Below are 133,524 nucleotides of genomic sequence, written 5' to 3' on the forward strand. Positions count from 1 at the left end.
CTAGGAAAAATAGGGATATTAACAATCTTTCTGTTCTTCACATTATTTTTGTAATAATATTTCTCGTCTTTCCACAATAATCTTTATTTTCCATGTATGCGTTTTATGCACAATTCAATGGTTTTTCATCACGTCGGGGTACAATATCCATTATCCCTAATGTGGGCTATGATGATGATTTTTGCTTGTTTTTTGGGATTCAATTTGCATTGCTAGAAACTTAGGTTATAGTTGAAATTATAGAAAAATACTAGCCATTTTTGGGGGGATTTTGGGTTTCATTCGACATTGTTACAACATAGACAAATGTTGAAATTCGAATTAATGTAAAATTATTCATCTTTAGGGACTAGGGCCTCATCCTACATAAACTTAATCATGTAAAAAGTACTCATTTTATAGGACATTGGGATTTGAGTCTCATTCATGCTTAATCTAATTATTGCAACATGATAAGTAAAATATAACATATGGGGAGATTTGGAAGTGAGGGATTAGGGATTAGGGTTTAATTATTTGTTTGCTTAAACTTAATATTGTGTGTTTGAGTATTAAATTCAAAAAATGTTTGATTACTTGAATGGTGGTAGATGGCTTCCAAGTCCAAGTACAAAGATTGGTGAGATTTCGATAACAGTGACATATATCCAACTCAAGAGAGGTATGTCACGAACAATCTCCCCTCATACTGGTTTAGGGTTTGATGCATGTATGTTGACTCGTGATTTGTTAAAGGGTCTTCGTTAGAAGACATTGGCAAAATTCGTCAACCAACATGCGTACGAGTGTGGAGAGAATGGATCAGACACATGCGCCTCAGATCGAGCCCATACATGCTATGGCAACATTCGACCAAGATGCTCCTCCAAATGGTATGTGGATTTGGTGTCGTTGCAATATGTCAATCTTTATGCCAATCTTTATGTCAATCTTTATGCCAATCTTTATGTCAATCTTAAATATGTAACACATACAGAAGGAACAGATGTTCCTCGCCCAGATTCGAGGGAACAAGGCTCGTGCGCGTATCTATACTGAGTATTGCTGCCTCTCGTTAAGGTGGTATCGCAAAAAAAGTGACATGGAATCACATTTACGCAAGGAACATGGAATAGACATAGTCCTACCACGCGTGATGCGTATAGAGGAGGAGGGTATTCCGGGGGCATGCTTTAATAGCTATGAGCGTTAGAGATCACTAAGAAGATTCATGGACCTCGAAATCAAGTACAACAGAAATTGGCAAACATATATCCGGAAGTTGAAGGTTAGGGTTGTTTCGAGGTACAACTCTATTCCTGCTGAACTCCATCTTAACATAGAGGCAGAGTTCGTGGCACGATTTATGGACAACGAGATGGCCATATATGACCCCAAAAAGGATGAGCGTTTGGAGATGTTGACGAAGAAGATAGCATCCGGTTTGGATTCTTATGTAAGTATGAGCGAGGATTTCATTTCAGATATGTGTTGGAGGGTGGGTTTATTGGTAGAATTCAGATAATAACATATGTCTTATTGTGGTGAAACAATGTAAAAAGGCGGGGATATCCACCCAACCGCAGGGTGTGTCCACGGATGCGGATGAGGCTCTAAACCCATCTGAGGGTGGTGTGTCCACTGCACCGAGACGGAGACGACAGAAGATGCCAGTCCGACAGAAGGAGGTCAAGTCAAACACTGATGTTTATTCCCTAACATCAGATTTAGATGACGTTGCATCGGATGTGGCCATAGTTCAAATTCAGCATGGCAAGGGCATAAGGTTACGGATCCAAACACCAAATAAACACTTTTCCAGGTAGGGTTTATGTGAAATATAAACTAGTATCCTACTAACTGACATGGGGTGTGATGTACCTACTCAAACTACATATTTCTATGCATTCAGGTACCAGTTGACCTGCCAACGCCTCGATTTGGCCCTTGACGTTGGCAGTTCAGTTGGTACCTGAATGCATAGAAATATGTAGTTTGAGTAGGTACATCACACCCCATGTCAATTAGTAGGATACTAGTTTATATTTCACATAAACCCTACTTGGAAAAGTGTTTATTTGGTGTTTGGATCCATAACCTTATGCCCTTGCCACGCTGAATTTGAACTATGGCCCTCCTTAGGAAGGTGGTTGAATGTGATTTTATGTTCATTCCGATCGTGCTTGACGGGCATTGGGTGTTGTGGACAAAGATGCGATAGAAAGTTTCTAAGCTAACTAGCAAAGTAGTCTTTTGCGATCCATTGAACAACGCAATGACTGACAACATGCGGAGAATGGTAGAGTTGGCGATTCGGAAAATTTCATCTGAACCGTCAGACCACACCATTGTGCCCAAGGGTCGACAACACGTATTGCACATCCCAACTCAGCCAAATTGTTGGGATTGTGGCTTTTACGTGATGAAGACTATCCAAATGTTGGTGGGGGAGTTCTTACAAGGATGGATATCTCCAACTTTTGTAAGTGTAATTGCAATGCTTTATTCATGTGGATTGTGTATAGATGTGTTCTTATACATATTTGGTTACAGGGCACAGAGATGTGGTTCACCAAACGCGAAGTGGATTCACTTCGGATTCATGTGGACGAGTGGGCACGAAGGGTACTAGGATTTGCACCTGCGACCGGTGGCTCCATATTGTAAATTTTGTGAATGTTGTTTTCAACACAGATTTTGCTATAGAGCTGATGTTGTAACTATATTTTGGAATACACACAAATTTTGTGTAGTGAGAATTGACTCATTGTATATTGCGATTACTTATTAATGGAAATGTTGTTTACAACAAGTGTTTATGTCAAGTTGATTTGTTGTTTTAAACCAATCACAAGTTGTGATCTAAAGTTGATTTGCTATTTTAAACCAATCTAAGTTGTGATCTAAAGTTGATTTGCTGTTTTAAAAGTTTCTCAAGTTGTGATCTCCAATAGATTTGATGTTTTAACCAATCTCAAGTTGTTTACCAAAGGAGGTCAATAACATGGCCAACAAGTTAAAATTTGGGAGTGCCATGTCAAGGGTTGATTGGTCTTTGATGATGCAAGATGCCTATGCCCTCCAAGATCTTGGGAAGGTGGCTCATGTCCAACCCTACTTGCTTGGTGAATATGGATCTCTTGCAAGGGAACCATTCATCTTGGTGCTCCAAGATGAATGGATGTTAGAGATGTGTGAGCGATTGTCAATAACCAACTCTTGGGCAATCGACTTCATGTTTAAAACAAACCAATTTGGCTTGCCATTATATGCAATTGTGGCCCCAAATGCCATGGGAGTTGGTATCCCATTATGGTACATGATATGTAGTTCTAATAAGGGGTCTAACCATGAGCAAGTAGCTTTAGAAACTTGCTTGAGAGTCATATTCGCACGGATGCCCAATGTGAGGCCAAATGCCATAGTCATCGATAAAAGTTGGACATCATATAATGCCATAAGTAATGTGGTTGCAATAGACCGATTATCTTGGATAGTTACAAATGGGCAAAGGTCGCAAACACGTTGTCGACTTTTGTTGTGTCACTTCCACGCAAAAAAAACATGGTTGGACAACTTGTTGCCAAAGGTAAGTGCAACTGAGAGAAACCATCTTTATAATCGGATGTGCCAACTCATGCAATGCATTATGGAATCCACATTCAATGCCCAATGTGAGGAGTTAAAGGTAGAATATGCAAACAAGCTAGGTGTTTGGCAATATATAGAAGGATGATGGTGTGGCTTGACATGTGTGTGGAGGAAACTCTGGCCCAAATTTGGTAGAATGTTCAATTACGGACATGTTGACACTACCAATCTTGTGGAGAGACATTGGTAGTTTATCAAATATACTGCCTTAAGAGGGAGGATAAACCGATTAATTACCGATCTTGTGCATGTTTTAATCGGGGGCAGTCAAATTGGCACTTGCATCGAGGGTACTGTTATTGAATGGTACAAGCAATGACAAGAAATATGTGAGAGTGGTAGATTTGCACCACGTGCAAATTGTAGGGATCAAACAACAAGACTTAAAGAGGCCGAAAGGCTACTAGAGGTATGAAACGAATGATGCAACAATGCATATTGTGGACGAGCCCCAATATTGGTTTAAAATATTGAGCTTGACAAAACTGAATGTATGGTATAATGTACATCGCTCCAATGTTCATATTGTGATTGCCAAGACCCTATAAGTAAATGTAAGCATATACGCGGCATCAGGATGATTATTGAGAGGCACATGCCACATCTATGTGGGTCGTTGCCTTTTATAGATCATGCAACCCATATGCGCAATGACCATTTCACAAAAACGGAAGTGGAGACAGAGGTAGAACCAGTCGAGGAGACAAACCTTATAACATCACAAATGGAGGAATGGGAGTCGAAAATACAAACGGTTGAGGGGGCTATTCAATGTCTTAGGCAAGGGTTACAATCTCGCGACCGTGCAACAATTTTGGCATGTATGGAGTCCATTGAAGAAATAGGTCAGACATTGGTGTATCACCTAGGTGCACCAAAACCAACCAATGAAGAAGACCGTGAATCCATAAGGCGTAAGCAAGCAATTGGTGCAAAAAGGGGAGCATCAATCAACCTTTCACAAGATCTTATTGGCAGCTCCCCAAACACTTCCAAGGCACACACAGGAAAAATGCAAAGAGGCGCAAGTCGAGCTAGGAGGCGATTGCCAATATGTGCTACAAAGAAGATGTGATGCTTGCCTTGCGATGCCTTGACCTTTAGATCAAGGGACTCAAATGTTGATTGTTGCAAGAATTGTGGTCGCATCTTGCCATCATCTCCGGATGAGCCATAAACATAGCTTGAGTGGTTTTGCGGACCGGTGCATTTGGATTTGCACCATCCGATGTGGGGAAAAAAAACGCGCGAAGAAATCGTCACTTTTTGGGGAGCCCGACTAGGATCCCTACTGTCTGACAACCTTTGTAACTAGGAGCCCGACTTTATCAAAAGGAGCCCCGCTCATTATTAATGAGCACTAATTATAAAAACCCTGAATCACTCATTTTGAACCTATTTTGAAAAGAGAGTTTTAGGGTATTTGGAGGGAAGAATCAGAGAGGAGCACCACTTTCCATCAAAATCAGAGAGGTACAACACTTTCCGCCAGAATCCGGGAGGAGCACCACTTTCTGCCAACGAGCACTTCCCAACCACCTACATTCGATCTGCAAAATGAAGGCAATAATAGGTATGTATTTTCATGGTTAATTTTTATGTTTTACATCGTTTAGGGTTTCTTTTCATTTACATTTGATCACATGGTTCCATATTCTAACATGTATCATATAAATGCATTGTTATAATTTCAGCATCAATATGATGAAATGTTGAGGAGGAGCCCAATAGTCTATTGTGACCCGTTGAATAATCCACCGACAGTCAGCTTGAAGACATTGGGTGATTTGGTGATACATCATATCTCTACTGTTGCACCTGACCATTGCATCATTAGCGACGAGCGGCATCATGTATTGCATATCTTGACCCAATCCAATGGGACAGATTGTGGGTTTTACGTGATGGTTACAATTTGGATGATGGTTGAGGAGTTCATTCAAGGATCCGATTCAACAAATTTTGTAAGTATGGCCCAAGTATTGAATAATGGCATTTGTTATTGTAAAAGCTGCAGCAAATGTGTGCATTGGTGTAGGGTAAGGAGCAATGGTTCAGATTCGAAGATGTGGAGCTCCTTCGAAAATGTTGGCAAAATGGGCATTAACCGGAGGAAATGTTATACTTTGTAACATAAAATATATGATATCGGTGTATTATCAAGATTTTTTGTATCAATTTTTTGTAACAATGCTGTAAATCTTTTTAGTACGTTGGAACCAAGGCTACCAACCTTTTTTGCATATTGTAACCAAGGCAACTTGAATGATCGTGGCCTATTGTAAATGGTTGATTTTGTAATATGGCATCTATACGTCTTGTGTATCTTCTTCTTGCCTCTTATTTGTAACATGGATGTAAAGCTTGTTTATATGAAATTGTTTGTATACATGCTGATGAGTTCTGATTCTATTCAGAGGATGAAGTTTTGATTTTTCGGTTTTTGTATGCAATGGATTTTGTTTAGAGGATATGATTAATTGACAACATGAGTAATGCAATGGATTTACTTATGATACACTCTTATGCCAATGGATTTACTTGTGATCTACTCTGAGGGTGATGATCTACTTTTTTGTAACCAAAACTGATGATGATGTATATGGATTTTGTAATATCAAAATCAATATTTGAATCTCATTTTGGTTGTATCTGACTCAATGTGGAGTCAGATCTATTTTATAGTTCTGTTTGGTGTTCTTTGATAGGAAAGTCCAATAACTTGTGCCTTCATATATTTGCCTTCATTAAATTGAGTAAGATCTTGAGGAGTTTGAGACATTGGATTAAGACTTCTATTTGATTATCACTTTATTATACTTAGTCCATGATACATATTGTTAATATAGTCTCACGGGTTATCAATCTCTATGCATAAAAAATGTCACTAGATCTCCAATGACATTAAGTTTCAAGTTTCAAATAAGGGTTAATGTTGAAAATTCTGTTTGAAATCCTAAAAAACCATTTTGTTCTATGTATATATTTTTTACACAAGTTTGTATCTATGAACTAAAACTACATATTGGGGCATCTTTATGTGACACATTTTTGCTCATTTTTTCTCACGTTGTTATATTTCTTTGTGAAGCAAACATAAATCACAACTTTGTTATGTTATACATGTAGTTGCACTGAAAAGGCCATCATGGTAATATCTCAATGTTCTTATATGAATAGCCATTGATTTATTGTATGGATCTTGGGTGTGTTAAACCAAGGATTTTCTGTTCAATGCTCAAAAAGGGTCACAATTCAATCTTATAGACAATCCTACAAGAATACTAATATATGAGTTCAATACATGCTAAACTTGTCCTATTATCATGAGATATTGTAGTTGCGTAATGTTAAGAGAGAATGGAGTAGAATAGAATCTATTCTTATTTTCCATTCAGCAAATTTCGATCTATGGGAGCAATTAAACATGTCATCATATATGTGATCCCTTGTGAAGGGGGTTTGCTATTTTGTAGTTAAAAATTGTGTGAAGGTAATTAATGTGCTTATATGCTCATCCTTCTTGGTGGGATTTGAGTATCATGCTTCTCTTGTACGACATCATACTTATTGCATCCGATGAGCATGTGAGAATGATATTCACCATCCACAAGGTTTTCTATGCATACCTTGTATATATTCAAAATTGGGTAGTATTATATTGATACAGGTACTCTAGAGGGATGTATGTATGGAAATTTATTTTTACACCCTAATAAGGAATCTTTCTTGTGGAATTGAAATGTTATAGGTGCCACTGTTTTTTGTACTCTTTAGTAGTTGTTTGCTATGTCTATTTAACCTTGGAAATTCCAAGTGGTGTCCAATGCTTCCTACAAGTTTGAAAATGTGAATGTGTTATTGTGTCATTTCTTCTTGTGTTGATTGATGATCCATAGGTAGTAGTATTCCATGGTAGAAAGTCAAAGAACCAAGAAAATGCCCAAATTATGAAAGCTAACTTTACATGGAACATGAGTGAGTTGCATACTATTGTGAATAGAGTGAATGAGTGAGTTTGAAAATGTGAGTGTGTCATTGTGTCATTTCTTCTTGTTTTGCCTCATGATCCATAGGTAGAGTATTCCATGGTATAAAGTCAAAGAATCAAGAAAAAACCCAAATTACGAGAGTTAACTTAAATTGGAACATGAGTGAGTTGCATATTAAAGTGACAATCACCATAGCCCAAATGGTAAGAGCTAATTTTACTTAAACAAAAGTGTTAAGGGCAGGATGCGGATTAGAAGGATCATAGGGTAAAAGATCTACAATTGCAAAAGACAAGAATTCATCACGTTGTAACTTGTAAAGACGAGAATTCAATACCACTATTACGACCCTTAAATGTAAATGAAGTGTAAAGTGACTAACCAAATGTTGAAACCCTAATAAAGAAAGTAATCGAAGAAGAAAAAAAAACCAAAGAGAAAGAATTAAAAAGAAGAAGGATTTGAACCATAAACCTAGCAAAACTTAAGGATAACTCTAACCAATACCCTATTCATTTTTATTTTATTATATTGCTATATTATTCTTTACTACTTTTACTTTTTTGAACAATTGCGCTCCTTTTGACAAAGTCGGGCCCTGGTGACAGAGGTTGTCAAACAACGAGGCTCCTGGTGACAGACGTTGTTAGCTTTTTATCAAGATTGGACGGTGGAGATCACACACACCATCAATTGAGTGGCCTGCACCGTCCGCGCTCGCGATTCCCTCACTTGCCCTCTTTAATTTTTGGTAGTAGTTAGACACGAGCATCTATCCATCTATATACACACATAAATGCATGCATGCATACATACATATAGAACAATCAGCAACCGAACCGAACCATGGCTTAACGGTTTTAAATGGTTCGGTTCGGTTGAAGTTCACGTTTTCTTAATGGTTCGGTTCGGTTCAGTTTTAACGGTTTGAAACTACGGTTTAAACAGTTTGATGGCTTTTAATTTTCTTTAACAATCTTTTCATTTTTAAGCCTAATTCTCACATTTTAGGAAAAATATTTAAAATTTTGAAAAATTAAAATTTGAAATAATGAAAATTTTTAAAATTTTAAAATTTGACCTAAGTTGAAAACCAAAACCGAACCACGAAACCACGGTTTTAGCAGTTTAATGGTTTAACAGTTTGGATTTGTACCAAACTGTTCGGTTAAAATGGTTTTGGTTTTAATAGTTTCGGTTTAATGGTTTCATGGTTCGGTTTAGGTTTCAAAATTTTTAAATAGTTAGGTTTGGACACTCTCGAACCAAACTGAATCGTTGTCATTTGTTATGTATGGAGGAGAGAGACACACAAAGACATGTTAAAATTCGGCTGATGACGTAAAATCATTGACGCACGAACTCTATTGAACTCATGCCCATCAATTATGCGAAACAAAAAAATTGAAATTACATTGAATCGAGTGTGAAATGTTCTTAGAGATGGTTTACGATCACGATTTGCATTGTAAATATATGTGTGGCAAATATGTATGGCTTGGACAGTGTCCATACAAAAGGGGACATTCTATGTCCAAGGTTCATTGGTCCCTTGGAGCGAGCCTATGATGAAGTGAATCTTGATTTCGTCATGCGAATCGGGCATGATAAGCCATGCCCTCCATGAACTTGTGTATGTTTAAATGGCCCTTATGTGTCTTGTATCCCAATACTTGCATGCATTCCTAATTTGGTTGTTGCCAACATTCCTCTATGTATTCCATGGTGATTGCTTTCCATGTTGTCAATGAAGGTGTGCGCCTATGGGGGAGGTTAGTGATGGCATGTGATTGTCGTTGCATCCAATACACTCACTAAAAGGGGTATGCTTTTGAAGATCTAGCAAGACATAACCAAGGTTTAATGGATATGTGTGCTTGTGGTGGAAGTTAGTGATGCATGTCATTGTTGTTGCATCGAATGTACTAAAATATAAGGGTCGTTTTCCTATGCTTTTGAAGCCCGAGCAAGGAATGGACAAAGTGTCTTGGGTCTGCCTTCTCCATCAATTTGTTGACTGGTGATGAAGCTCTCATAGAGGACAAGATACTTCTCTTTTATGTGTTTGTAAGTTGAGCACGTGCACAAAATGTTCTTCGCTCTCCTTCACATAATTTATGAAATCTATGGACCGTAGGTATGCCGAGTGTTCAACCTACTTAGATCTCTAGTTGATGGGAGAGAACTTTGAGTTGGCCTATATTTTTGTGAGAATTATAGGGCATGTAGACATCCATGTGCCTATGATGTCCTCATCAATCCATTATGTAACAAGTTCATGAAAAAATAACCTTTGTAGTAGGTCATCTTTGAAGGAAAAGGCTCCCTTGGTGTGATTAAAGACATTTGAATATAGACTTGTCATAGGTCTAGCCACAATACCTTGTTTTTTCCTTCATTTTTAAGAGGTATATAGTATTGGAAGGATCCCTCTCTATGTTCTATCATTGTCATTTTCTTCAATTCTTTGAACACCTTAAATATAAATCCTTGAGGTTGAATGGTTTTCATACTATCACTATTTATAATAATTCTTCGTTTCTTAGGTGGAGGATTTGTAGTTCAGACCAAGTGTACATATGCAACAAAACAAATTGTGTGAGATTATTTGTGTGTGTTTGTGTATTACAAAGAGAGCGAGTGAGTCAAAGACCAAACAAGAGGTTACATCTTACTACGTTTTCTCATATTTGTAAACAACAAACCAATATATATATATATATTGTTAAAGTTGTGGTACTAAAGAATCCAAGTAAACATAAAATTAATGTAAATCTAAATATGATGGAAGAGTGAGAGGGATATCTAAGATATCCAATGTAGTTAATGCATCGACATTTTACATTCACTAAGTCAATAGTGGCGTTTAACACATATGCACACCAAGGAGTGCCTATTCACACACACAATGTATGTAGTTGAGATTGTTATCTCGATACTCCCCTTCAAGGTCAATTGTGTTATACCGTCATGGTGGACAATGAACTTAATTATTTTTTACTTGATCTCAAGTTTGGCATGTCAAGTGGATCTAGGATAGGTACTATCGAGAATAGTCTAAATTAGTCTATGCCAAGTGTATTCATTTTGTGATAATATTTGTCATCTAGTGATTGGTGCAAATATGGATGGGTCATAAGTTGTTGTGGGAATACGCTTGCGCCTGTGAAATGTTGCGAGGGACAAATTAATTTCGAATGATGTTGTCGATGAAGGGTTGCAAGATTTTGTTTATATAAGATGGCACATTGTATTGCTTCTATCGATATCTCCCACCTTGATTTGTGTGGGTGCTCTTATAAACAAGGTCTTTGCGCATAGGATAATGGATTTATATTTGGAGATTGTGTGTGTCGGTGTATCCATGCCTCTAATGAACCTTTATATTCAAATTGCACAAGGATTTTATAATAGTGTGTTTAATTAGTTATGTGTGTGAGTGTTCAAAAAGCCGCATACAAGGAAGAATCAATTAGCTAACCACCCATTCAGGCTTTACATTGAGACTTGTTCCATGCATTAACTAGTACGTGAGTTTTGTCTTTTCTTTTGGTATTGGGGAGCTCAAGATCTACTTCTTCAGGCAACAAGCAAATCTCGAGCACACCGGTACCAAAAAGGAAAAACAAAATTTGAGTGCTAATTAATGCACGGGCCGAGAAAAAAAAGAAGTTCAAGGAATCAATATCGAATAATAAAAAAAGGGACCACTCACAAGGAAGTATCAACTTTGCATAGATGCCCACCAACCACAAGCGCTATTATTCAGAACACACAGGGCGTCACTGCGAGTATCAATGGGCCCGGTTCGGTTTCGGTCCAGTTCGGTTTCTTTGCCTTGAAACCAAACTGAATGGAACCAAACCATTTATATAAAACAAAAACCAAACCAAACCGTTTATGACCTTTCAAGCCATTAAACCAAACCATTCAAGAAAAGGCAAACCAAGCTATTTAAACCAAAACCGTCACGACGAGCACTAATTGACGTGTCGAGGGTAATATGTTGGGACACTCAAGATCCACCAATTGCCAGAGCAGAGAGCAACATGCAACTCCAAGGGGGGGGGAGGGGGAGGCGGGGTTACAAGTATTAAGTGTATGTGTGTGCGTTTCTTCGCTGAATCCGGGATGGATTGAGATTCGAGAGTATTATGTGTTGATATGAGCCTCTTTGACTCTCTTCTCTCCTCTTTGTGTGTGTCTTGTTTCTTTTGTCTCTCTATACACACACACAATGAGGAGAGAGCCTGGGGGGGCATTTTATGTAATTATAGAAACAGAAGAGGGGGCATTTTTATGCAATTGTAGAAACCGAAGGGGCATTCTATGCAATTATAGAAACGGAAGAGGGGGCATTTTTATGCAATTATAGAAACCGAAGGGGCATTCTATGCAATTGTAGAAATCGAAGAGGGGGCATTTTTATGCAATTATAGAAACCGAAGGGGCATTCTATGCAATTGTAGAAATCGAAGAGGGGGCATTTTTATGCAATTATAGAAACCGAAGGGGCATTCTATGCAATTATAGAAAAGGAAGAGGGGGCATTTTATGCAATTATAGAAACTGAAGGGCATTTTCTATGCAATTATAGAAACAGAAGAGGGGGCATTTTTATGCAATTATAGAAACCGAAGGGGCATTCAATGCAATTATAGAAACCGAAGATATTTTTCTTTTTCTGCAGAAAAGAACAAAAAAACTGCACTACCATTCTTCCCCTTCTGTGGCGCTCAACCGCCTCCTCTCTTTCTCTCTCTTCTCTCTCTCTCTACTTTCTCTCTCTAATCTCTCTCTCTAATTTCTCTCTTCTCTCTCTCTCTTCTCTCTCTCTCTCTCTCTCTCTCTCTGTGTCTCTCTCTCTCTTCTTTCTCTCTCTACTCTGTCTCTCTGTACTCTCTCTCTCTCTCTCTCTCTCTCTCTCTCTCTCTCTCTCTCTTCTTTCTCTCTCTACTCTGTCTCTCTGTACTCTCTCTCTCTCTCTCTTCTTTCTCTCTGTACTCTGTCTCTCTGTACTCTCTCTCTCTCTCTCTCTCTCTGTGTCTCTCTCTTTCTCTCTGCGCTTCTGAGTGCAGCTTCCTTAGCATAGCGAGCTCTGCTAGCCATGGCCTTCCCTTCTTCCACTCTCCCTGGATCTCTCCATGGCAGCTCCCCTGAAACAGTGAGAAATATGCTGCACACCACAACCACCGCTTCATCATCATCTTCTTCTTCCTCCAATACCTCCACTACCTCCACTACCAATATCTCCTCCTCAGATCAGAAACACCATCGCAAGTCCACCTCTTCTCCGCACAGCTTAGTACACAACTCTTCTTCTTCTTATTCCTCACAATCTCCTCCCCCGCCCTCATTCCTCTCTAGTATCACTAACAGTTACAACAGCATCCAGTCCTCTGCTGTGCTGTGGGGACCTATACATCTAGGTGAAGAAAAGCTCTTCGATTTCCATGAAAGCCCTGTGTTCGGCAAAAACGGCATCCACGAATCTCTAGTGAAAGAGAAACAATATGTATATCTGGATACTCCCACTAGTAGGGGCTCACATGGCGGTGTGCCTGTGTATGTGATGATGCCATTAGACACTGTGAACCCTAACTCTAACACTCTGAGTAGGGCTCGAGCAATGAAAGCAAGTCTACGAGCCCTGAAGAGCGCGGGTGTAGAAGGTATTATGGTTGATGTTTGGTGGGGGATTGTCGAGAAAAACCAGCCACGAGTATATAACTGGTGTGGATACAAAGATCTCATTGATATGGCCAAAGAATGTGGGCTCAAAATGCAAGTGGTTATGTCTTTTCATCAGTGTGGTGGCAATGTTGGCGATAGCTGTTGGTTAGTGATGAGGATCTCTCTTTCCCCCCTCTGCTTTCTTTTTCTTTAGTTAATGTTCTCTTCTTTTATACAATTTGTCTTGGTTTTGCATAAATTACTCTCTGTAGTATACTTTGTCTTTGATTTGCACAAGTTGATCTTTCTTTTTAGCCTTGTTTTTTGTACTTATGTTTGCTGGTGGATCCGTTCAATTCAATCTTTAATCAGTTTTTATGCAAAGTTTTAGGTTTTCTCTTTTGTCTTCATTTTGCACATTGATGTGGATTTGGATCTTCCATTATGATTTTGTGATAATTGCCCATGAGTCATTCTTAAATTCAGTCTCCTAGTCCAATCCTTGCATACAAAGTTTTGAGCAGTTTTCCGCACTTAAATTCACATGTTAAGGTGGATTTGAACCTTACACTACTGCACAAGGAGCCCCTAATAATGTTGACTATGGTAGCTACGGTAAGCATGAGGAACATTGTCTTAATTCTCACATGGGAACCTTATTGCAGATGTGTACGAAATACAAAGGCAATGATTTTCCTCATGAAAAAAATAATCCTTGTGTTATATATATGACGTGCTTTTCCTTGCACTTCCCTACCTATTACACATGAAATTTTCCCCAAATAGAAAATACCCCTACTTTGCCATTGCTCCCCTACACATTATATACACAAAAAATTTCTAAATGGGAAAGGTTTCTCTACGCATTACACACAAAGTTTTCGCATGAAGGAAAGTGGCATTTCATGTGTAATGTGTAGAGAAAGTGAGTCCTTTTGCACATGGGAATATAATGAGTAGGGCAATCTAGGGGAAAGTCAGAGTTTTCCACATGAAAAAATTTCGTGTGTAATGTGTAGGGAATTTGGAAGCATGGGGGAAACTGGGTTCTTTCAGGCAGGTGAACAATTTCATGTATAATTTGTTGGGAAAACATGAGGGAAAATGGACTGTGTCTCACATGCAAAATTTTAGGTGTTATGGGCAGCGAAATCTGCGATAAAGTTGGCTGTTTTCCATATGGGAATTATTGTGTGTACTGTGTAAGTGGGCTGATTCTGAATGCGAAAATGCCAAGAAATAGCTTCTGTATATAATGTGTTAAGGAAACATGAGCAGAACTGGGCTCTTTCACAGTTTGGAAATTTTTATATGTGTAGGGTATGGAACTGTGAGGGGAGGTCCAATCTTTCCCACACAGTAGAATTTCTTTGTTTAATGTATAGTAAACCATAGGGAAAGATTGCTCTTTTGTGCCTGGCAACATTTATTATATGTATTATTGTATAGTATTAATTCCTAGGAGGACATCCATGTGGCTCATTATCAAATTCAAGGGCACAATATCAATAAAATGTACATGCTGTTATTGAGTGTAAATTTTTGGTATTAGATTTTGAAGAAGATGTGGCTGGTGTAGGATCCCACTGCCACCATGGGTGAAAGAGGAGATTGATCAGAACCCAGATCTTGTCTACACTGATAAAGATGGCCGAAGGAACTATGAATACCTATCTCTGGGATGTGATTCGCTTCCTGTCCTGAAAGGTCGTTCACCTATTCAAGTGTACTCAGATTTCATGAGAAACTTTCGCGATGAGTTCAGCGAATATCTTGGAGAAGTGATTGTGGTAAGAGTCTTGGTTAAGCATTTCTACCCACAGTAAAAAAAGAAGAAGCAAATTCATGGATATACTAAATATAAATGTTTGGGCAAACTGATAGGCTACAAAACCATAAAAGTAAAGAAAATAGGGCAATTTTCTCAAAGCTTTCACAAAACTAGCTTAGTTTTGGCAGATATTACTTGTTTTATTGTAAAATGGGTTAATCTTTCAAGAACCTTGATTGTAATAGTAGGTGTAAGTTTTGAAGTCCATGAAAATTGATGAAAATAGCCATATTTCAGTTATAAAATGCCCCATTTTGTTTCCCTAGAGGCTAGTGTTGACATATGTTAATGTTGGTATAATGAAGATCCTCGGGGGGGTTAATCCCTGCTTTTTCTATTGAATTTGGACAGGAAATACAAGTTGGAATGGGGCCAGCAGGTGAGCTGAGATATCCAGCATATCCTGAGAGTAACAATACATGGCAATTTCCAGGAATTGGCGAGTTTCAGTGCTATGATAAGGTATTCACTATTCTTTTATTTGATTTTAGAATGGTGGCTAAAGTTGTTTTATTTTAAAGCTGTTTTGCACTATTTACCTAAGATGTGGAAAAATTAAATCAATACCATAAGCTGTAAGTTTTTTGTCTAAGAAGTTGATTGTTTTGTCTAATATCCTCTTGCATAAATAAATAATGTTGTATTCATGAATGAAATGAGTTCATCATTTGAGTGTGGTGCTGATATGATATCGAATTATGTTTTAAGAAGATACTTTTTTCGCATATGTCAGTTTGGATAAATAACATTGGTAAAAACGAAGGATTTTCATAGACGTGCTTAATATAAATGTTTAGACAAATGTATAGGCTATGAAATCCCAAAAGTATAAAACAATTGGGCAAATCCTTCATATTTTCATAATCTTGAGCTTAGTTTTTGACAGTATCAATGATTATCAATGGGCAAAAAACCCTTTATAAAAAATAGCCAAAAATTTCCAATAGCTTCCATTTAACAAAACCAGCCTCTATTATTTTTGCCATCACACTGCAAATGCACATGCAAATTTATAGGTTATGATATGATTTTCAATATGTTGTTGCACAGTACATGCTGGCAAACCTACAAGCATCTGCAGAGAGTATAGGTCAACCTGGATGGGGAGCAGGAGGGCCACATGATGCTGGACATTACAAGCAATACCCTGAGGAAACGGGGTTCTTCCAACGTGAAGGAGCATGGGATACACCATATGGAAAGTTTTTCCTGGAATGGTATTCAGGAATGCTCATCGAACATGGTGAAAAGATAGTTTCATCGGCTGAGGCTATATTTCGGGGCACTGGTGCGAAACTGTCTGGTAAAGTTGCGGGAATTCACTGGCACTATGGCACCCGTTCACACTCGGCAGAGCTCACAGCCGGCTATTATAACACAAGGACTAGGGATGGATATGTCCCCATCGCGAGGATGTTTGGTAGGCATGGAGTGACTTTGAACTTTACTTGCTTTGAAATGAAAGACGAAGAGCAATATCCGTCATCCGCCTTGTGTAGCCCTGAAGGTCTTCTGAAACAAGTTACTCTGGCAGCAAGGAAAGCTAGTGTGCCATTGGCTGGAGAAAATGCACTCGTGAGGTTTGATGAAGGGGCACATCATCAAATCATCACGAAATCGAGGTTAAGTGTTGACGGTCATGATACCGCAGATGAAACTATATATGAACCGATGTGTTCCTTCACATTTTTGAGAATGAGCGAACAACTTTTTCGTGCCGAAAACTGGCGTCGCTTCGTCCAATTTGTACACCAAATGGATGAGGGGAGAACTTTCCAACCTTGGGAAGATAGACATTCCACTGCAGACTCACATGTTTATGCTACTACTCCGTTGATTCAGGAAGCAGAGGCTGCAATGTTGTGCAAGTAAAAAGCTCCATACATGTGTAAGTTGATCCTTTGTAATGTATGTATGTACATATGCATGTACTTATGTATGAACTTGTATACTTAGATATATGCCCCCTATAGGCGTATAGAGAGGTGTTCGGTATTCTGTTTTAGTAGTGTTTGTAAACAAACTAATAATAATAATAGGGTCCAAAGATGGCTGATTGTGGTCCATATTCTGTCGGCTTGTAAGTGGCTCATTTGTCACCATTATGACATACATTTTTTCCATTATTCTGCTTGAAGCAAGTATCAATTTTAAAAAGGAGTGATGACATGAAAAACTTCCTTTCCAAGAATGGAATAACAAAAGTTTTAAGTTGGTACATATCGATTTTCAAATATGTTGTTCCTTGTGATTTTGGTTTCCACTATTATGACTTGATATGTATCCCAATGGGCTTACTACCAAAAAAACAATGAAATAGCTATAAATAGAAAAAGAGAGCAAAGGCCACATGAGACGAGGTAGAATTGACAGAAGAAATATTTCTAACCAAACAAATACAAACATTAGATTTTTGAAGTGATTTGTATTATGTGAATAAAAATAAATTCATGCGATATTGATTTTCAAACTTGAGATTATAGTATGTGGTTGTATATGTTAAGGATGATGGATTTTGGCTAGGAACCTCGCTAACCAAAGAAGTTTTTCCGAGTACTATTATACCCGGGTGCTATTTTGATTTGTTCAATCGACACGTGGAGAGAGTCTATCAATGCCCTTTAGTTGATCGTTGGAGTTGCATGTGGAAAGAAAAGAAATTATCAAAATAGATCAAGAAAAGTATGTAAAGTGATTGCATTTTCAACCTAAAAATCTCTAGATGTCGATTCCATTTATATTATGTAATGCATATATGTAGGGGATTCTTATTTCTCCTTGTTATTAACAGATTGATACCAATTCTTAGTTACTCTCTATAGAATGGATCACTTTTATGGGTGATAAAAAAATTCTAGGGTATATAAAAAAGGAAGGAGCATCAACATTGTGGAAATAGCTAGCATGATGGTAGTCATTTTGTGCGAATACTTCCCATGAAGGTTTCAATGTCTTTGATGAAATTCTTTTCATGATTGCATCAACTCATCTCCCTACTTGGCATTTGTCACTTAATTCTCAAAGCATGAGGAGTTATGTTGGCCAATAGCCAACGAGAATGTCTTGACTTTATGCCATTGATCTTCCATTTCCAGGTCCAACTACACAAAAGTGAAAATTTTGATATTAGGACTAGGAAGCATGTACTACACATTACAAGTCTAAATCATATGAACCAAGGAAGTCTAAATCATATATTCAATAGACACCATTCCACCTGCTTACCAATTGCAACAAAAAAAAGTTATCTTTTTTATGCACATGGATTTGCTAAAAAACAATGTGAAACCATTGCAATCATAAATCATATGAGCAACTTAAGACATATCCACTGATCTCAAGCTTTACTTGAAACACACAAAGCTTACGGATTCCAATATTAAGGATATGTGCTCAAGCTTCGAGCAATGGGTTTCACATTGCATATAATATAACTCTCTTGCTTAGTTTGCCCCTTTTAACAACCTCGATCTGTCCAGGTTTTTTTCTAGTGACCACAATAATGTTATGGGCATTATGGAAATATCGGTGTAACCGACTTTATGATGCGGTAGACATTCATCTCTTGGATGTGCTGCTTGAGATATGGGAGAACTTGCTGGCCAATATGATAATATGCAGGGTTCCCCATATACTGTGAACAAGAGAAGGAAAAAGCTTCTTCACTTAATGGAAAAAGTTGCCCCTGTTTACAATGTCAACTCAAGAGCTTCAATGACAATATCAACTTCCATGGACTCTTTCTTGAATATCAACAAATGTAAACATCTTTTACGAAGTTCGATATTTGGTCCTAGAATTATTTTACATCATTGCATAAGAAAAGTTGTAACCTCCTCAGCCGCTAGGTTCAAGTTGTAGCCTTCAGGCATTTTTTCTTAATACTATTGAAGAAATCCTTTAAAAAATAAAAATAAAAACTCTCTTGCTTAGTTTTGGTTTTACATAAATTCATGTTCTAGAAAAAATAATTTAACCACGACTGAAGATATGCTACTAACTAACCCTTACCACTAATCCTTGAATAATCTTAGATAAATTGCACGTAATCCCTTGTGTAATAAACAACGGAAAACCAAGTTATGATGGCATCTCCCATTCCAACTGAATTTGTTGTTTGTACAACTCTTGCACACAATAAGTTGTAAGTCACCTAGTTTGTTGGTAACATTAGCCTATCAATATGAAAACTTGTAATATAAACTATAATATATCAATACTAAAAATAACCATTATGTCATAACATTAGTTTACTATCCAATCAATGAATACTTGGATATAATTATCTTCATATAGCTCTAGGATTGCTTACATTGAAAATATGTTGATCCAACTTCTAGTGTTCAAGTCTCAACCAAAAGACAAACCTATAAGTATTCACATTCGAGACAAGCTATACTTCGATGGATCTTCCATCAATGGATCCCATACATTCGTCATGTTCGAGATACCATTATATTACACATCTCCATATACATAATGAATGGTATGTTATAAAAAAATAGCACCAAAGTTCTGTACATTGTTACAATAGTAATGAACAACAACAATGAAGTTCGAAATTGATCTGTCAAGAGCAAATTGCTCATTAGAAAGATAATAATCAAAACACAACTACAAAAAGTTTTTATAACAACCATTTAGATTAAAGCATCAGTACAAGATTCATTGAAGACCTACAAATAGCCATGCATACTAAATGATATTGGAATAGAATATGCTCCAAAAACTGCACTATGCCTACAAACCTTGTAATCATGCCAATTAGAATGTGGGAATCCTCATTATGCTCTCTTACATTCAATTCTAAGCTTTTCTTCTATCAAAGCAAGACTTTGAAATCTTTATTTCAATGTCAAGTTGCAATGCACACATTAGATGACACGTGATGATATGGAACAAAGAATAATGAGAATTAGACCTACTTTTCAACATGAAGGGGAAGATTATATCAATATAAATATAGAAGCTGATTTAATAAGAAAAGGTGCATTTGAAATCATTTATTTATGAACGAAATTTGTATAGACAGGGAAACAAAGGATACTATCATAACTTTATGTTTTTCCAAGTTTAGGCGCGACCACTCTTATCATGGCTTAGATAACTTCTTTATGAGATGATAACATTTTTAGGTATAATTAGTATATAAACCTTTCTAAGCTAAACCTTTAGACCTTAGTACAAGTTGTGCATGTCTTGTATTTCCTCTCTTCTTCGACATCTTTGTTGATACTCAACAATTTTTTGCCTCATTTTATATTGCCTCCTTACAACCAGCATTACATAATGCAGTTACTCTATAGCATCGAAAAAGATTTAGGTGGAACATAGGAATTTTCTTTATATTTGCAACTTGATGACATTTGGAAAATTTATGCCATCCTTGGTTCCAAGGATCTCTCATGGATTCCTTCTCAACAGGTTCTTAAATTTTTAATCTTTGCTCTCAATTTCATCTTCATTATTTCGTTGTCATATATAAAATCTACCACTAAAGTTGTCATGTTTTGAAGTGTGATCTCCCATATCATCAATTATAATTGGATTCCTTGCATCATCTACAAAATCTACCACTAAAGTAATCCTATTTTTAAGTGTGATCTCCCATATCATCAATTGTAATTGGAATCCTTGCATCATCAAGACATTCGTAAATAGATAATCCAACAATCCCAAATGAGTAAGGATGACATGGTTACCAATTTCAATGAAGATCAAATCATCAAGGAAACCGCATACAAATGTATTGAACCAATGTTGGTGAATACTTACAAAGTTAACAAAGTTTTTCTTGCCTCCTCCCATTCTATTGAGAGTGATATTCTACTCTTGTTTACATTCATTGGTCTAAAACAAGTGCCAACTCCCATATCTTTTTTCATGAAGATGCACAAAAAGAAAATAAATTTGGACAAACTCAATATTTAATACAGGTCTCTCTTCAACCATAGTTATCCTACATAACATGTTTTCTCACACAATATAAAGACTTGTAAGTTGTTCTTTGTGTTTGGAGCTACAACATTTCGTGCTTCATAAGCTATAGGAACCTTTTTTGAATGAGGTAGATGGAAGTCTTTTGGCCTTGAAATGATCAATCAATGAGCTAGATATGCATTAGTACTCAGTAGAGCTACTTTCAATATGCATAAAAACTCCCCCCAATATAAATAATGCCCCAAGAAATTTGACAAATATGACTACATATCAATTGCTAGAGAGTGTAGCTTGTTTTGTGTAGTAAAAAGTGTTATTATTTGGAAGTGGTCATAATGTAGTTTAATGTTTAGGCAAGAGGTATCAACTAATTCTTTTGCTAAACAGCAAAATATTATGATGGTTTTCAAACCAATAATTATCATGATAATTATAGTATATCTTAATCATAAGATCACTCTACTAGTAATGCATCAATAATCAAGTAAATAGTGCAAATAAACATACAAGTTGTGATGATGCATCTATGACACTAATCACAAAAAAATTGGTGTGGCTCAACTATAAGAAAATAATCTTCTAACTTGTATAAAAAACACTAAATATTGAATGCCCTAGCAACAAGACAAATCTCCTCGCATTGGTGCATATTGATATATATATATATATGTTGATTGATTTTAACAAGAAAGTACATATGCATGATACATAACATCGATAATTTTTTTGAAGAAGCCATACAAAACTAAAACTGAAGTGTTTGTTAATTGATTAGAAGGAAAATACTCGATACAAACTACAACATTACCTCGAAAAATATGTGACCAGAAGACGTTAGCGTTTGGAGCAGCACTTCATAGCATTAAATTAAATCATGCGTACAATGTCCTCGAGTGTAAGGTCGATGGCTTTGTTTCACGGAAAATTTTGGCGATGCCATTAATGCATTCAGAGAGGTGTTTCTTGAATAGAGAATAATAGATGCACATGCTAGCAAAAACCTATATGTCAGAGCTTTTGCGAGCATACATAGGATAGAAAATGGATGTTAAGGCTCAGGTAAGCATCGTAATAAATCACATATCATACCCTACAAGGTTGGACTTTCTTTCAGACAATTTAAATGACGAGATCTACACGGTGATGTATTTGAGCACGGCGCCACGAATTTTCTCCATGAATTGTGATGCTTGATCCTGCATTTCATTTCTTTACAAGTTACTCTTCAAAGATGTGGATCAAGTGGCATCTTCCGCCATTAGCTTGTTCACATACATCCACACATACACACATACACACATATAATGATATATGTAAAGACATACAATACATACCTGAATGCATGCATACATACATTACATACCTGAATGCATGCATAAATACATTACATACAGGAATGCATGCATACATACATAGTTGTGTGTGAGAATTCTGTTTATATATTGATAACATCACTGTGAACAAATTTGCACACCTGCCCTTGCGAGTTTGCAGCCGCGATGTTCTCATCCAGCAGGGCTAAAAGAGAACGGTCAACCTCATTTTTCTCTACCATTTCTAGCAGCTGAAAAAGGAAGGGGTCAGCAAAGAGACGATTTAAATTCCGCAAAAGAAGAGCACCTAGTTACCCACTGTTGCTTTTTTATCCTTCGATGCGAGAAGCCTCGCCAATCTCTCTCTTGCTCCTAGTATATCTATTGTCATCTTGTCATATGCCTCTGTTGCATAAGAGGGTTAGACAATCAGAAGAAGTAACAACAGAAATGCACATGGCTCTTCTTTGGGGGTGACACTATGGAAATAGTAAACATAAGCTACTTAGTTTAATTCTTGACAATTTACAGATATCAAGGGGGTTTTTTTGGCAAGAAAAAATATCAAGGGTTTTTAATTAGAAAGCCCATGATATAGAAGGTTTACATAACACTGAACCCTACATTTGCTGCATTTCGTGGTAGCATTTCCATTGAGATGAAGTCATGCGAAAGATGGAAATCAAAATGAGCCTTTATTTGTGCCAAGTGGTACACAAATACAATTGAGGGAGAGGCTTTTCCATTCTTTTATCATGGAGAATTTGAACATGACCTTTTAAAAGTTCCACATCAAAGTTTTAAGAAAAATGTTCTTTTGAATGATGATGACTCACATTTAAAACAATCCTCTAATGGGTGAATAACATTTACCATTTACAGAAGCCTTGTACATTGAAAATAAAAATATTTCAGAAAGTTAAGCATACCAATTCCTTCTTGCAAAACTTTGTTTAATGCCTCGAGCTCTACCAATTTATCCTCGACGTCCTACGAGCAACAGACATAATAAAAAGATAGTTCTTTCAACAATTTGAGAATACAATAAACAATGGTTACCGGTGTACGGTTTATGGAGAAACGGGCTGAACCAATCTCCCTTTGAAGAAATGAGAAAAATTCATCGTTTAATCTGGAACCAAGAAGAAATAATTTAGGACTCAATTTGATTTAACTACCTGTTAGATGTCTAATAATCTCATTAGCCTTCACAGTATTTGTGTCCATAATCCCACTCACTTTCAATACAAGTTGTAACCCCACATATGAGTATTTTCTGATTAACAAAGTTAGGCAGATATCTACTTGCAAGCTCTAAAGAAAGAACGATATATTAATGTCTTTTAAGAGGCCAAAATGGCCTATAAGACAAAAAAAGAGATTATATCTGCAGTGTTGTCTCGTCTTTGAGAAGAAGAAATCAAAATAATGCTACTAAATAATAAAAAAGTAAATAAGATAAAAAGATACTAAAGAATCTTGTTATCGGTATACTGCAAGATTCTAGGAGCTTGATACAAGGCTAAAATAAGATGGTAGAACAACTAGCCCGGACCAGGTGCAAATCTGAGACATTTGTCATAAATAATGAAAGAAACACCAAATACCACAAAAGTTTTGGCCACTCCCCTAAGTTTTCAAAATTTACCAGAGTATCCCCCCCACCCCCGGCAATGGTAATTTTTTTAATGACCAATCTGCAGAGACATCAGTTTTTAATGACCAGTGCGGTGTTCTGGTCAAATTTTGAAAACTGTGGAGAGTTCTAGTAAATATCAGCAACATTTGGGGCATTTTGGTATTTTCCCTGAATAAATATATACTTGAAACTCTTCATCATTGCTAATATGATATATCTATCCTAGGCATAGCTGGCACGTATGTTCACAATGCAAGTGAAAGGTAAATTCCAAAGATAATCCACTACAAAAAAAATCTCCATGTCCTATTTTCTCTTATATATGCTCTATCCTCAAACATATTAACAGAATTCAATTAAATGAGCACATATATATATAACAAACATGCTATATAAGAACAAAAAGTTGTTACCGAGGTCGACATCGTGCAACTTCAAATTCAATATCTTGTGCCTCTGTATCTAGCAAGAAATTAACCAAGTCTGCATTTGTTTCAGGAACCACCCGTGCCTGTTTGCCAGAATTTGACAAAAGAAAACCAAATTTCACTTGCTAGTAGGTAGAACATACCACTTCAAACAAAAAGATTTGCTGGAACAAACAGTATCAACATAGGTATATATTTAAGCATATTCAAGTGTATATGTATATATGTATGAGTGTGTAATATGCATTTATCTATGCATGTCAGTGTATACAGTTGGCTGGAATAAATGTGTTGGTACATAATGAGACATACATGTTAGATATAATCAATTATCAACCCCAAGTTGTCAGTTTATCCCCACATGTACTCTTAGAGTGCACATTTTGTGATAGCACCCCAAATGAGTAGCTATTGTGCAACCCAACCATATGAGTTGTTGATGAGATGTCAATGTGGGAAACCGCAGATGAGTAGGACGGAAGGTATTTAGGAAAGAGGGAAGAAGAGTAACAGGATTGACTAGTCAGGTTGACTAGATTCTTTGTTGGCAGGTTAAGATGTACTTAGTCTTGAAGTATGTGCCATTGAGTTTAAGATAGGTACTATCTAGCACTTTAAGATAAGTAGGTCATATGAAATAATTTGGTTGGAAAAAGGGGAACATCCCCACGATATCAACTGACTTGCACATTTAATGTGATAATAAGACCACAAACAAAATATAAATATCCACTCTCTTTACACAGCTGTTGTATTCATTATCCATGTCAACTAGCTCTATAGTTGACTATCCAGATCCCATCTAAGATGTGAGCGCACGTGTGGATTACCATTGTGAGCTACTCTCATGTTTAACAGAAAATCTGTATTGACAAATACACATCTCTGTGAGTGTAACTCTATATGCCTATCTAGTCAATTCTCAACATTTTTAACAATATATTTGTACCTATGAAAATGAATGGAAACAGTGCATTCTCATACATATATAAATATGCATATCCATGCCTGTCGATGCATGAATGCATGTAAGTATGCATGCATGCATGCAATGGATGAATGGATGCATGTATGTATCTACATATATAATCACATATGCATACATGCACGAATGTATCCATGTATATATGTATACAATCACATATATATATACATGGATATGTGTGTGCATGTATGCATGCACATATTTTATTTATTTGCAAAAATTAATGAAGCTAAAATCTTAAAGTTCATGAGGGAGGTAATTTCACTTATGATTTTAATTCTTTGCATCACCACTCTTTAAAAATATTTTCCTTTTGTTGCGGACTAATTTCATTAATTCAGCAGTGTAGCTTTTCCATAATGAAATATTTTGCCCATTGATCAAATGCTATATTAAAACATGTAATGGAACCAGAGACACTGCAAAATGTTGATTCCATTAAATTTGAGCCAGGAAATTTCATTGTTACGGAATAGAAACTTATAAAAGTATTAAAAAGTGAACCTATAACTTGGTTCAAGTTTCTTTCATTGTAATTATCTATTGTTTTGTAAGAAACTAAAAATATTGTATTGTGTTTACATGGTGCACACCGCACATCATGCTTGAGAAGTTCAACTGCCTACAGTCTTATGCAGCTATAAACTATGTCTTCTACACATGCTAGCTACAGTGTAAATAGACTATCTCAGCCTTTTTAGTTTATTAGTTTGGAACCCGAAGATAAGTATGAAACAAATCTTATTTCATAACTGTGCATGATGTGGAACAAAATCATGACAATAATGAGTTATGGAACAGATAGTTTTAGTTCTGCAACTCTTGAAAACAGCTCTTTTTCATTCCTGATTGTTATGCTCATTCAAAATACAACTGTAAAATGACCTATGTTTACATGAATATACACAAATGTAGAATATACAGAGACAGAGATATGTATGTAGACTTGCAAATTGAGAATAGGTATCTGAAGGGACTCACTTCCCGGGCAGCTCTTCGTTTTTCTTTCTCTAACTTCAATTGCCTCTCATATGCTTCCCTTGCGTCCTTATCTTTCTCTAAAGATTTTTGAAAAGTTCTTCTAGCAATATGGCCACCTGTTGGAGGGGCAAGTATTCCTTCAGGATCCTGACAAAAGAACAGAACATCCTAAGTCCTTGTTATGAACCCCTCGGTATTTAAAAGAGGAGTAAGGAAAGATAATTGAAATATTCCCAGGAACCAATTATCCCTCTTCTGGATTTATAAAACAGCATGAAAAACCAGCATTCCAGAATCTGTCCTTACATAAAAATCCTTAAAAATTGTAGCTGTTTATCAATAAAATTTAAAAGTTCATGAAATGTTTATACATTAAAACTAGTAGCTTTGCCCTTCTATAAACAGGATAAACATTCATATGTTTCTCTGCATAAAACTAGATTTCTGTGAAACTTTAGATACATAAACACAAATACATTTACCTATAGTGGCAAAATTTGGTTGTCTCTAGATAGAATCTTGCAAAACTTATATGCATAAAACCAGTGTCATTGCAATTACCTAAAGATTTTCATCAAGTATATTTACACAAAAACCAATATCTTTGCCCTTATCTAAATCAGATATAAATTCATAAGTTTCTCTATGTAAAACTAAATTTTCGTGAAACATATAAAACTAGCAACTTTGTCCTTATCTGAATCAGGTGAAAATTCATATGTTTCTCTACGTAAAACTAAAATTCTGTGAAATACATAAAAACCAGCAACGTTGCCCTTATCTAAACCGGTACAACTTTATATGTAGCTCTACACAGAACAAGAATATCACAAATATTATGTAATATACCTGAAAGACATTATGTCCGTAAGTATGTATGTGTAAGTCTATAAGACCAGTGGATACTGCAGAAAATCATCTGCAAGGATCTATCTCCCATTAACAGAAAAAACAACTGGAAAAGTAAAAAACAGCTAGAAGATTCTATATTCCATTAAACCCATCAAACGTGAAAGAGCAAATAATTGTCGAGGTGGAAAAGAAAATTAAAATATTTATATTCCATGAAACCCATCGAAATGAAAGAATAGATAAAGATAAAAAGAAGAAAAAACACAAAAAATGAAACAAATAATTTAATTGAAGAATATGATGCATAGGCATTAAAAAAATGAAGACATTAAAAAATTATCTACAAGGGTTCACCTGCCTTGCATGAAAATCTTCCAAAACTGAAACAAAAGAACATTGGTAGAATTTGGGTGTTTAATGATCAAACTTCATGATAGAGAAATATAATGAACAAGAAAGGCAAGAAAAGTATAATAGACGTAGAAAAAGAAGAAGAAACTAATTAAGGATCTATATATCTTCAAAAAAGAAAGGAAGAGAAGGATTCTATCTCACATAAAAGCCAAATGAAAGAGAATTTTTTTTGTAAAAGACGAACGACCTATATATTCTCCCTTGAAAACTATCAAACAACAAAGGACAGATTAAGTGTAAAAATATGGCCTTCCATGAAACCCATCAAAAATGGAAAAAAACAAACGAACACTAAAGATACACGAATGAACTAGCTTGGAAACCATCCAAAAATGGAAGAAGCAACCAACTTTAAAAGAAGAAAAAAATCTATATCTGCCCATTCGAAAAACCCATTAAAAATGGAGGTTAAAAACACCTGTAAAAAGAAGAAAAACATCTATATTATCCCATATGAGAAACTATACAAAATGGAAGAGATAAAAAAACTGCAAAAGAAGAAAAACAGATCCACACATTCACCCATATGAGAAACCATAAAAAAAAAGGAAGAGAAAAACAGGTCTAAAAGAAGAAGAAGAAGAGGAAGAAATATAGGAATTCTCCTATAAGAAAACCATCAGAGCATCAAAGAGAAAGAACAACAGCAAAAACATCAATGTAGTAACTTATGGGATAGAAAAATGAACTGCACAAATGAAAACCATCGCTTTTTTATTTTAATTCCTCGAATTGAATGAGAAGTAGAGAAACATACCCATCCAACGCAGCTTATCCGGAGGAGGTGTTGTCGTCGTCGTCCAGAGACAGATGGGAATGAAGTAGAGGTGAGAGGAGATTTAGTTACACTGAAAACAGAGTAAGGGCTCAACGAGGAAGATGTTGAGGGGGAGGAGGAGGAGGAGGAGGATAAGACTTCAACACTAGAAAACAGAGCAAAAGAATTGGCCATGGTTTCTCTGTGTGTGTGTGTGTCTCTCTCTCTTCTCTGTCTCTATGTCCCCTCAATTCTATCCAAAGTTTGACAAGTGGACCATATCATCATATGCATACATACTCCACTTCTCTCTCTCTCATATCATCATGATTCATATATGTACATACATACTATCCACTTCTCTCTCTCTCTCTCTCTGCTCTACCCTGCCCTGTTCTGATCTGATCTGAACTCCTCTGTTTGGAACTCCTTTGTTTGGGGGGGGGGGGGGAGGAGTGTTCACACTAGTGTCTCAAAACAAATAATGTTCACCTTCCGAGGTTCTTTACCGGAAACCCGAAAAAAGGCACCTACTCCTACTGATTACCCAAGGGGGGGGGGGGGGGGGGTTGTTATCTGGGTAGTGGCTCTTCTATATGATGCTTCGGTACTTGAAGGTACCTTCTAATGAGTAGCGGGGATTTCCCCCCGGGTAGTGGCTCTTTATACGATGCTTCGGTATTTGACAATGCCTTCTTCTAATGGGTAGCGGGGATCCCCTCCCCGGGTAGTGGCTCTTCTATACAATGCTTCGGTACTTGACAATACCTTCTTCTAATGGGTAGCGGGGATTTCCCCCCCCGGCTAGTGACTCTTCTATACAATGCTTCCATCCTAGAAGGTACCTTCTAGTCAGTAGCTTGGAGGTTTCCTGCATTGTCATTTGTATATGATGCTTTTCAGCCCTTGATGGCCTTTCTTCGCACAATAGACATGTTCTGCTTGCTCCACGCAAGAATTATAGATAAGGCTGATTTCAATGCTTCGGTCTTAGAAGGTACCTTCTAATGGGTAGCAGGGGTTCCCCCCGTGAGTCTTCTATGTGATGTTTTAGTCCTAGAAGGTACCTTCTACTAGTGGGCAGTCGGGGGGTTTCCTATGTCATCATTGTATATGATGCTCCGGCCCTCAATGGCCTTCCTTGGCACATCAAACATGTTTTGCTTGCTCTGCACAAGAACTATAGAGCCCCATTTTGAGGGATAACAATTTTCGGAGTCGATGTGCCATGGTTTTGTCAAATCCTTGTGTATTAAAAGCCCAACGTTAGCCCACCATGAATGGTAAAGCATGTTTGCCCTCTCTCCCTTCAGCTACGAAGATGTTTCAACTTGCTAGTTTAACTTTTTAGTATTGGTATTCTCACTTTTGTTTCTCCATAACCTAAAGGCAAAAAAGAGTGAAAACAATAACAATTCCCTTTCAAAGAAGATATTACATTGTAAAGCAGAATGTTGAACCATAGACTCTATACATTACATAGTGTATCAGACTTCCATCAATTCGATCTAACAAATTATTTACTTGCAAATTAATTTACAGAAGCTAGCAAACATTATAACATTGCCTTTAAGGAAAAGCTAGCAAACATTACATTGTTTTACGGGATTGACACGTTATAAGTTACAAAGTTGCCTTATGGCAAAGCTAGCAAAACACTACTTCGTTTACGGGTTTGAAACATTATATAACATTGCTGTAAGGCAAAGCTAGCAAACACTACTTTGGTTTTTTTTTTTGTTGGGCACTTAGTTGAAAACAAATACTGCATGTTTGAAAGGCCAAGCCAACAACACCGTAAGTCGAGAATAGGATGGTTGCCCAAAAGTGGTCGAGAGAGAGAGAGAGAGAGAGAGAGAGAGAGAGAGGGTGCCTAGATGGATGTAGCTCAGTTGGTAAGGTTGCCCAATGGAGACTAGGTGGTCATGGGTTCAACCCCTACATTCCACAGTGGCATCTAGTGAAATAGAGATATATATGAAGTATATATAATAGAGAGGTGAGAAAATTGGGTTTCGAACCCAAGACACAATGCTTATAGTGTTATCAACTTACCACTAAGGTAAGCTAATTACGATAAAAAGAGAGAGAGAGAGCATGAGTCAGGACAATTGATTTGAAGGTGAGGGCGCTACGGCTCCTCCTTAGCATTGGGGATATTCAAATGACTCAGGCGAATTGGTCGGCACGGGTTTTAGATCATCTTGTGCCTCGCTTTCTTGTGATTCGATTCGACTCAATTCGATTTGATGCAAAGGAGATGAGATGAGATGAGACGAGATGCAATGGAGATTGAAATTCAATGGAGATAAGATGAGCTTAGATGAGATGAGATGAAATGAAATGGAGATCAGATGAGATTGAGCTCAGATCAGATGAAATGAAATGAAATGGAGATCAGATGAGATTGAGCTCAGATCAGATGAAATGAAATGAAATGGAGATGAAATGAAATGAAATGGAGATGAGATGTATCATTCATGAGATCATGTTCTCCTGCCTGCTAGATCATTGCTCTTCTCCACCATATTTGCTTTTTTGCTTTCTCTCCCTCTCTCTCTTTTTCTCTCATTGATCTGCTTCCATCCTCTTCAAGAAGAAGCAGAAGAATGGTGTTGAATTGTATGGCCTCTTTCTTGGTCTTTCTATACTTGTTCTGTTCTTTTACGGTCATATGTCTTCATCTTCAGATTAGCGTTAACGCCTCCTCTGAGCAATGGGCAGAATCAGATGCAGACCCAGAGTGCTCTGCTTGGTTGGTTCAATCCATCCCCACTGATCTTCATCACCTGCCCATACATCCTGGAATTCTGTCCACAGGTACACCATTACAATCATACACATACATAGGTGCACAGCATTATTTTTACTTGGTCCACAAGAGAGGGTTTCATGAATTAATTTAAATTTTTTCTTAGTTCATACAGAGAAATAGGGTTTCATGGATTAATTAAAAAAATTTCTTAGTTCATACAGAGAAATAGGGTTTCATGGATTAATTTAAATATTTTCTTAGTTCATACAGAGAAATTCCATTATAATGGTTGCTCAAATGTTCATACTCTGGGGTTCTTGACATTATTTGGGTTGAAATTTTCTGGAAAACATTCCATGCTAATGACTTGGATTTGGAATAAATTTTATATTTTGGAGTTTTAGTATTGCTCTGAAATATCCATTTATTTCCTAATATGCATGTGTACATGCACAAAAAATTATGTGTATACACATAGCCATACACATAGGCAGATACATACACACGCATTCACATACACATAATATGCATATGCATACAAAACATACATGTACATGTACACCTCCCATACCCATACCCATACGCATATGCATACAGATATACACATACCCATAGGCATATACATACACAGACATATAATTTTATACAACATATACATGTGTTTCATGCAGCTAATACATCTGTCATTGATTAAAAGGCGATGTGTTCCAATGGATTGCTGGAAATGCCACTCAAAACCTGGATTTACTTGTACAATATTGGCAGTTTCTGGCCCAGCCAAACAACCCTCTTTCAGGGGATTATGGGTATTCTAGTGAAGACATGGAGAGATTTGGTGCATCTATTGGCCAAGAAGTTTATCAATCACTGGATGCAGCTGCAACAAGAGGTATTAACATGAGGTAATTAGTGTATATGTGCGAATGATGTATGAATATTGTGATAATGCATCAAGAATTGTGTCTCTGTAGAATACACGAAGTGCGCTTACATTTAAAAGGTTATGTACTGGCCATGATCATGACAGGATCATTCAACATTCAGGCCTTTTTCCTGATTATGATGAAGAATCAGAAGCTTTAGCTGCATCACGTCCTAACTTAAAGAATGTGACGTTACATTTGGATCAGTTTTGGGGTTCTGGCATAGTGCATGCAAAAGTGTGGATTGCTGACCGAAAGGATCTTTACATAGGATCTGCAAATAATGACTGGAAATCTCTGACACAGGTTGGTAATGGCAAGCCTTATACATGCATCTGAATTTAGGAATTTGTTTCTTAACGGCATAATCATGGAAAAAGTGAGAATTTATAAAGCCATTTTTTTGTATGGGAGAAGTTTGTTAGTTAACTCCCAAGCATAAAAGTTTACATGAGAGAGCTGTTTTTCTCATTGTTCAAAGGCACAATTCTGGAAATTGAATATTTTGAAATGATCTGAAAGTCAAAATACGAACGTTTCTTTACCATATATACACCATTATACCCATTGCTTGAGATGGTTGAACTACGACCTTAAGGCTATAAAGCATAAGGTGAAAATGATTTGTTTGTAATTACAGTTTCTAATGGACATATAAAGGCAACACTCTCACGTTGTGCTTTAGCACATAAATGTGTGATTATACAGGTGAAAGAGCTAGGTATCTATATGAAGAACTGCCCAACTGTAGCAAAGATAGTGGAGGGGTATTTTGAGAATTTATGGACTCTGTCATCCTTAAATGCTTCACAATATATAAAACAAGTTTGGGATGAGCAATTTCAGCTATCTCGTCCGGTGCCTTGCTGGTCTCAATTTTTGTCACCAGAATCACGCTGCAAGTATGAACCCTTACCCAGTTGTTTTTTTTGGGATATTTACCAGACACCCCTAAAATTTTGGATATTTACTAGATACTGGCAAGTTTTCAAATAGTTTTCTCTTTATTTGGTAATGAATTTGGATAAACAAACCCCATTAATATAGGTCTTTAAGTTTATTTGCAAGCTTGGATAGGCTAACATGCTTTATAGTATGTAACTTATATCAAACTCAGATGTCCAAATATAAAGAACGTCAAAGTAATAGTGTCTCTGCAATCCATATTGTGAGAAGTTTTCAACATCATTTTTAGAAAACACCAACGCAAGGCAAAATATTGAAAACATAAATTTGTCATCTGGTTGAAAAAATGGCAACAATGTGGGATATTCTTGATTCTAGACATGTGACAACATCTCAGTAATGGAATGTTTTTTTCACGGTGTTTGATGAGTTTGGAAGTGAACTTTGTATTTGTTTAGGGATGGATGTCATTTATAATTGAGATAAATTAAGTGAACTTTGTGTGTTGTGTTGTGTGTGTGTATTTCTTATAAATTATGTTTTACACATCGCCTAGATACTCTTTTGTTGGTGGTTATTTTGTAGATCTCCTCTTCCAAATAAAGCTCAGGAAACCAATGATATTGGCTACCCTCCAAGGTTCAATCCATATGTGATACCTGTGGACCTTGCTACCCCTGGGAAGAAAAAGAATGTGTCACAATCAACTAGCAACGTGTATCTTTCCTTTTCACCCCCAGAGGTTTTCTCCTAACAATGCATTATGCTTTCTATCTCTTCATGTCCTGAAAAGTCATGTATCCATTGTGTTGTATACAGACATATGCTTCTGAAGATACATCACAAAAGATGGAAATATGGAGGTAGCATAATGAGGTTGTATTTATAAGATCATTATATGTGAATGTAGGTTTCCTTCCAAGATCATCAAACTGATGAACAAGGATGGGTAGGAACTATCCTTTCTGCAACCTTAAACGGCACTGTTCGGATAAGTACGATGGATTGGCTTGGCCAGTCGCAATATGCTGATGCGACGATCTATTGGTCAGCTATCTCTACTGCTATCTCCAAGGTAAAGAAATTTAAGACACATGCAATGGTGAAGTCTTAATCAATAACTGGCATATTTACGTGACTAAGTTGCTAATACTAAGAACAAATAAACTAGCATCATGAACATTCTACTATAATATAAAGTCGTCATTGATATGAGACCATTTTCTCTAATCATACATATATTCTGCTAACCTTAAAAGTTTTTCAATCTCTACTCTTAAATTTTGTTTCTGTTTCCTCTCCAATAAGAACTACTACCATTTACCACAGTCTGCTCAAAACATTTCAGGTGGTCTTTACAAAAAATGTGAAAGTGAAGATATTGGTAGCCTATTGGGCACACAATCTTGATGGGACAAACCAGTATTTGGATGCACTAAGTTACACCAATACACTTTGTAACTCATCCAAGTACAACAAATGCAGAGGAAAAGTAGAAATAAAATATTTCAAAGTCCCTGGATTTAACCAAACAGGGCCAAAAGTGGTAAATGGATCAAAAGTAGACAACATTTATCCAAGCTATACGAGGGTTCTCCATGCAAAGTATTGTGTAAGTGATGTAAGGGTGCATATAGGGACTAGCAATCTAGTTTGGGATTACTTTTATACAACTTCAGGTGTGAGCTTTGGTGCATATGATGAAGCTCTTGTTTCTCAACTTCAAGGTGTTTTTGATGCCGATTGGGCTTCTCCTTATGCTTTTCCATGGCAAAGTGCGGAAAGCTCCATTATATAAATATCATTAAGAAGAGCTTTGCCACTTTCTCCATACACATGGCCAAGCAATCTAACACATGCCGATTTAAGGGGGGTTCCATGGGTCATATTGGCTCCTCATGGAGATTAATATATCCTCGTCACTATGGTGATTGTTTGTGGGTCGAAATTGATCCCTTACCCGACCATTGGTAAATCTTTTAACCACAAAATTATTGACCGACTCTTGATCAACATTGTACATGTATATAAGGCCTTAAGATGATGCCATCATTGTGTATATGAATTCATTCCTCAACCAACTATAGCCAAGTCTTTAATTACAAAACTACAACACATCTCAATCAACAAAAACGAGAATTTGTATAGACTCATTATGGTGGTTCCTATGAGTATGAAATTGGTATCTCTATTTCGTAAGTCGTCAAGCAAAAGAACATTGCACAATTCTTGGAATAAGCTCAATTAGTGAAAGTATGTCTCCAATTCCCCTTATAATTATGTGTGAATATGGCATTCCTATGACACCTATAATTAGAATTCACCATTTGTTGATTTTGATACTTTACACATTAACGTGCAATTGAATTCAACATCATTGCCTCTAGATGGTGTGTGTTCTTCCAACATTTTTCCATAGATTTCACTAAAGCAAGTTTCTTACAATCATAGATGAAAAGAAAAGAAAACTTTCATTATGTCAATGAAAAATAAGGGGAAATCTTCAATCTAGCCCTACTTGTATAATTGTGAAAATGCTCTTATGTTTACAAGATATTTATGTGTATCTTTGTAATTTAGAAAAGCCAAGTGCGTTGAATGATGGCATAGAGGGGATTGGTCATCGAGGGGTTACCTTCATATGATTGTGGAGTTTTTGAATTAGTTTTTGTATGATCCCTTATTGCATTAAATTGCTTATAATTAGGATCATCTTTGTCGATTCATCTAGATGAATTATTGAGTGGATGCTTGATTTTTGTTGACCAACCCATTTTGATAATTTGCTTATTGGATTTAACAAACTTTTCTTCTTTCTGTGGTGGTGGTTGGCCAAACATTTAAAGCGAGTTGTTAAACAACACAATCTTCATAAAATTTTTGGCTTGTGCATGAAATTTATATTATTTAACAATTAGGAAAACACAAGTAATTGGAGTGTTTAGTCACAAGAACAAATCTTCATGGCAAAAAGCAAAGCAAAACTTATGAATGATAACCATCACTTCATCTAGGACCATGAACAAGAGGGGCCAAAACGTGGTCATATTTTATAACATAAGGGTACCCAGGAGTCAGCAAAAAAACAAGGTGTTTTTCCCATAGAAATAATACTATCAAGGTGAACATAGCTTCATGGTCAAAACTCAAGTGTTCTTGTGTTGACTTACGAAACCAGAAAACCACTTGTTAGATATTCACCTAGAAAGGAGGGTTATTGTTCAATATTCTAGCTTGCTTGTTGCAACAGATAAGTAGAGTTTTACCCATTTCATGGCTTTCAATAAAGCACATTGATCATAAAAAAAGTTCTTGTTTTATTTGTATGCAACAATGAGGATCCATTGTGAGTTAAAAAAACGAGTAACATAAAAATTTCAACACTTTCCGGCTCCTTCACCAACCTTGAAAAAAATGAAGCTTTTTTTAAAATATTCAACAAGACAAACCTATTACTAAATAAAATTGTTGGTAAAATTTAATCTAATAAATGATGGGCATTGAGCAGAAGTGGTATAGAATGTGAAATTGGGAAAAATCATAGGTCACGAGATGCTCTTATAAAGTCATGGATCACATGATTCCACCGAATGTCTTAGTTGTAGAGTGGGTAGCTACAGACAGAAGTTTGACATATTTCATGTCTTTTTGAATTGATAAAGTATTGGAAAAAGGAAGACGTGCAACACGACCCTCTCTCCCCCCTCCAAACAAGCTCATCAATGACACAAGAGTTAGAAAGGAAGATATATTAACGTCTTCTAAGACCAAATTTGGCTCAAGAGAAGCCTACAATTGACACTTAGATAATAAGCTTTCACAAGAGTTAGAAAGAAAGAAAGAAATATTAACATCTTCTAAGACCAAATTTGGCTTAAGAGAAGCCTACAATGGACACTTAACTTAGATAGACTTAAGATCGAGAAAGAAAGATATATTAATGTCTTCTAAGGCCAAAATTGGCCCATGAGACAATTGGTTTATAACAAACAAAATGGGATATTTACCCATTCATCGAGAGAGAAGATATACTAAATTGTCTTTTAAGAGGCGAAAATGGCCTATTAAGACCAAACTAAAAAGATTACATCTTTAGTATGTTTGTTCTCTTTTTGTCTTGGCAAACAAACCAAAATAAATGAAAAGAAGTGAGTGAAAATAAAACGTGATTAAAGAGTCTCGTTATCCATACATACATCGTATCCATTCGCGAATGCCTCAATCATTCGCGTATGGTAAACACCCCTGTTCGATACCATACTTTTGTATTGCATGATTTATGATAATATACGCATTCTTTTGCATTCGTGTGAAAACGAATGTTTTCCCATGCATTCGAGTATATTACGTACTATGCATATACATATACATATACACACATACATATACATATAAGTATACCTATACATATAGGTATATGTATTACATACATACATACATACATATACCATACATATACATATACATATACATATACATATACATATACATATACATATACATATACATATACATATACATATACATATACATATACATATACATATACACATACATACATACATACATACATACATACATACACATACATACATATACATATACATGCATACATACCTATACATATACGTATATGTATTACATATATACATATACATATACATATACATACACATACACATACATACATACATACATACATACATATAAATATACATACACATACACATACACATACACAACTCTTGACAGACAGACAGACAGACAGGGCAGGGCAGGGCAGGGCAGGCACACAACTCTTGACTTAGAGAAGGGGAAGACATCCTCTGTAACTCACTCCTCTCTTCCATCTGATCTCAAATGCCCATTCAATAATCTCATTTGTAGCATATAATCCCTTCTTCTTCTTCTTCTTCTTCTTCTTCTAAGCAGGACGAAAGACTAGGTGTTTTGGGTCATCATCAGAATTATGTCTCCTCCTCCTCCTCCTCATCACCTTCATGGGGGTAACCCATTAATCGATCTTCTGTGCTGCCCTTTCAACTGTGCTGCATCACTGGTTCAAGGCCTCTTGAGCTGTTTGTGTCTACCATGTCTTCCATTCCTCCATGGTGGCCATCATCATGGTCATGGTGGACATGGGCATGGTGGCCATCATCATGGTCATGGTGGGCATGGGCATGGGCATGGGCATGGTCACTAATTCTAAACCTCTGTTCTTTCTTGCCCGGAAAATCTGTCATCCGTGTTGTACTTTTCCACTTCTTTTCCTGCTTTTTACTTGTTGATCTGTTTCCATGGCATGATTCCTCTTATTCCAGACGTTTGTCTTACCATAGGACCTTAGAACTTGATGATCTATGAGAATGTTGTTAATAATGTATTTCTTCTCATGAACTGCTTCATGTTCATGGGAGATGATGATGATATTGTTGATGGCGATCATGACGATATTGTTCATGGCATCTAAATTTGATTTTAATATTTCATCCGCTCCTAGTTTTGCGATTTGATCGTTTCTAATGTCACATCCTGTGTATATCTCATTTGCTCAATTATCTGCGAGAGAGTGAGAGGGTTTAGGGTTTGGTTCGTCCAGTTAGAGAGAAATTAATGGGAGAATACTAAACCCAATTATGTACATATTTGATCAAACATTTTTGAGATATAGAATAATTTGGAGGATTTATTGCGGAAAACGAATTTAGGTTTTTTATTTGAATTAAAAGTGAATAATCACATCAGCTGATTTGATTGGATCTAAGCAAAGATTTGATTGGAATGACAAAAGTTTAATTTTTGGCTTTTGATTTAACAATAGGAAATGTGAGGATCTAGTTAGAATATTTGAGATGTATTAATTGGAGGAATCATAGAAAATGTGAAATTGTGCCTGGTGATAATTGATCCAAAACTACAAGAAGAATTTGGATGAAAGCAATTTTGCTGATACAGTAAGAGATTATAATTGAAGTACACGCGGTTCAGAAGAGCATTTTAATTGAAATTTCTCTTGGTTCAGATGCTCTGGAGCAATGCTTTTGTTTCTTCAGATGAGGTATTTGGATGGAAAAGAACACACATTATTAGGATGTAGCAATAGTCGTTAAGTGGTGTTTTATTCTGTAGAATCTCGGAAAACCCCAATGACGCTCTGTACCTTCAAATCATCAGTGTAAAAACCTAATTCCCCAACATCTCTGCGTCTTTAAATCATCTCAGTGTAAAAACCTAATTCCAAAGATGATCGTGCCTCCATTTCTTTAAAAACAGTTCCCCCCTCCCCAATCATAATAGAATAGAATGTCAGGCTCATCACTTCTATAATCTCTGCATCACAAGGTCAAGTGATCTTCAGCTTCTATCTAATCTGTAACAAGCTCGGAGAGTATCAGCAACATTTATATGCACTATGACAATATCCATGTGCTAGAATAGAATGCCTTCTCCGTTATGGGAAACTTCTCTGAAACAATTTGCTTAAAATGCTATTGCAACATAGGGCAGATGGATGTCAAGCGTAAGAATCACCCGCCATAACATATATAGCAACTTACCACTACATGGCTATATTGCCAAGTCGATGTAGTGCGACAATGAAGGTAACAAGTTATCCCCAACGGCTCAAAGGAAATAAATCTCACAATGGAAGAAGGTATTGGAGGGTAAAGAAAATTATTAGTCTTACTTGAGATATTTCAATTGGCAGTTATAGTTTCTTTAGATACCACATAAAACACACGAAGAGTAGATGCAAACTAAGTTTTTGTCATTGTGTAGAAGCGATGTGAAATTTCACCAGCACATTCCAGAGGGAAAGAAAACTGAAATATCCCCAACTCTTTTGAGTATTCTGATATAAGTTCTTGTTGGGTTTTAAAAGAATTAGACTTCAGCAACCAGATTTTTTTTATGTAAAAATCTCGAGCCCTACAAAAGCCTTGATTGTAAGAGTGTTTGAGATTGGTGATGTAAAATACAGCCAATGATGTAAACAATATTTGTGCTACAAGTAAGATTTGGGCAACACTTCTGGAACCCTACAAGCCTTGATAATAAAACTTTCTGAAATTAGTAATATACAGCGAGTCATCTAAAACCAATTTGTGCTAGAGTAAAATACAACAAGTTCACCAAGGCCCATGCAGCAAATGGTTCCCATGATAGAAGCATTACTTGACAGAACCAGTGCTATCACCGACTGCTGTGCTAGTACTAACTAAAATTAGTGCCCGAAAAACTTCAGTGATTTTTGAAGAGTAACAATAGCGTGCAACCACATTGCACTCCCAAACTACAATAAAATGTAACCCACTTGTCTTGTGAAAAGATCTATCTGTCACTATCAGTAGAAGAGGAGCTCCCGGAATCTGAACCTGTTTTACAAAAATAAAAACATAGTTACGCACAAGATAGTTCATCGTGAAGCTCATCAAATAACCTTTTTTGTCTTACCTTATTTTCTGGTGAGATTTCTTGCCTAAATGGTTCATTTTTTAGAGGATCTGTGTACACACAAATCTGGTGTTGACAAAGCATAATCTATTTTAATCTTTTATCTATTCTGCCTATAGTTACGTTTCCTTTTCACCTTTTTGCCCTTTTTAAATTATGGTTTGCAATTGCATTGTCTGTTACTTTACCTTTTCTCCCTACTTATTATAATTTTGGATAGAAGTCTCACCAAAACAGTAATGAGAACAAAAATGCTCACTCATTGAATTCCAGTCAATTTTTTCCTTGTTTACGAAAACAAATACTTCCATATCTGTACTCTATACTCACCACTAGATGACTCACTGCTTGATTTGTTGCCTGACATAGCACTTCTCTCCTTGTCCATTCCGAGCGGAGCAGACTCAAGCACTGCCACAAAATAAGCTATAATAATAAGTTCACAGAGAATGCAGTTGTACATGTTTTCAGAAAGTTATCCAATCATTACCTTTCTGTTTCTTATTTGCTTGATCAAGTCGATCATCTTCAATGGGCTGTAACAGAAGAAAGCAGAGAAACTTCAGAAGACCAAACTAAATCATTATGTTCAATTCCAAAACTTGAAGACAAATACAAACCTGTTTTGGACTCTCATGTTCGATATGGATGTTATTGAGAGATGCCTTGGCGCGCCGATCCAACTCCCATAGGGTTTCATCATCAAATGAATCCAAATCTATCTCTATTTCATCATCTTCCTGGCTCATGTTCATATTCCTTTCCTTCATCAAAATTATAAGTTCTTCTAGCATTTGTTGTGGAAGTTGTCCCAGAGTTGTTTGTAACTCAACTTTCTCCTCATACGTCATAGGCTTTTTGGGTGGATTAGCTTGTGCATCTGTAGTTGATATCTTGGGCTTCTCTGGCATTTTCATCTTTTCTGAACCTTTAATAGGTTCTGAAAGGACTTTAGCTTTGCCTTGAGTTCCATCACTTGCCACAGTTTTTGGTTTATCTGAAGCTTTGGACTTAGCTTGGCCTCCAGACTTAGTCATAACTTTTGATTTTCCTGGAGCTTCTGGTTTGACTATACTTTTGGTTTTGGTCAAACCTTGAGCCTTTGTTGGAGCCTTTGTCTTTGCTGAAGTAGCTTTGGCCTTCCCTGGTATAACATCAGCTTTACCAACTGAGCCTTTAGACTTTTCTTGTGTATAGTTTTTGCTACCTAAAACATTCTTCTTTGAAGCATCATCTACTTTAGAATTAGGGAGAGCGACATCAAGCAGCTTAGCTGATCCATCAACTCCATTTACTTTTCCCACATTGTTCTTCTCCCACTTTTCCTTCAGAACATCCCATTCTTTTTTGAATATTGACAACAAGACAGCTGCAGATTGGTGAACATCATTTCCTTGAGGATTATACGTCATAGCATTATTAAATGTCAACCTTATATCATCTGCAAACTCTGTAAGTGATTTATATTGTTTCTTATCCAATCTGGTTTTTACAGTTCCAAGATCCATGGGTTTCTTGATTACTGAATGATAATCTGAAAGGCTAAGTTTTACTGCATCAACGGGCTCATTGAAAATCCACCCATCTTCATGTCCCATTAGCTTTTTAAGTATAGCTTTGCATTGTGGCATATACTTATTTAGCAATATCGATGGATCCTGCGCAGAATTTCCCTGAATTTTCCCAGCATCTTGGCTATTCCAACTGTTAGGGAAAGTGTTAGATCGTCGCGAAGGAGGCAAATCATCTTTTGCTGCAATGGCTTTGGGTTTGTTGTTGACCTCATTGGCTTTGGAAGTTCGTCTCTTGTTTAGAGTTTCTACTCCAATAGGGCTAGCGAGTGAAGTGTCACGATGCCCAAAACCATTTAAATTTAGGTCAAAGTGAGAAGTCACCTCCTTACCACTAGCATATCTCGAAGATAGATCATTACCAGAGAATTGTGCATCACTTATGCTTGGATGAGCTGTTGTCAATCGTGATTGTTGCCGAAGTTGCAATTCTCTAGCTTCAAGCTTAGAAGAAAGCCCAAGTACTTTGTTCAAATCATCCTTCAATTTTTGCCTAACCTTCCTTCGCATATCTCTTGTCATCTCATCTGAAAGATCCATATTACTGGTATGGCTGTAATATAGTTCTCTCTTACGATTAGAGGCTTGCGCTATCATTTATATGCCAGACAAACGAGGTAAATGACGATCAGTTAAAGGAAACTAATGAACTCCAGAAAGTGAGGTATGAATGTATGATATGACACTGCATCTTCTGAAGTTCTATTGTTATAAACCAGTGTGATCTATGCTTTAACCTCATCCAAAATGCAGAGAAATTTCTGGAGTCTCCAAATTTAAATCAAATTTGTTCCACCAAAAACCCAAGGCCCTCTAACCTGATAGAAAAATAAGATGCATCAATTAAGAATTCAAAACCACCAAAGATAAGGCTAGTCTGGTCAAAGCACACCGTTGGTTGTAGAGCATCTACAATCTACGAGAATATTCAATGCACATAAGCCTCCACTAGAGACTTATTCAGAAATTCCTCATAATCAATATTGTTTAGCTAATATTTCAAAAGGATGATCTTTCTGAATAAGCTTTTGTGTCTTGGGGAGAACTATATCTTTTAATACTGCTTATTATGGTATCCTTGAACTCACCATGTTTACAGTGAAAAACACAAGCAAAACTAAATCAAATGATATAGTAGTTCATACAAATACAATGCATTAAGTCTGTTGAATTTATTCATAGTTCAAGTGCCTTTTCCAACAGTTTTCCTATGTGGAAAACAACACTTCTTAATGCCCAAAGACTCTAAAGGAATGAAAAAGATGTGAATCCCATTTCTCATGGTATGCAACATGAAAGATGTGAATGGCATTAACTAATATCCTTTGTGGATTATGTGTCCACAATTTAGAAGTGTGATCTGAATTCTATAACAGTTACACCGTGTTCATGGTTATGCTATACCAACAACTTTGCTTCTGTAAACTATATATCTACAATTAGGGAGTCTTACGATCAATTATATTCAATGACAACACTGATCAGTCAGTCATTATCAAGAAGGTTAAGAACTAACAACCACCTAAAGTTCAACCATTTTGAAATAACCCTCACACCATATTTAGAAACAGGAAATACTGAGAATTGTCATTCAGCTAAAGTATTTACAGGCTCTCTACCATACTTCACTTAGGTTTCCACATTTTATGCACAGAAAGGCTTAAGAACTTGTTCAGCTATCTCAATCGAGAGAAAACATATTACCACAACCTTCACATGAAAACTATTTAATATGACCCCAATACAGCATCTGCATTGTCTTTATTCACGGTGTCATTTCTTCATAGTGAATAACAGATAGAAATTGCTGGAGTTCTAAAATTCCATGTGAAACACCATGCAGACTTTAAAGCAACCAATATGATTGGTAAAACAGCAATTCGCCACATTATTAAGCCTTCCAATCTCAAGATTATGATCCACATATAGATGTATTTCTGCTTGACAAATTCACTAGACCAGAGCAGTTTTAACATGAGCAAGCAAGACAGTTTTCTCATGGCTCGTGGCTACCAACAGAGAGAAACTACAGGAAATCCTAACAATGTATGTTGAACACTATTAATTCTTTAAAAAAACTAAAGATTTGCTAATAGATACAAATTTTGGGAAAACCTAGCTGACCAACAGGAATACACGATATAATTTACCCAATAATACTGACTTGGTTTTACTACTCTCAAGATTCAATGCTTTATACGGAAACTACATCTGCTTCACAAGCTTCAAAATGTCAAACAGGCAAAGTTTTCCTGCACCATAGCCTGTACAATGAAACTTTACTGACAGAATCATTGCCAGGTTGATGAGGTCGAGACACGGCCAACTTTAATACTTCAATAAAAGTGGCCATCAAGCTAATTTCCGCAGAAACAAACAAAAAATCCATCTTCATAGCTAACGACAGATTCGAATTCTAGGAAATGCTTAAGAATCCATGTAAAATAGCATAAAAAGCAGATTTTGTGATACACGTGATAACTTTACCTGCTGAGTAAGTCTTATAGTTTCCAGATTAAGAACAAATCCCTCTGTTTGGCAAGCTTAACAAAGCCAAAGAGGCAAGGCTTCTGTGCACCATGTCTGTGATGAAGCTTCATGGACCAAATCCTCTAAATTCCTGGATAGAAAATTAAAACTCAAATTTTGATGTTTCAAAAAGTGGGTAATTCCACTGTGGTTCTTCACGTTACATCAATTTAGGAAATCCTAAAATTTCAAACCGGAACAAAAAAGAATGAACTCAACATCAATAGAGTGAGAAAGCTCGTGATAAAGAATTTTCTTCAACGTCAACAGAAAAGAGGAAAAGGCAGGAATTTCTTCAACAAGAACAGAGGAAATTTGTGAAAGGCAGAAAATCAATTCAACATCAACAGGAAGAGTAGAGAATTAAGAACGTTTCCAAACACAGGACAAAATCAATATCAAAAGAGAGAGAGAGAGAGAGAGAGAGAGGAGAAGTTGGAGGACCTTTGCAAAAACACAGGATATCTTCAAAACGTCAACAAAGAGATGAGAAAATAGGGAATGTTCGCAAAGACAGGAAAATCTTCAACTAAAACAGAGAGGTGAAGGTAGAGGGATTTTCGTAGACGCCTAACATGGAGAGATTTCACGAGGTATGGAATCTTCAGCATCAACAGATACGAGGAATTTAGCAAAGGCAGGAAATCTTCGGCATCAAACAGAAAGGCAGGGGGGGGGGGGGGGGGGCAAAGTGGAGAAATTGGAAGAAACAGAAAACAAGGGAGGAAAGGCAGGTATACGGACCTCACATGGCAGGTAGTAGCAGGTATATGATCTCTGGTGAGGAAGGAGACCGACTTCTGGCGGAGACGATGCTAGAAGAGGGAGGGGGGCGAAGTGTTGGTTCAATTTCTGCAGGAGGTAACCTAATACCTCCACTTGAAAGAAGGAAGCAGGAAGAAGAAGAAGAAGAAGAAGAAGAAGAAGAAGAGGAAATCGCGAGAGCTCAGAGAATCGCCATGGCTGCTTCTCTCTGCAGACACAGACCTTCTTCTTCTTCTTCTTCTTCTCTCTCTCTCTCTCAGAGCACGCCACTGTGTCAAAGGGAAAGTCCTGAGATGAACGACAGCCGTCCGATCCCCACCCCTCCATCCGACGGCCCACATCTCACACGCCCCATATCCATTTTACTTCCTTCTTTCTTTGCTAATCACCCTCCTCTATTGCTTAATCACTCCTCTAGTTCTTAATCACCCCGATTAGGCACCCTCCTCTATTTCTTAATCAACCCGATTAGGCACCCTCCTCTATTGCTTAATCACCCCGATTAGGCACCCTCCTCTATTGCCTAATCACCCCGATTAGGCACCCTCCTCCATTGCCTAATCACCCCGATTAGGCACCCTCCTCCATTGCCTAATCACCCCGATTAGGCACCCTCCTCCATTGCCTAATCACCCCGATTAGGCACCCTCCTCTATTGCCTAATCAGCCCGATTAGGCACCCTTCTCTATTGCTTAATCCCCCCGATTAGGCACGCTCTCCCCTATCTAATCGCTCTCATTCGGCACCGTCTTAATCACCCTCCTTAAGCATCCCACTCCCACACTTAATCGCTCCCGGTTAAGCACCCACTCCCCCGCTTAATCCCCCCCCCCCCCCCCCCCAATTAGACACCCTTGGCCTTGCTTAATAATTGGCCTAGTTAACCATCTTTATCGCCCTATGCCCCAAACACCCGGCTCCTGTTGCCATGTAGAACACTCGCAGTTATACAAGCGATGATATATATGCTTGTACATTGCAATGTCCCTGTCTCGCCATTGTTTGTGCGTGATCAGCCTCCTCCCCCGTCCCCCGTCGAGATGAGCATCAGTTTAGTTTTGATTCATTTTCGTTGATTGGTACCTTTGCTTGCCACCTTTAGGTAGGGCTCTCTGGTTTTTAGGATGGCATCTTCGGAAAACTCTAGGTATCTCCCTATCGTTAGTTATTTCGTCGTTGTGGATGAGAAGTTAAGAGTTAAAATTTTGCGAATTGAATCACAATTGTTAAAAATAAAGAGGGGGGAGTTCCATATAACCTATCTCTTCTATTCAAAATGTTAGTATCACCTTAGGAGTGTATTATTTCAAGGATATCAAAGGGCATCAAGACACAATTGCATGAGCTAAGTCTATAGAACATAGAGACAATAAAAGACAAAATGCCCAATACCCCTCTCGTATGTGTGTGTATATATATAGCCTTATACATATGTACGTAGATACATAGCTACTTACTCATTTAGTGGGCCTAGTGATATGCAAACATCTTTATTTCGAGAGATGAGCTTTTTTCCATGAACACGAGCTTTTCAATCAAATCGGCAAACTTTTAAAAGTGTGCTTGTTTACTTTCCCCGACCCATTCATGCACATCTATGATCTATTCATGGCCCATGCAAGAGATATCCTCAACACATCCATGACATACACGTGAACTAGATACATGTCCTTTGATCCCATGGTCTAAACTCTATATAATACATTCCAACCATACCTACAAAATTAACATTGCCCATAAAGCAAGTGGGGCATTTCGGCAAAGGAGGAATAATGGCCACCTGAATATATTCCATCTTTTTTACACTCTCAAGTATCATTGTAGACAAGCGTAAGATTTCTTTTTCGACTAATAATTATTTGCAAAGAAAGGGGGAAAGTATTCTATTGTTTATAAAATACTAGATTCATCAGACATTATATGAGTTAATGGAATATCACTAATTCTTGCATCAATTACCCAAATACCCCGACCTTTTGTCAAAATCAAATCAACTTGATAAAAATAGAACTATCAAGTTTCTACAATGTTCTAAAAAGAATTTAAATCACATTTACTTCACAGAATCAAATCGTGAGTATGTGATAACTTCCCAGTTTGACAACAAAGTCCTTGTTTTAGAGATACAAAAAGTTTAATTGATTGCTTTTAGAATAATCCCTCCACTTGCGCGTATTATGACAGTCTTTCAATCCCTCCTTTAAAATGATTTGGAACATTGGTTTCACGGCTTGCGTACAATCACAAAATGTGAATCTGAACTAAATCCTAGGTATATGCAAAAAATGAGGGGTTCTTGTTTAGCCCAAGCCGGAGAATGGAAGGTATAAAACTTGATCTTCTCTAGGTATATGACATAGTTGCCCACGGTATATGACAGTTGTGTAAGAGTTATAAGAGTTACATATATTCTACACAATGAGCCGATGTCATATTCAAGAGGCTACTTCAGAGTCTTTGCCAAAGTAATGGAAAGAACACTTAGATTTGTTTTCCCTTTGGGCACATAGTAGCCCCATTGAATGTTGATGCATATAAGGATAGAGCTTTCTTTAGAATTGCTGAACAAATCACATCCACCTCTGCCTTATCACTTTTCAAGCTACACAAATATTACTTCAAGTTTTGCACATGGATTTCTCTCAATGTAGGACTTGAGATCTTCATCACTCTGAAACTTCCATGTATACAATGCCTCACGTTGGGTCATCCCCACCGGATAAATCCTATATATCCTCAAAACATCATCTCCTTGGATGATTTTCGGTCTTTCTGACTTAAAAATTGGGACATAATTCATTGATGAAAATTTTGCTATGATGGCATTGTGGAGTGCTGCTAGAGTCATGTTGTTGGACCTAAAGAAACAAACCAACCCTTTCATGAGGTACAGAACACGAAAACTAAATAAATAAGCTTGAAATGTTAAATCTAAGGTAAAGAGGATTGCCTCAGGAAGATTGATTCCATCTCAAACTTCCCCCTCTCACGTATGTAAAGATGATAGGTAGTAATGAGGTTCTCCTTGCATTGACAAGGTCGCTTTTGCTGCTTCTCTTCTTGTGTTCTCAATTTGGTTCCGAGGTGAATACAAAGTCGGCATGAAGAGTGTACTGATGCCATATCAATCAAAGCTTTAAAAGCTTCAGAGGGCCCTTCATATTTCCAGCTGTACAATATCCTCCATAGTAACGAGAATGAGAATCTATTCCAAGCTCAAGTTTCATTTAAATTACAAAACTAGAAAGATTTGTATTCATAGTAAGCCACCTTAAAGAAGCATTGTAAGACTCCTCATGAGTTGCAAGGTATAGCATCTTTTTTGCAACATCAGCAATCTCATCAACAGTGTTTATGTATAATATGGAGGAATTAGAGGGTACAAAGTTGTATATGTTTGCTGCACCAATGACCACAGGTATGGAACCTAGGAATTTGAGAATAATAGTAATGGAAAGATTAGGAAAAACCTTTATATGTGAATAGGAAAACCTTTTATGCATGGAATCTCGGGACCTATCTCACCAAAATTGCCTAATTCTTACCTGCCACTAAAGACTGCCAGAATTTTTCAGTGACATAGTCATCCTCGTACGAATTCTCAAACGCCAGGCTGAATTTGTAGTTCCGCAAAGCCTCCAATTTGCTCACTACATAAGATCATGACTCTCTCTCTCTCTCTCTCTCTCTCTCTCTCTCTCTCTCTCTCTCTCTCTCTCTCTCTCTCTCTCTCTCTCTAAGGAAACCACACACATCAGTAAATGTTAGAGCGCATCCGTTGTTTGCCATCCAAACCATTGCTTTTGTGAGACTGACTTACACTCACTACGATGTAAGACAAGGTGTTGGGGCACAAGTGATGAGAGTAATAAACTATGCACACTTCGCCTCGCTCTTCACACTTTGATATAATGTTCTGCCTTTGATCACATCCGACTATGCTTTCTACACATCTTCGACCAAACCCAATCCTTGCACGAATTTCACTAACAGTCACAATTTGCACTCTCGATTGCCACATTCATTAGTAAAGTTCTTGAACATCGAGAATCACTACTCACTTTTACATTTATTATGTGAAAATATTATATTTCTCGACTCATAGCTCATATATGATTATATGTAAGGGAATTATTAATCATGTGAAAAAATGTTTGTGTAAGAGCACTAGGAAACCCATATTTGTTAAGGGAAATGGATGTTCAATGGGAAGCCATAGTTCCTTCTCTTCGATCATCACAAGCAAGATGTTCATAATATTGAGAAAAACACCTTTATAGCCTTGTTTCTAAACTTTATGTAAGGGTATTTAAAATGTGTTTCGTTTTGAAAATATGTCAATGCCAAGGAATATTCGTATAAATCATTTTTAAAAAAAAGGTTTCTAAAATAACAAACAAATATAAGGGGTTTATAAAAGATGTCTCTACAGTCCTTTAGATAAGGTGACAAACAAGTATAAGGGGTTTTTAAAAGATGTCTCTATAGCCCTTTAAATAAGGTGAGCCTCCAAAGGTCCCTTGTATCAATTTCTGGTCCCATATTCCAGAGAAAAACATACCCTTGTTTCTTTTATTTCCACATTCTAGTCAGTGAGCTTGATGATAGCATCTTATCTGCCTAATCAGCATTTATATATCCTGATTCACCACCATATATATGAGAGAAAAGGAATAGAAATACTCACCATGACCCTGTTTATTCTGAAGGCACGTGCCATATGAATCAACAGAAACACCATATTCTCTTAATTTTGTGATTGCATGGAGCCTGAAGGTGTGTCCCCCACAATTGGAAATGAATGCTGCAGCAAGAGCTTTTTGAGTTTTGTTCTTTGGTGGAGCCATTAGATCATATTCTGCCCAAGAGAAATATCCCACAGGAACGTCAGATGCAAGACTTGTGGTCATCACCACTGTAAAGCCTTTCCTGGACATAGTTATAAATTATGGTAATGTTAAGTGTTTGACTCCACGCAAGCTCTTGAACCAAATAAAATTAAGATAGAAATGAATGTTATACGAGACCCAACAATGATAACATCATACAATGATTTCCCATATTGAAGATCAACACATGAAATGAATAGAAGTTGTGTAGCATATTCTAGTTACCTTCGTGCATTTGCTACATCATTATCAGGATAATACTGGGAAGACTCCATGGAACGTAACACAAACTCTATACCAGGTTCATTTCTTAACCCAAAAACTGCATCAGCTTTCTTCTCGCCATGTAGGACAGCTGACCTTTTGAACTCACAGCCTATTGCACATGTCCCCCACATCTAGAGAAAAACATAAATATGATATTTTCCTTCAATTTTTCTCTAATTGAGGACAAAACACAAGTGATTATAAACTCCATTAAGAGGCACAGAATACATCTCTCCCATTTTGTTCACCATGTTCACTAGATTCAAGAGAGAATTGCAGGCTATAAAGAAGTGACTCTTCCATTTTCAATATAGATTACTTTTTCAGCTGCTAAACTTTAGCTGCCGCTTATTCTGTGTTTGATAGAGCCACAGAATGGAACAATCAAGACAGGTATTCTATACCAATACAAGACCATACTGTAAGACAACGTCATACAAACACAGTGATATTGACCTACAACTCATATCATCTAGTTATTCCAAAAGCAAAATCTTAATGCTACATAGACAGCAAATAATTTTTTAACACTATTTGTCGTTGAATTTGCTACATCACTTTCTATTTAAAATTTCCAAATAGAGGCAGAACAACAGGTGTTTAGACAAGGAACTTTTTCAGCTAATGTCGCAAATGGATTCATCTGGGGATGCAGAGAAAATGGCATAAAGATCCCAATCTCAGAGAAAAAAAAAACTTTCCTCGCATGTATAAGCTACGCACTTATGCTATCTATAAAGGTTTTGCATTGGTTTTCAAATGACTGCATCACTGCAGAGATGTGAATCATCTTTAGCACTTTTTTCCACTTGACACATGCCATCCATGTACATGTTCTGCTAGGTTTCCATACAGCAGCCAGCCAATCTATATAATAAGCAATGTGGCCAATAAAGCAAGTAAGGAAAATAGAAATGGGGTTAACAAGTTTCTGAGTTTCTGGAATGGGAAAGGCATTTCTATAAAATATATTTATGGACTACAAAGAATATACACCACTACATTTTATTGAATCATTTTACATCAAGGTTATTTAACATAAATTACATATGCCAATAGATCTAAATAGAGATATCAGCAGTCTTCCCATGGAAAACCTCTATATCATCATCATCATCATTATAAACACTCTAGAAGAAGAGGATGAAGAAGATATATCATCTTAGATATCACAGCACTTAATGATAGAGATCTAGAGGGCCCTGTAACATGGAGTAGACCTATAGACTACTCATGTAACGTAAACTAAATATCCTGTTCCATGTATGAGGTTCAATGAATCATCAATACAAATATAGCACAAAACGATATGGGTGTGAACCTACAGCTGGAAGGCGAGTTAGATGCTGTATCATGGAAATTTATGTGGCTGTGTCTGTGCCACATCAGTAATAAATGATTGCTTCTAAACGTTTCTTGCATGGGGAAACAGTGTTTCACATTTTCAGTTTTTACTACTTATCTGCTTTTAATAAAAATGATTCTCCTAGCTCATCTCGAAGCCTTAACATATACTCCTTGGCCCTGGCAATTGATCACCCATACCATCGATTATCACTCCTGTGTAATCATGGTGCAGGCTATGTGCCCATTAGTGTTCTCGTAATGATCCCCAAAATAAGGTGGTTTTTCAACACACTAGGTACACCAGCTCTGATGCATGCAGCAACAATGTGGACCCCTGCACTCTCTGCTACGTTAAGAATTTTCATATTGGAATCGAATATTTTCTATATAGGGTAGAGGTATGGGGAGGCGGGATACCCCCTTCTAGATGGAATGACATCAATAAGGTACAAAAAGTGTTTCTATGATACTAGCTTGTGTCTTGAGGAAACCACCACCATACTCATGACAAACTTTCAGTTCAAATGAGCATCCACATGTAAATGGCTAAATAAAGGACATGGCCACACGTTACTTATCGATTCAAGTGTGGATGATTGCAGGAAAAACAGAAAATTTCTCTGTTCTAGTTGGGCAAATGACATGCACAAATAGTTTAACAGATGGAATGTAACAACATTACTTGAGCTACACTCTGATGATATGACCATGAAAAGCATCGAACTATACGTTATTGATGCAGTCACAGGCAAATAAAACAAGGACGCTAAGAATGAACACAACACTCACATAATCCCAACATGTTGGGACAACTAAAGGAGGCAATGGACGTGTTGATTTTTTTGGCCCATTCCTTTATCCCACATCAGAAATGGGGATTTGGGGAGGTGGTTTGGGAGTTATAAATAAGCTCCTCTTCCTCTTATTTTTTGGTATCCTAATCCCAATCTTGTATTCTTTTCTCCCACTTTTAATAGGACAAGTTGCTTTGGAGGATGTAGGCTTAATTGGTCAAACCTCTTTAAATTCTAGTTTTTCTTTTCTTTTTACTCCATTTAATAGCAGCTTTTTTTGTTATCTTTAGTTAGTTATTTTGCTATAAATAACTAAGAATATTTTTACGCTTCCGCAACAATTGGTATCAGAGCCAAGTCCTGGCTAAGTATGCTCTGTCTAATCTTCCACATCAGAAAAGAATTACTTTGGTCATTTTGAAACCTTGGGTTATTTGTAGTTGTAATATTGAATACTATTTATTGAGTTTATAATGGCATCAAAAGATCAAAAAGCAAAGAATATTGTGTCAAATATTCTACCAGGAACATTGGGCTCTTCGTCATCATGGTGGAGGTTGTTGGTGTCTAGTTTAAAATTGGTGGTAGAAATGTTTGATGGCACTGGCCATTTCGGCATGTGGCAAGGAGAGGTTTAAGACTCTTTTCCAGCAAGGTCTTGATATTGCTATTTAAGAAAAGAAACCAGAAGAGGTAGAAGATAAAGATTGGAGTATCATTAATTGGTTGGCATGCGGAACAATTCGATCATGCCTATCCAAAGAGCAGAAGTATGCTTTCAAGAGTTAGACTTTTGTGTACAAATTGTGGAAGATTGGTGGACAAATTTCTGGAAAAAAAAGTGGTAAGAATAAGCTCCTTATGAAGAAGATGTCAAGATTCGAACTCTTGACATGACCAAGTTATAATCGAGTGTTATGTGTTAACCACACATCTAACATATAATCATGTATATACTTCCTCATTGTAGGTTTTAGCTAGCATCATGTGCATAATTTCTCCCTTGTATTATTTACACTTGGCACATGCATGCGTACCTACTGCCTACATGCTCTATTGTATCACATGCGTGCAACAAGTATGCATGCCACTTAGTATAAATAGTTGAGTTCACCTTGAAGGAATTCCAGGTGAACAACGCCAGTCATGGACATATCGATCTAGTATTCTTGTTTCGCCCAATCTTGTCTCCATGATCTTCATATCTATCTTTATGCTCTTGTGTCATTCCGTCATCGCTCCGTCGTAGTCTCATCATCCGTGCTCTGTCTTAGTCCACGCTTGGTGTGCCCGTGACAGAAGAGGTTGTTCCGATTTTATTACAAACCAAGAACTACTATGAATGAACACATTACTATGTTTACTCAATTAGTAGCAGACCTGTTGACTTTAGATGTTAAATTTGAGGATGAGGATCTCACTTTGATGTTATTATCATCTCTTCCCATGAATTTGAACATTTGGAAACTACATTACTTCACAGGAAAAAGAATGCATCGTTAGATGTTGTTCGTTCTGCTTTATATAATCATGAATTGAGAAAGCAAGATAAGATAAAATGTAAATCAACAATATCAGAAGAAGCATTGGTGGCAAGAGGTCGTCAGCAAAGCCATAGTAAGGGGAGAAGAGAAAGGTCCAAATCAAAAGGCCAAGTCGTTGCCAAAGATGAGTACACTTTCTATCATGAGAAAAGGCAGTAGAAGAAAGATTGTCCGATGTTGACGAAGAAAGGGAAGAGTCCACAAGACCCAATGTTGCAAAATGTAAAAGTGATGCGAAATTAGATATTTCCTTAGTGGTTATGCCTTCGATGTCATCACATCCAAATGAGTGATATTGGATTCGAGTTGTACCTATCATATGTGTCCTATTTGAGAATAGTCCTTTGAACTTCAGGAACTCTATGGTGGGGTTGTTTACATGGGTAATGATAATCCATATAAAACAATGGGGATAAGGTTTAGATGGTGAGGTTGATCGAACCTATCCCCACTATTTTACATGGACTATCATTACCCATGTAAACAACCCCACCATCGAGTTCTAGAAGTTCAAAGAACCATTCTCGAATAGGACACATATTATAGGTATAACCCGAACCTATCCCCGTTATTTTACATGGACTATCATTACCCATGTAAACAACCCCACCATCGAGTTCTAGAAGTTCAAAGAACCATTCTCGAATAAGACACATATTATAGGTACAACTCGAATGCAATATCCACTCATCTAGATGTGATGACATTGAAAGCGTGACCACTAAGGAAATATCCGATTCCACATCACTTTTACATTTTGCAACATTGCATCTTGTGGACTCTTCCCTTTCTTCTTTAACTTTGAACAGTTTTTCTTCCAGTGCCCTTTCTCATGACAGAAAGTACACTCATCTTTGGCAACAACTTGGCATTTTTATTTGGACCTCCTTCTTCTCCCCTTACTATGGCTTTGTTGACGACCTCTTACCACCAATGCTTCTTCTAATATCGTTGATTTGGTTTTCATCTTATCCTGCTTTCTCAATTCATGACTATATAAAGCAGAACGAACAACATCTAACAATGCATTCTCTTTCTTGTGAAGTAACGTAGTTTCTAAATGTTCAAATTCATCGGGAAGAGATGATAATAACATCAAAGCCAGGTCCTCATCCTCAAATTTAACATCTAAATTCAACAGGTCTGCTATTAATTGATTAAACATAGTAATATTTTCATTCATAGTAGTTCCCGGTTTATAATCAAATAGAAACAACCTCTTCTGCATAAGAGCTTATTCTTACCAAAAAAAAAATTCAAAAATTTGTCCTCCAATGCCTTCCATAATTTGTGCGTAGAAGTCTCATTCTTGAAAGCATACTTATACTCTCTAGACAGGTACGATCGAATTGTTTTGCATGCCAACGGATGAATGATTCTCCAATCTTTATCTTCTACCTCTCATTGCCACATGCCGAAATGGCCAGTGCCATCAAATATTTATGCCGCCAACTTCAATTTGGACACCGGGAATCTCGACCATGATGACGAAGAGCCCGATGTCCCCGGTAGAATATTTAACACAATATTCTTTGCTTTTTGATCTTTTGATGCCATTACAAATTCAATAAATAGTATACAATATTACAACTACAAATAACCCAAGGTTTCAAAATGACCAAAGTAATTCTTTTCTGATGTGGATGATCAAAAAAAACTACAACCGCAAAGCATACTCGGACATAACCTTGGCTTTGATACCAATTGTTGCGGAAGCGTCAAAATTTTCTTAGTTATTTATAGCAAAATAACTAAGAATATTTTGACGCTTCTCATTCCCATGCCATTTTCTGCAGGAGGGGTAATCATTCTTCTACACACGTGTAACTATGATCTTGAAATTCAGGATGGTGCATGGAGAGGCCTCCCTAAAGCTGACCACATCTGCATATACCTCGATCACAAGATCAAAGATGTCAACCATCTGAAATACCCATCTCTCTTTCTCTCAACATCGAGAGTTACTAATCCACTCCACACATACTCTGTGAAAATGTGGAACTTTGGTTCCATAGATCATATTTGACCTTTAAGGATCATAATAAAATCCATCTATTTCATGGTTCATGTTGGCCTCTGATGGATATTAATGTATATCTTAGTTACCATCATCTCTACACCGTAGCATATGTACATACGCACATCTTTATATCTCTATGTTGATTATCTTTCACAACAACAACACTTGATTTATTGAAATCATGGAGATGGAAACTTGCCTCATTCTCGCCATAGCCAACAACAATCGGTCGAGCTGAGAAGTTCCGAGAGTAGATGACTTTATCCTTGGCTTCGAGCCATGCCTCACAGAAAGATAGCATCGAAGGATGACCACTGATCGGATGGTGTTCATGGTGATGAGAAATAGAATCTTTCTCAAATTTCTCTCTTTGACCGAAAGCCTCCAGAGCTCTAGAGAGACTAGAGCCATTCTGGAGAGAATTGTCATAGTCTCCGGATCGGGCAAGAAGGTCTGATTGAAAGAAAAAGAGGAATAGGAAGAGTAGGAGGGAAAACAGAAGAAGAAGCCAGGGCACCCAACTGACAAGGCTTCTCCTTCTTCTTCTTCTTCCTGTTGAAGAAGAAGAAGAAGAAGAAGAAAATCGCATTGCTCAGAACAGAGCTTTTTTTCCCCCCTCTTCTTTCTTTCTGTCTTCTTTCTTCATTTTAATGTCTTCTTCTTTCACATTATTAATTAAGGGCTCTTAATTGTGTGATTAGTTCACTAATCACATTTGATTAATCTTTCTTCATTTTTCATGTCTTCTTCTTTCACATTATTAATTAAGGACTCGTAATTGTGTGATTAGTTCACTAATCACATTTTATTAACCTTTCTCTTTCGCTCTGTGATCTTCGCCAATACTAATCTTCGTCCCCAAGTCCCCTGAGAGATTCGAATAAACTAAATATTAGAGATAGATAATATATGAAGTAATGAATAAAGTATATAAAATAGGATATAATGACATTAGGTAGAGTGCTTAAGTAAAGTATAAGGGGAAAAAATTGGAGTTTATGGATCGCAACGAATCGTTGCGTTCAGATCATCATCATGTTTGGCCTCCCATTCACTTGTTTTGAGATTTACTACTAGATTCATCGTTAATCTCAGTAGGTGCTCATTAATCATCAAGTTTCCTACATTTAAGTCGTGATTAACCCACTTTGGAATTTTACTAAATGCTTGATTAGTCGTTTTTCTAGTAGTTGGCCTACCTTTAGCAATTATAGATTAATCATTACTAAGTTTACTATGTGTAATTGTAATTGACCTACTTACTAGTTGTCATATTACTTCATTCATCTAACCCTTAGCTTACATTAAGCAATTATCCGTCTATGTTTGAATACATCATTAATCTCAAACTTAGTTTACATTTAGTAATTGTTCACCAACATTTGTTTTCACCTATCGTATAATACTCAACTTTTTAACCTACATTTTTTGTAATGATTAATCTACAATTTTTACTAAATGTTCGCTTATTTTTTATAGAGCATTAAGTTTGCCATTCTTTTATGACTCTAAAATTGATTTGGTGATCAATAACGTAACCAATATGAACCTCTTGCAAGGCGGATGTTTTCATATAGTAAGCCAATTAATTGCCAACGGGTTTCATGTTGTGTAATTTACTTATGATTGGTATCTCTAAGGGTTCTTAACCTAATTTCAGTTCGGTTGAAATTCTACGTTGACATTGCACAAGTTTACATTAATGTGGCATAAAATCATTGGCCACATAAAATGTGGTGTAAAGAATTTATTGCTTTAGTTATGAAGTTCAAAGCTAGGATGCCCGATCAATATATAAAGAATGTGTTAAGGGGTCTTTCACCATGTGAATTGTTTGATAAATTTTCATACTTTTTATACGATTCAGATTTTGAATTTGCCCTTGACGCTTGGTTCATAATGTGAGCCCAAACAAAAGTCAACATTTAATATGTCACAAAATTAGGAGCAAAGTGCCTCCTGGTGGGTGTTCAACCCTGAAAGAATCAATGTCCAAGATCAAAAAAAGGGAAAGTGTGCCATTGTACGTCTAATTCAACACAATGCAAGAACAATTATTTGTAAAAACTTCTCGCTATTATTACATTGTTTGATTATTTTCTAACTTTAATTTTGATGTTGGCCTTTTGCCACTAGAACCTACATTGCAAAGTTAATGCGAAAGTGACATTTGAAGATTAAATTTAAGTGTGCTCTTTATTATGGAAATAAAGTAGGCGATATGGGCGTTCCACCTATGTGGTGGAGTCAAATGGACATATAGGAACAATAAAACCATTATTTGAAGTGTTGAAACACCAATAGTGATGGTGGTAGTGGATGACGAAAGGGACAAACATCAATGTTACAATTACAAGTTGGTGGGCATACTGTAGCAAGATTTACTCATATTTATGTACACTACGATAATGGATTGAATACTTTTGAATAGTCTAGTTATATGCAATATAACGATTGGCATAAATAAAAGAGGAAGTTATTCGAGAGTCAAATTCACGATTGAAAGAGAGAGATTATCATAATGATGTTGATACATTTGACAATGCCATCTATCTAGTAAAGTAGAGCATTTGTTGATATTTGAGCCTATGTCATGGGTCATAACAAGGGCATTGCATGTGATAAATGCATTAGCGCTACTATGTAGACACCTTTTATTCTAAGAGATGAAACAAGGTAATAGGCCTCAACTAAATCAAACATATAATTGTAAGAGCTCAACATTCACGAATGATGTACATCAAAATACAAAAAAATAAGTAGATGTAATGGTGTTAAAATAGATAGAAGTGTGATCATGATGAAGAAATAAAAAAGGATTAGAAAGGGCCACTCACCTTCATATATACCAATATCTTTCGTGGTGCTAAAGACATGGCTTGCCACTTACTAGGTACAACCCTCGTATACACGCACACACACAAAATAGAATAGATATTTTATCGTCCATGATGAGGCCAAATTCACCCTATGGGACCAAATCAACATCATCTTGTATGTGACTCCTTCCCACAAAGAGGGGTTACTACTCTATCGTAAAAACTCTGGATTAGAAAATAATGCACATACAGTATGTGCTCACCCTTCTAAATGGAAATTTGAGTATGACACTCACATTATCATGTTCATCTAACAAGTCACCATATTTCTCATGAATTGCCTTATATGTTGAACATGCGATAAGTAAGTGATATTCATACTCCACTAGGTTTTCATTGCTAATCTTCATATTTGGGCGATGATGCCATGAGGCTATCTCAACACCTAACTTGTGTGTGTGAGTTCGAAGCATTGTTAAGGCTCTTGGAGAGCCAAGGCTCATGGGGATAGAGAGAGAGAGAGAGAGAGAGAGAGAGAGAGAGAGAGAGAGAGTGTGTGTGTGTGTGTGTGTGTGAGTGAGTGTGTGAAAGAGATGGTATTCAAGATTAATAACAAGTCTCACGTTTCATTAAAATTGAGAAAACTAAAAGGCATTTTGGAGCCGGAAGCATTGCTCTTTTGTTATAATAGGAATAATTTTCCATCTCCTTTAAAGTAATGCATGAAATGTGTTTGTAAGGGGCACTATAGTATACATAATCACATAAACATTTTAAGTGCATTTATTATTTTGAAGTGTCACGTTCGTTAAACAAGTGTGCATATTTTGCTAGGTATATGTATATATATATAATTACTTCGGGGCATGTTGAGTGTTGTAAACCCAATGTATCATACGTCACAACAATAAATTTATTTGCCCGAAGAATGACAAGTGATTTGCAAAACATTCTTGAATATTATCAATTACATAGTAATGGTCATCTTGTGTTCAAGTTTATGGTGAGATAACTTGAGCTATAGTTTTGTTTGAAGACAAGTGTTACATAACATTCTCCAATAAAAATTTCCAAATAACAACATCAGAAGTAACAAAAGCTAATTCAAGCAAGCATTTCATCCTTTTTTTTATAATGATTTCATTATATCATTAACATCTTATACAGAACACAATTTATTCATTGGATAAAACTCAAACAAGGTGATCACACATATAAATATGTAAGATATATTGTAAATATCCATTACATAAGTTGTTGGTATGGAGCCCAACAACATGTTACATGATCATTTAAGGTACACATCCATTGTAATAGTTGGTATATGAGACCAAGTATGTTTGCACTTACAATCAAATAAAACTAAGAGACTAGTGTGTTATCATGTAAGGTATACATGTTTAATGGGTATACATATTCTAGTGATGTAGTCGGTTGGTTCATGTGTATATACTAGTTGTGACCTTTTGTTGTTAACAATCCTGGAGCTTGAGCCGAATATGAAGACCTTGTTGGTAGAATGTATGATTATAAGTCCCCAAGGGCATGTATATAGGGTTTTTATGATTTTGCTAAGAAAGCTCTCGCAAGGCTCAAGCATAGGAAATGCATTGTAAGTGCACATATGTTTGCATATATGGAGGGAATTACTCGTATGACCTACGTTCAACAATTAATATAGAAAACCCATAAAGTAATTTGGATTAATATGAAAACTTCACTAGACAGTTGTGAAGAAACTTCAAAGTGTGCGCCCTAGTGCCCCCCAAACACAAAACATGCATGGTGTTGGTTGGCTAGTACATGTCAAATCCAAACAAACAATATTTAACGTCAGGAAGAAGATTGAAGCATGCATATGTTTGATTTTAAGTTGAGATGCCCCCAAGGCTCATTCCACACACAATTGGATCGGTTCGGGCCCATGGGAGAGTTCTATTGAATGGCAAAGACAAATTAATGTGCCCCCTCTTGCGGATACTTATCTCCAAAGCAAGCCGGGCTTTGTAGTTGTGACGACTTTTCGACAAGGAATGCGTTGCTTAGGGGGATCTTTCAGGGGTGGTGGCCTTGGTGGCATTGCTTGATGATTATGATGATGATGATGATTATTAGCATTGCCCTTCATAAGTAATCTACTAGAGTTAGCCACATTGCTAGTGTTAATCTTATGATTAGAGTCCTCATTATCCTCATGGCATTGCTTGATGATTGCAACAACATGACTAGATGACCCACATCTTTGATCTGAATCATCCTCCTCCTCATGGCATTGCTTGATCATTGCAACGACATGGCTAGATGACCCACATCTTGTATTATCGCTCACGATCTTCTCTGCATTATTATGATTCGCAATCTTATATCCGATTACGGCGTCTTCTTCGAGCGATTTCGAAGGAGAACGATATTTCGTGCGTAATTTCGGCGTGCTGCACGATCTTACATTATTGATGGTGTTGTTGTTGTGACTATATTGATTGTAACTACTGCTCATACTAAACGATTTGTTATTGGAGGAGGAGGAGGAGGATCGAAGTGTTCGTGTCCAATCGAATCGCTTATCGGCAGTACTAGCCGCAGTATGATTAGCTCTAGGGTTGCCATTTTTATGTGCATTATTAGGTTTAGATGCAGTTATGGTAGCAATATTAGGCTTAGCAGTTACAGTAGTAGTGCTGCAGCTAAGTAATGACCTTGATCTTCTACTAGTGTTTAAGTCATCTAATCTTTGGCTTAACATCATGATCTTTGCTTTGATCTCTCTCTCCAGATCCCTCTCAATCTCAAGCTCAAGCTCAGCTCTGATCTTGGCCTCATCACCATCACCATCACCACCAAATCCTCTACCATTACCCCCCTGAATCATATCATCCTTTACTTTAACCCTTGGATATTCATCATGTTGCTCCTGATTCCCTTTTACTGAATCTGGATTAATAAGGGTTGATCTTCCTTCTTCTTCTGCATCATCATATTCATGACATAATAATATGTTGGATCCATGATCATGACTGTTTATAAGGTCTACAAGGTTATTATTAGCTGATAACAGTACTGATGAAGACCTAGTACTGCTAGTTGCCTTTATGTCATGATCACCAGTACTCAAACATACAGCATTCATGATTATATCCCCATTAATGGATTTGTTAGAGCATGCAGGAGTTGCCAGTGTGTGATTAGTGCTTATTATACCATTCTTATCTAGCATTTCCCTGTCATCGAGCATCATCTTCGATGTAAGTACTTGTTCCGGATCTTTCAGCATACTGTTCCAATGTTGTCAATCAATTGAGTAGAATATACTATTCGAGAATGGTATGCCCCCCTTATCTGCAATAATCCCAACAGGATTATCAAATCATCAGAAAGTCCTTAAATGCAATACGGATTTCTCTGCTGACGCAGCCATTGAGGCTTTGCAAGCTCGATTTCACGCCGAGCCATGAGAGTAGTGCAATATTTGAATTGATCTCCCTGGATATGGAGAAACCATGCAGATCCTTACTAAGCAATATATACATATATATACACATAGGTACATGTATTATTCAATCGTAAAAGGTATACACAGATCAGAGGAAATTTACCTGTCAATGGGGATTCAAAGAAGCTCTAATTAATCCGTGTTACTAATTTACAGATACATAATGAAAGATGCTTTCTTTTTTTGTCTCAAGAATGTTATGATTAACTGAATTATGAATAATGAATTTTTTGGGGGTTTAGGGAATGGAAAGGGTGGGTTAGAAACATTAATTCGGGGATATGATCGTAGGAGGAACGTCAAGTTTTGGATTGGAAGGTAGGATGAAGAAAGGATCAAGAGAGGAAAGAAGGAAACAGGAGGAAGAAAGGATGAAGAGATGGAAGACGGATGGAAGCAGGAGGAGGAGGAAGAAGAAGAAGAAGAAGGATCAAGGCATGAAAGGAAGGATGGAAGGAAAGAAGGAAGAAGAAACAGAAGGATCAACACATGAAAGAAGGAAGGGAAGGGAAAAGGCAGAAAGATCAGAAGGGGGTGGATGGATCTTTATATAATAAGAGATGGAAGGAAAGAAGGAAGGAGAGGGGGGGGATGAAGTCTATAATCAGAGCCTTCTAGCTTACTCAGGATTCTAGCTATGCGTAGCTTAAATGGTAGAGAACACTGTAGACAGACAGACAGACAAAACCATGAAGCAGAGGCAGGGGCAGGGGCAGGGGAAGAGGCAAAACAGAGACAGAGACAGAGACAGAGAGAATGAATGAGTTTGTTTTGAGACATGGGGAGCTAAGGGTATGTATTGTAATTTTGGGAAAATTGAGGGGACTTTCTTCACAATTACTTTACAAACCGTTTAAACCAAACCTTTTGTAATTGATGGCATTACCCTTTTAGACCAAACCCTTCAATGCTTTTCTTGTGACAAACAAAATCACTTGCCTTACATTTTTCCTTTTAAACTAGACCCTTTTTTTTGTGTGTGTGTGTTTAAGAGCATTTGAAGGAACGTTTGCCTTGTGATGCCACACCTTTTCAAGGTTTTCTTATGCTGTATATTGCTCATGTTTTGTCATGCATGAAATGCTGCAAACATTATCCATCACGAACAGTTAATTTTCAGATTAGTGATTGACTATTTAAAGGATACTTCTACAAAGAAGGTTCAACATGCAAAGCTTTAGAGTTCAAGGAGGACATCATTATCTTCAACATTGATCCATGGACATATAGTGTGCACATTCCAATATGGATGCTTGTGTATTTCCATGACAGGCTGAGATGCCATCCTTTACATCGAGATATATCTGCATATCAATATATACTCCAAAACTATACTTTCTTTCCAATGGCCTTTTCTATGAGCATGCAGTTCTCTATTTGCATTGAGATGTATCACACAAACCAAACAATCACTTTGATGAAAGGATGATGAGGGCCACATCCACATTGAACATACCATGCTCATTTGATTATGACACATCTCCCATCATTTTGGAGACATCTTATCTTTGAATAGCCTATGTTAGATATCCTCTAATCTTAGTCTTTACATATTATCTTCATCTCACTGCATATTTAACCTCACAGGGCATAAGGCAAAATAATAAAAACTAAAGATCAATTGATCTCTCGCTTATAAGAGAAGAATGAAAAGGATTTTCATCATAGCACAAAGGAATAAAAAGGTTTCTTGTAAAACCGTATTTTACCCCAGTATAGTATACAAGCATAGTAAATCATCTAGTGTTGGAGGTAGAACATAATGAGCAAAATACAAAAATGGAGGTTTTGGTGGGCTTCATCATAGTCTTTTGATAATGTCCCCATTGAAGCTGATTACTCCTTCTGTAGCCAGATTGCCAAGTGCCGTCCTCAACTGAGATAACATCAGCAAGTGAAAAGAACAACATTAGTAAAACTAAGTTTTACAATATACTGCCCCCAATGGCAATGGAAAACGGCTTTCAGATGGCTTCATGCAATCAGATTATTTATTTATTTTTAAAGGTTTTTTCTCTTTTAAGCTAGATTTCCTACCATTAGAGAGCGTCCATGGAAGCAAAAAACAATGAAAGGAGTACGCATAAAGAAGACATGATATTTGCCCAGTAGCTACAAAGTTTCAACAAAACCAAATCGAGTAGAAAGATTGACAAATAAGCTGAATATGTCTCACTTTTCAGAGTTTTAACATATGAATTAGTGGGCTGCATCTAGTGTATTCCATTACACCTCCAAATCAAAGCAATTACGCAAGCAAAATGGAAAGACAGATTACTTACATCTTGAAGGCTTAATTCTGCATGACTGTCCTTCCTCAACTCCTCCAGAAGCTACAAAATGAGAGGTGGTTAGAGTGTAATTTCATGGGGAATATGTAGAGCATATTTCCACCTTAAAAGATTTTCTAGCAACGTGTAATGTATGAAGATCTATACCCATATAAAATTTATCTTAGTCTGCTTCTTACCTGAGTTACCCTCTTTGCAGTGCCCCCAACTTCCATCTTCTCAGCAACAACACTTCGTAAAGCCATCACAAGGCTGGCCCTCCGTGTCCTTTCACTTGCAGAGACTCCTGTTGTGATAAGGTCCATGTCTATGGTCCCTGCATTATTCATATACACAGATAGTCAATACAAAGAAAACTTTTACTTCACGAGCATGTAGACGGATAGCACAGAACACCAAAAAACACCGATAACATTTTGGATAATCCATGTTTAAAATATACTTTGACATCATAAGCAAGAATATTTCAACAGAGGTATTCTAATTACTTTAAGAAACATGGGGATATTGTGGTTAAAACTCAACCGATGAGGTATTTGGGTATTTAATCCTAAAACATGTAAGAAAAGTTCAAACCGGTAGAGTGATCTGTGGCAGATTGCTGAAGGGCCACTTCAAGCAGCCTCAAAGCTTCTGCTGCATCACACCTTTCAACCTGTAAAATTTACACAATAAAGAACCTTAGAACAGAGGGTTTATGCTATAAAATGCTTGCTTCGATGATTTTTAGAAAGTAGAAATGTAAGTAAAAACCTGTTCTGAGTATCGAATTCGAGCAAGAGCCTCGCTTATACGAATCAAAGACTCCAGCTGTCTGGGCGTTGCTGTGATGACCTGGATAAGAGACAGATCTTATAAGTCATTCAACAATTACATGAAATGTATGATTTTCTGCTCTTCAATAATATAGAATATTAGTTTCACCTTTTTGCTACTTCCAGGAAAATTTCCCTTCCTACGCATTGCAACATACCCACCAATGAGATCTTCCGCAGCTTCATCAGAGAGCTTCGGGTGTATGTGTTGTCGTGCATATGTTATGTATGCAGTGAGTGTGGGTAGATCAAATGCCTCATTATGACTAATCTGATACAACAAAATGGAAACAAGCATTACATGTTGAAGCAAATGTGAAGTGCATAGATTTACAGGCTTGAATGAATAGAAATGTAAATATACCTTTTTGTAATACATTATATCTCGAATGCATGCATACATACAATTGCAACTTACAAATACAATTGTACATTTTATCAGCTGATAACTCAATTTGGGGAGGTGGAAATGATTAATTAAAATTTTCAGAATTCTGCAGCACATACAATGTTTATAGCCTTGAGGTCAGGTTCAAAGCTAATAAAATGTTATCTGTAGGATATAGTTCACTATCTACATGTCCTTCATGGTTTTATCTTATCCAAGAGCATGCAAATCAGCAGTTTTATTTTTCAGTATTCATGTTTCCAATTTCTGGGGTTGAAAACAATTGCTTGGAGCAAAACGTGAGCAATGAACATGATGAGACTGACTGTCTACAAATTATATGCTCAACAAATATAGGATAGTTACCTCTGGATCTTCATAGTGAAGGGCTACTAAGTGTCTTGCGAGTCTCCTATCAGTCTGTTCATCAGCTTTGTCAAGAACCAAGTATATCAAATCGAACCTGTTGACACATAACAAGGTCATTTTATATTTTCTTTGTCTATCAATGGTAACACGATTAGTATTGAAGTCATATCTATATCTGTACCTAGACAGTAGAGTAGGGGGTAGCTGAATGTTGTCTATGACTGACACGCGGGGGTTATAACGTGAACCGCTAGGATTAGCACAAGCCAACACCGAAGTCCTCGCATTCAGGGTGGCTATTATTCCTGATTTAGCCACTGAGACAGTTTGTTGCTCCATAACCTGATGGAAATGAATAGGAAACCAATAATCTTTCAAGACAATGATATTATACTTGCCCATGAGTAGTAGCATTATGCATTAACCACCTCATGAAGCATGCTGCGGGCATTGTCGGACATCTTATCAAACTCGTCTATACAGCAGATACCCCTATCACTGAGGACCAAAGCTCCACTTTCTAAAACCTGAGCCAACAAAACAAAAACTTTATTATGGTCTGGATGAAGTGCATGAAATACTTTTAGATTTGTCCACACATAAAGTAAATTAGGTGCCAACAGTGCTAGAATTTTCTATGAATTATTTTGCTAGCGCATTTTATGGCATTAATTCCCTTTTGTATACAAAACCCAAACAGGAAACGAGCCTATCTATAGCATTAATGATTGACTCTAAGTTAAGGTTATGTGTTCTATAACAAAAAGAAAAGTCTTAGAATATTAAATAATGTATTGCACTGTAGATACTTACAGTTTCCCCAGTTTCTGGATCCTTGGCAACATAGGCAGTCAAACCAACAGCTGAAGAGCCTCTTCCACTGGTGTAAATCCCTCTCGGAGCAAGCTTGTGCACATATTGTAGCAGCTGAGACTTACTAGTTCCAGGATCTCCAACTAGCAACACATTCATATCTCCTCTAAATGAAGCACCTGATTTCAACTTTTTCGCTGTCCCTCCAAACAGCTGACACAAAACAAGAGAATTCCAGTAAATTACCATACAATCCTTGGGGATGTTATGAGAGACACGTTTCTTGTCAACCTTGATCATACCTGGCATAGGAGTCCCTTTTTTATGTCCTCAAGCTCCCAAATGCTTGGAGCTAGAGATCTTGTGAGTCTCTCATAAATGTCAGGTAACTTGGAAAGCTCTTTCAGCTTTTGAACCTGAATAGATGTGCATAATATTTCCATTACGTTTGAGTTTCTAAATAGCATCAAGTTCTTCCATCACAATTTACCTATCAAACTCCAAATTGGCATACCTGCTCTTCATGTTCCATTGCTGAAATATCACCCTCTTGGAAAGATGCAAAGTTCTCATTCCGTGCATCACGCTCCAGTGGATCTTCTGATTGCATTCTGTTCTTATCCGATTTCTTCAAGTGTAGACAATCAATGTATGTCTGTTGGAGGAAAACATGGTGAACGTTCAATCTCAGATCCTAATTCTCTTGCCAATAATACAAATGCAATCCAATGTACAATGAAATCTACTTCACCTTAAAAAGGGATTTCAATGTCCTCTGCGTAGGACCAACTCGCACCGACATTGCCCGAAACACTCCAGTGATCTACATACAAATAGAATGGTAAAATGAGCTTTCTTAAAGACTAATTACTTGCAGCTTTGGAGGATTAATGAGCATCAGCTCTACCAACCTCTACACGATCACCAGGTTTTGCAGCATCGACAAGTTTATCGTGCATAAGCAAGCTGACGGTGTGGGGAGTCTCACCATCCGGAATGGCATCAGGTGTTTCTTGCAGCCTTACAATTTGCTTATCAGCAAATCTAAGCAAATAAACAACTGAATATCATTCATTTCTGCATAGAAACTAATCAGAAATATTTATGTCACTCAATCACCAAACCTGCATCTATTGTGGATTAAGGCCATGGAGTTCAAAGCCGCACACTCAGGTCTCCCACATCGTGTTGGCTCTTCCACACGACCTTAAGACAGGAGATATCAATGCATTGTTAGACATAAAACTTTAGAACAAACCCAACACATTGAGAGTAAGACAATTCCCATGTATGTACCTCTATCAACTCCGGCAGGAGGTGGAGAATAGCCACAAACTAAACATCGGAAGAATGACTCTTTTATCTCTGGTATTATTGAACTGCAGCGAATTATCATGCCCTTTACGGATACCATCTTCTCAATATCTACAAACAATATAATATATTTTAGAGAAGAATACAAGAGTGCAATCACAAATTTGAACGATAGAAAGACAATATACCAGAGGGGTTGAGATCTCTCATGTTCACAGTATCCTTCAAGTTGAAGATTCTGACCTAAAATCAGGACAAGTCTTAATCAAAATATATTCAGAGTTTAAGGCATAAAAATATTTTCTAAAATATTGATGTTATTGATGTATTGTATGTATGGAGTGTAATACCAGGTTAACTTCTAAATATCAGGTATAGTTTACATTGTTATTGCAGCCTTTACCTGAATATGTTTCTCCCAAAGAGGTATTAGGCGAACAGCCATGTCCATGAGAACGATATCAAAAATTGCCAGCACTTCAAGAGGGTAACGCACCATTTTCACATACAAATCCTCATCATAGTCCAAGATATTCCTTGCATTTACATTTAGTGAGTCCTCTTCTAACTCCATGACCTGAAATTGAGCATATAATATTCTTATTAATCAAGTTTAGAGATAATAAATAATCAATATTTCAACTTCATTGATAGTGACAATACCTGCTCCAAAAGTTGTATGTATTTTCCCTCCAAATCTGAAGGGCTATCTCGATAGTTTCTCAAAAACCTCTGCACTGCTTGATTTACATCTTGAACACTAATATTCGTTCCCCAGACAAGGGTAGGAGGGGCGGCATCCAAATCTCCCTCAGACGATTGACGACCCTGAATTCAAAAATTTAAGATTCTTTTTAGTATCCGTTCACAATGAACATAATTAAAGTGTTACAAAGAACAAAAGAAAAGAGTTAATGCACCCCAAGCTGAGGCACAAAACTTTCTTTGACCCACAGGTCAATGATGGTTCCGGAGTAATTTGAGTTTATCTCTGCCTTACTTTACCCCATAATGCACAGTCATTACATATACCCATAATCAAATACTTTAACTATACACTCTAGGCACATTAGAATGCAAGATAAGTGACGAATTTCCCCCAAACTTGTTTGCGCACTTTGAGCTTCTGGAAGCAATTAATATCATAACAACCTACACGCAGTTAGGATGTCATGTGATGTTTTAGCTAATCTACTACTAATTGGTGACAATTATTGTAGGAAACGCCCACGACTTTAATATGAAAGATTCATTGCTTTTGAACCGACCCAAAATTAAGCAATACACTGCTACAATTGAGCTCAAGGTTGCAAAGAGTAACCCATATACAACTTCCTACAAGGTAGAGATATGCAAAGACTAACTGTATACACCCTCTTACAAGAACAAAACTTGCAAAAGCTTACCTGCATACAGTCTCTGATAATGAACAGAACATATAAAGACTAACCTACTTACATGCCCATTTATGTGAGAAACATTGCAACAGCTAGCATCCGCCATAATGAGCAAAAAATGCAGAGGCTAACATATATACCGCATTTGAAAATGAAAATGAATTGAAAGACTAACCTCACTGTAGCTGCTCGGGGTCGCAGGCTGCTGCTGCTGCCGGCGATGTCTGATTGAAGGTGGAATGGAAGAGCCGCCATTCCGCTGATAGGAAGGTCTTGACACAACCGCATATAAATAATCAAGGATTGAACAGTACCAAACAAAAAGTTGTACTAGTAATCTCAAGCATCTCCTTCTATGGCTAACTCTATGCGCGGTCTTCTCCTACTTCTAACAGATCAAATCCATGAATGATTACAAATCACAGCAATGAATGAATTGACACAAATCAGGATACGTTCCTCGAGTGAATTGTGAAGAAGCAGGAGTTCCGAGGTCGAGCGGGGAACTGTATCCTGAAGAAGAGGGCCCAACGCTGTTTCTCCGAGACCTGCCACGAGATCTCTGCTGGCTATGTTGTTGATGATGATTATTCTGTGACGAAGAAGGTCGGGCTGGACTCGTCTCCGGTGAGGAAGGAGGACCTGTTCTCTGAGAGGGAGGCGATGGTGGCGGCTCTCTCTGAGAAGAAGAGTTGGATCGTGTAGATCGAGGCATCTTCCTTCTCTGTTTTACAGCTGCCTAAGCGCTTCTCTAGGGTTTCTCTCTTTCGCCTTCAATTCTACCAGGACCGATTCTCTGAGCGAGAGATTCTAGGGTTTCTCTCTTCAGCCTTCGATTCTACCAGGACCGATTCTCTGAGTGAGAGATTCTAGGGTTTCTCTCTTCCGCCTTCAATTCTACCAGGACCGATTCTCTGAGCGAGAGATTCTAGGGTTTCTCTCTTCCGCCTTCAATTCTACCAGGACCAACTCTCTGAACGAGAGATTCTAGGGTTTCTGCTTTTGCTTTCTTCTCTTAGGTCTTCTTGCTCCCTTCTCTCTCTCTCTGTGTCTTCCCTGAGGCTTCTAGGGTTCCATTCTTTTTTTCTTTCCTTCCACGCTGCTTCTTCTTCTGCTGCTGCAGATCTCTCTCTCTCTCTCTCTCTCTCTCTCTCTCTGAGTGTAGAGTGGATACGCGCGAAATCTCACTTCCTTCTGTGTGTGTTTTTTTTTTGGCGGGAAAGCGCCCAGGTTTTGGCGGGAACTTTTATTTTTGGGCGGGAGATCGTATTGTATCATGTATGTATTGTCTTCTGTATTTTGATTTATTTTAATGTATTGTCTTCCGTATTTTGATTTATTTTAATATACAGTATTGTCTTCTATATTTTGATTTCTTTTTAATGTATTGTCTTCCGTATTTTGATTTATTTTAATATACAGTATTGTCTTCTATATTTTGATTTATTTTAATGTATTGTCGTCCGTATTTTGATTTATTTTAATATACAGTATTGTCTTCTATATTTTGATTTATTTTAATGTATTGTCTTCCGTATTTTGATTTATTTTAATGTATTGCCTTCTATATTTTGATTTATTTTAATGTATTGTCTTCCGTATTTTAATTTATTTTAATGTATTGTCTTCTGTATTTTGATTTATTTTAATGTATTATCTTCCGTATTTTGATTTATTTTAATGTATTGTCTTCTGTATTTTGATTTATTTTAATGCATTGCCTTCTGTAATTTGATTTATTTTAATGTATTGTCTTCTGTATTTTGATTTATTTTAATGTGTTGTCTTCTGTATTTTGATTTATTTTAATGTATTGTCTTCTGTATTTTGATTTATTTTAATGTATTGTCTTCTGTATTTTGATTTATTTCAATCACTAGGGTTTAGTTGCAGATCTTCTTCTTCTTTTTTCCAACAAATTATCCTCCATTGGTATTAAAGAAGTCAATATACAAAACAGTTCACTATTACAATGAATATTGCAACATATTTAAGTAAAAACCTCTTGAGCAGTCATGTAGCTTCAGCAATCCAACTACGTTTAACATCCATATTAGTCAAGGAATTACCACCAATGACCTTTATTAATGGGGTCTATGCCACATATATTTCTAAGCATTCTGTCTCTCGTTTTGATTAGCAAACTACCACCATTAAAAATCCTTGCAATTTGATCGAAACTTTGTCGATGAATTCCAATGGTTGGTGTCGATGAATTGTTGCCACCGAAATCATAAGACCACTAAAGAGACTGTTTGCGAGGATCTTTACATCATCCCATGAATCCGTATCTTGGTAAGTAGACACTCCCTCGAGGTCTTTTCCAGTTCACTTAATAATGGCCTTTGATAAGGAACATAAAATAATGTGGTGAACCATGTAATTACTCATCCTTCCTTCAGTTTTTGATGCAGTTTGCTACCATCATATGGCATTCCACGTCTCCTAGAAACCATGCTAAAAGGATTCAATAAACCCATTTCTTCAACATGTGTGTACAACAAGCTATTATTTCCTCGAAGAAAGAAAGCATAACCTTGTACTACATATTGAAACATATCAGATTGTTCACAACTTCTACAATTTGAATAAATACAATGCAGCCATGCCAACGATTCCCACCAAACTCAGCTACCTCTAACAACAGAATAATAACGTGTTGTCATCTTGTCAAGAAAATGTGCTTCGACCCCCACAACATCCTCACTCGTCCTTATCCCAAAACAAAAATATGATTCATTTCAGCCCCTGCACCATCATCACTCATCCTTTTCTCATGGAAATATGCTTCAATCCCCACCGCCATCATCAATCATCCTAATGAATAAATAGAAAACCTATTTCGTTCAATCCACATGAACCATCTCGCGTGACCATGTCACCATCAGGATGATTACCAACAACATCCTGTATTGACAACACAATAATTTAGTTTAAACAATTCCTCACCTACTCATGATAATATGCTTCAATTCCCACACCATCATCACTCATCGTAATGAAAAACAAGAAATCAACTGCCTCAAACGACGGCTCCTCAAGAAATTATGCTTCTCACTCATCCTTATCTCAAAACAAAAAACCGCTTCATTCAGTCCGCATCAAACATCTGTCTGATTACCACCAAGGCCCCCCCAAGGGCCTATAAAAAATAACAACAAAATGAGTCTAACGATTTCCACATCTCCTCATGATATGATTCGGTCGCATCACCATCATCACTCATCCTCTCCTCATGAAAACATGCTTCAATCCCCACCGCCATCATCAAGCATTGTAATGAAAAATAAAACTTGCTTCATTCAATCCATCTTGCCGACCATCTCGCCATTGAGTTTAAAAACAATTTGTCACATACTCATGAAAATCTGCTTCAGCTCCCACACCATCATCACTCATCTCATGATAATATGCACAATTCCCACACCACCATCACTCATCATAATGAAAACAGAAATTCATCTACCTCGAACGTCGGCTCCTCAAGAAAATATGTTTCTCACTCATCCTTATCTCAAAACAAAAAAATAGCATTATTTAATTTGCATCAAACATCTCGCTAATTACCAGCAAGGACCTGTACAAAACAACAACAAATGAGTGTAAACGATTTCCACATGATATGCTTCGGCCGCCGCACCATCGTCAATCCTCCTCTCTTCATGGAAACATGCTTCAATCCCCACTGCCATCATCGATCATTATAGTGAAAAATAAAACCTGTGTCATTCAATCCACATCAACCATCTCGTTGACCATGTCACCGATTATCAGCAAAATCCTGTATGGATAACACAACAAACGAGTTTAAAAACAGTTTCTCACTTACTCATGAAAATCTGCTTCAGCTCCCACACCATAATCACTCATCCTGATAAAAAACAAAAAAATCATTTTTCTCAAGGCCACATCAACCATCTCGCTGTCATCGAGTATCCCCAATAACTTAAACCTACAGAAGCAAACATGAATGGACTCTCTCCTCTCCTTATGAAAATCTGCTCAACCATTGCCAATCATTATCACTCATCCTTATCTAATGTATATGCTTTACTATCCACAACAAGCATCTCGGAGATCACCGCCAAAAGCTTCTTTTATAAAAAGACTCTTCCTATGTGCCACAACCAACTCTTCCATGTTGAGTCATGTTGTTTGCTCTAAGGACGGTGCTGATGGCAGGAACAACCAACAAGGTGGTATGTAATTCCACCTAACATTGGCACCTACATCCAACATGATAGGAATAGATGACCAAACTCTTCGAATTCTCCTTCTTTTTCGATTAGTTGTGTTTCCAGATCCCTTATAACTGTCATAATCACCACCTTAACTGTGTGTACCAATAAGTCCCAAAAAGACTTAACTTGATCTACAACATGAGTGTTTTCATCATTGTATAGCTTGAAACACCTAACTTTCCAAAGAACATATAAATCCAAAGAGGAAACAATTTGCCAAACATAACTCCGCAATAAGAACTTGATTCCCTACAAGGAATTTGAAATAACGTATACCTGAAAACATCTCACATGTAAAGACAATGAAGAATGATGACAATGATAAAATGTCATTTGTTAATCCAACTTTCCCCAGAGGATTGCACCCCCATGTGAAGATAGTCGAGTTATACCTATGACCTAAAAGCCTAAGAATTCAAAACCAAAACCTTTTAGTGAAAACACATTCCCAAAATACATGATGCAATGTCTCAGATGTAGACTCACACATAACACATGACCGATCACACACTGATCCCCTCAACAATTCACCTACTCGCAATGCATAATGAATCATCAACCATCGAAAATGCAATATCTTATTCATACATTTAATTAACCAAAATTGTTTCCAAAACATCCACATACATTACCTTCCTCCCAATACTTTTTTCCCATTGGGACCGACTCGGTCTGATTCAACATAAAGTTTCTACCAAACGCCATTGAATATGAGAAGAATGGAAGGACCTTAGTCCTTGTGTCAGACATGGACAAATTCCAACCATAATTTGATGGGTCCCACTACAAATCGACAAGTGGCCTAGAGTGTAAAACCCAAATATCAGATGCGTAGTTGGCAATTAACGGACTAAGATTGATCTTTTTATTATTATCTAATCTAACAATTACTCTCACTAGCAACTGCTTTGCATCAGACATCATTGGAGACTCCTCCCCCACTAGTATAATATTTACCATTGTCTAGAACTTCATAAAAATAGAAGTTGCCATTATGATGATATAAACAAGCTCCTATTAGTATATTTGTTGGGAATCGAACTCAACTTCCCATAGAGACAGTGTTCACACTGGCTAGTGGACATCATACTAGGCTAGATTTGTAATTAGTAGAAATGGCACTTGCCCTAGATCAGTTGGTATTTAAACCAACCTTATGTAACTTAGTTACTGTCGGACGTAATATATAGTTTCTTGTTTTAGAGCTCTCTCTCTCTCTCTCTCTCTCTCTCCAGTGAGAACCGATGTCACCAAAGTGTCGAAAAGATATTTCTTAAGGAACCAACACTTAATATCTCCAAGATTGAATGTGTTCTCAAATGCATAGTATGCTTGCTTACATGCCTCTAAGCGACGTGTAGCACATTCATTCCATCTATGATTTGAAGGAACTTCAAGGCCAAGATATTTGAAGCTTTTCACACATTCAGGTGGCTCATTGTTGTACATAATGCATGGTTTATCTCTTTTTTGGATCTACGTAATAAAGCTTTCCATTGAAGCTTGACTCTGTGTAAATTTCCGCCCTCTTCCTTCTCTGTGTTGTCTTCTGAGTATGTGAACATGTTTTCATACGCACACACATTCCAACTGCTCACTACTGCTCTCACTGGGCCGGTTATAAGGCCGATAAATGATCCACTTCTGGATTTGTCTTCTCACTCGGGAGTGGATCGATATATTGGAGCAGTAAGAAATAGCCGACAATCGCATTGTCGAGCATGTGGGCCGAGTACAAGGGCACGACAGTCGCCGCATGCGAAGCTGTCTGGCTCAAATGCATGTTGAGGGACCTGGGCGTTCCCATTATAGATCTAATTCGCCTATTTTGCGACAACATGAGCAACATCTACCTCACTTGAAACCCCGTATTCCACGCGTAGACTAAACACATCAAAGTGCACTACCACTTCATTCGCTAGCGCGTTCAGGCTGGCGAAATCGATCTCCAACACATCAGTACGAACCTTCAAGTTGCTGACATTTTTAGGAAGGCCTTAGGAGTCGACAAGCTCAGGCAATTCGCATCGGACCTCGGTCTCACAATCTCTACATTGTCGAGCTTGAGGGGGAGTACAACAAGTGACACGAAAGCAATCGAGAAGCAGAAGTAACCAATCGAACGATCGGAGTCGAAGTATGAACAAACAATCGAACAATTGAACACGGAGAATCGAACAATCGAAATCGTAAATCATGTCGAAAAGCGAAGTCGAAGTTGATTCAACCGAATCAAAAGTATTTCAAAGACCGAACCAAAACAACCTGTTGACATCCGAAAGTTTTGTTCAAAAGGGGCGTGTTGAGAATCGAACTCAACTTCCCATAAAGACAATGTTCACACTGGCCAGTGGACATCATATTAGGCTAGATTTGTAATTAGTAGAAAGGATACTTGCCCTAGATCAGTTGGTATTTAAACCAACCTTATGTAACTTAGTTATTGTCGGACGTGAGATATAGTTTCTTGTTTTAGAGCTCTCTCTCTCTCTCTCTCTCTCTCTCTCTCTCTCTCTCTCTCTCTCTCTCTCTCTCTCTCTCTCTCTCTCTCTCTCTCTCTCTCTCTCTCTCTCTCTCTCTCTCTCTCTTTTGTCTCATGTGCACATACACGCACACACATTATTTACAATATTAATTGTCGAAAACATACCGTACCAACTTTGAAAATGATCAAACTACAAAGTTGGCAATGTGACCTAATACACCATGGACAATTGAGAGAACATTATCTTTGCCCCTCTTATATTAGACAACATATTCTTTTGGTCGTGCGTTGAAGTTTGTAATAACTTTATCCAATTCGCAACCGTGTGGGCTGGACCACTATCCATTGCCGCCCAAGATAACTTAGGGTGTAGACCCAAAACACATGCAGCTTCGTCAGCAAATAAAGGATTCCATATCAAAGGTTGATGCATGAATTGATGATAATTTTTCGATGGCAAGAAAACTAGTGCTTGCCGAAGACGTTCCCAAGCCCGAAAAATTCTATCAAAGAAACCTAATGATCCAACATTGGACTTAGGTAATGGAAAATCTGTTTTAAAGAACCACCTAAGACTATCATGCCATTGCCCGCCTATTAAGGGCTTGACCTTATGTAAGTGTCGAATCCGTAGCTTTTTCCATAACTCCTCTCCTAGCAGTAAACTCCTAACAACATGTTTAACAATTAGCAAACATAGCGGACTTCACCTCGCTTGACTCGAGGATGAACATTCAGCCTTCTCGACGATCGTGAGCTACGACTCAATTGTCCTTTTCAATGAAGCATCCGTCAATGTTGAATCGTACTTGCATGCCTTGTTCAAAAATCTACTTGCGTGCCTTGTTCAAAAATCTGGTTGATCGAGACTAGGTTTTTCGTGATGGTTGAGACATGTAGGACATTTTTGAGGTAGGTTTTTTTGCCGTCTTTTTCGAATGGGACGTTCCCGATATGCCGCATTGAATGAGTCGTGTCATCACCTGTTTCGACGTATTCAGGCCGTTAAGGCTTTCATAATTCTTGGAACCAATCTTCATGAGATTTCATATTATTTTATGCTCCCGAGTCAACGAACCATACATTATCCGAGGGTGTGGTGCTCGTTTCACCTTGTGTCGCCATTGAGTACGCTTTGTGTCTCATCATGAACATTCTGTTACGATTGTCGTAGTCGGAATTCGACACGTAATTCGTGAACATTCCGCTACGATTATCGTAGTCGAAATTCGATGTGTAATTCGTGAGTTGTCGATTGGTCGAAGCGAAGTCTCGTTGTCGTGAAGATCCGTCACTAGGCGTGGATCGTGAGGCGGAACCGCGGGGGTTCTGGACCGGAAGGACTCAAAGTTTGCAGAAGCTTTAGCGAGAAAGGAATTAAGATAGATTGAAAGAGAGAGAGAGAGAGAGATTGAGATAAGATAGAACACTTGATTTTAGATATCAAGAACAAGGTATATCATCAAAAGGATAACGAATTTTCTTCTTAATATTAATTTTAATTTAAAGTACAAAGCTCTCGTTTTTTTCAAAGAATCCCCTCTTTTATAGATGCCCTCATGCATTTGAGGGTTCAAGACATGCATAAAATGCATGTTTGCCATTTGGCGCTCATGTATTACAATGATAAAGATGTTATTTCAAGAAAATATCTTGGCTTAGTGGTAAGCCTATAAACTTTTCAACTTGGAGGTGTAAGGTTCAAATCCACATTTGCACTCCTTGTGTGTGTGTGTATATATATATATATATATATCTATCCGGTCACCGATCATCGGATGCCGCCGGTTACCATTCGGTCATCGGATGCTGGATGTCGATTACCGTTCGGTCGCCGGGCCCTGGTTACATTGTCGGTTCGGTTTTGGTTGGGCAAAACCTTTGCAAGTAGTCAGGCCACACCCTATTCATCCAATAGCTTAGTTCAAGTCACCTTGAACTCTCTATGCTCCACACATAGACACAAAGATAATAGCTTTTGCTCTACCTTATATATGGTGAGATCCTTATATCCTGTCTATGTGGGATATCTCACAGTTTTATTTTTCTCTTCTTCCTTCTCATACTTCATTCCCACATAACTTGTCACTTAGATGTCCATTTTTTATGTGGTAAAACAAATTTGAAAGCTCTTGAAGACCTCTATCTTTTTGTAATAAGATATTAAACATATTCAAATTAGTATCTTCATTATTATTGTTTTATATGAATCACACTTGATTTCGTACGTTTTATTTGATTTTCACACCATTGCTGAAAATCTTCACGACATCGCTTCTTCTTTCGGCACTCCTCTTCGTAGTGGCCGAGTTTTCCGCAGTACCCGCAACACAGTTGAGCTCTGATACTGTTATGTACACATAACGTTGGTGAGGGTAGGTCACTAATATTTACATTAGTGAAGGGTATGTTCACTATTATTAAAAAGGGGACTAATGATTGGATAGAATGAATGATATGTGCATGCACTATCATGATTTAGACAACCAATGAATAGAGAGCCTTTTAGAAAGGCACATCTATTCAAGGGGCCTAGGAAAAGGTATAAATATGAGGCTTAGCTACCCTCATAGAGATCACGTCGGAAGGCTGCTGTCGTAGACACCGGTGGTGCGGGCTAGGCTTTCGTCTCGACGATCGTGTTTATCTCTTCCAAGGTATTAGTCATCCTAATATCCGGCGGTATGGGACGTCGGTGGTAGGTTGGCTATGTCTAGATCATAGCTCGGGGGTGGTCGGGTGGAACGGGTTCTTCTATCCAATCTATTTTCTTCCTTATTACTTGATTTGGTCTATTGATTAGTAATAGACTCTTAACAGTGGTATCAGAGCTTTTACTAACAATTTTTTTTGTTGTTTTGATGTTTTTTGCGTGTGAGCGAGGGGGATCTAACAAGGCTCGTCATGCTCTTCTCAGGATCAAAACAACACTCTAAACCCGGTATTCTTCTTTTTTGATCTCTTCTCTTTTTCTATTATGCGTTCTTTATGGTCGAATCAAATTGGTATTACGTTTTATTCTCTTTCTTTCTACCTCCTACTACGCTACGATTTTACTTATTATTATGCATCGGGCCGAGCGTGTTTGCACTAATCGCACACACTCAACTCATGGCCTTTTGCATATTGCGATATATATCCCACTCTCTCCTCTCTTGAACTCTTACGATAATAATTATTCTTGTGCATTGGGTCGAGCGTGTTTGCTCTAATCGCACACGCTTATCTCATGGCCGTTTTGCATATGATGATGAGTATACCACTCTTCCCCTCTATTGAGCCATCACTTGGCCGATTCTAAGGGATGATGTGGCCTTGACGAGGTGTATGTTGCCTACCTATGCCACTCTACTCTCTATTAAGCCATCAATTGGCCGATTCTATGGGATGTTGTGGCCTTGACAAGGTATATGTAGCTTACATATGCCACTTTCCTTTTTAATTAGCCATCAATTGGCCGATTCTAAGGGATGATGTGGCCTTGACGAGGTATATGTCACTTACCTATGCCACTTTCCTCTTTAATTAGCCATTACTTGGCCGATTCTAGGGATATGTGATGGTCTTGAGGAGGTGCATGTCAACTACCCTAGGGTTTCGTATCTTAGGGCATGTTTGATTCCATACACCTAATTGTTGATTATTCTAATTAAATTTTAATTTCATAAGTATTGTTTCACTTATATGATTTTCTAGTAATTATTATTTACCCGCCCACAATTAACTCTCCTTTTTCCACTTCCTTTTCATGTATAAAGTATTTACATCGTTTATTTTAATGTAACCTTTACGTGTAGACTATTTTTTCGTATGGAGTGGCTTGTTGAACGATTTTTTTTTCAACGGGTCATCTAGGTTTAACTCTTATCATCAAACCTTAGAAAACGAGTAAAACCATATGAGTTCCCTTATTGATGTTTTACTCATGGATTTGAGTATTACATCTTTGCGCACAACACCGTCATCACTTGTATCAATTTGTGGCTTATGTCACAATTGTGCAAGTTATAACAATCATATTGGGATGTATATGTGCATACCTTGCACTTCCCATTTATTTGTGACATTGTTTTTTTCGTAGGTAACACATGGGTTCTTTTTCTCTTTTTTTTACCCTTGTTTTCGTCACTACTTAACTCTTATGAGTAGTGCCTTATTTTATCATTTTATCATCACGTTTGCTTATTGCTCGCAAGACTAGAATATTACTTGTGAGTGCACTTGTTTTTTCACGTAATACACTTTCTCGACCATATAATACATGATGGGTTGGCATTAATATAAGGCTATCTAGGAAATTTCATTGATGTAAGAACCATGGTTGAGCCTCGGGGAGCCGCCATGATTACTCAAGATAGAGATCCGAGAAATACATCTTAGCTATGTTTTCCCCCATGGTTTTTAAAACACCATAGTGTTACCATAGTTATCGGATCTCGAATCACATCTCATATGTCTAGAGGGGTAAAGACATGAGATACGTTCTTGGATAAAGTTCTTTCAATCAAAATTTCAAGCATTCATTTTGCTTGTGTATTTTCTGAACCTCCTTATTTTATTGCATACCCACAACGTGCATCATGGAACAAGTTTTGAACGCAGTTGGAGCGATCTCTCCAAATGAGACCTCTCAACCCCAATCCGCATCTCGCACACAAGCTGAGATCACTATTGAGCAATTGCTCACTACTACCTTGAATCAATTGGCCGAAATGAGACAGGCCAATATGGCATTGGAAAAGAAATTCCAAGAATTAACTATTGAGTCCAAGAAAGAAGGTGAACCTTCCTTCGTAGTCACGCCTTTCAAGGGAGATAAGAAAGAAAGAACCGAGGAGGCCATTAGCACTTGGCTTGGTCGTTGGGAGTCTCACTTTGAGCTTCATCCCAAGCCCGATGCAGTAAAAATTGGTTAAGTCGGTCGTGAGTTAGGTGGCCGAGCTGCTGCTTGGTGGCGTGGCCTAAGGACCGCAAAAAACTTACCCACAACTTGGGAAGGTGTCGTTGATGTTTTTAAGAAACAATTCTTGCAGCCACCTTCTCAAACCGAACAAGCGCAACACTTGCTCACATTGTGTTGCGATACCATAGGACTTCCAAGAAAGACCACAATAAACCTGAGTTCGCCAAAACTCCGAATGTCAAGTTCATTGGGAAACGTAAGCAATCCAGTGACACTCTTGACCGCGACTCAAAGAAACCGAACCTCTTCTGTGCATATTGCAAGAAGCGGGGCCACACAAAGGATACCTATCGTCGTCTTGAGAGGAAGTCAATGAACACCCCTCCTCAAGACAAATCTACGAGTCACACAGGTGAGTCTTTTGATATTGTTGAAGTTCATACCAATCACTTAAGTTTATGTGAATGCACTTTTCCTTCACATTTACTTGGACCTAATGATTTACTCCGAGCAATCGGATATATCAATGGAACACAAGCACATTTCTTGTTTGATTCCGGTAGTTCTCACAATTTTCTTAATGATCACTTTGTGCAGCAAATGGAGCTCCACATAAACGCAAGTGATCATATCTATCAAGTTCACATGGCAAATGGAAACGTTCAATACATCAGTGGCATTGTTTGTCAACTGCCAATTCAAATAGATACTTATTTGGAGAAGCTTGACTTTCATGTTATGAAATTACAATCTGCAGATGTCATTTTAGGATATCCTTGGTTTTTTAATAAAAACCCTTCTTTGTCCATTGATTGGGTTAATCACTCAATCACATTTGAACTTAATAATTGTAAACATTTTATTCAATGTTCCAAACTTCCTTCTCATTCACTTGTGTCTTCTAAATCTTTAAGTGAGTATTCTAGTTCATTAATTTATTCGTGTGTAATTAATCCTGCGGTTCAATTTTATTATTTTAATATTGACGCCACACAATTACCACATTTTGAGCAACGATTACTCGACTCTATTTTAGAGGATTTTCAAGATGTGTTTCCTACTGAATTACCGCTTACTTTACCACCTAAACGTAATGTGGACCATCAAATTGAACTCATCCCTGGGGCTGCTCCTGTGAGCATTCCACCTTACCGACTTAGTCGATTAGAAGAGGATGAGATCGCTAAACAACTTAAGGAATACTTGAGTATGGGCCACATTAGGTATAGTAAATCACCTTGGGGTGCGCCAGTTCTATTAGTCAAGAAGAAGGAAGGTTCGTGGCGAATGTGTATCAATTATCGCCGTTTGAATAAAATGACAATTAAGAATGCATATCCATTACCTCGTGCCGATGATTTGATTGATCGTTTGCACGGGGCTCGATATTTTACGAAAATTGACTTACGAACTGGTTATCATCAGATTCGCATCGCCGAGGATGATATTCCTAAAACCGCTTTTCGTACACGCTATGGCCATTATGAGTTTTTAGTCATGCCGTTTGGGTTGACTAATGCTCCAGCCACATTCCAACAAGCGATGAATGATGTTTTCCGAGATCAACTCGGTGATTTTGTTGTCGTCTTCTTGGATGATATTTTGATATATAGCCGTACCTTGCAAGATCATGTTCAACATGTTCGATTTGTTTTGCGAAAGTTGCGTGACAACTCTTTCTATGCAAAACATTCAAAATGTGACTTCTTCCAAAAATCTATTGTGTACCTAGGTCATTTAATTACAGAAAATGGCGTTGAAATTGAACCTTCTCGTATTGAAAAGGTTAAACTTTGGCCCATTCCTCGTAATATTCGTGAACTTAGATCATTCTTAGGGTTTGTTGGATTTTTACGAAAATCAATTCGTAACTATTCCAAATTGACTACGCCATTAACTGACCTTTTAAAAGGTCATCCACGTAAGTCTGTCAAACCAATTTCATGGAATGAACAACTTGACAAATCATTTGAGACACTCAAGGAGCATGTGTGTCAGGCTCCCACTCTTCTATTACCAGACCCTTCTAAGCCTTTCTCAATTGAAACCGATGCTAGTGATTATGCTATTGGTGCCGTTCTTTATCAAGGTGGTCACCCTATTGCTTTTGAAAGTAAGAAGCTTGATGCTGCTCAATCTCGGTATTCGGTTCAAGAGAAAGAGTTGTTTGCGGTGATACACGCACTTAAAACATGGAGGCACTATCTCTATGGAAATAAATTTGTGGTTACAACAGACCATCAATCATTAAAGTATTTTTGTGACCAGCCCGATCTTGTTGGTCGTAAAGGCCGTTGGGCTGACCTTATGCAAGATTTTGATTTTTCCATACGATATCGCAAGGGTTCTATGAACACCGTTGCTGATGCTCTTAGTCGCATCAAAGAAGTTAACATGCTTAGCTTCACGGAAATAAAATCTGATCTTTTAGATCACCTTCGAGGGAAATACCTTGATGACAGTTATTTCTCAAAATACTGGACGAAAGCCGAATCTGGTTTAGATGCCGATACTAGCACCCTACCCTCGAAGGCGACCTTTCACATTACAAACGGTTTGCTCTACCGTAGTGGAAAGGTCTGTGTTCCAGATTTACCAAATGTTAAACAGAAAATTTTTCATGAATGTCATGATGCACCATCTGCTGGTCATCCTGGAATACAACGCACACTCGTTCTCATCTCGTGTACTTTTTTCTGGCCTAAGATGCGCTCTGACGTGCATAAATACGTAACTCAATGCTTACAATGTCAGATTAATAAGTCGGAACGACTTAAAGCTGCTGGTCTTTTACATCCCTTAGATATTCCCAACAATAAATGGGAAAGTATCTCGATGGATTTTATTGTTAGTTTACCTCGTACACAGAGGGGTCATGATGCCATATGGGTTGTCGTTGACAGGCTAACAAAATTAGCTAGATTTATTCCTACAAAAACCACGGTAACCGCTCAACAGTTGGCTTATCAATTTGTTGATGAGTTATTTCGTTTTTATGGATTACCGATGGATATTGTTAGTGATCGAGATTCCAAGTTTACTAGTGACTTTTGGACTCAGGTCTTTAAGAAACTAGAAACTACGTTGAGCATGAGTTCCGCAGATCATCCTCAGTCTGATGGACAAACTGAACGAGTTAATCAAATTATTGAGGACATGCTTCGAGCTTATGTAGCAAAAACCCCTTCTAAGTGGGAGCAATACCTTCCTATCTTAGAATTTGCCTATAATAGCTCTAAACATACATCCACTAGATATAGTCCTTTTATGTTGATGTATGGTTTTCAGCCACGTGCCCCAGTTGATGTCACGATTCATCGTGATACATTAGACAGTACACGCAATTTTTTGCAAGACATGAACCAAATGTTGCATATTGCCAAAGAAAATGTCAAGACAGCTCAAGATCGTGCTCGATTTTATGCTGATCAGGATAGACGTCCTCGTGCATTTACTATTGGTCAAAAAGTTTTTTTGCGTGTCCCGACTGATTCTACGTCATTATCTACGGGCAAGTGCGCTAAGTTAGCCCCACGATATTGTGGCCCATTTGAAATCCTTAAGCGAGTTGGGTCATCTGCTTATCACCTTGCCTTACCTCGTAACGTTGGTATTCATCCTGTTTTTCACGTCAGTCGTCTAAAACCATTTTTAGGCTCTGGTGATAACACCATCACAATCCAAGATCTTGTAACATTAGAGGATTTTTCTTACAAACCTCATGTTCCTGAACGAATTCTTGATTCTCGTACTAAACGTTTACGTTCTAAAGAGATTCAGCTATTCAAGATCAAATGGATGGATAAACCTATTGATGATGCCACATGGGAACGCGAGCATTCGCTTAAGGCACAATTTCCTCACTTTATATTGCAAGAGTGCAATCTTTTGAAGTAGGGGAGTATGTTATGTACACATAACGTTGGTGAGGGTAGGTCACTAATATTTACATTAGTGAAGGGTATGTTCACTATTATTAAAAAGGGGACTAATGATTGGATAGAATGAATGATATGTGCATGCACTATCATGATTTAGACAACCAATGAATAGAGAGCCTTTTAGAAAGGCACATCTATTCAAGGGGCCTAGGAAAAGGTATAAATATGAGGCTTAGCTACCCTCATAGAGATCACGTCGGAAGGCTGCTGTCGTAGACACCGGTGGTGCGGGCTAGGCTTTCGTCTCGACGATCGTGTTTATCTCTTCCAAGGTATTAGTCATCCTAATATCCGGCGGTATGGGACGTCGGTGGTAGGTTGGCTATGTCTAGATCATAGCTCGGGGGTGATCGGGTGGAACGGGTTCTTCTATCCAATCTATTTTCTTCCTTATTACTTGATTTGGTCTATTGATTAGTAATAGACTCTTAACAGATACCATGTAAAGAAACGAGAGAGATTTAGTGCAGCGAAAGATGACTCTGTGTGTGTGACCACGTAAGACACGTAGAGAGAGAGACACATAGAGACAGACAGACAAACAAAGACAAAGACAAAGACAAAGAGAGATAGAGACAAAGACAAAGACACACAAAGAGAGAGAGAGAGAGAGAGAGAGAGAGAGAGAGAGAGAGAACAAGAAACTATATATTACTTCCAACAATGACTAAGTTACAAAGGTTGGTTTAAGTACCAACTAGGCTAGGGCAAGTGCCCTTTAAACTATTTACAAAACTAGCCTGGTATGTCCATGAGCTAGTGTGAACCTTTTCTCTATGGGAAGTTGAGTTCGACTCTCAACACGAAGTGGTGCATGATCAGAAAAGGAAAATGAAGGTATGATTCCAATGGAACCTCCTTTGTCCCGTAAAAACTTATCAGCATAAATTGGTATGTGACTCTCTTCTATCTGATCTTGAGTAAGCTAACGAATCTTGCATCCTTACAAAAGAAGACACATGCCACAAGTCCATTAAACCCAAAGAAAAAATCAAACATTCCCATTCATATAATTCTATACTAGATAATGTTTATGATGTGCCTCCTAACCTATCACACACATCCTCCAACATATTAAAGTCACCCACAATTGCCCAATGGTCAACAACCGGTAACTATGCCATTATACTCTTCCATAATATCGTTCTATCTCTTGCATGATTCGGTGCATAGATATTTACCAAACCCTACTTCTTCAAACCTATTTGAAAAATTACATAATGACCTCTACCACAAGTCAAGACACCATAATGTAAGAACGAAGACCACCAAATATCATTTATTGCATTGCAAAGTCCCGCTTTCAAACTATTATCACTAGTTGTAGGCACTGAGAACTGTCTCCACTGGCCTAACAACAAGTTTCCATATTTCTGCATCCTTTATTCATTTAAATGATGCTCTTGAATAAAAACGTCAATCCTACCTATCAAAGACTTCCTTAACTGACGACGGAAGACACTCCTTACTTTACAACAATGTCTACCTCCTAAGCCTCGTACATTCCATGAAATAATATTTAAGCTATCCATCATTCATGGTTTTCCCTCCTACTCTCCTTTCAACAAGTGCAACATCCCTACCCTTCCATCCATCCTCTGAGGCTCGTAATTGTCCCTTATTTGACCAAATGTCTTTCCTAGTCAACTTATGTGCCCGCACTGGCACATGTTTATCTACTATAGAAACCGTATCGGAAGTCATAGTGGCTGTAGTAAAAGCAATTATATTCCCACAATCCATGTCAACATGTGCAAGGTCTACCTTGCCCACTTCATTTTTTTTAACCTCATTCACAACTAGGACCTATCATCTTGTTTTAATTGATCTAAAAGCATATTTTTATCCTTATTCCATTGATTATTAACCTTAGAAACAGATTCTACAATTTGTACCTTCAAAAGTATGTATTGCGAATTTTGTTCCACCCGATGATCCTTTGTGAAGTCTGGGATGGAAAAACCCCCATCCATTTTACTAATCCCCACATCCTTTTCCACTTACTGTAAAGAATGATAAGGATTACCTTCAACTAATAACATTGGATTAACCATCGTACTAGACGGTTTAAAAACATGTTTAGTAGAAACTGTAGACCAACCATTATTATTAACATCTGGTCGATTAGATGGTTGGGCTTCAATGTACTGACGTCGCTTCTGACAATCTCGACCTAAATGACCAAACTATCGGCACACAAAACATTGATCAGGCAAACCTTGATAATATACCTTTTGCACAACTGGTGGTTTATTTCATTGTTGTTAAAAAAACGCATATGTTATAGATAGAGTATGTTTTAGAATACCCATACATATTCTAAACGTATTCAACATTTTGGAACTGTCATTTTTTCTAAGGCTAAATTTGTAAATAATTAAAAAAATATTTTTCTAGGGTATTTTTTACTAGAGAAAAAGAAAATCATTGGGGGTTTTTGTAACGATTTTCTACATTTTGCAGATACTAGGTTTTTATGCAGGATATGGAAGTTGTCGACACGAAATCCGAACTCTGAAGCTTCCAACAACCTAGGTTTCTACGCAGGTATATGAACTAATATTGCTTCTTGATTATATTATATTATTATACAGGATTAACTCTCAGTGAACATAAATTCTATTGAGGTGTTTCTTCTTGTTTAGGCCTAATACCATCACACAATCACAGAACACAATAAACTCGAGCTTTCAATTTTAGTGTTAATTGATCTTACACACATAGAGAGCATAAAACAGAGTTTTATTTTTGGCCTAATTTGACCAGAATTTCATAAAATTTGAAAGCAATTTTGATCATAAATAGACTATATACATTAGATACATTTTCAATCCTTGATCATAATTCATATTGACATGGAATAGACATCAAATCGAGCTTAATCTAGGCCTTTTAATGGCTGGTTAATTAAATCATAAAACCATCCATTAAAAGGCCTCCCGATTTGGAGAAGAAAGAAGAGGGAGATGAGGAATGCCTCATCATTGGAGAATGTCTTCTGTGTGAGATGGAGAGGGGTAGAGCGGAGGGATGGGGAAGAGCTAAAGCTCATCTGTCGACAACAGGCAGCCATTATCTCATTCATATTGACCAGAGCTAATTTGACTAGAATTTCATAAAATTGAAAGCAATTTTGATCATAAATAGACTATATACATTAGATACATTTTCAATCCTTGATCATGATTCATATTGACATGGAATAGACATCAAATCGAGCTTAATCTAGGCCTTTTAATGGATGGTTAATTCAATCATAACCAGCCATTAAAAGGCCTCCCAATTTGGAGAAGAAAGAAGAGGGAGATGAGGAATGCCTCATCATTGGAGAATGTCTTCTGTGTGAGATGGAGAGGGGTAGAGCGGAGGGATGGGGAAGAGCTAAAGCTCATCTGTCGACAACAGGCAGCCATTATCTCATTCATATTGACCAGAGCTAATTTGACTAGAATTTCATAAAATTGAAAGCAATTTTGATCATAAATAGACTATATACATTAGATACATTTTCAATCCTTGATCATGATTCATATTGACATGGAATAGACATCAAATCGAGCTTAATCTAGGCCTTTTAATGGATGGTTAATTCAATCATAACCAGCCATTAAAAGGCCTCCCAATTTGGAGAAGAAAGAAGAGGGAGATGAGGAATGCCTCATCATTGGAGAATGTTTTCTTTGTGAGATGGAGAAGGGTAGAGCGGGGGGATGGTGAAGAGCTAAAGCTCAGCTCTCGACAACATGCAGACATTATCTCATTCTTTATCTTGTGCCTTCCTTTGGCCACACAGAAAAGAAAGGAAGAGAAGAAGTGAGCATTTACGGCACATACATTATATATGCATATATACATACATATGCATACATGTATGTATGTATTGTATTGTATTGTATTGTATTGTATTGTATTGTATTGTATGTACATGTATGTGTGTTTGTATTGTATTGTATGCATGTATGATTCGTGATGCATACAATTGTGACACTCTTTACATCTATTTCCTAATCATGATATCTCACTAAATTGTCACTGTCACTCTTGAGATTTTGGAATTTTTCCTATTGACTTCATCAAAACACAAACGTATATGCATAATAGACTATAGTATAATGCAACATGTTACATGTATGGTTTGGGTTTATGTGTGTCTATCCCTTATTTAATACAACAATGTTGGTGGCAGATAGAGACATTGATAGCTTGTGGTGACTTATCAAAGAATAGTGTCTTCATACAAGAGCACACCGACATCACAGGTAAAAGCTCCGTGATTATGTGCTCTTTTATAACTCATTTCCAATGAATAATAATTTTTCCCTCTTGATGGGGATGGAATGCCATTTGCTTAGGCAAGTATCTTCCATTCAGATTTGCCATTTGCTTATGCCTATCATTTAAACAATTTCTTCCTGCATTGTTACATCACATTATTTCCTTATTCACACATTTAATATTGTGGATTCATGAATTTGGGACAATATAAAATACAACTTTGAGTCTCTAGAACTTGTCATCCTCAATCAACTATGCCACGCAAAGAATCCCCCTTATGGGATAAAGATTGTTTGAACAAACAAGTTGGGAAATCATCTAGGAACTATTATTGGGATTGCAAATTATGTGGTTTTCATGGGTCTGGGACACTAACACGTTTAGTTGCTCAACTTGTTGGAATTAAAGGTGAAAGTATAGACAAGTGTGTGCAAATAACTCTAGAGGTATATCAAGATGCTATAGCAGTAGCACAAGAAAGTGAATTGACTCGCAAGAAGCTAAAACACATTAAAGAAGTAGAAGCCATGGAAAAACAAATTGAGATTCAAGAAGGCGTGGTGGATTCAATGTTCTAATCACAACCTTCAATGGATAGCATATGTGCCTCATCTAAGAAGGATTCAATAGACCAAATTCCTATTGATATTGAAGATACAAAAGGTTCAAGAAGAAAAGGTCTCACTCAAAACACGATAAGGAGAGGATCAAGTGCCGCTATGTTGATCAAGAAAGACCATGCAAACACAAAGTTGGTTAGATGCATTGTGGAAGGTAATCTATCTTTTAATCTTTTGAAAATGTCATGTTGGAGGAACATGTTGTTAGCTTTCTCTGATATTGGGGAAAAATATTGTGGTATTACCTACAATGATTTAAGAGTTAAATATTTAAAGAAAGAGCATTTGAATGTGCAACACAAAGTGAAAAATGTGAAAGCCCTTTGGCCAAAATATGTAGTTACCATACTTTCAGATGGATGGATTGACACTAGAGCAAGCGAGCACTTGTGAATATTTTGGTCTCATGTTGTTATGGCACAATGTACCTTAAAACTATTGATTGTAGTGGTGTTTCTACAAGGGTTGATGGTCCATGGTTGGCTGAAATGCTATCAACCACGATAAAGGAAGTAAAGGTAGAAAATGTGGTGCAATTTGACACGGATAGTGCATCTAATTGTGTTAGGATGGGTCACATTCTAGAGATTGAATTCCCAAGCCTTGTATGGACTCCTTGTGCATCACATTGTTTAGATTTATTGCTAGAGGATATTGGGAAGTTGAGTTGGGTTCATCAAGTGCACAAGAGAGCAATTTGTGTGGCTAGACTATTCACCAAGAAAAGGAATGCACGAAAAAATTTCAGCAATTATTCATCTCTTGTGCTCCTTAGGCCAAGTGCCACTCGATTTGGCTACATTCTTATTGTCCTTGAGAGGCTGGCAAGAGTTTGGAGAGACCTTGAACAAACTATGGTTAGTAACTATTGGGAGGATTGGAGTGACTCCAAAAAGCTGGATGCGGTCAAGGTGAAGTCCATTGTGCAAGATAACTCTACTTTGCCTTCAATTATCATTGTAATTTTGATTACGCGTCCACTATTTTCTATTTTGCAGCTAACTGATCGTGAAGGATCTACAATGGGCTTACTTTATGAGTTCATGAGGAGGGTTAGAGACAGATTGCAACAAGGAGCGAGAGAGGACACATTAAACAAGGACAAGTAATATGTTTCTATGTACTATGTAGTATGTACATTTGTTGTTTATTGCATCTTTTTCATTTCTTTGAATCATTTATATCAACTACGTTATGCATATTTTGGTAATTGATTTCGAGTTTTGATTCAAATTCAAATGTTAATGCAGATATAAAGAGGTTTTGGAATGTTTTGTTTGTCGTTGGTCGTGGTTCAAAAAGCCAATTCATATTGTTGCTGTTGAGAATCGAACTCAACTTCCCATAGATAGGTTTCACACTAGCTCATGGACATACCAAGCTAGTTTTGTAAATAGTAGAAAGGGGACTTGCCCTAGCTCAGTTGGTATTTAAACCAACCCCTTGTAACTTAGTTGTGGTTGGATGTCTTATGCTTTGATGTAATTTGGTTAATATACAGTTTTTCTATCTTTGTCTTAAGAGCTCTCTCTCTCTCACTCTATCTTAACACACACACAAACACTCACACTCATCTTCCGTTGCATTACAACCACTCTTGCCTCCTCGTTTCTTTACAGTTGCACATATTTTGCATCCTTTATGGAAGCCCAAAGATAAACCAATAGTTATGAATGAAGAGATGACAAATGGATGACTTGCATATATTCAAAAGGTATATTCTACATATGAATGTGAAATCTTGCAATATCAATTTGACATCTATAGGAATGGTGTGGGCCGATTTAGCAATGAACTATGAAAATCACACATTGCAAAATGTGAACCTGTCTCATGGTGGGAAAGATATGGGGACAATGTGCCCTTACTACAATCGTTAGCTTGTAGAATATTGTCTCAGGTATTATATTTCATTTTTTATTAATGTTTCAATTTTATTAATCTTCTACATATTACAATGTCATGTATTGTTTGCTTAATACTTTGTGTCATAGGATTGCTCTTCTAGAGCTGTTAAAAGAAATTGGAATGCACATGCATTAGCACATACAAAAAGGAGGAATTGTTTGAAGGTGAACAAGTGGAGAGATTAGTATATGTTGGAGAAAACTTAAGGCTTGTTCGAAGCTTTCAAACTCATGCGGGTCTTCCAATGCAGGTCTACATCTTTCTTATTCATGTTTGACATTTGATGTTTAGAAAACCATTTGAATTTTGTAGGTTAATTAACAAGCCTTGTTAATTGGTTGTGGTTTAAATATTACGATACCAAAATATTATTTGATTTAGGTAAATCCAGATGAGATAGACATTGACAATACTCCTGAAATGCCTCCATCAACAACCAATATTGATACTCAAGTCGCACAATCATATTTTGAGGAAGTTGAGGTTATGCATATTGGTTGGGTTACTCGAAGTAGATCTAGGTTTGCCGCCATGATAGTGGATGAAGGATTGGTGGCATCAAGTTCTAGCACTATTAGAAAAAGTCGTGGATATGTTCGTAATCATGCTTGTGCAAGAGTTGCAAGTACAAGAAGGATAATTACTCGACAAACTACAACTGAGGCTTGCAATGCTGAATTTTGGTAATGATGATGGAGATCAAGAGGATAAAGACATTGACAATGCCATAGTTGTTTCATCTTCTGATAGTGATTATGTGGACAACTATGATGATACAACAACATAATCTTCTAATGATGATTTTGAAGAAGAAATATAATCGAAAATTGCATGGAGATATGTATTGTTGGTTTTAACTTTTACATATTTATTTTAATTTTGAATTTAAAAACCAATAACTATGAGTATGAACTTTGAAGAAAGTTTTAAATTCTAATAGTTTTTTAATCACTCTATTCATTTTCCATGATTTGAGGGTTCAAATGATATGTGTTTTGATTCAAACTTCAATTGTGTTCTCGAATCTCTAGTGTCCACTTTCATTTTAAAATATGTATATCACGTGTATAATGTATTGAAATGTAGATAACCATTTATCCATGGGCAATAAAGATAATTTGTATTTACTATATAGTATTCAAATTACAAGTATCTTTGCATTCAACATCAGTGGTTTTCAAGTATTTGATCTATTGAATGTATTCAACAACGTATTCAACATATTTTACCTTTAAATACGTATTCTAAGAACTTATAAATTAATTTTAGAATACTTATAAAATACGTAACATACGTATTGTACGCGTACGGTATGCTACGTATGTTACAACCATGGTTTATATATAAGTAAATTAGGTAAAAAAAAAGTTGTCGGCAAACGAACGGATCTTAGTGCGATCAACCGAACAACTGGTACCCCTCCCATTCTATATGTTCCATGAACCTATCCATCACGCGTGGCAATGACTTTACCTAACAAAGCCCAAATGCAAGGTAGAACATTCCTCCACTCCTTCAAACCAAGAAATATCGCCGTAAAAACCATACTAGCCTCTTGATATTGCAATATGTCATCTACTTTAACATTATGTGACCATTTATGAAAGGATACCCACACACCTTCCATGCCCGCCTCCTTAATCATTAATAGCCTGTTGACGGACTCCTCACTCGCGAATTCCATATGATAACATCCTCGAGACATGAATTGGATCTCGAGGATGTTATCCACTTCCTTCGAGAAAGCAACGTACAAAGTATGACGGAGTTCCGATCTGTTCATTCACGAACCATGAGAAAGCCTCCAACCGATTTACCTCACCCAAGACTGTAGCTTTATCCTCCTCCGACAACACAAGGTCGATTGTCTCATCGCACAAATGAGGCGAAAGTTGGGGGGGTGCACGGACTCCCCAGCTCGTGTATAGGGTCCAACCTGCAGATGAAGTATGGGGTTGGCCTACAGTCGATCTCTTGATCGTGTTGGAAGCATCTCTCGTTGTGGTCATGCTATCCGCTCTCGGCTCCACTCTCGCATCGGCTCCACTCTCGCAATATTCAACATTGAATATTGTTAGTTGCGGATCTTCTTGCCCCCCCTCCCCAGTTTTAGGGTTTTGAAGCCCAATCTTCACACATCTTTGTATTATTTGCTCATACTTCTTCTTTTTTATCCTTGATTTACCATATGCCACCGTGCGGAAATTGTTAGGGTTGAGCGTGTGACCTTCTCGTCTCCGCGAGACAACCTCATATCAATCGAGTTGCATCCTTCTCTATTATGTATCGTAATTAGCTTTTGAGATAATGTTTGCTAAATATCTAATAAGTACTCCCATACGATATGAGCTATATATATATATATATATATATATATAGGGCATTTAATGAACATATGTGTATTGTCTTCCAACGGAATAGTACAAATGAAGCATATACCTAACCCTAATCATCTGTCTGCTTATGGCTTAACCTAATGGCAACCTAGAAATCATGACTCTCCCACATAAATACCTTTGCACGAGATGGCAAAAGAAAATGATAACCATGTTACAATGTTTGCCAGTAGCTTGCATTTGATTGACATACATTCTATATATTTTAATGCTTTAGGTGATAGTCAATACAATGATCATACGATATATATTTAGTGAGTGCTAACAATTGTGTACCATCCTTTGATCACCAAGCCACCCAAGGAGCCTCATTTGCTTTCATCAACAAAAATATCCATGTAACTATTGTATGTCTACTAAATTCTCCCAAATAAAACCATAATTTGTGGGAATACATAAGACATTGTTTGGTATCTTCAAATTCCAACCACCGTTGTGATTCAATATCAACCACATCCCCTAATTATGTACCCCACGATCGAAACAAACGATTGAATAGAGATCTCGAGTTCTCTTTATATACCAATGCAACTATCGAGAAGAAACGAGCATTTCATTTTGTAATGAATTGCAATGCTCTTGATTACTTGTTGGTGCCCACTTAAATAACTCTCAATCTACGTTTGTGAGTGGCCAAATGATCCCATTACATCCATGTAACTCCCATAAATTTTCCCTTCTTCCACACCATGAACCGAACAAGTTGCAACAATGTCTATAATATCTTCTTGGTCCAAGGGTGTGATGGTAAAAAATAATAATATCATGGGCACCATGATACATTGCACTACTTTTGAGTTGCATAGGAAATGACCATAATTGAATCTTCCAATATATAAATTTGACCTTTAATGTACTGCCAATCTAGTCAAACAATTGAATATTTGCAAAATCAATACCCATCCATGGATAGCCCAATTGTTAATAGATTCATCCTTGTGCAACATTGATTTACCCTTCATTCCAAATCACTCTTAGTACAATAAATAAGGTGCAACCTTGAAGATATGGCAAATTGATCCGAAACTTACATACTCATTTCAATATATTTATTTTGAATTGTGTAGAAGCTTGAAAGAATCATCAACTCAAGTTGGTGTGACTAGTTGTCCACCATAAGAAAGATGCAAAGCCACGATATCATCACTAGTCACAAGACTAGACAACATTGCTAAAAAATGATGCGTAGAGATAACAAATGACAATAGACTAATTGGACATCCTTGCCACACTGATCTAGCAAGAGAAACTCTTCAATAAACCCCTCTTCAAACACCGATCTAGTTTGTTATATCGATTGGAAGAGGGGTTTATAGATAATTGAACAAATGACTAAGCGGACTTCCTTGCCACACTGATCTAGTACGTTGGATAATGACTCTTCAAACACTTTGTCCGACCCTCCCATCAATAAAATAGGCCTATATTGATGAAATGACTCAAGAGATGGTGCATTTAGTATTAGTTTGATTAAGTACGCCTTCAAGCTCATGAGCATGAAACCAAAATCATGACAATGTTGAAATATTTGCTTGAATGACCTATTTACAAGAATGTAAGCATGTACATATCTCAAAGGCTCAAAATTTAATAACATCCCAACCATAACTATTACCGGTTGGAAGACGTAACAATAACTTTTCCACCTTTACTTATTCAAAATTAGCATTTAACTCTTGACAAATATTTGTATTCATGTTACACCCAACTATATTATAAAATTCATGTATTGCTTTCAACGTATCATTAATAATCGACTCTAGTGAACAATCAAATCCTTAAAATGAGAAATGCATACTTGGGTCCACAACAATCTTGTCTCATTTCTTAACGTGCACCACATTCTATCGAGCACATGATGGTCATGATCCTTGAAAAAACACATGAGGTGTTGATCGATTATCTATAAACCCCTCTTCATATCTATATAATATTGTAGCCTTTTGATAACATTGGCAATATAAATTATTCTCAATGCCTTGTAATTTAATTTAGAATACCAAACGATCTTCATCATGTGGATTTCTGTGTCAATAATACATTGCATCGTATAAGTATACATGAAAACTTATCAATAAACTATCTACATCTTCATGCATTAATCAAACAATAAATTTGATGAATATCATTAATGTCTTTTAATGTTGTATCTACCAATGGGCCCGGTTCAATTTCGATTCGGTTTGGTTTCTTCGCCTTGAAACCAAACCATTTATTAATAATAAAAACCGAACCAAACTGTTTTAAAATTTATGAAGCCATTTAAACCGAACCGTTTAGAGCCGAACAGTTAAACCAAACCGTTTACGAAAAATTTAAAACCAAACCAAACCCGTTTATCATAAATCAAAACCAAACCATTTTTTATTGATATTAATCATTATACTTATTGTCATCACACTCATCATAAATTTTGTCATCATACTTATCATAAAATTTGTCATCATACTAATCATAAATTTGGTCATCATACTAATCATAAATTTGATCATCATACTAATCATAAATTTGGTCATCATACTAATCATAAATTTGGCCATCATACTAATCATAAATTTGGCCATCATACTAATCATAAATTTGATCATCATACTAATCATAAATTTGATCATCATACTAATCATAAATTTGATCATCATACTAATCATAAATTTGATCATCATACTTATCGTAATTGATCATCATACGTATCATAATGGATCATCATACGTATCATAATGGATCATCATAAATGAAAAAGAGACTCTACATATAATACATATAAAATTTAATAAGTTAAAACAAGAGTTTAAAATTAAAAGTTGAAAGTTAGAGCCTATAGAAAATATTTATGAGTATTTTTTAACCTATAAACCTTTAAACCGAACCACATAAACAGAAACAGGTAAGCCGATTAGCCGCTAAACCGGTCAATTCAAAACCAAACCAAACCAAACCAAAACCAATTAGTAACATTTGAAACCAAACCAAACTGTTTATTTATCTTTGAATCTATAAACCATTAAGCCACGGTTTTTCGGTTTGGTTTGGTTTGGTTTGAGCCGAAACCGGGCCCATTGCTAGTTGTATCCCATGCATGCCATCTCATGATTTGAAAAATGCTAAAAACCCATTGCATATAGGCATAGATTGACACATGTGTGATATTTGTGATATTCTCCATGCGCAATATTCTCAATATTTGAGAATACAAAATGGCCCCAAGAATATTAGAAAACCATTCGTTTTGCAAAATAAATATAAAATATTTATTTATTTAAATTTATTTCACCAAAAAAAGAACAATTATTCACTAAAAGATTATAGTGTAAAGAGAGTTTATGAAACTTATTTTAATTAATTAATTTTTAAAAAATGAATATTTTTATATTTATTATACAAATATGATTAGTATGAACTTTGAAGATATGATTAGCTTGAAGTACTATTTTTAATGTCAAAATAAAAATATCCATAAATTTTGAGGATAGAAAAAATGAGAAATTAATGAGCCTTTATTTTATTTTTTTTATTTATTAAAAATAAAACGAATACTTATAACTTATAGGTCAGAGGTGGTATTCGGCGAGATGGTGGATGTGGTTTGATTGAAGCAATTTCTCTGTTTTTAGGAGTGACGATGGTGTGGGGGAATGAAGCAAATCACGGGGGAATGAGGAACAATTTCTCATTTTTGTTGATTCATTGCACAGGACATTGGTGCTATTCGGCGAGATGGTGGATGTGGACTAAAGGAAGCAATGTGTCTGTTTTAGGAGTGATGATGGTGGGGGGGATCGAAGCAGCTCATGAGGGGATGAGGAATTTTTTATTTATTTTGTTGTTAATTCCACAGGACATTGGTGGCATTCAGTGAATAAGTTGTGGGGATCGAAACAAATGGGGTGAGAGGTGGAGATTAGTATAGTACATTTCATTTTCATGGTCTGTTTTTTTCTCCCCAACAGTTTTTACAAATGTTGGAATCACTTCAGATCTGTTTGCAACTGTTTCTGTTGGGATGGTGAATCTTCTTACAGAGACGGAAATCTTCTTACACCTGACACATATGATTGGAAAGACGGAGGACATGGAATCTGCAGCAGATCACTGGAATCAATGCTGTGTTTTATGGCTGTTTTTTTTTCCCAACAGTTTTTACAAATACTAGAATCATTTCAGATATACTGGTGGAGATGAAACAATATTATGTACTATTTGTATACTGCCTCCGGGCTTTTTATTAATACCAATGGAGCATATGTTTTATGGTAAAAATACTTATAACTTATAACTTATACATTTAATATTAAAATGGGAAAAGTACTAAGATACCCCTGGAACTTCACCTATTTACCAAAATATCCCTGGATATTCTAAATTTACCAAACTATCCCTATGTGCAAAAAAATACACTTTATAAAGTAATTATACACTCAAATCTACAAGCCTTATTTACCAGAATACCCTTCAAACATAAATTTCTTTACTTAAACAACAGTGTGCGAATACATTCAGAAAGATCCTACGTCTTCTCATTTTCAATGGCTAAACCAATACAAGTTATCAGATCGTGACAATGATGGTAGAGATCTTTCGAAAAGGTATTATGTGGTCACCAACTTTGGCACATTTGCTACTATCGTGTCTATGTTACATGTTACAAATCAGACCACAATAACTATTAATTGCCATAGAATTTCTTCATAGTCACGAGCATAAGCAATTCCCACAGTTGTTAACCCCGTATCGTTGCTGGGGACACCTGAGCTCTCTAGCAGTGACGAGCATGGCACAAGAAAGCCTCAAAATCTGGCACAAGAAAGAACGCATGGGATCTCATCCGCTGCGAGGATTTATTAGGCATACTCAAAGTTGTTGGGGCATGACCACATCCACAGCTCAACAAAGTAAGAAGCCCCCTCCTGTCTCCTTCTTCTTTCTTTCTTTCTTTCTTTCTTTCTTTCTTTCATTATTTCTTCATTGATTTGATTAATCCATCCTATCTCCATGCATGTACACCATACATTTAAAAAATCAAGGGGTGGGGCAAGATCAGTGACCATGCCATCCCGTCGTCGCCTGCTACCGATGGTGATGATGGTCGCCATGGCCATGGCCATGGCCTTCATGGTTAACCTCTCCCTTTGCACCTACTAGAACGTCACCACTCTCCTCCGAAACCACCCTACTTGTAGGTCCTTCAACACCTTGCTCTCCAGCTATGGCGTCACCTCTGCCATCAATAGTCGCACCACAATCACTGTGCTCTGCCCCCCCAATGCCTTCTTCTCCACCTCCCGCCTCTCCGACGACCGTCAGACCGCCTTCAACATCCTAAGCTTCCATGTCCTGCTCGATTACTCCAATCCCTCTCCGATGGCTCAACAATCATCACCACGCTCTTCTAGACCATTGGCCTCTCAACCGGACTCAACGGCTTCCTCTATGGTTGATAAGATCTTCCAATACCATGATTCATCACCAGGATTGACAATCTTCGCACCCACCAACAGTGCATTCGATCACATGTCTAGATCAATGGTGTATGCCAGCCTCTCCATGGCTCAGAGGGTCTCGAGTTCCATGGGATTGCTTCGTTTTTCCCCACACAAGAGTTGTTGGGTTCCGTAGGGTCTCCGCCCACCCTACCTACCACATCAGGCAATGCTGATTATAAGCTCTCTTTGACTCAATCGACAAAGATTGGTGTGGTTTCAATCATAACCAATGGCAATGGAAACCCTATTCCGATAATGGGAATGCTCTACTCCAGCAATCTTGTGTCGATTTTCTCCATTGATTTGTTGCTCCTTCCTGCAGAAATCTTTCTGTCGATTGCAGCATCGCCATCTCCGTCCATAACATTAGCCCCAGGACCCAGTGGACTTGCATTGTCTCCGCCTGACTCGAGTCCAGCTATTTTGCAAGTGATGTCTTCGGCATCAGCTTCGGCCCCGGCAATGCAAACTCCTACATTATCGAGTCCAACATCATCACCACCAAGTTATTCGCCCCATGCTCCACCTGCAGACAAACATGGCCTCAACAGTGTTTCACAACTAAAAGTTGTTGGGGCAATTCCATTTTCATCGCCTCCTCCCTTTGTCCCAGGCATATAGGCAGAAAATTCTCCTTCTTCTTTAGGGGCAATATTGACAAAAAACGAAATCTTTTCTCGAAATATCTGAGCAATGCATGCAGGGAGGATTAAGCCATTCTCATCGTAGCTATTTCCAGTACGGAGAGGAATATGAAACGCTTCAATTTCTTCTCCCTGAGAACAACCTTGTTTACCATGAAAGGATCTTACATAATCTTACAATTCAACTTCTCCTCATATAGTTCACCATTTACTTCTGCATTGCGTTTGAAGGATATTCTTGTAAATAGGGCTTGTAGATTTGAGTGTATAATTACTTTATAAAGTGTATTTTTTTGGACATAGGGGTATTCTGGAACTTTCAGGGGTATTCTGGTAAATAGACGAACTTCCAGGGGTATCCTGGTACTTTTCCCTATAAAAATTTAGTAGTGTCAAATCCCCAAGTCCCTCTTTTATTATCCCTATTTATTGTCAAGTTCCTTTTTTTTTATCCTAGGAAATTAAAAAAGACAAAGTTTTTTTTTTGGAGTTAAACGAATAGGTGACCACCCATTCGTATTCGTATTCGTTTGCATTCGAATGGGAAACCCGACGAATGCGAATATGTCAATCTATGCATATAGGTATCAAATAAAGAAGAATTAAAACTCAAGAGCCATATCAAGCAATGTTTTGTACATATCTACCACATGTTTATGAAACTCGAAATACACGAGAAAATGATTTTTATGTGTATGGTGGTGATTTATCTTATACACGAGTGATTAGTATTGGTGTGTGTGCCCTCTTTACTTACGTAGATATATAACTCTAAAGCATTTCAGAGGCATTAGTTAATCTCTTAGGTAAGTTAGTGGCAATATGAACACCTAAGTCAACAAATACCAATGTGGAGATATAACCCCACAAGTATAAAGACGTAAACACAACATGAACACCTTGGGTCGACACAATAACTTGTTGCAGAAATTTCTAAGCATTAAATGCTTCTTCTCTGGCAACGATATTCATCACTTCTTCCAATTTAGTATTGCATAAACCAAAGAATGTAGGTGATCATGTGGATATCCTTGCTCAACCTTGGTTTTACTTAAAAGTATCATCAAATCTATTTTTTATTTTTTAATTGACATGTAACTTGCTCATCTAATCGTGCGATAACAAGTCGTACACTAATGGTGTACTAATTTCCATCATGCTATTACAAAGGTCACTTCATGCACTACGTTAAAGCTTTTTTAAAATTAGCAACGCAGCAATAATGTTTTCCCTTGTAGTCAACGTTATTTTTTTAATTACTCTTTATTTAACCAAATGATACGCAATTGAGTGTTTGGGTCTAAAACCTACTTAACCAAGTGATCCTTTGTTTCTACTTTCAACCCATACACTTACTTTTTCCTCCACAACATTGCTATACAATTCAATTTCTAACTTGTTAAAATTGACAATTGCTCTTTTGTAAACAAATATTTGGATGTTGGATTTCTACTTGTCTCAAATGCTTAGTGTATTTATGATCATGTTAATTCATGGGAATGACTAGTTGAGCCTCCCCAACAATATACAAATTATACCATCTATACTTTTGGTTGATTTGTAAACAAAATGTTGTCAAGATGGACAAAAGTATTAATATGAGGTACAAGGTTAAAAACTTCTAAGTTATATTTGAGAATCACATGCACTATGATTTTGTTCTCGAGTTTACATGCAACACAATGAGCATTAGCTTATAGGTTAAGGCAAGAAATAGTCGGATCCAATTAATATCGAGTCTTGAATGGCTTATAGACTTTTAGATCATTTACAACACCTTCTATTGACCCAATTAGGGCTACTAGAGAAACAAACAAACAAATAAGGCTTATAGATTGCAAGACCATCCATTGACTTGTCCATTTCCCTATCCTTTTTTGAACTATATACATTTCAATGGGGAAGTACACTGTTAATGGCCAAAATGCAGTGGCCCCAAGTATGCCGACAACATCATTAAAAAAGGGAAGAAGCATTGCTACTAGTGTCGTAAATATCACGAATGTTGTCCTCCATATTAACCTAAACAAATTAATCTCCAATGCTCCTATAATTGAAATGTGTATTACATACTCTCTATGCACAAATCGGCTCTTCGGGCACGACTTTCTCGTCCAATTCTCTACAAATGCAAACACCGGTTGGGTGAATACCTGTGAATGAAATACACACATCAAACACATGCATAAGGGGTACTATTTTGGCTACGATTGTACAAGAAAAGGGTGACATTTTCATTCTTGGAAAAACAATCACACAAATGCTATGTGCAGAAATCCACCCAAAAAAAGAAAAAAGCTTTGAATCAAGAAAAGAGTTATGGTTATGGTAACCTGATATGCACCGACCAAGTGAACCACGATGCAAGCATTTGCAAAATCAATGAGCCAATATGGGTCATAAAAGCCAAACCCAGTAAGAAGGTTCCCTGGAGCATTGTTCCCAAATGCGGCGTACCCAGCACACCCGCACGCCATATAGAATATTGTTGTTGTACCCACTCCTAATAGACTGGCTTTCTTCATGGTTTTGCTTTCTTGAGGCATGCTCTTTATGGTATCCTTCAGCATTCCAATACAAAAATCTATTAAGTTACCTCATATTACTATTCTTTCTATCTAGCATTTGTATGATCATATTACAGGAGAGGCAAAAAAACTACTAGTTACGAAAGTATCCCAAATTTTTTCAGTGTTCTACGGAATACCCCTCCTAGCTTTTTAATAATTACCAGAATATCTCTCTATCATAGCAGGAGTAGTAAATTTTAGCCCCAGTCATCAATCACATTGTTAACTTACCTGGATCTCAATGAGTATCATCGAGAAGGCGTATGCGAAGGCTACATCTCCAAGGGCTTGGAAAACTAGCCACACTTTCTTAGAGCCAGAAACACTTGTAGTGCTTACTCCCACGAGTGTACCATATGAATGGCCATGTCCTATCACCAGAAAAAAGCAAAGTAAGAGGTGCTAAACACGGGCATCAATCTTGTCATGAACCACAAATATGAACACAAAACATGAAAACAAGGCAAATATATTTTTATCAACAGTAAACATAACATGACATTAAGCACGAAAACAATGTGCTGCTCCATATCTAGAACCATCATGGGAATAGATGTTTACCTGGGGCTAGAGTGTTAATCAAACATGGGCATCATCCTTGTTATGCAAAAAACTATGGGGCATGAACAAAAAATCCAAAAACAATATTCTACTCCCTATCTCTTTGCATAGATAGGAAAGACCACCATACAACAAGATGCTGACCTAGGGCGGTTCCGATACCAAGAGCTAGTCCAATTGATGAGTATGTGAATGACATAATGGCTGCAACTATAGACAGCCACCATAACTTGGTAAAGTTTGGGATTTGAGAAAGCATTATCTCGACGATTCCGAAAAGTATCATATATGGATTATTAGACACATAACAAGGTGCACTCTCTCCATTTTGGTAAAAGCAATTTGATCGGCGAATGGCCCTATGTTTTACATAAGAAAAAAAACATTATTGGTTATGTCTTGTTACTGATTGTATAGTTTTATCTAAATTCTTATCGAACTATGATATGATTAAAAGGATGACTTACACCATGCTGATGGAGGCAGTGATAGTGTAACCAATAGCAGTTCCAATGAGATTAGAGTATTGCACAATCCCACAGAGCAAGATGTGAGTTCCACCTATACAATTGCAAGTGATATCAATGCATATACACACACACATATACATGCATACTCTATATATATATATATATATATTGCATACATCAGCATATAATAATTTCAAATGTGTAGCATCTACCATTCAAAAAAATTTATCTTCAAATCTGACATTTTCCTCTAGATATGAGATATACAAATTAAAAAAAACAAATCTATATCTTTCATGACAAAAGAAGTTTCAGACATTTTTTTTCTGTGGGTAAAACATCCCACATTTTCCTCATGTTTCCATACAATGTTCAACATTATCATCCAAATAAATGCTGGAATCATAGAGCAAAAAAATATATTAGGACTGACATTTTGTGATATAATTATTTCCATAAAAAAGAAGTAAACCATTGGAGAGGTTTTCATACCTAAATTTGCTCGCACAGCATCCATGTATGTGTAGTTCCGAATCCCAGACACAGTGTCAGGAGATCGGTAGCAATCCGAAAGAAGAGTAGATGTGAAATATGTGACTATTGAGAAACAGATTAACACTATTGGTCCAGCAATCCATCCTAACTGAGCCATACTCCATGCTAAAGAAAGTACTCCTGATCCTATCACTGCTGTTATAATGTGAGCTGATGCTGTCCATAGAGTACCTATATCAACCACAACAATAAATACAAAAGAGGTCTTCATTTTACAACCTTTTTTTGAAAGTTATGTTTGCGTCAAACTTGACCACATTTCCTATTCAAAGGAAAAACAATATGCACTGAATTCATAATAAAAGGGGCTATGTTAACAAAATACTTTATGTGTTGTGTATTACTTCAAACTTACCATAACTTCCTCTACAAAAGCCAATAGATGTGAATGTTTAAAATGCATGATTTTACTCTACAAACAAAAAGAATGTGGAAATTTAAGGAATACACAATTTCCTCAACAAACGGAATGTCTGTTGAATCTACCAGTTCTTCTAGGCATGCCATCGTCGTCTCTATCTGAAGCATGAGTCGAGAGATGAATTGATGGAGGTTCTCCACTTGTATGTTTGGATAAAGCTTTCTCCAAGTCTTCCATGAAGCTGATGGGACTCTGTGTTTATCTATCTAATATGGGTCTTGTCTAAAGACTAATCTTACTACTTGATCATGTACTATGTGGTATGGGTCTTGAATTGAGTTTTACATCAAAATCTAGATTAAGGAAATGTGGTGTCGACCACATGAAATCTAGTCTTTTGAATTTTAAAACACATTTACCTTCTTAGAGTGAAGTTTAAAATCGAAAGATATAATGCATGTTATGATTGTGATGTCTAACATTTTATCTACTCTCAAGGATAAGGCCTATGGTATGGGGTTTTAAGTCTATATATATATAAATTCATCTTAGTTATGATATCAAACATCTAATCTCAATACTACTCTTGTTGTAATCTATGCCTATGAGGAAATTTGTATTGTATAGGCCATATACAGACAATGCTTACAATATTTTGAAGCCCATTCAGGGCATTTTTAGTCTTCAAATAAATCCCGTTTGATTCTTCTTAGAGTGCATAGAAATAAGGGAAAAAGGTATTCAACCAAATATGGGTTTTTCATGGTTTCTTTTTTTCATATAAATGCAACAATTTTATGCATTACAACAAAATAGTTAATGACAATATAATGGGCTATTGTGTTCAAAAAACGCCCAACAATTTGATGATGAATAGGATGAGAAAGCACATCGATTTTGATAACATAAACAAAAATAGCATAAAATGTTTACTTTTAGAACACAATGAGAAAGGCATTAAATAGTTAAGTAAAATAAGTGAAAGGATAAATTACACGGGTATGTATGTATATACATGAAAAACTAGGCTGAAAAGGAAATACTTATGATAGAGATGCATACATAGCTATCATATGTATGTACAATGTACATATATCATTAAAAACTAGGCTGAAAAATTAAGTACATATGATATAATACATACATACCAATAATGTGTATATACATATGATAGATACGCATATACATTTGTCACTAGTTAAAAACTAGAATGGAAAAAGAAATACATATGATACGAATGTATGTATATACAAAGAGAGAAAGAGGTTACGGAAACAAAGAACCCTCAGAAAAGACTACAAAATGTGGTTCATCGACATTGCTGAAAAGACTCTTGATCAATAACTACCCAAAGCACAATGATTTCTTATTCATTGATTGATGAAGTCTTTTTTGATTCAGTTGGGTATGACTTAGTTGTATGCGGGTGATGAATGGTGTAATCAGCTTAATTTGTGACCTAAAATGCTGATAAGACACTTGATCAATGACTGCCCAAAACAGGAGGCTTTTTAGTTCATTGATTGATGGATTGTATTGGGTTCAGTTAGGTAGGAGTGAGTTAGTTTTATGTGGATGATGAATGGTATCAGTTTGTCATGGATGTGGTCTTAAAGATTTCTTCATCTAAATGCTAATTGAAGACTGAAAAGGTTTCCAAAAGGCAAAAACAGGAGTTAACTCCTTTTGAATGCAAATCAAAACAAATACAAAAGGAGTGTTTGAAGACTTGGAGAAGGTACCTTTCCAATATAGAAATGCTTTTTGCCTTCTGCTTTTCTCAACACACAAACACTGTCTGTCTCCCTTGCTGGCTGAGAAAGGAAAGGGTTGGGTGAGTTTCCTGTTTTGGAGGGTTCTCTTTGGAAAAATTGTGAGGAGTACCCCTAGGCTTTGGAAATTTATAAGAGGTACCCCTAGGCTTTGGAAATGTATATCGGATACCCCTAAGGCTTTGGAAATGTGTGAGGAGTACCCCTAGGCTTTGGAAATTTATAAGGGGTACCCCTAGGATTTGGAAATGTATAAGGGGTACCCCTAAGGCTTTGGAAATGTGTGAGGAGTACTCCTAGGCTTTGGAAATTTATACCGGGTACCCCTAAGGCATTGGAAATTTATAACGGCTCCTCCTAAGGCTTTGGAAATTTATAAGGGGTACCCCTAAGGCTTTGGAAATGTGTGAGGGGTACCCCAGAAGCTTTGGAGATTTGTGGAGATACCCTTCAAGCTTCCGAGCTCAATCTTTTCTAGATTAGATCGACTGAAAAAGCTTTTCTTGCGGAAATGTGCATCCTCTCTGTGTTCTCTGGGTGTGAACATGTAAGATAGGCCAGGTTGGGCACGTGACCTTGCCACACTTGTTTAATGCATGCACTCAAATCATATGTATCGTATTTAAAAATGACGCTTGGGTATTTATTGCAAAAGATTTATTGTAAAAGTAGATTGATTTGGTGGTGTCGCATCCTTGTGGTGTTCAAATCATATGTCTCGCCTTTCTAGAAGCGTGTCTACAACTACGACTTCTCCCTTTTGTTTCTTCTTAATTATTTTGGACATAAAATCGTCTTATATGTTTCTCCTTATCTTTAAGCGTGGCCTTTAGTAGGTCTATCACTTTTCCTTACAAGGTATGATCCAATCACGTCCCCCCATATAGTAGGTCTCACAATCATTTCTTGTAGGCATGTGATAGGTTGTTTTCACAAGAAAGCATGCATAAGGTTTTGGCTTCAGTTTCTCAAAACTAACCCAACACACTTAGATTGAAGTTGCAAAAGTCTCGATTTGGTCCATATGCATGAGGGCAAACCAAAATACAACACACATGAAAATATAAAGTTCCATTGAATAAAGGGCAAGCCTTTATGTGGCGTAACTTCTTTTTTTTATTGCTGAAATCCAACTTTCATGATTTGCGGAAAAAGGTGGATTCACAAATCGCAACACTTTAAGAAATAGCAAATAGCATGCCAAAAGTAGTCATTATGAGAATGTATTTGCAAGGGCACTAAGCTTGTTGACTATGGCCCAAGGTAGAATCAACAATATGGTTTTGTTTCCTTCTCAAACACCCACCTAACCATGAGTGCCATTTTGGTGTGTGCATAAGGGAAGGTGTGCATTGACTCAACCCCTGAGGAAGTAAACTTTCACAACCACCTAAAGAAGGGAAGGTTTTGCAATATTTTTGTCCTTTTTGGGGAGGGTGAAGTTCCAAATAATTGAAGGTAATGCATATGATGAGTCGATATTGTGGTCACGAAACAATCATGAAAAGATTGTATTACTTTTCATCATGGCAACATTGGTCGATACAATTAATCGTAGTTAAAATATTGAAAACTAATTCATCATTTCAATTCGAATTTAAGTTTCTCAAATATCTATTGTACTTTAGAGTGAATTGCTTTGCTTCACATATTGGAATTGAACGTTTTACGTTTATTATTATTACGTTTATCTCGAAGTTTATATACCGTTGAGATTATTTGTAAGTACATTATTCTCGTAAATTAGAAGACTATTCCTATTACGATGTGATCAAATCATACATGCTTTCATAATTCATTCAATTAGTTATCTCTAGTGTAGGAGAATCCCATCATGTGCATTTATTCTATGTTAGGTCCCATGGATGAGGTTGTTAACCTTTACAAAATGACAATATGTCATTGTCATCTCTTTCTCGCTATTCATAGCAAGGTGGTCATATGTTATAGTAACCAATGATTTTGGTTTCAATCATTGCTTGTTGCTATTATAATTGCACACACACACATATTGCTTTGTGTTACGGTTGCACCAACGGTAATCAAATGGTCTTTATCTTTAACCCATGCACCTAGGCTTGAAATCTCATTAACCGTAACTATTATAGATCATAATACTAATGTAAGCTTAAGATAAGGATAATGAAAAGATAGATAGAAAGGAGAAAGAGAAAGAAGGGTGCCGATCCACCCGACCACCCCCGAGCGAAGGGATGGAGACGGACTCGAGCCTCGATCGGCGTCCCATACCACCGCCGTGGCGTCGAGTCGTACCTGGTGCTGGAGCGCTCGCTACAAAAGTTGACCCACCACACGAGCAGAGTCTCGATGTAGTCAAAAGATCATCAAATGAGGGTAGCTAGGCCTCTTATTTATAGCGATACCCAAGGCCCCTAGGCAAGTTCACACTTGACCTAATGGGTTGTCTCAATCCCGAGGATTAAAAGTAATCCTCCCCTCCTTTACACTCTCGTTTAACCCTCACACTTATCCACGTGTATAGAATACTACGGTAAATTCTTACCACGGGATATTATATGGTCATGCCCGTAACATACTCCCCCCTCTTTAAAACATTGCACTCTTGCAATGGAAAGTTAGGGAAGTTAGTTCTAAGAGTATTTTCGCGTTCCCATGTGGCATCTTTTATTGATTTATCCATCCATTTTATTTTAAATTCTCGGATTTCTTTAGTACGTAATTTTTTTGTTTTAACATCGAGAATTCTTTCTGGTACATGTGGTTTAGAAGATAATTCTTCAGAAGTAACCAGAGTTTCAGTCGTAACTGTATTGTCGCCAGAACCTATAAGTTCTTTTAGACGACTCACATGAAAGACTGGATGAATTCCAACACCATCGGGAAGAGCGAGACGATAGGCTGATGACCCAATGCGTTTGAGGACTGTAAAAGGTCCACAAAACCGTGGGGCTAACTTAGCGCACTTACCCGTAGACAATGTCTTAGAATTGTGAGGTACACGTAAAAATACCTTCTGTCCAAGGTTGAATACACGAGGTTGCCGATGATGATCGGCATAAAAACGCGCTCTATGTTGAGCTGTTTTTATATTATCTCGTGCAATATGCAACATATCTTGCATATCCCGAAGAAAGTTTTGCGTACTTCGCAACTCATCATGATGTATAGTAACATCAATCGGGGCTCGTGGCTGAAAACCATACATCAACATAAAAGGACTATATCCCGTCGACGTATGCTTGGAGCTGTTATAAGCAAACTCCAAAATTGGGAGATAACGTTCCCATTTTGTTGGTTTTGCACCAACGTATGCTCGAAGCATGTCCTCAATAATTTGATTTACTCGTTCTGTCTGTCCATCGGATTGAGGATGATCCGTGGAGCTCATGCTCAACGTAGTTTCTAACTTCTTAAAGACTTGTGTCCAGAAGTCACTAGTAAACTTTGGATCTCGATCACTCACGATATCCATCGGTAACCCATAAAAACGAAACAATTCGTCAACGAATTGGTAAGCCAATTCAGGAGCTGTTACCGTGGTTTTAGTAGCAATAAATCTGGCAATTTTAGTTAGTCGATCAACGACAACCCAGATGGCATCATGACCTTTTTGGGTGCGAGGAAGGCTAACAATAAAATCCATGGATATACTTTCCCACTTATTATTGGGAATGTCCAAGGGATGTAAAAGTCCTGCGGCTTTAAGTCGCTCGGCTTTGTTAACCTGACACTGGTGACATTTAGTCACATAGCTATGTATGTCAGGACGCATCTTAGGCCAATAAAATTGAGTGGAGATGAGAACGAGTGTACGATGTATTCCAGGGTGCCCTGCTGAGGGTGCATCATGGCATTCAAAAAGAATCCTCTTTTTGACCTCGGGTAAATCTGGAACACAAACCTTCCCATTACGGTAGAGCAAACCGTTAGCAATGTGGAAGTATTCCTTCGAGGATGTGGTGGTGTCTGTTCCAGACTCAACTCTTGCCTAGTATTTTGCAAAATAACTGTCATCAGGATACTTTCCTCGAAGGTGATCATAAAGATCTGATGATATTTCAGTGAAGCTAAGCGTGTTAACTTCACGGATGCGACTTAGTGCATCAGCGACAATGTTCATAGAACCTTTACGATATCGTATGGAAAAATCAAAGTCCTGGATGAGATCAGCCCATCGTGCCTTACGATCTTTCAGGTCTTGTTGGTCACAAAAATATTTCAAGGACTCGTGGTCCGTAGTTACCACAAAGTGATTTCCATAAAGATAATGGCGCCATGTTTTGAGCGCATGTATAACTGCAAATAATTCCTTTTCTTGAACGGTATACCGACATTGAGCAGAATCAAGTTTCTTACTCTCGAATGCTATTGGTTTACCATCTTGATACAATACAACACCTATAGCGTAATCGCTGGCATCGGTTTCAACCTCAAAAGGTTTTGAAGGATCGGGTAAAAGAAGTGAAGGAGCCTTGCAAACCAGGTCCTTGAGTTCCTTAAAGGCAAGGTCTAGTGTAGCATTCCACACAATAGGTTTTGTAGACTTACGCGTTTGACCTTTTAAAAGATCAGTAAACGGCATCGTCAATTGGGAGTAATTACGAAGAGACTTTCGCAAAAACCCCACAAAACCAAGGAATGATCGAACTTCTCGAATATTCCGAAGAGTGGGCCAAAGCTTGATTTTCTTCTCAATGCGAGAAGGATCAATTTCAACTCCTCGTTCGGTTATGAGATGTCCTAGATAAGTAATTGATTTCTTGAAGAACTCACATTTGGAGATCTTCGCATAAAACTGTTTGTCACGCAATGTTTGTAAAACAAAGCGGACATGTCTAGCATGTTCTTGTAATGTACGGCTATAAACTAAAATATCATCCAAGAAAACAACGACAAATTTTCCAAGTTGTTCTCGGAAAATGTCATTCATTTCTTGTTGAAAAGTAGCCGGAGCATTGGTCAAACCAAAAGGCATAACCAAAAACTCGTAATGGCCATAGCGCGTACGAAATGCCGTTTTAGGAACATCGTCCTCACTTATTCTTATTTGATGGTAGCCAGTACGGAGATCAAGTTTCGTAAAATACCGAGCTCCCTGGAGACGGTCAATTAGATCGTCAGCCCGGGGCAATGGATACGAATTCTTGATCGTCACTTTATTCAAGCGTCGGTAATTAATACACATACGCCATGTGCCCTCTTTCTTTTTAACCAAGAGAACTGGTGCACCCCATGGAGATTTACTATAACGTATATAACCCATTCGTAAATAGTCCTTGAGTTGCTTAGATACCACATCTTCTTCGGATCGACTTAAGCGATACGGAGGTATACTTATTGGTGCAACACCAGGTACAATATCTATACGATGGTCTATATTACGTTTAGGAGGTAACCCATCAGGTAGTTCACTTGGAAAAACATCATGAAAATCATTTAAGATTTCATCAAGTTGTTGTTGTTCAAAATATGTTAATTGAATCGGGACATTATCGATATTGTAAACGTGAATGTCCGGATCAAGTACACAATAAAATAACGTAGAACAAGACAACTCGGATATTGATGGACACGAGGAAACAATCGAGAGGGATTGTTTTTTTACACATTGAATAAAATGCGTACAATCGTTCAGTACAAAAGAAATGGAATGATGAACCCAATCAATAAATAAAGAAGAGTTTTTATTATAAAACCAGGGATAACCCAGTATTACATCGGTGGTACAAAGATTCATTACATGGAAGTCTACTTCCTCTATATAAGTATCAATAGAAATTCCTAATGAATGAATCGCCCCGTTGATGTATTGTACTCTTCCATCAGCCAAGTGCACCGTGTAGGTGTGATCACTTACGGTGGGTTGGATTCCCCATATCTGAACCAAACGATCATTCACAAAATTGTGTGAGCTTCCCGAATCAAATAAAAATTGTACGGGAGATCCATTGATATACCCGTTTGCACGTAGTAAATCATTGGGACCCAATACATAGTGAGGGAAAGAACATTGACAATTACTTAAATGATGTGTATAGACCTGAAGGACATTAGGAATCTGACCTTTATGGTCTGCAGCTTTAGCTTTGTTGTCGTGCTCTTTCCGTTGGAGCTTTCGACATTGATCTTTTGTATGACCCTTCTTTTTGCAGAATACACAAAAAGGATGTTGTCGCTTACAATCGCGATCCAGGAATTCGTTGGGTGTCTTGCGTTTCCCAACAAATTGCGACTGCTTAGTTCTGGGCGCTTCGTTGGGTTTGTTATGGTCCTTCTTCGAAGTGCGTTGATAGCGAAGAACTATTTCAACGGCCTCTTCGAAGGATTTTGGATCCTTATCGTGCACTATCCAGTGATAGTCCGAATTGGGGATGCCATTGACAAAACAAGCTATCAACCAATTGTCCCCTTCTAGACCCGATTTTTGGATTTGGGTTCTAGCATGGTGAACATAGTCTTCTAGCGAGGAAAATTTCCTGCTAGAGAGGTTCATTAAAGCTTGTGCTGCCTCGGTTCGAGAGGGAGGTTGCAGAAATTGGCCCTTAAAAACCGTGACAAAATCTGTCCAGGTATCGGGCAATTTCCCCATAGTACGGAGGCCACGCCACCAGGCGGCGGCCTTACCCCCGAGTTCTCGGCCGACATATGCAATCTTCATACTATCTGGCGTGGGATAGAGCTCAAAATGAGACTCCCATCGTCCCAGCCATGTGCAGATTACTTCTTCGGTTCTTTCCTTTTTGTCTCCCGTAAATGGCTTAACGACAAATGATGGTTCACCTTGTCGCTCATCAGGTCTATTAGTCTCACGTTGTAGACTAATGACACGTGCCTCAAGAGCACTCTGAGATTGCCGAAGTTCGGTCATCTGTTGAGCGGTGAAACTAAGGAATTGGGTTATTTGTGCCAAATACATCTCAGTGGACATTTGTCCAGGAGGATTCCCTTGAGTTCCTTCCGCTTGAGCGGATGACATCGGGTCGTTAATTTGAGCCATTAAAGATTATTTCTGGAAAAGAAATAGGATAAGGTCAGAGATATAGTCATAACATCATGTCGTGATGTAAACATATCATGGGCGAGCATTAATCGATATCATTATCTCACGTCAATACCCCTCTAGACGTATGAGATGAGGTTCAAGATCAGGTTACTATGGTAACACAAAGGTGTTTTAAAAACCATGGGGGTGACAAATAAATGTCTTTCCCTGATCTCTATATCGATTTTTTCATGGTGGCTCCCCGAGGCTCAACCATGTATGTTCGCGTCATGAATAGTTTATACACGAAAAAAATGTTAACAATAAACTATGTTTCGGTGCCCACATATGTGGTTTCAGCTCTTTAAGTCCTATTACGAGGACCCCGAGGTGCACTTAGACCTTAAGTCTAAACATGTGTTATAGTCATATGTATCAAGGATGTTGTATGGTCTTGGTCATATTTGAACTCGAGACCTCGAGAACAAATACATTAAACACTTGAGCCAACCAAGTAAGTTGGTCTTCTCGAATGTTTAATGTTTGATGCGTATAAGAGATATGCGAGGCAATTGATCATATATGTTTTTTTAAAAGAACATATATGTCAAGGGTCCTTATTTCGCCCTCATTTACCAAAACTATATTGGTACGTTACCTAACCTCAAGTCTCGTAATTACGATGGCATACGCCAAAGTGCAACCTAATGGTCAAGCCAAATGAGCCCTTGTGTCGTAGTAGGCTCACGTGGGCCATCACATGGTCACGTCATTACGAATGCCTCTCGTAAGAACGAGCTCATGGTGGCATCGTATCCATGTAACGAGGGAGGGATGTTGGATACGTGCGTCATTGGAGCGACCTCACTTGAAGTGGGTCAAGCCCTACGTACTCAACATCATTTTGGCTATTGGCGTTTCTTTACGTAACGAAATCGAGGTCGTCAACGGGGTTATCAACAATAAAAAAATGTTGAAAAAGGGATGGTGACAACGCCATTCTCACAAAAATGTGAGGACGGCCACCAACATCCTTTTCCCGATCATGACAACTTTCGATATAATCACGTAATAACGAATATACACATATGTTTACTTATCACATATATACGATCAAATACGTATATATGTGACCACATATGCCTATATTCAACATATCGTTATAGTAAATAGCCACAAATGATGTGATCGAGATACGTAATCGAGGTATATACCTCTACGCACACGAAACATCCACAAATAAGAGATCATCGTAATACGCAATGGAGGTATTGACCTTTTACGCATACGAGACCAAACGCATATCGTTTACAACAAATTAAGGTATTAAACTCATACGCAAACGTAACATATGTTCGTGAACGTAATACGTAATTGAGGTATTAACCTCGTACGCATACGACACTCATCACATATTATTAATATGTCAAACGAGGTATTGACCTCGTGCACATATGTAAACGTTTTAGATAATCAATTAAAGACCACTACAACATCATTGACTTAATGAAAAAAAATTACATATAAACTAAACACATGATTAGATGGGAGAAGAGAGAATAGAAAGAAAAATTCTGGAAAGAGTTACCGAAGTTCTTTGTTGATCGTTGTCTGGATCAAGGCCAACCGCACAACGATCGATCAACATCAATCAAAAGACAAATGAAAAACAAAGAAACATTAGTACAAAAAATCTGATACCAAATATTATAGATCATAATACTAATGTAAGCTTAAGATAAGGATAATGAAAAGATAGATAGAAAGGAGAAAGAGAAAGAAGGGTGCCGATCCACCCGACCACCCCCGAGCGAAGGGATGGAGACGGACTCGAGCCTCGATCGGCGTCCCATACCACCGCCGTGGCGTCGAGTCGTACCTGGTGCTGGAGCGCTCGCTACAAAAGTTGACCCACCACACGAGTAGAGTCTCGATGTAGTCAAAAGATCATCAAATGAGGGTAGCTAGGCCTCTTATTTATAGCGATACCCAAGGCCCCCAGGCAAGTTCACACTTGACCTAATGGGTTGTCTCAATCCCGAGGATTAAAAGTAATCCTCCCCTCCTTTACACTCTCGTTTAACCCTCACACTTATCCACGTGTATAGAATACTACGATAAATTCTTACCACGGGATATTATATGGTCATGCCCGTAACAGTAACAATTCACTAGATAACAACAACGGAATGTAGCAAATGAGCAAAAGACCTCAAGAACTGAGCCATGTCTTCGTTTAGGTTCTTTATCGATCCATGCAATAATCATATTATCGCGATTGTGAGAAATGAAATTATATCTTAATAAGCCAAAAACGAAGCATTTCAAAGACTTCTGACCATGTCAAGAGATTCTCATGAAGGCATGCCATTGGTTGGGAAGAGAAGAAGATGATCTCCCTCGAAGCATATGCTAGTGTTGGATAAGCCAGAGCAGAGCAGCACACTCTTGGACTAAGCCAAGCTAGAGAGTGAGAGAGAGACTAACAATCGGCAACGGTTCGGTTCGAGAGGGTCAAAATCGAACCAGTTTGGAACCGAACCGTTAAAAACACGGTTTCGTGGTTTGGTATTGGGTTTCAACTTAGGTCAATTTTTAAAATTTAAAATTTAAAATTATTAAAATTTAAAATTTAAAATTATTAAAATTTTAAAGACTCCTAAAATGTGAGAATTCTGAATAAGGTCTAAAAATGAAAAGATTGTTTAAAAACAAATTTTTAATTTTTTTAAAAATATAAAAAAAAACCCCGTCAAAACCGCGGTTTCTGAGTGATGAAACCGAACCGAACCGTTAAAAAAAACCTAAACCTGAACCGATCCGTTTAAACAGTTAAGCCGTTAAAACATCGGTTTAGCGGTTCGGTTCGGTTCAAACCGAACCGTTGCCGATTGATTGTTAAGAGACATATAAATTGGGGGAGGGCTATTTTGGTGAATTTCCAAAACGACAAATATATTAATATTATCATTAATTACAAAGTTGTCTCTTTTGGTTGCACTGAAGAAGAAGAAGAAGAAGAAGCAGAAGAAGAAGAAAAGAGGAGCCAGAAGAAAGAAACTCCATCGCCATCGCCATCGCCATCGCCATCGCCATGGAGATCGAACAGAAGCAGTCCGAGCTTGTGGAGCAGTTCGTAGCGCTCGCCAAGTCCGCACGCGGCCGAGCTGCCGCCGAGATAATCGTTCATGCCACTTCTCATCGCTCCCTTTTCGCCTTCGCAGAGATCCTCGCCATGCCTCACATTCTCGAGGTTAGTTCTTTTGGAGATGAAATGTTTTTTTCTTGTTTTTTTGTTTCTTTTTACCATGATTTCTTGGTTGTCATGCTCTTCTAGAGAGTGTGAGAGAGAGATGACAAGGATGATGATGATAGTTTTATAACGTCGTGGGAAGCCCAGAAACTTGACTTATGGGATCCATAAAGAACATGATCGGAGTCCCCTCTCCTGGTGCAGAGGGTGTGGCAACATGTGGCTCGTTTATTTTTCTTATAGTCACATTTATGCATACGTATGACCATGACCATGACTGTGAACATATACAAATATTTATATGACAATATACAGATATGTGAACGACATATTACATGTATGTGGCTGAGAGATGGGGGCTTGGTTTGTCTGACTCAGAAAAGTTGTTTGAAGTTGGTGCATGTCGTAATTGATGGTGAAAAGCATTGTTGTTGATGCAGAGAGGGAAACTCATGTATCTGGTTCCTTTTTAGTGTGGGATCATGTCTATGTTAGCTAAAGAGCATATGTATGGCTGTGCGTAAAAGAGGCTGGATGACTGTAGCCAAAGCAGTTTTGCGCCAAGTCGGTATGTCAAGTAAGTGATGGTGAGAAGCATTCTCATTGGTGGCATATGTTTCACATTGGATTGTCGGGTGCTCCTTGTCCTCTAGTTCCTAGTTGGTATGGCTGCGAAACCTCCTCATGTTCCTCTCTTGATTGGTATGGCTGCGATGAAAAGTGATTTCTATTCTCTCTTTGAATGGAGTGGCCGCATCTCTTTATGTATGTACTGTACCCAACATGCTGGGTTGTGTGATTGCGGCAATATTACATTTTGCCATTTGAAGCCTATTCTTTTATTTGTCCTCCAGTATTTTCTCAAGGCATGATTCAATGTCCATCATGCATATATCCTCATTGGGTTCCATCCCCTAAACTTCTTGCATCGATTCGTGTTATGAATATTGCTACTAGAGTACTATGCCTAGATTGGTAGACATATTTCCAACTCACAACTTCAAACATTCGCCTGGTGTTTTAGTAAACAAATGATTTTTTTTACTGCTTAGTGGTCTCGTGGCTAATTTTTCTTAGTGCTTTTGAAATATTTGTATTGTTCATAATACAATACACTAACTGTGCAGGACTTGTATGATATAGTAAATGAATAATATGATAATATGCTAGCAGAGACCGCCATGACTATGATATTTATAATGTGATTGTATCGAAATGTATGTTGAGACTTACTTGAGGCACCCACAAAAATCATACACCTGAATGATGGTCTTAGGAACCAGAAATTATAGGCAAATGAATCATGGAACTCTCCAAGAAGTCATTGTAGTAAATTCTATAAAAAAACACTCTGATAAGGATAGGATCATATCAGACCATGCTAAGAACCGTTGCGGAGAGACAAACAAGTTTCTTATTTTCTGTTATTATCATCATTTTGTTTGTTTACACAATTTTTTTGTGTATATGTTATTTACTTTCTGATTTTGATTGACGAAAAATCTCAGGAGTAATTCTACATGAATTCAGTAATCAATGTTGCAAAGATCTTGACAGCGTGCTTGTTAGTTTCTCAAATTTGGTTCTAGATGTACTTTTTGGACGATTTCTTTATTCTATATCTGAAGTCTTCCTTTGAGTAAAGTTTTGGTTTTCTTTTGTTATAGAAGCATCTCTTTCGTTCATAAAATCTTCCATTGATGAAAGTGATATAAAATTTTCCTATTGTTTTGTCCTCATATTTTGGATTTATTCTTCAGCTTCATGGAACAGAACATTCCAACTTTCTGGATTTGTTACGGCTATTTGCCCATGGCACTTGGACTGATTACAAGAGTGAGCAGTTTCCTACTGTTGTGCTATAATCTGGCTAGATACTGACTAGGTAGAGTGCTCACATGATTTTTCTTCTTTATATTGTAGACAATGCTGCTCAACTTCCACCATTGGGAGCTGATCAGAAGTTGAAACTGAAGCAGCTGACTGTTCTTACACTGGCAGAAGCAGCAAAGGTTTTTGTTTTGAATGGAAAATTGGAAATTTATATTTCTGTAATGTAACATCTTAGATAGACATTATGTCACGAATGCTTTTATTATCATCTTGTTACAGGTTTTGCCTTATGAACTCTTGATGAAGCAGCTTGATATTTTGAATGTTCGAGAGCTCGAAGACATGCTAATTAATGATTGCATGTATGCTGTAAGTGATCCCCTTGCCAATAGTTTGGATAGTGCATAAGTTTGAAATGAATCTGAAATTGCATGGTACACCTACCTTAAATTAAAAAAAGAAGCTTGTATGTTATGTGACCACTTTTCAAAACCAAGAAATGTGTGTCCTCACTCTCTTTTATTGATATCCCCATATAATGTACTTCTAAGAAGAAACTTTAATGATTGCACCCCGTTGTTGTCATCATTGGGTTGCTCAGCGGGTGGGAAACTAAGTTTCCCCAAAACAGGATGTAAAGAAATGAGAGTGATTGTATGTAGTGGAAGGACTGTGTGTGTTACACAACAGAGAGAAAAGAGAGAGAGGCCTCTTAACCAAGAAGATTGTATATTATCATCCAACAGTAACAAAGTTACAAAGGGTTGGTTTAAATACCAACTAAACTAGGGCAAGGGCCCTTTCTACTATTTACAAAAGTAGCTTGGTATGTCCATGAGCTAGTGTAAAACCTATTTCTATGGGAAGTTGAGTTCGATTCTCAACACACCCCTTCGAACACAACTTTCGGATATCGAAAAATTGTTTCGGATCGGTCTCCTTGCGTACTCCTTTTCGGTTGCGATCAATCGATCGGTTCATTGTTCTGTTCACTGTTATGTACTCCCCGTCAAGCTCGGCTGGTCGGGAATAGATAGGCCTAGGTTCGACGCGAACTGCCGCAGCTTGTTGATACCCAGGGTTTTCGTGAAAATGTCGGCTACCTGTAGATTCGTGTTGATGTGGTGTAAGTCTATATCTACGGCCTGCACGCGTTCGCGGATGAAGTGGTAGTGCACTTCGACATGCTTAGTCCGCGTGTGGAATACGGGGTTCCGCGCTAGGTAGATACTGCTCATGTTGTCGCAGTATAGACGAATCAAATCCTTGATGGGTACGCCCAAATCCTTTAGTATACGCTTGAGCTATACGGTTCTGTGCTCGACAGTGCGACTGTCGATTGCTTTTTGCTACTCCATGAGATTGCTCCGCTGCCGAGGGAGAAGACGAATCCTGATGTTGACTGTCTATCCGCTTTATAACCTGCCCAGTCCGCGTCTGTGTACCCTTCAATTCGAATTATCGTATTTGACTTGTATCTGATGCCGTAATCCAACGTACCACAGGCGTACCGAAGTACCCTCTTAACGCAATCAAGATGAAGGTTTCATGGATTCTGCATGAATTGGCTAAGTAGGCCGACCGAATAGTTGAGGTTGGGTTGCGTAATGGTTAGGTAGATGAGGCTGCCGATCAATTGGCGATACTGAGTTGGTTCGCACATGGCTGTGCCATAATCGACATCAAGCTTGAGATTACGTTCAAGCGGGGTCGACACAGGTTTGCACTCCATCATCCCGAACTTGTAGAGTAAGTTGAGGACGTAGTGTTGTTGTGAGATCATTATCCCGACTGGTGTCCGAGTTACTTCGATGCCTAAGAAGTAATGGAGCTCGTGCAGGTCTTTCATTTCGAATCTGCCGGAGAGAAGTGTTTTGATGTTGTTCATCTCGGCGAGATCCTTTCCTCCGATGACCAAATCATCCACGTATAGGATGGTGACAATCAGGCTATCTAACTCATTTTGGATGTAGAAAGAATTATCCGATTTTGACATCCGAAATCCGAATTTTGATGAAGATATTGCGTGATCTTTGAATGCCACGCACGCGGTGCTTGTTTGAGGCCGTAGAGTGGCTTCTTGAGTCGGCACACGACATTCGGATGATTGCGTGATTTAAAGCCGGGTGGTTTGATCATGTACACCTCCTCTTCTAATTCGCCTTGAAGAAAGGCGTTCTTGACGTCCATCTGGTGGAGGTGCCACCCTTTTGCTGCTGCGATTGCAATCGTGGTCTGCACAGTTGTCATCTTTGCCACGGGGGCAAATGTTTCTTCGTAGTCAACTCCGTGCGTTTGTGCGTATCCTTTCGCAACGAGCCGTGCTTTGAAGCGATTTATGGAGCCGTCGACATTGTGTTTCATTTTGTAAATCCATCGGCAACCAATTGCCTTCTTGTGCGGAATGTGAGGAACAAAATCCCATGTCTCATTTTTGCATAGGGCTTGCATTTCTTCATTCATCACGTTGACCCATCGCGGATCCTTTATGGCTTTGGAAAGGGTTTCCGGCTCCTGTACTGACGCTACCTTCATCATAAAGGCGTAATGATACGCCATGTACTCGTAGCCGTAACGGCTTACGGGGTTCTCTCGGGTGGACTGGCGTAGCTTTTCGTTCGCGGATACTAAGGCTTTCTTCGCTCCATTTGTCTGGATGTTGAGGCCATCGAACTCACTATCGAGGGAGTGAGTCGATTCGTTGCCGTCGAAGTGACGTCTTCATACTTCGCCATTTTTGCCTTCCCTTTGTCGGCCGAGATGTGCTTTGATCACTCAGAGGTTCTTGTGGTTCACTTATTCGGGTCGTGATTGGGCTTTCATCAAACATGCACGTAAGTCGATCTTCGGCTTCTGCCTCTATTGCAACGTATTTCGGGTCGAGCGGAGTCGGTGTCGAAGTTTTCTCTGGTGCGTACCAGGATGCAAACTCGTCGAAAACGGCATCTCCACTTGTTCGAGCTTTTGGGGTAGATGGATTGAAGCATTTGTACCCCTTTTGTTCGAGTGAGTACCCCACGAGGATACATTTCTCCGACTTCGGGTTGAGCTTTTGTTGCGTATCATCGGGAATATGCACATAAGCGATTGAGCCGAAAATACGAACATGTGATAAGTCCGGCTTCTTACCAAGGAACTTCTCATGGGGGGTTGCGTCGTGTACCCCCGAGGTCGTGCACCTATTCATGAGGTATACGGCCGTGTTCGTCGCTTCTGCCCAGTATGATTTCGGCATGTTCTTCTCGTTCATCATTGCCCGTGCTACCTCTACTATGTGTTGGTTTTGCCGCTCGGCTACGCTGTTTTGCTGAGGTGTGTGACGACATGAAAATTCTCGTCGGATTCCTTCCTTTCAGAGATACGCCGTAAACTCATCTGAAAAATATTCTTTGACTCCATTTGTTTGAAGGCAGCGTACTTGCCGAACCGTATTTTTTCGACTTCGGCCTTGAACCTCTGGAAGTGTTTGAACACTTCCCTCTTCTGTCTCATCGGGTAGATCCAGGTGTGCCGGGAGAAGTCGTCGATGAACGTGACGTAATATCGGCATCTGCCGAGTGTGGCTATTTGGGCTGGTCCGCATACATCTGAATGTATGACATACAGGATCCCTTTGCTCACATTACGCTCTTTTGGGAATGGATGTTTGCGTTGATTTCCAAACTGGCACGCTTCGCATACGCTCGTAATCTCCTTCGCGGTAAAGTTTGGGTTTTCGATTTTGACTCCTTTCGATTGCATGTTCTGAAGCTTTTGGAGATTGATGTAGCCAATTCTCTTGTGCCACAAGTTTAGGTCGGTTTTGACTTTGAGGCCCTTTGCAAACATGGCCGATTTTACCTCGTTCGATTCGAGGACAAACATACGGCCTTCACGACGACTGTGAGCTACTACTCGATCGCCTCTTTCTATAAAGCACCCATCATTGTTGAATCGTACTTGCATTCCTTGTTCGACAATCTGGCTAACCGAGACCAGGTTTTTCGTGATAGTAGGAACATGTAGTACGTTCTTGAGGTAGGTTTGTTTGCCGTCGTTCCCGAATGGGACGCTCCCGATATGCTGTATTGGATGAGTCATGTCATCGCCTGTCTCGACATATCCGGGACGTTCGGGTTTTCGTAATTCTTGAAACCAATCTTCGTGAGATGTCATGTGGTTGGATGCTCCGGAGTCAACAAACCATACATTCTTTGAGGGCGTAGTGCTTGTTTCACCTTGTGTTGCCATTGAGTGCGCTTTGTGCCTCATCATTAACATTCCGCTACGATCGTCATAGTCTGAATTCGATGCGTAATTCGTGAACATTCCGCTACGATCGTTGTAGTTGGAATTCGATGCATAATTTGTGAGCATTCCGCTACGATTGTCGTAGTCGGAAATCGATGCGTAGTTCGTGAACTATTGGCTGGTTGAAGCCGACTCTCGCTTCTTCTTTTGGTTCTCCTCTTCGTAGTGATCGAGTTTTCCGCAGTATCCGCATTTGATTGGGTTATTACGGTTGCTTGGTTTGACGTGATGACTCCCCCTTCTGCCGAACTCTCTGGGATCGTTCCTATCCGCTTGCCATTGGTGGGAGTTACGCTCTTGGGTCTGCTGACCGTGATGGCCTTGTCCGAATCGACCTCTGTTTCCACGGCTGAAATTTCTTCTATCATTCGACTGGGAGTAGAGAGTCTGACCCTCTGGTGGGTTGCTCCTTTGTCGGGTGTGATTTTCCTCGACCAGCAATATTGACTGGAGATCGAAAAAGGTGGGAGGATTCTCTCTTGCGAGGACGACGGACCTTATTGCGCTGAATCGAGGTGCCATGTATGTCCATGAGCTAGTGTGAAACCTATTTCTATGGGAAGTTGAGTTCGATTCTCAACACAGGGAACTACTAAAACACGGGGTAAAATATGTAGAAATATATATTATGAGTCCAAACTATAGCATATATATTGAAACTCTTGTAAACTTCCTTGCTTATTGCCAATTGGTGTTTTCTTGCATGGTTGAAGGATGGAATAGAAGAAACTTTGGAGATTGGGTAAAGAGAATAAGAAATATCAAGGAAAATGCTAAAAAATTGCAAGCAAAGAGCGGCAAGAATGAAGGAGAGGGAGGTTTCATTATAGAATAGAATATATATTTTTAGTGTCCATAGAGAGGCCAATATTGACCCATAGGACCTAAGTACAAAAGTTATCTTGATGTGTGTCTCCTTCCTAAGAAGGGATATTCATACTTCAAAGCACCAAGTCTTGATGTGTGAATAAGGCATACACATATGAGCTCAACCATCTAGGTGTTCTCTTTAGTATGACACTCAAGTCATCACCCCCTCTTAATATATCATCATAGCTTTCACAAATTGCACTATATGCAGGCATGTAAAAAGCAAGTGATATTGATCCTCTACTAGCGCTTCTTTGCGGAACGGGGAAATCGTACACATTGATACATGTTAGAGCCCATGCCGTTATCTGCCTTTCGAACCATTGCTTCCATGCGACTTAGCTCACATGCATTGCGATGTGAGACAGGGCGTTGGGGCACAAGTGATGAGAGTGGTCGGCTATGCACACTTCGCCCTAAACAAGTTCGCGAGTCTGAGTGTCACACTTTGATACAATGCTTTGCCTTTGATCATATTCGACCATGCTTTCCACATCTCTTTGACCGACCCCAATCCTTGCATGAATTCCTCTCACAACCACAATGTGCACTCTCGATTGCAACATTCATTGGTAAAGTTCTTGAACATCGAGAGTTACTACTCACTTTCACACGTATCACGTGAAATGTAATATTTTTGGTCTCATAGGTCATGTTTGACCTCCGAAGACGATAATATAATCTATCTATCTTGCATACCTTATTACATGCTTGTATATTTGGTTGATTTTGATTCCATAATGCAACTTCAATACCTAGGTTGTGTGGTCGAGTGCGGAGGAGTGTTAGGGCTCTACGAGAGTTAATACTCATGCTAATAATGAGGTAAAGTTGAATACGATCAATAGGCCTTCTTGCCTTATATAGAACCCAACATTCATGATTGATGTTTGCAATGTAATATTCTAATTTTGTCCTTCTAACATCTTTCCACTTCTTCCTTAGTGGGTCAATTATTCTTTCCTCAATAACTACATATTTCATAGCATCACTTAAAAGCTCTAGGAGATCTTCCACATCCCATCTTTTAAACCTTTTTTTTATGTCAACTACCCAACCGGATAAGAGAATTTTGCTCGTGTGATTCTTTTTGTAGTTTCCATCCAACATTCCAAGTAAGATGTGGTAATCTATGATTTGTCATATTCTTGACTTTTTTAATGTATCCATCCACTATCTCTATAGGTCGAACGCCTGTTTCCAAGAGCATAACTTGATAGGAGGTGGTAGATTTAACCCCCTATTGTCTCCTTAAAAACATCTTTTGAATATTCTCAATCTCATTCCATGCATTAAGAGAGATAATCTTTCCCCACACTTCTACTCCATAAAGCAAAACTTGTATTACCATGGCATTAAATAACAATAGTTTCACTTCCCCTCCATGAGTAACTCTAGTTGCATTTATTTTCCAACGTATAATAACTTTTCCAACCAGCTTGAAGTCTAGACTCAAAGCATATGCTCCATTTATTTGTGGTAGGTACATCGATACCCAAAACCATCGTTTTGTTTTATGCACACTTACAGTTAGTTCACTACTTTGGCAAAATGTTTCTAATGCTCCAAGTAAACGTTGCATACAATCAACATCATATGAAGTGATCCACATATAAAAGCAATAAGATACCTTGTTGTGTATGTTTTGGGGCATTTAATCATTCTTCTCTTGCAACCCTATTCACCACTTCTTCCAATTATCTATGCTATCTATGCATAAACCAAGGAGTGTAGGTGATAATGGACATCCTTGCTTAACCCCCATGTTACTTAAAAAATGTTCCGAGAAACCATTCTCAGTTTTTAGTTGGCATCCAACTTGCTCATATAATTGTGCAATCGCAACTCGATACTCTTATGGCATGCCAATTTCCACCATTCTATTCCAAAGCTCACTTTCTTCCATAATTACTCTTAATGTAACAAGATGATCGACCATGGAGTGTTTTAGTCTAAAACCTGCATGCCCAAATGCTTTTTTCTTTTGACTTTCAGCCCATGCACTTACCTTTTGCTCCATGATAGCGTTATAAAATTTAACAATAGTTGAGCTCACCATGGTTGTACGATAATTTGGTACTTTATGTATGTAAGATGGAGAGGGGACAAACACTTTAAAACTATTGTCACTAGTTGTGAAACCCATGTCAAATATATAAAGGAATTACAAAAACAAACTGAATATGAATAACCAACTTTGAATCTTATCTTCAATGGATTTGGTTAAATTTATGTTGCCCTAAATGGAGTCAGATCTTTTATATGATTTGTTAAATTAAGTAATATGCACAGTTAAATCATGTGAGTTTCTATATAACATTAGTAGAATGCAAGAAAGAACAATTATGAAATAATTTTTTCTTTTGTGGTAGGGTTGTTTCATTTTATGATTAGATCTTTAGACTCTGCATATTATGACTTATATAATGCTATTGCTTATCTTGTTGCATTTCTAGGGAATAATTAAAGGCAAATTAGATCAACGGCGGCGATGTTTTGAGGTATTTTGAATTCTCTTTCTACATACTCATGTAATTATTTTATTCATTCATTCTGAATTTGTAATTCAAGATCCTGAAGTAAGTGATGCTGGCCTCAAAGCGAGGTTAGATATCTACAAGTGTACCAAAAGTCCCTTTGCACCATGTGCAGCCTAATTCTGAAGTAAACTTTCCCATAGCCTCATAAGGGTGCCCACCATAATGAGCTACAGGAAAGCTCAGCCCACCATAATGAGCTACAGGAGAACTCATGATACTAATAAAACTAGCACAATATGCCTCCAAGTTTGTTTAGATATTCTACCAAAGTCCATGTTTGATCTGATTTCAACTTCTGTTAGTATGTTTAGCGGTGCAATTGCTCACTTTTGTAATTACAGCATTCATTGTGAATTAGGTGTTGCCTGCTTTGCTTTATGAGCCCTTAAAAAATACATAAGCAATCCCGTTTTGAGTGTAAAATAAGTAACCTTCACCAAAGATTATCCAGTTATCCTTTTCTTATGCCCAAACAGGGCTAAATTGAATGCCATCTTCTTGGTTCCCAATTTCTATGATTTGTACTTGGGCTTTCTTTTCCTTGGGGTCTGGTGTCGTTTAGATACACTGTAGTGTCATTATATTTACCAGTAATTTTGTACAATCAAACAGAAACTTTTCCCCTTTGTCTTATGCTGCGAGCATACTCAGGCATTCGGGAAGCATAGATTTTCATACTTGATCAAATGCAATGATTTCTTGGGAGTCAAACTTCTAAGCCAAAACTATGTGTATATTTCTCATCAAAATTCGAAGTTCAATCTTAATTATTTAATTTCTTACTTGCAAGTCTTTGCATGAAGATATACTATCTTTCTCTAAAGTTTTGATACGTTTTCTTATTCTGAAAATGATGTGCATCACATCCTTGTGAAACTAAACAGGAGGTATTTGTGGACCATACCTTAATGCTTCTTAGACATTGAAGCATAATTTCCTAGTTCAATTCTGTATTTGAGGACAACCACACTCTCAACTTGCAAGGATAATCAAACCTTTGGTTCATCCATGAGGATGATTCGAGCAAAGAGATATTTCTTTTAGATCTTCAGGGACATCTTTTTTTGGCAAAGCCAAATACTTGAAGCACGAACATTTTTCTCTCTCATTTAAATTACAGACCTTATTCTACTGTGCATCTTCTACTTTGAACATTTTAATATTTTGTTTCTCCTTTAAGAGAACACACATCATTTGCAACTTGTTTTTAGGTTGGCTGATTGTCAATGCCGTCTTGTTAATCTCGCCATCAAAGTTCACAGTGAGGGGTGCAGTTTGCACATCTATTGTGAGTCAATTCTTTCCATATCACTCAAGGATACAAGTTTAGAATTGAACACTACTCTCTCTTGCAATGAGTACAGCTAACTTAGGCTAGTCGTATGTTGATTTCCTTAACTAGACATTCCATCTAATCACGGCCAAAATCAATTTCTATTTTCCTACTTGGGCAACTAGAGTTGCATTTTGTGTATAACTTTAATATCATTCCTTGCTTTTGCAAGGATATTCCAAATCTGTATTCTTTACACATACTCTTGCAAAGAATCTCTTAAGACTACATATCCCCACCGGACCCTTAAGGATAATTGGCATGCTCTTATCCTTCAATAATCAGATGATCACTTGATAAACAGAAGGGACATGTGGTGGTTCAAGAGTATGCCCAAGAAAACTATGTTATTTGTCTAACTGGGCAAGATACTACTATGCAATTTACATCCCCTGTAGGTTTCAATTGTTGTTCCATCCATGAATGTACATCTCTAAACCTCACAATTGTGTATTGAGAAAATGTGCAAGCTGAAGAAGGGTCTCATTGAGCTTAAACTAGGTCTTGTAGTTATTTAAAGATACAATAATCATTTTGTTTCTCACGGTCTTTAAGAGTCTGAATTGGATTCTACTTTCCATGCATTAAAGGCAGAAAACGTTGTTATAACTGTTATCTTATGTGGATGATAATATAGGGCTAAGATAATTATATTTGTGTAGGAAGAGTTGTCGCTATCTTTTGGCATGGCAGACATAAGTCTACTATACTATTGTCTTGGAAATAAATCTCGTAATCTCAATCACTGTATTTTTGTATCAATTCTCTTCTAGCTAGATTCAATGTGAATGGTAAACTGTAAATGTATGGCACCGTTATCAATCTGGGTCGCAATCTTGTGCAGAATGAATATAATGATGCTGCTGTTGCTGATTTTCATTGTAGAACTTTATTGTATCCTTTTTCACTAGAATAGAGAGTTCATACATTGTTCCATTTTAAAGAAATTTTATCATAAATGCTACTTATATTGCAACAATTCCTTATTTGTATTTTAATCTTTAAGCTAATTAGATCTCTCGATAGTCTTACAGCCATGTGGCAGTTCTTGATGCAAGTGTCATGCATGGTTATAGTGGTTTTCACTGTCTGCGACTTGTGTTCAATTGTTATCATTTATGTCAATTAAAACTCAATTCTTCCCTCTGCATATTGGGGAAATCTATGTAACTTTGATAATGTTATTCGCCTATTTTAATTTTGTATCTTACCTAACCTAAAAGTTTATTTTCTTGAAGGCACATGTAGTGTGAATCTTTATATTGTTTTTGTTTGTTATTATTCAGGTTCACTTTGCAGCTGGAAGAGATCTGAGACCTGGACAACTTGACAGGATGATACAAACATTGGCAAATTGGCAAGTATAGAAAAGACTATACTTTTTTCTAAAGTATGTTTAGAAGTAGAGGAGCTTAGTAGAGTTAGGCTCTGTTATGGAAGGTTGACAGGGGCTTCATTTTCGTTTTACGTTTGAAGGTGCGTATTACATCAATGTCTTGTTAGACATATGGATTAGGATGTATACTTTTCCTTCTAGTGCACTCCATCTTTTTGTAGCAATGGATCTTATCGACTCCATCACATGATCATGCATGTAATAATTGTATAGAAAGGTAGTAGAGGTAGTATTGTTTTTATTGACAAAGGAAACCACATCCATGTACCAAACAGGGGGTTTGAGAGTAATGCATGATGAATGGAGGGACTACTCAACTAAATAGTTATTGCATGAAGGGTGTGAATTTTGAGACCTGTGCCATTCCTTAACATTGTGTTCATCATGGATTATCTCATACAATGAACCAAATGAAGATGTAGAGATTGTGTCACATAGAGTGCACTTATTAAGCCAAGATAGCCAGTCACATAGAGTAGTCTTTTCATGTGGATAGGCTATCAGACATCCTGAGTTTAAGGTTAATATGTACCTGAGAAACTGGTGTTTAGAATACTTTCTTTCAAGATGGAAATCAAGCACACTGTACTCTATCAAAAGAAAGATATCATTAATCACATGTTACGACCATGAGATGCATGATTGTGTTGTTGCTTTAGAGACAGCGGGAAGCTATCTGCGTAAATTTGTTTGGGACCACACTGTTGTCGAGCAATCTTCCTCGAAAACTTCTGGCAATAGCTAATGGATTAAATAAACTTCCTTTCCATGAATTATGTCATCTTCTTAAATTAATTTGAGAAACTAACAAAATGACCTCAATAGCAATAATAATAACAATCTGCCTTGGTAACTTCGATCAATAGCTAAGGGATTTGGTGCTCTACTCCACATGGTGTACATGTTTTGGTTTTGGGAGTATGGTGGTCTTATTTACCTGATTTTTGTTTAAAGATGTGATATGTGATGTGTTTTGTCTTGATGTATTGAGTGTTGTGGGATTTCTACATATTTCATAAAAAATTGTTAGTCCAGTGTTTCTTCATTAAGCTAGTTTGCAAGAATAAAAAGTAATTTTCGCCTTACTAAGACAAGGATGTTCTGGACAGCTTGAATACTTCAGATAATCTTCTCATAAGCATTCAAGAAAAGATCAAGTGGGCTGACAAAATGAATGACATCTCATCAAAGCACAAAAAGGAGGTGGAAGAAAAAGCAGAGGAGGTGCGAAAAACCATAAAGGTATAAAGCATTCATTTGTGATATCCTATAATAAGAAATAGTAGTATGTGGCAGTTTATTTGTTATGCTTGTTGCTGGTTTCTCATTTCAATCTATACAATAGGCTGAGATGGATTTACGAGGCCAACAAGATGTGAGTTTTGCTGATGAAGGTGCACTTGTGATGGACTACGAAGAAGATAGAGTTCGGCCCAAGAGGTGCTGATAATTCTTGTTTTCTTGTATGTTAGTAGGTATTGCTTCTTATTCTTACCTTCACTCATTTTCATTTTCAATTTACCAGAAGGCGTTAGGGCGCTTGACATATATGTTTACCGGCCTTTTTAATGCAATTTCACATGCCAAAGAAATGGATTTTTTAAGAAGTCAATGGAGGCAACGTGTATACATTGGTGATGGTGATAACAAGTTTTGTGCTTTCTGGATGGCTGCAAGAATACATAGAATCCATACATGATTGGAGTTGTAACATTATAATTTGAATTACTGTGGACTTTGTGAGCCAATGGGCAGATTCGGTTGTTATGTGGATGTGGATGTAAGTTCTTGTGTAGGGGATAAAAACAATTTTGGTATCTAAATTGGCTTGACTGGTGCATTGGATATACACATCAAAGAACCTCCCTTACGAGCTGATCTTATACACCCTTTTAATGTGGATGTTGATTTAAGTTCATAAAGAGGGAGTGAAACATTTTTCATATTTCGATTGCGTTCTTGGATACAATCCTTTAAGATCTATTACATGGTTTTCCATGTTTAATTTTCTATTAATATTGTGAGGTGAAAACCCACAAAAATTAAAGAGAAAGGAATTGTCGATTGGACACTAAAGTGCTTACAGACGCTCAAATGATTGAGAAGTCTTTTAGGCACCACAGAATAAAGAGACTATGATGTAGAGATTGTTTGAGAGATTGCTAGAAGAAGCCAACTGCCAGCAGTTGGTTTTGACCAAAACTTAATGGAGTTTACTGGTTTTCAGGGAAAGTTGCTTAAATATGCCTATATTGTATGTCATTCATATTATAGTGTGGCCAGTGGTTATTAGGGAAACTCTATGCAAGTATTCGGAACATTCAGAACTCAGAAATTATTTATCTATAAACATTCTAATTCGGATAATCTTCCCATAAAACATTCAAGAAAAGATCAAGTGGTTCCCAAGATGATTGACATCTCATCCATGCACAAAGAGGATAAACTTTCTAATTCAGATAACCTTCCCATAAAACATTCAAGAAAAGATCAAGTGGGTTGACAAGATGAGTGATATCTCATCAAAGCACAAAAAGGAGGTTGAAAAGGCAAACGAGCTGTGAGAAACTGTTAAGGTATCTTGTAATAAGAAATAATAGTATGTGGTGGTTTATGTAGTATGCTTGTTGATGGGTTTATCAATCATGGAATATGTGGACAACCTGTGCCATAAATAGTTGAAGTCAATTCATTTTCTCCAATAAAAATCCTTGGCAATCAGGTAGGATCATTGAATAAAGGTTAGCATACATCTATGGGCACTTAAGGCATATCAAAATTGCCAATTGACCCACCAATTTCTTGAGGTGAAAAACGGAACTTAAACCCTTGAAAAGAAATGCAAAAGTTTCATTGATTTAAGCTTTAAGAAAGGAATCAACATTCATTTATCCAATCACAAACCAAAGTTTGCTTTATGATAGAGGACATGGAAAAGATAGTTATATCAGGCATGTGACGAATGACCTTGATCCCTATGCTTGGTCACATACGTATTTTCTAATGAGATGGATGTTGCAATAAAGCGCAACACACTTTTCCAAAATTTACTCCTACTTGCCATGTTATTTGGTTTGTGAGAGGTGCATGCCATAGGAAAAAATACTATAGAATGGTAACATTACTATATATACACAAACCATTCATTTAACCAACTTATAATCTCTATTCACATCAAACTTTTAGGAAATACTATAGAATGGTAGCATTACGATATATACACAAAGCATTCATTTAACCAACTTCTAATCTCTATTCACATCAAACTTTTAGAAAAACTATAGAATGGTATTGGTCCCCCATACTATAGAATGGTAACATTACTATATATACACAAACCATTCATTTAACCAACTTCTAATCTCGTTTCACATTGAACTTTTAGGAAATACATCACGCTATTGTACTTAAATGCTTAGGTGGCAAGGATCAATCAACCTATTCAATTCACATAGCTAGATTTTCAATTGTAGTGGTTTTGTAAATTTCTTCTCTAAACCTTCTAGGGGTATAATATACCACGATCTATTGTTTGAAACTAGATTTTCGATTGCATTGTTGTTAATTGCCATTGGTATGACAATCTCAATGTTTCAGATCTTGGTAGTGATAATGTGATCCTATAGAGTTGAACCTATGTACAATTCCAATGAAAGAACATCAAAGAACAAGTGAGTGTTGATAGTGTTTCCCCTCCCGAAAAAAAACACTACTTCACATTAGTTTGCAAATGAAGTACATCAAAGTTCAACCATATTCAGCAGAACTCACACTTCTCCACACAAAACTAATCATAATCCGCACTCCGTCATTTACAACAAAAGTATCCCACCGACTCTTTTTACATGGTAACTTACTTGTACCGTAACTATACATATTTACATTTCCTGTCCACTAATGGAAGCCATTGGCAGAAACAACCATCTCGGTCCTTCGTCGTTCCATTTAGGCCTTGTCGATGATTTT

The 133,524-nt window shown here is 37.5% G+C and overlaps 9 protein-coding genes across 10 annotated transcripts; 3 read left to right on the forward strand and 6 right to left on the reverse strand.

The window, feature by feature from the left end:
- Positions 1-12,680: 12,680 nt before the first annotated feature.
- Positions 12,681-17,286, forward strand: LOC147860851 (beta-amylase 3, chloroplastic-like). Its single transcript, XM_087323469.1, has 4 exons — positions 12,681-13,460; positions 14,875-15,085; positions 15,478-15,588; positions 16,177-17,286. The coding sequence occupies exons 1-4, from the start codon at positions 12,730-12,732 to the stop codon at positions 16,996-16,998; spliced, it is 1,875 nt and encodes a 624-aa protein (XP_087179595.1). The 5' UTR covers positions 12,681-12,729; the 3' UTR covers positions 16,999-17,286.
- A 4,522-nt stretch (positions 17,287-21,808) lies between these two features.
- Positions 21,809-28,742, reverse strand: LOC147860852 (dimethylallyl, adenosine tRNA methylthiotransferase). Its single transcript, XM_087323914.1, has 8 exons — positions 28,436-28,742; positions 26,413-26,559; positions 24,432-24,529; positions 23,439-23,511; positions 23,309-23,369; positions 22,699-22,784; positions 22,541-22,630; positions 21,809-22,262 (listed from the first exon to the last, which is right to left on the reverse strand). Exons 1-8 carry the CDS (start codon positions 28,628-28,630, stop codon positions 22,200-22,202), a joined length of 813 nt encoding a protein of 270 aa, XP_087180040.1. The 5' UTR covers positions 28,631-28,742; the 3' UTR covers positions 21,809-22,199.
- A 2,261-nt stretch (positions 28,743-31,003) lies between these two features.
- LOC147860853 (uncharacterized) lies at positions 31,004-35,216 on the forward strand. Of its 2 annotated transcripts, none has more exons than XM_087323708.1 (7): positions 31,004-31,255; positions 31,888-32,092; positions 32,218-32,419; positions 32,822-33,015; positions 33,605-33,761; positions 33,930-34,094; positions 34,368-35,216. In XM_087323708.1, the coding sequence occupies exons 1-7, from the start codon at positions 31,045-31,047 to the stop codon at positions 34,815-34,817; spliced, it is 1,584 nt and encodes a 527-aa protein (XP_087179834.1). In that variant the 5' UTR covers positions 31,004-31,044; the 3' UTR covers positions 34,818-35,216. The 2 variants fall into 2 exon arrangements, with proteins under 2 accessions (XP_087179834.1, XP_087179835.1); XM_087323709.1 differs by having other exon boundaries at positions 31,956-32,092.
- A 4,892-nt stretch (positions 35,217-40,108) lies between these two features.
- LOC147860854 (transcription factor GTE4-like) lies at positions 40,109-45,546 on the reverse strand. Its single transcript, XM_087323460.1, has 6 exons — positions 45,319-45,546; positions 44,533-44,665; positions 41,095-42,863; positions 40,965-41,010; positions 40,805-40,885; positions 40,109-40,395 (listed from the first exon to the last, which is right to left on the reverse strand). Exons 3-6 carry the CDS (start codon positions 42,640-42,642, stop codon positions 40,352-40,354), a joined length of 1,719 nt encoding a protein of 572 aa, XP_087179586.1. The 5' UTR covers positions 42,643-42,863; positions 44,533-44,665; positions 45,319-45,546; the 3' UTR covers positions 40,109-40,351.
- A 1,857-nt stretch (positions 45,547-47,403) lies between these two features.
- Positions 47,404-56,838, reverse strand: LOC147860855 (glycoprotein 3-alpha-L-fucosyltransferase FUT11-like). The gene is made up of 7 exons (XM_087323556.1): positions 56,401-56,838; positions 50,455-50,627; positions 50,028-50,269; positions 48,886-48,990; positions 48,611-48,767; positions 48,291-48,509; positions 47,404-48,198 (listed from the first exon to the last, which is right to left on the reverse strand). The coding sequence occupies exons 1-7, from the start codon at positions 56,788-56,790 to the stop codon at positions 47,943-47,945; spliced, it is 1,542 nt and encodes a 513-aa protein (XP_087179682.1). The 5' UTR covers positions 56,791-56,838; the 3' UTR covers positions 47,404-47,942.
- Positions 56,839-60,226: 3,388 nt separating this feature from the next.
- LOC147860856 (uncharacterized) lies at positions 60,227-62,669 on the reverse strand. Its single transcript, XM_087323261.1, has 2 exons — positions 62,614-62,669; positions 60,227-62,500 (listed from the first exon to the last, which is right to left on the reverse strand). Exon 2 carries the CDS (start codon positions 62,289-62,291, stop codon positions 61,002-61,004), a length of 1,290 nt encoding a protein of 429 aa, XP_087179387.1. The 5' UTR covers positions 62,292-62,500; positions 62,614-62,669; the 3' UTR covers positions 60,227-61,001.
- A 1,442-nt stretch (positions 62,670-64,111) lies between these two features.
- MCM4 (Minichromosome maintenance (MCM2/3/5) family protein) lies at positions 64,112-70,886 on the reverse strand. The gene is made up of 21 exons (XM_087323463.1): positions 70,353-70,886; positions 70,073-70,169; positions 69,164-69,328; positions 68,904-69,077; positions 68,689-68,743; positions 68,483-68,611; positions 68,311-68,392; positions 68,098-68,230; positions 67,938-68,009; positions 67,701-67,841; positions 67,489-67,602; positions 67,187-67,399; positions 66,802-66,900; positions 66,555-66,715; positions 66,371-66,467; positions 65,726-65,887; positions 65,555-65,635; positions 65,378-65,456; positions 64,981-65,117; positions 64,793-64,843; positions 64,112-64,386 (listed from the first exon to the last, which is right to left on the reverse strand). Exons 1-21 carry the CDS (start codon positions 70,610-70,612, stop codon positions 64,312-64,314), a joined length of 2,577 nt encoding a protein of 858 aa, XP_087179589.1. The 5' UTR covers positions 70,613-70,886; the 3' UTR covers positions 64,112-64,311.
- Positions 70,887-102,491: 31,605 nt separating this feature from the next.
- LOC147860858 (amino acid permease 3-like) lies at positions 102,492-105,862 on the reverse strand. The gene is made up of 7 exons (XM_087323586.1): positions 105,433-105,862; positions 104,884-105,117; positions 104,389-104,482; positions 104,066-104,280; positions 103,592-103,731; positions 103,124-103,351; positions 102,492-102,943 (listed from the first exon to the last, which is right to left on the reverse strand). The coding sequence occupies exons 1-7, from the start codon at positions 105,542-105,544 to the stop codon at positions 102,518-102,520; spliced, it is 1,449 nt and encodes a 482-aa protein (XP_087179712.1). The 5' UTR covers positions 105,545-105,862; the 3' UTR covers positions 102,492-102,517.
- An 11,211-nt stretch (positions 105,863-117,073) lies between these two features.
- FUS5 (Proteasome component (PCI) domain protein) lies at positions 117,074-131,381 on the forward strand. The gene is made up of 9 exons (XM_087323828.1): positions 117,074-117,296; positions 119,057-119,132; positions 119,220-119,308; positions 119,409-119,498; positions 126,746-126,790; positions 129,449-129,519; positions 130,668-130,800; positions 130,904-130,998; positions 131,084-131,381. Exons 1-9 carry the CDS (start codon positions 117,138-117,140, stop codon positions 131,091-131,093), a joined length of 768 nt encoding a protein of 255 aa, XP_087179954.1. The 5' UTR covers positions 117,074-117,137; the 3' UTR covers positions 131,094-131,381.
- The last annotated feature ends 2,143 nt before the right edge of the window (positions 131,382-133,524 follow it).

Source organism: Azolla caroliniana, unplaced genomic scaffold (assembly GCF_043228905.1).
Source record: "Azolla caroliniana isolate FFs.n. ecotype wild unplaced genomic scaffold, voAzoCaro1.0.p SCAF_8, whole genome shotgun sequence".
Taxonomy (NCBI): Eukaryota; Viridiplantae; Streptophyta; class Polypodiopsida; order Salviniales; family Salviniaceae; genus Azolla; species Azolla caroliniana.

What these genes read in the sequence shown, in the direction of transcription:
- LOC147860851 (XM_087323469.1), top strand. Translation starts at nt 12,730, where the DNA reads ATGGCCTTCCCTTCTTCCACTCTCCCTGGATCTCTCCATGGCAGCTCC. An exon ending in AATGTTGGCGATAGCTGTTG is followed by an intron (nt 13,461 to 14,874) that starts GTTAGTGATGAG and finishes TGGCTGGTGTAG; the next exon opens with GATCCCACTGCCACCATGGG. An exon ending in AGTTTCAGTGCTATGATAAG is followed by an intron (nt 15,589 to 16,176) that starts GTATTCACTATT and finishes GTTGTTGCACAG; the next exon opens with TACATGCTGGCAAACCTACA.
- LOC147860852 (XM_087323914.1), bottom strand. Translation starts at nt 28,630, where the DNA reads ATGGCCAATTCTTTTGCTCTGTTTTCTAGTGTTGAAGTCTTATCCTCC. An exon ending in AACGAAGAGCTGCCCGGGAA is followed by an intron (nt 24,530 to 26,412) that starts GTGAGTCCCTTC and finishes TCTGGCAAACAG; the next exon opens with GCACGGGTGGTTCCTGAAAC. An exon ending in TCTCCATAAACCGTACACCG is followed by an intron (nt 23,370 to 23,438) that starts GTAACCATTGTT and finishes TGTTGCTCGTAG; the next exon opens with GACGTCGAGGATAAATTGGT.
- LOC147860853 (XM_087323708.1), top strand. Translation starts at nt 31,045, where the DNA reads ATGGTGTTGAATTGTATGGCCTCTTTCTTGGTCTTTCTATACTTGTTC. An exon ending in ACAAGAGGTATTAACATGAG is followed by an intron (nt 32,093 to 32,217) that starts GTAATTAGTGTA and finishes TGATCATGACAG; the next exon opens with GATCATTCAACATTCAGGCC. An exon ending in TCTCTACTGCTATCTCCAAG is followed by an intron (nt 34,095 to 34,367) that starts GTAAAGAAATTT and finishes AAAACATTTCAG; the next exon opens with GTGGTCTTTACAAAAAATGT.
- LOC147860854 (XM_087323460.1), bottom strand. Translation starts at nt 42,642, where the DNA reads ATGATAGCGCAAGCCTCTAATCGTAAGAGAGAACTATATTACAGCCAT. An exon ending in AGCAAATAAGAAACAGAAAG is followed by an intron (nt 40,886 to 40,964) that starts GTAATGATTGGA and finishes ATTTTGTGGCAG; the next exon opens with TGCTTGAGTCTGCTCCGCTC. An exon ending in AAGCAGTGAGTCATCTAGTG is followed by an intron (nt 40,396 to 40,804) that starts GTGAGTATAGAG and finishes TTTGTAAAACAG; the next exon opens with GTTCAGATTCCGGGAGCTCC.
- LOC147860855 (XM_087323556.1), bottom strand. Translation starts at nt 56,790, where the DNA reads ATGCGATTTTCTTCTTCTTCTTCTTCTTCTTCAACAGGAAGAAGAAGA. An exon ending in TCAGAATAAACAGGGTCATG is followed by an intron (nt 48,991 to 50,027) that starts GTGAGTATTTCT and finishes GATCTTATGTAG; the next exon opens with TGAGCAAATTGGAGGCTTTG. An exon ending in ATGGAATCAATCTTCCTGAG is followed by an intron (nt 48,199 to 48,290) that starts GCAATCCTCTTT and finishes TTGTTTCTTTAG; the next exon opens with GTCCAACAACATGACTCTAG.
- LOC147860856 (XM_087323261.1), bottom strand. Translation starts at nt 62,291, where the DNA reads ATGCTGAAAGATCCGGAACAAGTACTTACATCGAAGATGATGCTCGAT.
- MCM4 (XM_087323463.1), bottom strand. Translation starts at nt 70,612, where the DNA reads ATGCCTCGATCTACACGATCCAACTCTTCTTCTCAGAGAGAGCCGCCA. An exon ending in TCACAATTCACTCGAGGAAC is followed by an intron (nt 70,170 to 70,352) that starts GTATCCTGATTT and finishes GGTTGTGTCAAG; the next exon opens with ACCTTCCTATCAGCGGAATG. An exon ending in ATCCAGAAACTGGGGAAACT is followed by an intron (nt 66,901 to 67,186) that starts GTAAGTATCTAC and finishes TTGTTGGCTCAG; the next exon opens with GTTTTAGAAAGTGGAGCTTT.
- LOC147860858 (XM_087323586.1), bottom strand. Translation starts at nt 105,544, where the DNA reads ATGGAAGACTTGGAGAAAGCTTTATCCAAACATACAAGTGGAGAACCT. An exon ending in TGGCATGCCTAGAAGAACTG is followed by an intron (nt 105,118 to 105,432) that starts GTAGATTCAACA and finishes TGGTTGATATAG; the next exon opens with GTACTCTATGGACAGCATCA. An exon ending in TGCTGTGCGAGCAAATTTAG is followed by an intron (nt 104,483 to 104,883) that starts GTATGAAAACCT and finishes GCAATTGTATAG; the next exon opens with GTGGAACTCACATCTTGCTC.
- FUS5 (XM_087323828.1), top strand. Translation starts at nt 117,138, where the DNA reads ATGGAGATCGAACAGAAGCAGTCCGAGCTTGTGGAGCAGTTCGTAGCG. An exon ending in CACTGGCAGAAGCAGCAAAG is followed by an intron (nt 119,309 to 119,408) that starts GTTTTTGTTTTG and finishes ATCTTGTTACAG; the next exon opens with GTTTTGCCTTATGAACTCTT. An exon ending in ATACAAACATTGGCAAATTG is followed by an intron (nt 129,520 to 130,667) that starts GCAAGTATAGAA and finishes TGTTCTGGACAG; the next exon opens with CTTGAATACTTCAGATAATC.